Source organism: Magallana gigas, chromosome 5, assembly GCF_963853765.1.
Source record: "Magallana gigas chromosome 5, xbMagGiga1.1, whole genome shotgun sequence".
Classification (NCBI taxonomy): Eukaryota; Metazoa; Mollusca; class Bivalvia; order Ostreida; family Ostreidae; genus Magallana; species Magallana gigas.
In genome coordinates, this window is record NC_088857.1 from 27581075 (window position 1) to 27691612 (window position 110538).

The 110538-nt window shown below is 33.6% G+C and overlaps 8 protein-coding genes across 11 annotated transcripts; 5 read left to right on the forward strand and 3 right to left on the reverse strand.

The window, feature by feature from the left end:
- Positions 1–2634: 2634 nt before the first annotated feature.
- Positions 2635–32282, forward strand: LOC105340669 (structural maintenance of chromosomes flexible hinge domain-containing protein 1). The gene is made up of 49 exons (XM_034455385.2): positions 2635–2827; positions 4187–4265; positions 4770–4928; positions 5080–5162; positions 5318–5454; positions 6086–6218; positions 6809–6928; positions 7293–7456; positions 7718–7820; positions 8290–8500; positions 9150–9267; positions 9387–9446; positions 9551–9674; positions 10566–10760; positions 11123–11213; positions 12158–12287; positions 13733–13815; positions 14147–14263; positions 14354–14431; positions 14649–14768; positions 15075–15219; positions 15665–15764; positions 15888–15960; positions 17539–17675; positions 17901–18035; positions 18338–18497; positions 18865–18932; positions 19088–19233; positions 19560–19689; positions 20837–20917; positions 21231–21386; positions 21771–21896; positions 22174–22253; positions 22486–22646; positions 22963–23081; positions 23293–23433; positions 23854–23985; positions 24671–24820; positions 25054–25186; positions 25360–25479; positions 25898–25983; positions 26106–26225; positions 26459–26560; positions 26664–26752; positions 27003–27109; positions 27297–27367; positions 28017–28188; positions 28881–29039; positions 30245–32282. Exons 1-49 carry the CDS (start codon positions 2669–2671, stop codon positions 30460–30462), a joined length of 6081 nt encoding a protein of 2026 aa, XP_034311276.2. The 5' UTR covers positions 2635–2668; the 3' UTR covers positions 30463–32282.
- Positions 32283–33064: 782 nt separating this feature from the next.
- LOC105331248 (thrombospondin-2) lies at positions 33065–40887 on the reverse strand. The gene is made up of 7 exons (XM_034455394.2): positions 40783–40887; positions 40354–40470; positions 40081–40257; positions 34882–35052; positions 33979–34035; positions 33670–33797; positions 33065–33247 (listed from the first exon to the last, which is right to left on the reverse strand). Exons 1-7 carry the CDS (start codon positions 40832–40834, stop codon positions 33149–33151), a joined length of 801 nt encoding a protein of 266 aa, XP_034311285.2. The 5' UTR covers positions 40835–40887; the 3' UTR covers positions 33065–33148.
- A 2128-nt stretch (positions 40888–43015) lies between these two features.
- Positions 43016–56127, forward strand: LOC105331241 (coadhesin). Of its 2 annotated transcripts, none has more exons than XM_066084722.1 (13): positions 43016–43142; positions 48088–48210; positions 48347–48505; positions 49753–49917; positions 51151–51294; positions 51652–51816; positions 52851–53012; positions 53152–53313; positions 53981–54142; positions 54437–54601; positions 54854–54913; positions 55339–55460; positions 55874–56127. In XM_066084722.1, the coding sequence occupies exons 1-13, from the start codon at positions 43088–43090 to the stop codon at positions 55970–55972; spliced, it is 1743 nt and encodes a 580-aa protein (XP_065940794.1). In that variant the 5' UTR covers positions 43016–43087; the 3' UTR covers positions 55973–56127. The 2 variants fall into 2 exon arrangements, with proteins under 2 accessions (XP_065940794.1, XP_065940793.1); XM_066084721.1 differs by having other exon boundaries at positions 51151–51315; positions 55874–56125.
- A 1073-nt stretch (positions 56128–57200) lies between these two features.
- On the reverse strand, positions 57201–59376 carry LOC136275450 (neuronal acetylcholine receptor subunit alpha-6-like). The gene has a single exon (XM_066084723.1). The coding sequence runs from the start codon at positions 59338–59340 to the stop codon at positions 58060–58062; it is 1281 nt and encodes a 426-aa protein (XP_065940795.1). The 5' UTR covers positions 59341–59376; the 3' UTR covers positions 57201–58059.
- Positions 59377–62010: 2634 nt separating this feature from the next.
- Positions 62011–69274, forward strand: LOC105331239 (glucoside xylosyltransferase 2). Its single transcript, XM_034455413.2, has 8 exons — positions 62011–62112; positions 63324–63557; positions 64308–64473; positions 65004–65132; positions 66816–67008; positions 67196–67345; positions 68446–68618; positions 68821–69274. Exons 2-8 carry the CDS (start codon positions 63355–63357, stop codon positions 68968–68970), a joined length of 1164 nt encoding a protein of 387 aa, XP_034311304.2. The 5' UTR covers positions 62011–62112; positions 63324–63354; the 3' UTR covers positions 68971–69274.
- A 2943-nt stretch (positions 69275–72217) lies between these two features.
- On the forward strand, positions 72218–79850 carry LOC105331238 (uncharacterized). The gene is made up of 10 exons (XM_034455424.2): positions 72218–72372; positions 72526–72654; positions 73256–73456; positions 73737–74060; positions 74348–74506; positions 76562–76621; positions 76716–76805; positions 78410–78519; positions 79101–79266; positions 79566–79850. The coding sequence occupies exons 1-10, from the start codon at positions 72279–72281 to the stop codon at positions 79700–79702; spliced, it is 1470 nt and encodes a 489-aa protein (XP_034311315.2). The 5' UTR covers positions 72218–72278; the 3' UTR covers positions 79703–79850.
- An 868-nt stretch (positions 79851–80718) lies between these two features.
- LOC105331247 (membrane-associated transporter protein) lies at positions 80719–84374 on the reverse strand. The gene is made up of 3 exons (XM_020068533.3): positions 82801–84374; positions 81996–82171; positions 80719–81226 (listed from the first exon to the last, which is right to left on the reverse strand). Exons 1-3 carry the CDS (start codon positions 84290–84292, stop codon positions 81005–81007), a joined length of 1890 nt encoding a protein of 629 aa, XP_019924092.3. The 5' UTR covers positions 84293–84374; the 3' UTR covers positions 80719–81004.
- Positions 84375–88433: 4059 nt separating this feature from the next.
- LOC105331237 (acyl-CoA-binding domain-containing protein 5) lies at positions 88434–99768 on the forward strand. 3 transcript variants are annotated; one of them, XM_011433350.4, is made up of 12 exons: positions 88434–88569; positions 89944–90064; positions 90397–90469; positions 92075–92131; positions 93415–93586; positions 93846–93995; positions 94952–95229; positions 95717–95789; positions 97037–97260; positions 97489–97521; positions 97768–97871; positions 99603–99768. In XM_011433350.4, the coding sequence occupies exons 1-12, from the start codon at positions 88440–88442 to the stop codon at positions 99619–99621; spliced, it is 1434 nt and encodes a 477-aa protein (XP_011431652.3). In that variant the 5' UTR covers positions 88434–88439; the 3' UTR covers positions 99622–99768. The 3 variants fall into 3 exon arrangements, with proteins under 3 accessions (XP_011431652.3, XP_011431650.3, XP_011431651.3); XM_011433348.4 differs by having other exon boundaries at positions 95717–96122; positions 99603–99767; XM_011433349.4 differs by lacking the exon at positions 92075–92131 and having other exon boundaries at positions 95717–96122; positions 99603–99767.
- Positions 99769–110538: the final 10770 nt, after the last annotated feature.

Consider the following 110538-nt stretch of genomic DNA (forward strand, 5'->3'; position numbering starts at 1 on the left):
TTTACTATAGCATTGAATCATGATTTTTTGAAGTATACAATTTCATAACTGCAGCGGTGTGTGCATACAAATTGAGTAACGCGCGTTAGCGCGTTATGAAAATTTGTATGCACACACCGCTGCAGTTATGAAATTGTATACTTCAAAAAATCATGATTTAATGCTTATATTTACATTTTTTTACTTCTTGCCTTGTCTGCAAATGTGATTCATACTTTTAAATTCCTATCTTATCCTAAGGGTAAGTTAATATTAATGGAAGAGCCACAGTAACAGCCACAAGCGTGAACTTTGATTTTCGCTTGTGACGTTGCAGCGTTCAACGTTTGTGACGTCGTAATAAAACTCGTCAATTTGACCTTTGACCTTTTGTTGCATTTAGAGGCATTTGGATATCACAGAATAATGTAAATATAGTAGTTTATCGATTAAATTTTAGTAATTTTTGCATATATGAACGTGTCTTTCTTTTCAAATGAGATCATTTGATTTCGTAGTAGCCTACAGATGACTTAGTTTTAATTGGTCGTTAATGAATAAATCTAATATATCAGCTTCTCACCAGAGTGAAATCATGATGAAGGTCCCGTACTGCAGTGGAAATTTAATGAAAGAAATGCTCCAACATTAACAGCTGGTTAATGAATTATCCTTTTGAAATAGAAACATCACTTTCTTCTTCAGTACGTATATGATTGAGCTACATTTAAAGGGAATTAAGATGTAAATCAGCGGTAAACAATGATCGTTCAAGCTCATGGTTAAATATATTTAAGAAGTTTTTCAAGCAAACTTACTTTTCTTTATTCGAAACAGACGACTGAATAGAAAAATCTCGGATAGTCGCGTGCTATAAAGCCGAACCTCAGTTTAGCCGATAACTGGTCTTAGCCGATAACTGGTACAGTACCAGTACAGATATCTGGGCTCATTTGATGTGTATTAAAAACGTTTTCATGAACTCATGGAATTATGACAGACAGTGAGACTAAAATAATAGATAAAAATGAATTAATTGCGTTTATAAGCGTGTTAACATATATTTTTGTTTATTTTGTAAATATTTAACACCCCAATTACCGGTATTTTGTACACGCTCTTAAAACATTTGTACTCTAATTTTAGAATGACGTAGACTTTTAAGAACTGTTTATATAAAATGTATTTCGCCGCTCGGCAACTTTACTTTGGAATCTGATTAATTGAAATCAGTTCTTTAATTCGTTCCGATAAATTCAATGTCGCTACGCAATTTAGAACCATTTTAACAAGAGCTTGGACCTTGGGTACCGTAGTTGTGTCAAACAGCAATGTGACGTAGGCCTGTCTATTTTATTGCTGGCCACTCAGCCATGGCTCTTTGAAATAACATGATTTGTCTGGCTTTTGAGCTAAGACTACGCAATCGGTGCATATTTTGCTTGAAACCGTGTCATTTTTAACTTGTTTTGACGCAAGAAATAGATAGCTACGTCCAACCGAATGTCCAAGGTCTTGATAAAATGGTTCTAACATTGTGTAGTATTTTAGCCATTCGTCTGGAAGCATACGCCACTGAGTCAAATCTTATTTATGAAAACCAAGCTGGGTTTAAAAAAACTATAAATCTATATTATAGTTTGACATTACAATTTCTCTATGATATTTATATGGAAAAAAAGGAATTATTTGGTGCTTTTACCGATTTTACACAAGCGTTCGATACTGTATGGAGGACCGGCCTGTGGAGTAAGCGCAATGAGAAAACATATCCCCTTTTTATTTTCTTTGTACATTAACAACCTAGAAAGCTTTAATTTTATTGGAAAATAACATTGTTGGTTTGCAAAGCATAAGTATATAATGAAATTGAAAACAACGAATTTTATACATATTGTACTCGGTGGAAACTTAATGTTACTGTGAATAAAACAAAAATAATGGTTTTCTTCAAGAGTGCAATATCGAAAATAAAAATTATTACAAAGAAGTTATTGAAAATGTTTGAAGGATTCAATCCCTGGGTATCGTAATATCAAGAACTGGGTCATTTAATAAAGAGTGAACAGGCTCAAAAAGTCATATATGTCATTATAAGAAAAAATAGGAATTTTATTTTACCAGTAATTGTCAATTTGATTTGGTTTATAAGGTAAATTTATTAGTTTTACCGTGTACGCTTATAAAATTTGGGATTTTGAAAATCTAGATATTATTAAACATGACTGTACATTTGAAATATTTGAGAAAAAAAATCTTTATTTAAGAATGAATTGAATGTTTAATAAATACTTGTGTGTTTATATTTAAAAAAAACTATAAAGATAATTCATGCTTACAATTAAAATAGAGAAGCGGTTTTTTTTAATTTAAATAACCGAGTGACGTTCTCTTGATGCAAACAGCGACCGCTAGAACGTCCGTGACAGCATGGGTTCCCGGTATAGATGCCATTTAACCCCCCGTCAATTGGCACCAACAAGTTAAAATGGGTGTATATAACATTTTGGGAATGGATTGCGTATTTTGTAGAAAGACTATGATTTTAGAATATATAATTTTATCATTTATGTATAGACATAATATTTTTATAAACAACGGCACAAAACACATTTAACAAGTGTATCAAAATGCAATAGAACGAATTTTATTTACACCCTTTCCTGCTAAAACCCGCGTTTAATCAAATATGGCGTCAAACAGACGAAGCAAAGGAAATGAAACCGAACTAGAAGAGGATGATGCTTTTGTGTATGTGTTTGACAGACGAGATAAAGATGCACCTGATGTCAAAATACCCACGGGAGGGTTATTCAGTTTTGAAGATTTCAAAGAAAGGGTCAGAGAGGTATAGATCAGGCTAAAACACTTCGTCTTGTTTACAAACAAAGCTGTCCCACTTTTAGTCTCGTGTTTAAGACAGCTCATGTAATAAACTTCATTTATCGGGCAAGAAACAATCATTCGATTTTGGATGTATAATTTGGTGTAGCTGTTGTAGAATGATAAAGCTACCTTAAGTAGCTTAGTTTACATGGGTTGAGGGAAAATATACGGTATTTGGATAGACGAAAAATCGCGTGTTCATGTACATATACAATCTATACTGATATTGTAAATATCTTACCGTGCTGCATTTTATTGTGTACATTGGTGTAAGAACAGGTATGATTGCCACCTTGTATTGTTGTAATTGATTGTCAAGCAATTATCTTGCTGACCAGGTAAGCTGGTTAAACTTCTATTGTGTATTTGTCAATTGTAAATGTCTGCTAACAATCTTGAAAAGCTTGGTTATATTAGTTACAGAGCACAATATCCCTTGCATGGGGGTCCTGTAAAAGGACTCATTCCCAATTAAAAATTGGCTGTTTTTTCCCCAAATCTAATATTGAAAATTTCCCAAAATAACTGGGTTGCATTGTGTTATAAAAAATAGGATGATGAATTTGTAACTATGCTGAGTGAGACATCCTTATGTGTGCCAATCAAAAAACCTGATTTTTCTGTTAAGTATGTTTATTTTGATGAAATCATTAATTTAATGATTACTATATAGAATTTTCATTTTTTGCTAACCTGCATTAAGTCATATTTTTAAAACTGTTTTTCCCAAAAGAGCAATTTGTCGAGAGAAAAATCCCAAAAGGGTACAGGACGCTGTACAAAAAAGGGTTATCTGTCCATTACAGACCTGGGGTCAATTACTTTGAGATGTAGTGCATTATTACAGTTTATACATTAAATTGGATTTTTTAAAATTACAATTACCATTACTTTCATTTACCGTACAAATTTAATTACACTGTCAATTACTTTGCTAAAATATGAATGAAATGAAGAGACCAACAATCGATGGAAATGGATTGAAATATTCACAAAGTTGCCTGCATGGGGTTAGAAATTAAGTGGTGAATTATAATTTTCAGCAGGTGACAACCTAATCACAACCTGCATGTAAATAAAAGAAAACCTTTTTTTATAATCAAAAACACAGCGATAGATATTCTTGATAAATATCGCAAATATATAGTTTAGATAATAAAGTATACTACAATTCAATGTTTCCAGACAATACCCAGTCCTAATTGTTATAAATAAATCACAGCAATTCTTTGGCAAATTGTAACACTAGGATATTGAACTATTCTCAACCTTATCTGTCACTTATCCTGATAATTCTTGCACTATACAATTGTTTTTGTAGGCCTTGCAGGTCAAGAAAAAAGACAATTTTGTAATTGCAACTACAAACAGGGAAGAAATAAAAGATGATGAAACTTGGGGTTAGTAAATGATTTTAAACTAATTGATAGCATATCTTATGTATGTGCAATAATGCTGAATTCTTTTTTTTTTTTTAAACCAACTTTTCCTGAACATACTTCCTGATGATGAAATATGCAATATGAAAAATTAAATACTACTGTGGCTCAGTACTGTAAAAGTGGTTATTTATGCGTGGAAGAAATATACACTAGTTAGGCGGTAAGCATTAAACCATGTAAAATACCCTCGCATGCACGGTAAAAAATAAAAACTTTAATTTGAAAAGATTTTATCGTATATATGATATACAATATTATTGAACACAATCTCTGGCAACTTACAAGGTTCTCACCCTTAAACTTTCGAGTGGTCAATCATGGTTCCACATATTTAACACCCAAGTGTATTGTTTGACCATAGAAAAGGCTTAGTTAACCATCAGCGTAAATTTCCACTTTTACATTATCGTAATTATCTCTATTTTTATATATTAATAGGTAAATTTCTTTCTTTTTGAAAAGATGATATAGATAACGGAGACACCCTTTATGTACTGAAAAAAATCAACCAAGAACTCTGTGCCCCAGCCAATGAAAGGGTCAACTTTGTACCTCATTACGACACTATTGTAAAGGGAGGGTTGTATGAATATTATGCGTCTGAAGGACAAAACCCCTTGCGTAAGTAAATTACTTATTTTACTTTTTAATTTAAGATAAAGATGATGTAAACATTGTTAACTTTTTTCCTTTATGTTCTTTATATTTGCACAATCTTTGTGAAATATTAATTACCTTAAATTTTTGTATTTTTATCTGTTATAAATTGTAGCTTATGCCTTTGCTGAATTGATTGATAATGCCCTATCAGCAACTTCTGAGAATACAGGACCTAGAAATATAGACATCTTATTGGTCAGTCTCATTTAGATAGTTCCTCCTAAATGAATTTGCATTTTAAATTATTCTTCTAATATGTTTTAGGTAGTAGTTGAGATATGTTTTTAATGAATGAACTTTTTTTTATCACTAAATGTTAATGATAAAGTGCTTGTCTAATTATTTTGCAGCATTTTGACGATGGAAAGCCTTCAAACCATTCCGTATTTATCATTGATAATGGGAGAGGAATGTCTCCCAGACAGCTCAACAACTGGGCCATCTATAGACTTTCCAAATTCAAACGCAAGGACAAGAGAGGGAAAGTGTGAGTGCAGGCATTTCTTAAAGTTATTCATCACTGAAATCTGTTTACCTTTAATCTTTACCCTCAATTAATTTTTTTTTACAGGTACATGGTAGTAATATTTTTATTTACCTACAACATGTACAACTTATCATGGACTACCCATTGCCAAAATTAATTGATGTATTTTTGTGACTGCCACTACATGCATTCATGATTCAGTTATTGTTTTAAAAATAGATCTTTTTGGTTTTATGCTTGTGGGTACAGCAAAACATTGTTATTCCAAAACTGATTATAATGAATTGACACTTACAACGAAGTGATTTTCATTCCCCTTGACTTTATACATGTTGTAAACTTGACGGATATAACGAATAATGATAATGACGAAGCAAATTTGCCCTCCCCTGGCACTTTGTAATAAGCGTGTTTTACTGTATTATTATACATGAGTACATACCATTCACAGGATGTTACAGTATAAATTTTTTGCATATGAATCAAAGTTGGTTATTACTGTTGTATGAGGAATGACACTATTACATCTCATTGTATGCTTTTAAATAAAAGTCTTCCTGGTCTCCCAAGAAAAAGACGTACATTTAAGACTTGTTTAAAACTATATTTCTGTATCAATTTTTTTTTTCAGAAGCTTTATTGAAGGAGAGGATGATGATGAAGAGCTGGAACAAAAACAGGCCCCACTCTGTCTAAACAGTGACATTTCCTACTTTGGAGTGGGAGGAAAGCAAGCTGTGTTCTTCATAGGAAATTCTACAAGGGTATGAATTTGTCAACACAAAGTTAAATTTTTTTTCAAGTGCTGAGTTTTCGCAGTTATTTTTCAGTAAATTAAATGAAAAAATTTTTACTACACATATTTTAACATTCTTTTATACTAAGCTTTATATTTATAAAAGAAAATTATAGTGTTAAAAATTGTTTTATATGACCTTTAACGGTAAATTTTCAGAAACACTAATACATTCCACTGTACTTTCCCTCTAAGATAATTAAAACATTTGAAATGCTGTATTTCTGAGTCGTACAACATCATTGAAGATATTTGTTCTACCACAAGTCAGTATTCAATTTCTAGTAATGATAGCACTGGTCTGAAATACAGTAACAGTTATAGCAAAAGTAATTATAATTAAATGTTCACTTCATTAGGCTACCATATTGGTTTAATCATGAACGCCAAATTTTATCATATTTTTTTTATAGTTTACATGCATCTGAGAAATATAAACGAGATTTTAAAATCCTAGGATGTGCTTTTTGTGATTTTATGCGGATATTAATTCCTCGCTTTTAATTAGGAATTTACAGTTCTTGGTATTAATGGCATTTGGTATTTTCTTTGTTGAAGATGATCACAAAGCCTAAGGATGCCCAAGACGTACATGAGCTGACCATGTCAAAAGAGGAGTTCAAGCAGAGAGAAATCAACAAGGAATCGGTGTACAGCGGCTACATCCGCAACAGAAAGGTCCAGTACATTACTGCATGTTAAAATCATGTGATTATAAACTGTCACACATGAAAAGCTAATAGCTCTATTGGAATTTGTTACTCTACATACTTGTATTACTTGATAATATTCTACAAAATTCACTGTTTGTCGGCCTACAGAATCATCGATAATGTGTAATTCAATAATTAAGATATATAAAGCATTCAAAGCTATTAACATTTATTAAGATGTGTCAATCTTTTCACTTTCATTTGAAAAATATCAAAATCATGGTTAATTTTTCTATAATTCAATATATAAGAGAAGCTGTCTACATTTGATTAGAAACATCATCCTTTTAATGCAAAGGGTGATGAAAATTGATTTGTTATCATTAAAGGTTGGAGATTCCTCTCACATATCACCAGAAAATGACGTCTTGTGCAGCATTATCAATGAAGAGAAGAAAAAGGAGAGTTTTACTGTGGTGGAAATTGGTGGAATCAGCTCTAGCCATGTCACCTACCTAAGGCAACATCTCAGCAGCTGGACTAGACAACTGGCGTTAGTGGAGTTTTATGTTTGATATTTACTCAAATGTATTTGTGGTGCATATGTCCCATGGCATACATGGAGATGAATTTAAGATACACATGGAGATGAATTAACTGTTGGTCACTTATTTCAATTTCAAAAAGTTGCTTTTACTTATTTATGATTCTTAAGAATTTTTTGGATGTTGGAAAGTAATCTCATCTTGTTCAGATCATCACTTTTAGAAAGCTTCTACTAACTTGATGTTTATTTTTTGGTGTTCTTTGTTAGGCATATCTATCACTACTATATCCATGGACCGGACGGTAACCAGGATTTGGAGGATGAATCTGAGTCGAAAACCATCCCTCAGTTCAAGAACATCAATATCAAGGTATGTCAATAGGTCATACAGGTAGATTAGTCTTCTCACCTTTTCCTTCCAACCCTGCATAGATCACATCAGTGGTAGATTGGGAGAGTGATCGTCTTTTGAATGGACGGTTGTGTGTTCAATTCCCCGTCTAAACAGACTCGAGCCATAATAATCAGTCATTTTTTATTTTGTTAAATGCTCAGCACTAGCTAGAAGTAAACACTGGTCTTTTTTTAATCAGATTACAAACTTTGTGATCTCATCTGTAGAAATCAAATCTGCATTGATTGTGTACATGTATTTATTATTAATATGTAATAAAATGTATATTTAGTATGTTATGACTTTTAAACAAAAGCCTTTAAAATTTAGATTTTACAACTAGTTGATTGTTGGCATGTGTCTATGGTCAGGTTTTGGAAATCCTTTTAACATTATTTTTTGTAAGGAGTTAGAATTTTGATTTTATAACTATCAACACTTGCAGGTGAAGCTGTTTGTTAAAGGAAAGCCTGCCACTGAAATTGACCTGCGTGACATCTATGACGACATGCAGTCCCTGTATGTCAGAAACTCGGCCAGTCAGTTCTTCTTCAAGGCAACTGCTGAAGGGACTGGGGTGGTGGAGGGCATCATCCGTTACCACCCCTTCCTGTACGACAGCGAGACCTACCCACCAGACGTAAATGATCCCAAAGGTATACGGTAGTCTCAGTGTGAATACAATGTACTTGTTTTTCTATGGATATTTAGGCTGTCCAAAATGGTTTCTATGTTTAATGTAACCAGCGTGCATAGGTTTACAACAGATTGGCATTTAAGAAAACCAAACAAACCCCAATTTTTCAATTTTGTTTTTCCTCTTTGATGTTACCTTTTGCAACTAAAATACTACAATCTGTAGAATGACAAAATGTTTAGGGCACATTATGGATAATGCATCAAAATACCCAACTGGATTGTCTTTTAAATTAACAGGAAAGGTAAGAAAGCAGCTAGTCTACATGTAGCTTGACTTCTCCCATTATTTTCATTAATAAAAATTAATGAAAATCACTTGATCGAACATTTTATTGTTTTAATTTTATCGCCCTTCCTGGTATGTATGGTATTTAGATGGTGATGTTATGCATATAATTTACTTTGGACAGCCTTACTATTGTAGGAACAAACTTGAAAAAGTTTCAAATGCACATACTTTAAAAAAAAGATTTTGGTTACTTCTTGTTTTATATTTGTTATTAGTACATGTATTACTTCAGGTATATACTCTTACATGTATCTCTTTATCTTCATGATTGTTGCAATGTTAACTATTAATGTAACACAAGTTCACATTTCTTTAAGGAGAAGCAGACTTTGATGAACATGACTATGCAGTCAATACAAGACCAGCTCGGGGAAGGAGACCTATATTTGAATGCTATTGGAATGGGAGACTCATTCCTTACACTACCATTGAAGAGTGAGCCGCAGATTGCTTTTAAACTATTTGATACAGTGTATATGAAAAAAAAAGAAATAAGTTTAATTTATGCTCAATTTGTGTAGGTTGATGTTCTAAAATGGAGGTATATTTTGTAGATTTGAATGGTGCTCTGAGCCAAAAAAGAGTAAAAATATTGCGGTAGAGTGTTGGAATAGGTTTGTAGCTTGTTCTATGGTTTGTGTAAAATTGAATTGTTTTGTTTCCAATTTGCAATGCTAGTACATTGTATTTGAATGCTGATATGGTATGATTGTTTCAGAATTTCTGGGGTTCTGTTTACCAACGACCATTTCCAGGTCAGCACCAATAAATTGACCTTTCTTGACCTTGAGATGAGGTTGCGAGATAAAAGCACCATATTTAGCAGGATAATTAATGGACAAGTAAGTTTTCATTCAAATTTAGTTTTAAAACTCCAACTCAAATTCTGACTTGCTGGAGTTAAAAAGTTGTTAGCCCAAAACATAAAGGAAGACATCAAAATATTCATAAATGTTATTTGAGTAACTCACAAATATTGTGATGGAATACTTTCTGTTTTGGTATGCTGTGTTCAGTTAGATCATCAATGGACCAGCATTTTTGGCATACAGTTCATATCATACCAGTTCCCTGTCTGTTATACCTGAAAACTATGGCTGCCAATAAGCAATTAAACCTCTGTTACTTTTAATAACATGTCTTGTAAATTTTTAGATGGATGCTTCTTCTCTATCAAATTTTTAATAGAGAGGGCTGTAAAATCATTCTAAGTGCATTCATTGTTACCGACATGTTTCATGATCAAGACAAATATGAAAAATATATTTGATCTGTTTCATTCTGTACATAAACAAATAGACAAAACTTCATCATGATATACAATTTTCATCGAAAGAATGTAGCAGATTAATGAGTTTGATGGTGAAATTTTTTTCAACTAGCAAGCCAAGTAGAATTAAATTTGATAATGAAATAAACTTTAGGAACGACTTATCTACATGTATAATCTTTACTATGGATTTCTAAATGTAAAATGAAAGGTTATTTTTACATATACAAATTATCACTTAAATATTTCTCTATTCAAATTTTCACTTGTCTGATCAAGTAAGTTCATTTTGCCTGAAATGAGACTTTTACTTGCCGGGCAATTGTTAATGCGATCCCTGAAAATTAGTTTTCTTTGAAAGAAGTAATTATATAGAACAATTAAATTCCAAGCTGAATAAATGTAGAAATGTGAAATCTACCACTGTTTCCTAAGTATCTTGTTTGTTTATATTGTATAACAGGAGAAGCGAACTTCCATTGAGAAGGAGTTTTTGAACTGGTTGAAGGACTGTCATGAGCAGCATGACAAACAGATCCATTTCACAGGGTTCGGGGGTCAGGTGGTGAGGGGTGACCTCCCCAAGCAGCGACAGAGCCCATGGGGTCAGTTTAAGAGTGTGGTCTGGGACAACAAGACATTCAAAGTGGGACAGATGGTGGGTGATTACTGATTGTGTCATGTGATGCTATGTGTCATACAGTGAAGAAATTTCTTCAATCGCTTTGTGCCATTTAGAATACAAAATTATGATGAATGTTTTCAGTCAAAATGGCATTAACGCCAAATTTAGCAAGCAACCTGCTAAAATCACTCACTGCATGGAATATTTGCATTACCATATATATTAATAAACAGTAAGATCGAATGCCTGTTATGAAGACACACATGTGCATGTATATTTTTTTTATTAAGGTACATGTATGTATGCTTCTGTGTATCAAGATTATTGTTCAGATGTATAAGTAATGTATGGGTTGTAAGAAAAGGTTTAATACAGCAGAATTGTTTTCTTTACAGGTAAAAATACTAAGAACTACCCCTGTGTTTCTTGGCACTATAAAGAACTTTTACCTGTACGGGGAGCATGAGGGAGACACTTTTGCAACAGGTGGGATTAAACACTTTCTTTTGTTGTGCAAGTTACCTTATTTTTGGATATAGGATAGGTTTTTTTTATCCATGCAGATATGTAACGTTTGACCTGAACGTTATATCAACCTATTTTAGCTTTTTCCCAAACAACTTGGAAGGAAGTATGAAATTCTAATCTCAATATTCTTTATGTACAAGTTTGTTGTCCTAGGAAGCATTCCAATATGATTGTATGAAAATTAAATTTATTAGTATTTTATTCAAGTATATAAGAATACATTGAATCGGATCGAACAGCAGGCACAATGCCTATATATATGTTCTCTCCTATAGTCAAGGTATAATATTTATATAAAGTTTTACACAGAATGTATTATTATTGTTTTACATTTGAATCTTGTATAATAGCTTACATGTAATATTATAAAAAGCATTGGAAGGGGGTACAACACAAGGAAAAAAAGAAAACAAAAGATGTTTAAGAACAAAAAAGTTATTTTAGCAGCACATGTCTGTCCAATCAAACTGAGTTTCATAACTTATTTGAATAAATCTTATACATAAGAAATAAATAGCAAAGTTAAGACGTTCCCCAGGATATGAACTCTGTTGGCCCAAAGGGCTTCAAAAAAAGATTTGACGTTTGAGAAAGTCACAACATTGAAAGTTATAGGTAAAATTACCTTTTGAGCTTGTTATAAGCTTGTGCGATATAATCACTTACGTCATGAATATGACCTCTTGATCTTTAAAAAGGTCGCACAAAAATGAAAACTTTTGCACTTCAGTAGGTTTATACATGGAAATATAAGAATTTATTGTAAACAGTTTATTAATTCGCAGATCACACACAACATCCATTATATTATTGAGGCCCCACATAATATATAAGGAATCTCATTTTTTGGTTGCATAAAATTTGCAAGTTAATACTTATATCCTCTATATGAACACATACAGGCGGCGAGATAGAGATCCAGCAGGAGCCCCAGTCGCTGTACAACGAGGTGCGGACACTTCCTCTCTCTAGGCTGGACAGACTGTGTAGTGCTGCTGCCGTCAAACGTCTGCTGGAGGAGGAGGAGTCCAAGTAAGGGACACACTGTATCTGTCATAACATCAGCTCTCTTCAAACTTATATTGTTTGAAAGTAGAATGGAAAATGTATTGCACTAGTAACAGCAAATGATAAGGGAGTTGACAGTCATAATTCCACTGTATCCAGAAACACTCTGAAAAATTGGGTTAGAATTTAATTCCTTTGTATAATATGCACCTCCCAATTCTGATTAAATTTTGGCTGAAAAAAAAAGTGTGAACTCTACAGAAGACTTTACAGTATACATGTATTACTATGTCTCCCTTCAAAGAAAGAAGGGTCTTTTGCTTTGGTTGGTCTGTCAGTCCACCAACAGTTTCCGTTCATTTTCTTCACAAAGGTTACACACACTGAAATGAAATTTGGTATACAGATTTAGAAGAATACCTACATGTACATGTAGGTCAAGTTTGATTTTGGGTATGATCGAGCAGTTTTTGGCAGAGTTGTGCTCCATGGCCTTTCAAAAATTCTATTTTTGGGAGTTGATTTTAATCAACTTGAAACAAATCATCACCGCTGACAAGACTTAGTTCTCGGAATTAATCAATAAATTCGCTGTAATGAATTCTGAAGCACTGTTTTCAAGGAAACTTATTTATAAATACCTTTTGAATAGTCAGATTTTAAATGTTAGGAACAATTTAGATATGTTTTTTTGTGGTATGTATTCCTACGCTGGAGTTTACTATAGTCTCGTTCAACCAGACGATCGGTGGTTTCCGTAAATCTTTGACAAGCAGAGAATCTCTCTTGCTTGTCGGAAATTAACGGAGACAGCCGAGCATCTGGTTGAACGAAACTAGAGTTCAATATTGCTTGGATCCATATAATTTTTTAGAAATATTTTGATGACTGATACATACCTTTATGGAATTAATAGTATCTTTAATATTACACGACATGATCATTCATATATGAGGTTTTCTCGAAATTCTTTTTGGAAAAGTCCGAGTATTCATATTATAAAAATGTGTGTTATTCAAATACATATAAGAAACTACTTGCCATGCAAAATAACGTATCGTTGATTCTAAAATATATAATAATCGAAAAAATCAACTCCCGTCAGTACTTCATTACTTTGATTTGCAGTTTCTGTTCATTTTTTTGGCAGAGGTCTACAAGGGAGGGGGCATAAGTGTTTCAGAACAGTCTTGTTTAACAAGACATAATTACTTGTGTTTTATCTTTAACTCTTAGAAATGAATGTGTCAGATGAGAAGGAAACTGATTTATACATAGAACTCGGCAGAAATTCATATTCATAGATCTACTTGTATTTGAAGTTAACTTTGTTAAAATACAGGAGAAATAATGTACAACTTTACATCATTTGTCATTATATCAATGCCGTTGAAAAAACTAGTTTATGTACATAGTAAACGTATGATATTGAAGAAAATATCCAGTAAAGTGGTGGTTTTCTATTTCAGATTACCTTCAAATCTGATTGTCACTTGGCCAGAAGGGGATGAAGTCAGACCCAATGAGAAACGGCCAGCTGGGAAAACTATTGGTTTGTTTTCATTTCTTTTTAACAATGCACAGGTTCCTTCCAAGAGGAAAAAGTGATTCCCATTCTATATAGTAAAATTTGATTTAGAAAGATACATGAACTTAAATCATGTTTGAATTTATCAATTTATGATCATATTCTAATCCTTCCCAACCCTCTTCCTGATTTTGAACTTTCAAATTAAACAAATGCATGAATAGAAACAAAGATGAATTTGTGGGTAATCAGGTGAGTGATGTGGCCTATTGTCATCTTTTCATAGTTCGATTGCATTAACAAAAATTTAAATCAGACTTTTCTGTCAAAATTAAAATTTTGTTTGTATTTTTAGGGGCTTTGAAGATAGAAATTGAGAACAGGAAAGGGGAAAAGATCCAGAAACTCCCAGGAACCAGTGCCCATGCCTCTCACAAAAAGTTGCTGGTGGAGTTAAAAGTTATATGGCATAGTGAGTTAATGTTCTAATCAACCTCCTCCCAAAACGTAATATGCTATTAGTCATGAAGAGATATTTTTGTGATTGTGTTTATTCCAAAAGGTTCGACAGGTGATCAGACCATTGTGTCCCACATTAGTCAGCATGGCAAGAACTGGCCTTATTGGTTCAGGAAGATGGGTAAGTTCTACTCAAGACCTACATTTAAACATCGGTAATGGCATGCTATTTTATAACTGTTCAGAAAAATGGGTAAATTCTATACTAAAATATACAACTTTCCGACAATTTAGATGGCGAGGTATAATAATTGAGAAATTATCGCATCTGTAGCATTGATTGAAAAATTTATGTACGTGTATTACTTTTATAATATGGGATTTGGGATTTATTACAGAGACCATCAATAACCTAGGTCCCCACACCTTGCGGCTACAGGCAGTGCTCAATGAGAGTGGCTCCACCATCTATGCAGGGAAGAGTCTGCCTTCCCACCAAATCAAGTTCACCGTCACAGGTCAGTCTACCTAACATCTCCATACTCTTTTACCTAATATCTCCACACACGCGTACCTGGCATCTTCACACACTTATACCCATGTACCATGTTGAAAAGTGAACAGATATTCCTAAAAGGGGTATTTGACAGAGAAACCTTATTGATTTATTACTTATTTTCTTGTGTATATTTTTGTCCTGTAAAACTAAAGATGAAAATAAATTCATTTACATCTAGTTATGGTATGCAATGGTTGCACATTTACATGTAAATTGCAGAAACAAATTGCTCTAAAGTTGGAACTTTATTTCATGTTTTGTACAGAGGCAGAACCTGAGAAGTTTACAGTAGGGATGTTAGAGGGACCATTCAGAATTGGACAACCATTTCAGATTCCACTCGTGTTTCGAGATGCCTACAACAATATCACAAAACCTGTCTATACATCCACGCCTACCATTCAGGCCAGGTACAATTAGTAATGGGGTTTGTAGTTGACCATATATAGTTAATACAGCCCCGTATGGAATTAATTGACCACATATAAACCATATTTGATCAACTACAAACCATGTAACGATTATATTTTACTGACTGCCTTTATATAAATGGCAAAAAATGAACAATAACAATAAAAAGTTAGGTTTTAATTTAGGTAAATAACATGATGTAATAATACTTTAAGAATGATGTCATAATGCTCAAAGGGAGTAATATTTTATGCTGACTATGCATGGAATATGCATGGTCTCCATGTGACTGCTGTTAGCCAATATTTTTTCTTCGAATCTAGCAGGAGGTAAGGTATAATACAGTCATAGGCATTGTAGCAAGGCAGACATGTGTCAGAGTTATTTAATTTTATAGCTCCAGTTAACATTTTTTATGCTAAGATGGATTGTTTGGTATTTCAGAGACCTGGACATTTCGTATGAGAAGACTATTGCGAAGGGCACAAGCCTGATCCTGACAGGAATTGTGGCAGAGGGAGTCATCAGTGAAAAGCACACAGGAGTACGTAGTGCCAGTGATTTATTCTTGAATCAAAAGACAGTTAAAATTTACTGTTGTTGTTTGTTGAGCACAGATGTAGATTTGGTTTAAATATTTTCTCTTTGTCCGTTCTGTCACTTCCAGAGCTATGGGGTTACCATTACAGTCCCTGGGCTCAGAGAAGATGCTCAAGCTTTAAAACTCAGGTTCCTACCAGGTATGAATATTTCACTATTGTTGATTATTATACCCCCGCAAACGAAGTTTAGGGGGGTATATTGGTTTCACCCTGTCCGTCTGTCCGTCTGTCTGTAGACGCAACTTTGTCCCCCCTATAGAATTTTTTATTACTGCATGGAACAGTTTGAAAATTTGTACATATGTTGAACACCATCTGAAGATGTGCACCTGCAATTTTTTTTAAGATCAGACAAGATTTAATGATTTTATGACAGTTTTCATTTTCCTTATTCTATATATTGTACACTAATGTTGAAAAGTAAGGGAGGTAATCCTTACAGATTTTATTAATTAATTGATAGAAAACACTCTAAAATATATTTATATAAATACATCCAGATGGAGTTTTTTGTCTTTATGTCTTAATTAATAAAAAAAAAAATTATTTTTTATAAGTATTCTATCAACTGACAATGCAAAGTTTTTGTTTGTCAATGATAAATTCTTAGGAGCTAATGAGAACATCAAAGACAAGTGTGGCTGAATTCATTTGTCCCAAGGGAGCCATTATCTGAGCCATGGTTCAGATGGAGCATGTGTTTAGGGGAAATTGATAATCTGTAAAATGGGTGATGGTTTTGGGGCTATTTTAAAACTGTTTCATGTAAACCAAAAGGTCTATCATTATAAGGAAATAAATAATATAATTATTAATAAAGAAGTTAAACTATTTTTAGAGGTTGTTTAAATTTATTTGTCAAGTAATTTGATGAAGTGACCCTATTGGGCATTAATTTAAATGAAATTCAAAATTACTGATATGATTGTAGTGTTTTGGCAATTTTAAAATTGTTTGTAATATTAAATTTTCTTTTTTACATATTTTTACATAGTATGGTAATTATGGTAATGTTTTGGGAGTTTATTAAATTTAACAAGCTCATCAAAGAAAATCATAGTCCTATGGGATCAATTTTCTGATATGGAGTTCAATTGTGCCATAGGAGAAAGTGAGGAAAATTTGAAACAACTAATTGCATCTGTCAAGACTCTTATTAGAAAGATATTGAAAGTTTTATCAACAGAAGAGCATTGCTTGGCTACCAGTATTTCTATTCATTGCAAAGGGAGGGGTTATTGTCATTTTGTTGGTTTTTCTTTAAATCAATTAAATTTAAAAAATATATCATCAAATACATACATTTGTAAATGTATTACTGTTATAGATAATTATGTATTTACAGTGAAATTCTGACAATTTTGATTTTTTAATTTTACTTTGTTAACTATTTTTTTTTTTTTACAATTCTAGAATTTTTTTTTTGTATGTGTTCCAAACCTTAATTATTATTCAATTCAATTATTTGTCCCATTTGAAATTAGCCTAGCGGGGGTATTAGTCCCATTAGGACAGTTCTAGTTTTACATTTGCTGTCATTTCGTCCTTGTAACTGTTTCTGAAGTTCTGCAGTGAATATGCTGCTTGAAATATTTCGTGTATCAGACATTGGAATTTTTGGCATTCAAACATTGTTTAGTTATGAATTGACAATTAGCATCTTATGATGTCAAACTAGCCCTAGTTGCATTCTGAGTTTGTTCCTATTTTTACAAGGTTTACCCAAGGTTTTGCATGTTAAACCAGAAGAAGAAATGGTCATTGAAAATGGCACAGCACCAGTGTTCCATGTAGAGGTTCAGGACATGTCTGGAAACATTACAACTGACAAGAACCTGACTGTCACCTGTAAGGTATGTCGTTGATCACAGACTAACCTTACCTGTAATATGTGTACTAACTCTACCTGTAAGGTATATTATCTATAAATTAATACATGGATTAATTTTAAAAAAAACCCAAGATTTCGTTGGGTTCATATGACATGTAAATAATCATACACAGAATCATGTGTAGTAAAAGAGGCAAAAATTTGTCAACATATATTTAAACCTGTGTATTTGACTTTTTTATGTAAGTTCCCTGGCTTGCCGACTGACTTGATGTATTTGTTGGACTGCTCAGCTTCTGGCTGTGGGAACATCACCGGTGACCCTGTACTACTGAAGAAGGTCAAGGACAACCACAAGCTGAAGGCCCTGTTTGAAGTCCCAGTAAGTACTTCATGCTTGTAAACCTAATGTGTGATAACTCCTTATGAATCAATGCTTACACACCTTACAAAACATCCTTACCATATGTTTTGCTTCCTGACGATGTTTCATCCCATTTAGTGTTGATATCTTGCAAGGAGGGTATTTACAAAATGGATGTATTTAATTTCTCTGAAACTGTTTACACTAGTCTTGTTAATGGTCCTTGTCCTGCTAATTACATTGAGTATGACTGAGCCGATGGCAATGATGTAGATGTAGTTTGATGATAGTAGTACAGCCACTGGTGATATGTTTTACAGAACAAGAAGGATGTGTCTGCGGTTGAGCGGACTCTGGTGGTCACTCCCAGTAACTCCATCTCCCACATCGAGGTCAAGCAGGAGGAGAACAAGAAACAGAGGATACTCAAACAGGGAGAGAGCATCATGGGAAAAGCAGGGGATGTCATCTCAGGGCTGAGTAAGATTGCTTGAAATGTTGGAAATCTTTCTAAAACAACATTACAGTCAAACTTCAATATCTCAAACTAGATGAGACTGTTTAAAAACTTCGAGATGTCTGAGTATTCGAGATATCGAGATAAAATACTTAAAAAATAAGTGGTTGGGACTTATAAATCACTTTGACATATCCATTGTATTCAAGATATCATTGTTCGAGATATTGAAGTTCAACTGTAGTTTAAGAATTGCTTTAATCTTTTAAATTGTCCAACTTTTCACATCTTTCATTAGCTACATGTACATTTATAATGACAAGGTAGATTGTAGTTGCATTGTTTTCAAAGACCAATTTTTTTTTGAACTTACCGTGTTTATTGTTTTAGCTCTGGTGCTCTATGATGAGGCTGGCAGGGCAGTCACAATAGATGAGAAGATATTTCCAAAGATCAAGGTACAATATACACACAGTTACTGTTCCTACATATTTACAAGTCAAATCAAGTGATAATTCACCATTAATAAACCATGTAATGAACATGTCTCTTAAAATGTACATATACACCAAAATGAGATATATTCTTTATTTGGTTCTTGTTTTTTATTTAGGTTAACTGGATAGCAAAGTTAAACCAAGAAATGGTCCTTTCTGGGAACCTGCCCCCAATTAAGGTCCCTGCCTCTGTGAGTGACCTCAAGTACTGCCAGGTGGCCATACATGACAAGTCCAATGTAGAGTTCAGCTTTACGGTCAAGTAAGGCACAGCTTTGTAGACTTAAATAGTAAATTCAGCTTGTTTTCGTTTGCTGACTCTAGAACTGGTCCAGAATATCTCCAGCATCTAATAAGTAAAATACGGTACACGTAAATGTTGTATAGATAGAAAGGTTTGAGATGCAAGCGAATTAAAATTTTGATATTTGAACTGTCTTGAGATGAGATCTTTTGATAGTTCTAAAGCATTCAGAACGGAAGTGTGCAAGCTCAGAAAATTTTTTAGAATGGAAGGATAAAAATTATTGGAGTAGAAGATGGATATGTATATATTTGTCAATTTAATATTTCATGTTCTAAATCCAGTGCTCTTCCTGCTGAACCAAACCAGATAAAGTGTAAATGTCAGGGGCCAGCTGTTGTACAGATCGGGGAAGTGCTGGAATCCGAGATACAAATCACAGTCAAAGACAAGTTCGGCAACGAAATCACAGATGTAAGTACAAAGCTGCTCTCAGAATGGTAGGGGCTAAGCTCATTGACAGATGCATGTTTAAACTGGTTACAATCTTACTGATGAGGAAAATATCCAAAAAATAATGGAAATGTCATATTTTGTGGAAAGTGGCTACCATTTACGACATTTATATAACGTACCGGTATACATATATACATATATAACAATACAACATCTAGACTATAGTCTGTCCTAAGATAATTATGCAACTCATTAGGGCAATTTTTAAAAAAATACACATATCTGTGAAAGAAGTGCAATTAAAATAGGTGAAGGGGAAACTATACAAGATATCTTCATTGACACATAATTGTTTTTCACTCGGAAAAATTCACAAGAACAAAAATAGATTTCGTATGGAATTTTATAATGGGAAATGTTGACATTTTTTCTCCAAGCTCTCATAAATTGTCTATGTTATCATCCTAGTACTTTCATCTCTTTTGCAATGCAAATTCCCTGTAGACTTTTTATTTTAAGCCGTGTAGTTAAGCCTGACAAGCTACAGGGGGCATTTCAAGGGGAAAATCTTGGGATTGTTTCAAACTATTGCTTGAATATCATTGAAACCCAGAAGGTGAATATAGAATAATTCAAGAAAATGTGTTGCTAAAATATCTTGGGACAGACTATAAATGACATGGCATTTTTTTCCTTGTATAAAAAATGTTGACATCAGTTCCTTTTAAAGCAATATGAGCTGTATTTTTTAGAATTTTATTTTGCTGCAGAAACCTGCTAGTATGATAAGTCTACATTAAACTTAAACTTTTATGGTAAATAAAGTTTGAAAAATTCATTAATTTTTTTCCGAAGAAAGATTTGTCTTATAAGGAATATATAGCAAATCAATTTTTGTACAGGACGACAATAATTCAATTTTGCTCCAATAAAGGCTTCTTAACGGATTTTCCTACAAAAATACAGCTTACAGATATTTAAAACCATGATTTTTTTTGTCATTTTAGAAGAAAAACACATTTTCGTAAAAAAAAATTCAACATGAAAATTGCAGCTCATATTGCTTTAATGTCTTTGTAATAATTGTCATTTATGTGACTTGCGGCATAGTGAAGGGCCTTGAATGAACAGATATATAAATAAGAATGAATTGTATCACTTTCAGCTTCCAAAAAATTCCTTACATGAATTCCAAGTGACAGGAGATGGCCTCCAGACAGATCTAGTCAAAATTGTATCCAACAGGGTAAGATAAAAACAGTCATTCAATCTTTGAATGCTGTAAAACTAGCTACAAATGACTATGTGATATGTGAAACATTTGCCGTGCTTTGAAGCATTTGTTGTGAAAATGTTGACAATATATTCAAATGTATAGATGAATGAACAACACACTGAACATGCATTTAGAGTGAGTGTTTCTTGGTAAACCAAAAATTGTAAATTGTCAATAAAGATGCCTGTTGGTCTGTAGATTGGGTTTGCCAACATTTATTTTGAGTAAAAAAACTTTCCATTCACTGTAAAGGTTTTAATGAAGAATGCCTGTTTCTCTGTAGAATGGGTTTGCCATCACCAACGTTCGGTTTGAGGGGGGTAAGATTGGGACCAAGGACGTGAAGGTGACCTGGCGTGAACTGAGGGACTTTGTGAGAATAGAGATGGTGGCTGGGCCCCCCGAGACCCTCACCCTGCCTGGCTGGGACCCTGAGGAGGTCAGCTCTGATCACAGTCTCAAAACATGTGCTATTCTGCTCAAACTGGTTTTGTTCCTTTTAAAACTATGTATGCCATGTTAAATGGAATTTTTGCTATGCTGGAAAACAGACCCAAAGATTGTCAGAGATGTGAGATGTATTAAGAGTTAACTTGAATACATGTAGTTCTGCAAACTATCGGTATTCTGTCTTCAAATGTGCTGGAAACTTAGAAATGGTTATGTAATCTGTAGTTTATGTGTTTTATGTGTCTAAAATCATGCTACATTTTATTGATACAAAACTTTTAAGTTAAAAGGCTTTTAATTTTATTTTACAAGTTATTTTTTTATGTGCTTTTAATCAAAAATTTAGTTTTACATTTACTTTTATTTTTTACAGACCATCACTGTACTGAATGAAGGCAAATTGCCCAGATCTATAGTGGTACAGCTGTGTGATCAGTTTGGTAACCCAGCCAAAGTGTCTGATGTCCGGATGCAGTTAACCAAAGAAGGCAAAATCAAGGTGATTGTTGTCAACACAATGCGTTCCCATCATTATCAAAACAGATATTGAAAAGAAGACTTTTATAGCAAAACTGATATTGGAAGAATTCAGTTGTAGAGATATTGAAAGAAATGGCCATACAGATATTGAAATAATGTTTTAATTTTCTTTTTGAGGGGTGCTTTGTACATGAGTATACATATAGGTGTAAATGACAATGTCTCAGATTTATTTTTTAAGGGAGAAATTATGTTACTTGAACGAAATGAATACTAATTTTCTGATATTTGTTTAGTTATACCCTCCTCCCACCCCTTTGAAAACCAATGCTCAGGGACAAGTGGACTTTGGAGTGCTCACAGCATCTGGACCCAGGTTTGTTACCTTTACAGATGAATTACAAACAATGCATGTATATGATAAGTATTTTTACACAAATTTTTACATGTTATACCGACATTTGTTTTGTCCCCCTTCTTTAAGAGTCTTATTTAAGAAATGTTTTATTTAGAACACATTGTCAAATATATTCTTGAATGATAGTATGAGAAAGATTATGCTTAGCATGCACATACATTCATGGAGCCAAATTTCTTTGTTTTTGTAGAGGGACCTATGAACTCCAACCTAAAGCTTTCCACGGCAAGGCAGAGCCTATACTGGGTCCTAAAATACAGGTTCAGCTCCAGCCTAATCTAATGAAACCAACGTCCCTCTCTGTGGAGTATGATAAGAAGGCTGTTTTCACAGTAGGGGAGAAACTGCCGGGTATGTAGTGTCTTTTTACAGTGTTTCATTCCCGAGATTTGAACCTTTTACATGAAATGATATTTGATTGAGTGAAAGTGAGATATTCATTCTGTAAATATGAGTTACTTTAGCCACGTAGTAAATGGATCACTTCTTACTTGCGATTGGCCAGTTGAAAAAACAGTTTTGTGACATTCACTTTTTAGTAAGCAAGCAGTCTTTTTATACATCCAACAGGGAAGGAATAGAATACCCGTCTGAGGAGAATCGAGGAAGATTATTTATGGCATGTACATAATACATGGTTAATTGTAATAACTATTTGATCTTGTAGAGTTTACAGTGAAGGTACTGACGGAGGACGAGCAGCCGATGGCCAGCGCCAAGGTGTCCAGTCTGTCCCTCAAGCTGTGGAAGATGGACGCCAATGTGTCCAGTGGTCCCCCATCCAGGGTAACTAGCTGTTTCATCGCGTTTTATCCCCATCTCTCCAATACATAGTTTCTTCATGTGCTTTTGTTTTAAAAACTGATAAATGTTTTTATTTTAGACTAGCTAGTCTTATGATGTTGTGAATTGATGGGTTTGTGCTTGTATATCTGTGCTTCGTCTATTTACAAGTGAAAGTATTCTATATGTAGCCTGTTAAATTTCTTTGATTTAGGCAATTTCCTACAGTCCAGAAGCAGTGAAAGGCAGTCCTGGTGTGTTTGTGTTTAAGAACAGGAAGACTCCGGACAATGCAGCAGTACACCAGATCATGATCACCTACTACGACGGCCAGTACGAGCTGTTCAGCAATGTGGTGAGCCATCTCTACACAATATTCTATTCACTGGAAATCCCTATGCAAGGCATTCGTTTAAAGAGGACCCCCTTGGAATTATTTTTAGTTCTCAATAGATAAAGATGCCACTATATAATAAAAAATCATAATGTTCAGCTCTTCAGACTTTTATCTTGAAATTAAATATTTTGATGTGAAACTGTAATATAACTCTATTTACATGTATTTCAATATATTACACAATTCAAAGACGTGCAGTACATGCACATGTACTTGACACTTACTATTACCTACAGCAAGTTTACAAAATAAGTGTCCCATCTTCTGCAACTCTCTGAGTGTGAGCAGCAATGATAAGGTAGAGAGTTTAGAGGAAAACTTGTACAGTCGATCCTATATATTGTTCTATCTGATGACAGAGAGATCTGATTGTTACAGATGACAGTAGATATAAAGCCGGCTCCACCGATGCAGCTGCTGCCTGTAGATAACCCTGGGACTCCCACCGTGTCCAACACCAGGGCTGCCAACACTAGATGTGTGCTGCGCAACCTGAGGCTGGAACTGAGGGTATGCTGATGTTTATATGTAGTCAGAGAATATGTCACAGCTAGTAAATGTTTTACAATTTGTGCTCATGCATACACAAAGATTTCTCTTTTTTTCATACCCCAAGCAACTCCTCTTAAACATCTGCATGAAATTTCAAGAAACTTTGTAGAAATTTAGGAGGGGGGCCCAATGTGTAGATGTGCATATTACCAAGAAATTCCAATTGACGTTCAGGGAATTTCCGCCTTTTTTAACTTAAAGTTTTGGTTCTGTTTTGAATATAATAATGAACAGTATGTAAGCGTAACTCTTCTGTAACCACTGTTAGGAATTTGTTAAAACTTTGTTGGTATTAAGGACACAATGTGTAGATGTGCATATTACCAGGATATTCCAATTTTTGCAAAGTATACTCTTTTTCAAATTATGCCCACCCTCCCATTCACTATGTGTAGCATTGTCAAGTTATGTGAACTTTTTACATTTTCAAAGTTGAAACTTGTAATTTTGTCATAAAAATTTATACAAAGGCAGTCTGTTAGATATAATCGCTACATGTTTTGTAGTTGACCTATTATGGTTAATACGTGGTCAGTAAATTCCATATGGGTTTAGAGTGGAGATCAAGCCCCATATGGATTTACTGACCCCTTGTAAACCATATTAGGTCAACTACAAACCATTTTAACATCGTTTTTTACAGGATCAACATGGAAATCCATCTGGAACAGGTTACAGTGGGAAAGTGAAAGTAGAGATTTGTGGTCCAGATGATGTGACAGAGGTTCCTTGTTTTGTTGGAGGCAGCAAAACTCTTGACATTGCACTAAACAATGGGACTTGTGTGCTTAACGTAAGATTCTAATTCAGTTTTTGTTTCTGTGGTACAAGATTTAATTGACTGTTCATGGCTTAGCAATGAAATTTGCATGCTCAATTTAAAATCGCCATTTCCTTTCTCGTTTCTGTACTGCTAGTGTAGTTGATTGTTGAAAATAACCGAAACAAAAATTTGAAAGCAGCACCATATTTGCTTGCTCGGTAACAGTATGTGGATGTTTAGGAGAGCTTGTGTTTATTCTATAGAACCTGACCATACAAGAAAATGCGCCAGGTCTGGACGGTCAGGAGTACAGGCTGCGCTGTGAAGTACTGTGTTCTCTCATCCCTAAAAACAAGTCCATTCCCCCCCTGGAAATTCCTTTCCTCTTTTATAATGGTAGGACTCTTGTTGATGACTATACTTTTGTGCTCATGATAGCACAACATTTGTACTTCCTAGAATGACTTTTGTGCATTATTAGTGTAAACATATAAATCTGAGAATTGCTTTTTTGCACACTGAGATTTGACAAATAAGAAATGCCCCTCTACTGGTACATGTATTTATAGATGCCAAGAAACAGTCCCAGATGTCTCAGCTGTCCAAACAGAGGGACAACCTACAGAAGGTGATCAACACGTACCACTCGCTGTTTGACACAACAGACCTGCTCACCAAGGAGCTGCAAAGTAAGCACATTGGAACATCACCACACCTTGTACATATAAATACAGTAAAACACGGTTAAAGCGAACACGTTTATAATGAATTGTCGCTTACAGTGAAGTAATTTTCATTCCCTGTGACTTTATTTCATGTTTTAAACTTCACAGATATAACAAATTACGTTTATAAGGAAGTAAAATCACCAGTCCCTAGCTTTTTGTTATAAGCGTGTTTTACTGTATGTGTACTTGGCTGTTGTTGATTGAACAATATGCCTTTTAATAATTTGAACACATCAAAATTTGATAGTTTCGTTTAATCATTGTCCTGACATTTTCAAATTACTGTCAAATGTTTACAGCAATATCTACTGAGTGAAAACATCAGGTGTTCTTGACCATGAAAATAAATTCATAATGATGATGGTTATTTTATTTCTAGCTTCTGTCAAAGAGGCATTGCAAGAGGAAGACCAAATCAAAGAGGAGCTTCGTAAACTCAGGGTCAGCATGCATCAATTAACCAGTGTAAGTCAATAGTTTTCATAATCATTTAATCAGTTTACATAATTCAAATCTTTTACAATTATATTTAAGGTCAACTTTACATCTGCCATACTTTGGAAATCTTCATGTGTTTATAAATGCAGATTGAAAATGTGGAGAAGATGATTGAGGCGAAGACGTTGGAGAAGGAGAGGTGCTTACAGATGAAGAGGAGATCCTGTGGTCTACCTCAGTTATCTGGGAATCCTGAGGTGATAGGCAAGGTGAGGCCTTGTCAGCGAGGTTTAGACTGAAGAAATGTAGTCTATGTATACAAGTGTAAATGCAAGAAACAACCACCATACTTGCAAAAGGGTTAAAAATTTATGTCTAACAATGTCAATTTTGTATAATGGTAAGGAGATTTACATGTAACAGTGATGTAGAAGATCAGATGAGTTCTTTTTTCAATAGCAGCATACATGTACATGTATAAACCTTTATTAACTTTATACAGATAGGACATTTGGCAGAGATAGCGGATCCTGACATAGCCAGGGTGTTATCGTGGCACATGTCATCAGACATCGACTGCGTGGTAACCAAGACAACCAAATCGGTACAAGAAAGCTCATTTGTCTTTATATGTTTATTCTATCTTTGAAACAATCTTGGTAAACAACTGCAAATAATCATAAATGTTGGATTTTTTACCTGTCTAGGCCAAAGATGTCTACAAGCAGACCAATGGAAAACAGCAAGTGTTGCCCTTAGACTCCATCTTCAAGAAAACCTTGCCTGACTGGAACAAGTACGAATCAGTTAAAGAAATTTTTTTTAACAATCTATTCATACAAATTAGTTGATCAGCTAAAGGTTGTATTTAGTTGATACACTTAAGTTTATCAGCTAAAGGTTGTATGCTGTTGATACTCAATAGTTAATCAGCTGAAGGTTCTATGTTGTTGATACTCATCAGTTAATCCGCTGAAGATTGTATGTTTTTCATTCACATTAGTTGATCAGCTCAAGGTTGTATGTTGTTGACCTTTCTTTTACAGACCTCTCCCTCACACAAAGTACAGAACAGGATGGAGGCCACCAGGGAACCCCTCCTATGCTCGAGATTTCCTAGAATTTCCTCAGCACAAACAGGAATGTCAAACAGGTAGGGCATAGAAAAGATGGTTGTCAATTTAGGCAGAAAGGAAATGTTATTGTGCAAGTATTAACATCTGGTGAAATGTTCAGAACTCTTAAGATACATCAATGATGTTGTATCGTTATTACTGAACGTCATTGTTCCCTGTTTTTTTACAAATATGTGTATTTATTGTGTGTAATTTTTTTGATAGTGTTTGGGATGCTGTTAGGAGATACCTTGATTTTGGACGATCTTGATTCTGCAAATGCTTACAGACAAGAGGTAGATACAATATACATGTGCAATGTAACCACACATAGATTGTGCAGTAAACTATGAATGCTAGAACTTATTTGTATGTACTAGAGCCTGGTCATGATGCCTATTGGTACATGTATGAGTTGTAATCCTTGATGAAAATGAATTTATTTAGGCAGAAAGAAGTTAAGATATACAGAATACATGGTTACTGTCTTGAAACATAAGCTGTATTTGGATGAGGGTAAGAAAACGGGATAGAGGGCGAGGCTTGCTGAGCTCTAGTCATGTTTTCAATCAAAGCCCAAATATCGCATTTCAAGTCTGTTGTCATGTATTTGGTTTATCCTGCAACATAATATCATATTTTATGCCTCAAACAAGCTATTTTTGAATGATTTTGCTGCATATCTGCAGTTGAACCATGAAACGATAGCGTAAATGAAGTAAGAAACTGACATCACCGCATTTGAAACATTGGATTAATTCACAAGGCTATATTGGGGCATTGATATAGCTTTGGTTTATGGAGTTACCTATATATACAGTCAATGCAAGGAGTAATTTGCAGGATAAATATATTTTTGTATGTACACTGTATGTTTAGAAATAAACAAGTACAGTATTCCAGAACATTAAAATTGGTGTGTAAGAATATCATTTTCTGTTAAAGATCGTCAAGTTTACACATTGCCCTACCATCCTCACTAGAGAGGGAGACCGCATCAGGAGCAATGGTAAATTTGGAGGCTTGATGAACAAGGCAGTTCCTATTGAGAAGTTGAAGGGAGCAGTGTTTGGGGAGCCACTCAATCCTCAGTATAAAGAAGCAGAGTCTATTGTAGGCAAGTGTCTTAAAATGTTTCTAGCTCCATTTGAGCGTTTTTGATCACCCGTTTCTCTCTCCCATCCTTTCATCTGTCTGCTTGTCTGTCCGTCCAGCTGTCTTTTCAAATTTTTCGACTTCCTCTTTAGAAGAACTGGCCAAATTTAACGAAACTTGGTATAAATCATCCTTATGGTAAGGGGATTTTAAATTGTTAAGGTAGTTCTATACTCAGCACTATATGGGCTCAATCATGAAAAGTCTAGTATTAAATTTAGATTGATATGCATTCTTACCATACAAAAACACTAGAAAAATTGTTATGTTTACATTCTAGGTTTTTGTTATCACCTCTCAGAATGTGTATCCCCATACAAAAAATATTGACAATGATTAAATTTGAAAAATGTGGGTTTTTTTATAAATATAATTATTAATTATTGGTAAATTAGTTCTGAATGAATGAAATAGAGTATAAAAGAGTTTTATATTTAAACATTTCAAAATAGAATGATGCAAGAAGTATTGTTGGTGAGTGATGTGGCCCATGGGCCTCTTGCTATTATTTACATGTCCATCTCTCTCCAAGTCTTTTTTCAATAGTCCATGTCAAGTACATGTATTAGAAATTGCACGATGCACTTATACATGCATGTAAAAATAAAGACTCACAATTTATTTTAAATTGCAACTTGCAATTGTTTTATCTAGAAACCCTTCAGAGATTCAAAGTAGCAATGCAGAAAACATCAAAGGCCAAAGAAGAGCTGAAAGACCAGTCAAGTTACATTGAACTGCCAGAGATGAAGAGCAAAAGGAAGGAGTGCCAGGATGCAGAGAAGCAGCTTATTGAAGTAGAAAAGAAATTAGGTGAGACTTTTTATTGTGTCTTCACATTGTTCTGGTACAGATAATGTACAACTATAAGCAGTTCCTATGTACAAGATGCACCTCCTACTTTTGATCAAATTTTGGCTGAAAAAAAGTGTGTGCTATACATGCAACTTTACAGTTGGCCAAAGAAAAAATAGGTTTGTTTTCACATTCCTGACTGACCCTAGCTTATGTGGCCGAGTCGAAACTTTTTAAAAGAATTTTAGACTGAAGTGATGGTCACTTGCACAAAACCTCAGCCATTATCAAGTGATCATCTGTCACACTAGATGGGTTATCGATATACAAAATCACAAAACTTGGCCGTCTCAATCAGACAATAATTTAAGTAGACCAACCATGCCAGGGTGTTGTCTATACATGTACATGTAGCATGTATCGTAATGAAAATAAATTAAAATATCAAAGAGTGTAGGTGTTGTTTAATTATTATTAAAGATAAAAAGTATTTTCTCATTTAATATCCTGCAGTATCAAATAGGCACATATATAAATACATACTGCAATAAAGGGAAAAAAAGTTATTTCCATATTTAACCGGGTTTTCCAACGGAAAAACCCGGTTATTAAAATGGTGAAAATGGTAGGTAGGCGGGCGGCTGCCAAAAGGGTACCCTCATTGTACAGATAAATCCTTCTACAGTTTTCAAGTTAAGAAGTTGTTCTTTTGCAGATCAATTGTACATATATCAGAGGTGCGCATATTGGTGGTATTTTGATTTCTGATAATTTATGAAAAAAATACCAGCTTTTGAACTTAGTCATTTTTTGACAAAATATTGAATATAGGGTACCCTCATTGTATTGATAACTCCTCCTACAGTTTTCAAGATAAGGAGATATTCTTTTGCAGGTTACATATATTAGAGGTGTGCATATTACTAGGATTTTGATTTCTGATAATTTATGAAAAAAATACCAGCTTTTGAATTTAGTCATTTTTTGGCAAAATATTGCATATTGGGTACTCCATTTCACTGGATACGGCTGGTAGTGTTTATCAATTCAGGGATTGACATGGATTATGGATACAGTTCAAATAAAAGAAAACCCGGTTTGCTGTCACTTTGAAGTTTTTCACTTGTTTTTTTTTTTTTCAACCAATGACCTTACTTTTCATGCTCAAAATATTGATAACTGTACATGCTTTCATGTATTTTTCATTTATTTCCATTTTGTAGGAATGACAAGTTCGAGATCTCGGACCCCTCAAGTCAATACAACCCCACCTCAAGCCACCCCAAGTAAGCGAGCCCGCCTCTCCAGTCAGACACCTGTCAATGGAGCAGAGACCACCCCCACCCCCAGTCCCCAGTTCACACCCACTAGACAGAGCAAGAGACTGGCATCCATGACCCCTACAATGGAGGATGGCAGAAAAAAATTAAGGAAAACCTGAATCAGATTGTGTTGTGATACACTTATCAGAAACACATTCTTCATATGTCAGATGTGAAGAGGGAAAGATACGACGTGTGTGTTGGTTGTTTGTATCAGTACATGTACAGTGTGTGTACCTAACATAAAGGCAGCTGATAATAATGGAAAACTTGGTTTGAAATCTATTGCGTGTATGATAAGTTTACATCATACTCTGTACAGTAGTTGTATACGTATAGTTAGCTAATGGGATGCACGGACATGTATATGTAGATCGAAAGTGTGAGCAATATGACATTGTAACCAGAATTAGAGAAAGCATCTGCTGATTTTCAAGTTTTTATTGAAATGAACAAAACAATTTTGAGCTATTGACATTTTTGATGAAATGAAACTTTTTTTCATTTCTTTTAAGAGATCAGTACTTCAAACACATCTGCGAAACTTTTGAGGTGTTTCTAAGAAGTGCAAAAATATGGAAAATGCATTCTTTTATCTGTTATCAATGAAATTAGTGTCTGTAATTAAGTTAATCACTATAAATATCACATTAACTTAATTTTTTTTAAATTTCAAGGTTTGCTGTTTTTGTATGTTTTATGGTGGTTTTGATTTCTATGGGTATCAAAATGATCATGCTTTTATCAAATACATTTCTTTTGAGTAATGAAAATTGACAATGTACAGTATACATTAACAAACATCTTTCCCTAGATTTTCTTACCACTAATTTAAAGTCATAATCCAGAAATTTCTTTTTAGCAGATGATTTGAGAAACTGTCTTGACCCTTTGGACTGGTCCCAGAAAAAAATATTTCTGATATTGTACGTGTACGTAGCACAATATTTATGGTTTTAATGTTTTGGGAAGCTGAAATTAGGAACACTATTACATGTATTATGTAGATGGTGAACTTCTTCTCATGTACACATATACGTGTATGTTGGTTGTTTGTACATGTACAGTGTGTGTACCTAATACAAAGGCAGCTGATAATAACGGAAAACTTGGTATGAAACCTATTGTGTGTATACATCATACTCTGTACAGTAGTTGTGTACGTATAGTTAGCTAATGGGATGCACGGACATGTACTTTGTGGAGTGTACGAACAGTATTATTATGTAGATGGTGAACTTCTTCTTGTGTACACTTTTACATTTATTTAGTGATGCTGAATATTATGGATCAAAGGTTTCAAAAAGATGATTTTTTCAGTCACGGTTAGAAAGGTTCACAGGAGTCAGTTTAGAGTAACTCGCGAGAGATATATCATTGAAAAAAAAAATCACGAAACTTCATTAGCTTCAGTCACATCATAGAATGGTAGAATTTGCTCACTTTATGTGTTTCAAATACTAGTATTATGACAGCAAAGATTTTTTTAACACGGTTACTACTACTACTTGTATGTAATATACAGAACACTGGTCGATATGCTGTACAAAAAGAGTGTTACAATAGTGCATTTATACAATTTAAAAAATGAGATCACTCATTGTGGAGTATGTTCATCATTCAAGGCTGTTGATGTGTAGAGTCAAAAATGTAAGATGATGATCATATGTATAATTTTTTCTAACCCCTCTCCCTTATTTTGGGGGATGAGGTTCATAGTTACCTAGAGAAATAATGGAAAGCTTAAATGTTCATGTCTTACACATTAAAAACTACATCATTTGGCTTTTTAAAAACATGTTATGTAAATTTTACTATAGTTACTGTTTAGATGTTCATTTTACTTTCGAAACTTCTAAATTAATTCATATTTTTGATAAATCAAGTTCTGTGTTTTCAATTTTATTTGAACAAAGATCAATAAAGTTTGGTTTATGAATTTTCTGATTATTTTCATTTCTGGATTTAGCCAATCAGTTGCAAAAAATATAGGACATTAATTAAAGTCAAGATTTAATTGGGTGGCAGAACCATTATGACGTCATAATTGACTTGATGAATCTTTTTTCCGGTACTTACGGCTCTAAAGGAATTATGTAGAAAATAAAACAACTTCTTGACATTCTTTATTGAATCATTGTAAAAGTAATCATGTTACCTATATTTATTTGACATCATTTTAAAGAGGTTGTTTACCGATGTTTTTGGAAAGACGGTGGGCATTCTAAATTTACATGTATCTAATAATAGCAAATAGTCGGGAGATAAACGGGTCCGTGGCGATTAATATTCGCGATCAACATGTAGATTGTCTTAGAATTTATATTTAAGGATTGGTTCGCGACAAGAATTTTCCGCGACAACGAGGCCCTCGCAAACATCGCAAAAATTTGACGGACGGGAATAAAAATTGGTTTAATACAGTTGTCAAACATGGGGAAAAATACTATTTTCTTCATATTTCATAGAAAATGATTGTTTACAACACGATATTTCAATTAATATATTGATTAAGCTCCAATGCACTTTAACAAAGATATTGTTATGAAGCATCGTTAAAAGAATTTATATCTTGAATTTCATAAACCTGTTGGCACCTTTTATTAACTAGATCATGACCTTAGGCGAAATGTGAATCGAGGATATCTTGTGACAGAGTATAGCAATATTCATTAAATTCTACAGGCTTAGATCTACATGAATATTGGTTGCTGCATGTTTATCCACACCATGAACAGCAATCACAAGTTTAAAATACTAAAGATATGTGGTTTATTTCAAACGCTACAACAATTTTCAGTAGAATCATACTCCGGGAAGATAGCGTTGGAGGCAACTTCGATCGTCGCAACAGTAGATCTCCGCGGATTTGATGTATGTGGTCATTAATTGGCAATCTGAACTCTGAAACATAAACTCGCATGTCAATAACAAAGTAAGATTGAGATAGCTGATGCTCCTTTATTATGTATATTCCATTTAGGGCTCCTACCACTTGATCTTGTTCATGATGAAACAAATGCATGTATCTGCCGATTTGAATATAGTTGTTATGCAAAATTTTGGTAAATTCCAAGAACAACGAAAATATAATATGGTTCAATGAGATAAGACTTATGATTTGTTGGATCGAAAAAGAAAACTGTTATACGTGAGGTACTTTAATTCTGCGTCGGTGGTATCGAACACGTTATCATGCCCCCCCCCCTTTCCACACACACACACACACACACACACACACACACACACACACACACACACACCCACCACCACCTAAAAGAATATACGAGTACCCAGACAGTATGTCGAAAACTAGAGCTACTTACTAAAATACAATGGACAGAGAACTGAAAGCCGTGTTCCAAAACAGCTCTCACCATACACGTCTCACTGTCTGCGCATGTCTGATTCCACACACAGTTCAAATTGGCGTCACAAGATGGGCAGGGTTTACCTGATTACATCCCGATTAAAGAGGCATTCATTAACATTTCTGGCATTTACCCAAGTTTGAAATTACAAAATGAATTTATAACTTCCGAATTTCAAAGATACTATTGCTGCATATCTTACTATGGGATGAAAAATAGCTAGGTGTTAAAAGAGACGAGCTCAAATCATGTTGTCAACTTTACCAGACGTTTGGAGTGTTGTTGTTGTCATTGTAGTTGTCCTTGTTGTTGGTGGTGGTGCTACAAGAACAAAACATTGTTCTTATAATTTAAGTTTCTTTGTAAAATACTATTCATTTTTAAAGTTAAGTCTTGCATAGCTTTGCACACATCTCCAATTTTCCTCTATTTTCCATTGTTTCTAAGCTTGGCAATCATTGTATCACGTGCGTTTGTAAAAACATGTGCACGCAGTATATTTTGAATATCAATTAGCCTGTAAGGTTTGACAGCCAGCTTCTTTTGGATGATATTAACAAAAGTGGGCTGACCGAGAGTTGCAATATTGACCAACCTTAATCAACACACAGTAAAAAACGCTTAAAGCAAAGTGCTATTGAGGAATGGTTTGAATTCCTCATAAATAGTATTCATTTTATCCAGTATCTTTACACTTCTGTAGGGAATGAAACTGATTTCGCTCTTTAAACGTGAATTCATTATAATCGTGTTCGCTGCAACCGTTTTTCACTTGATATTTAAGGCAATATGAGCTGTATTTCTAGAATTTTATTTTGCTGCAAAAACTTGCTAGTATGATAAGTCTGCATGTAAATTAATCTCTGATAAAAAAGGTTTGAAAGAATCCTTAATTTTCGTCAGAAGAAAGATTTCTCTTCTAAGGAATATATAGCAGATCAATTTTTGTACCGGACGACAATAATTCAATTTTGCTTTATTTAAGGCTTCTTTACGGTTTTTCCAATAAAAATATGGCTAACAGAACATTAAAAACCATGATATGTTTTAGTCATTTTAGTAGAAAATAACATTTTTCGTAAAAAAAAAAAACAATTCAGCCTGAATATTGCTGCTAATATTGCTTTAAAAAAGACTAAAATATCAGTTGCTATCTGTCTAACTTACTTGGACAGGTATTGGAGCAGGGCTGTACTGAGGTGGATTGACCCACTGTACACGAGGAGCCTCCATACGCCGGCCGGGGGTTGTTACACTCCCTGTGTCTGAATCTTGTCCCCATCCCACAGGACTTGCTGCACGACGACCAGACAGACCAGTGACCCCACTGACCATCCTCTGTATAAACAAGAGGCCCAGGGGCCACATCGCTCACCTGAGCAACAATTGCCTTAATTCTGATCAAATTAGCATTACAGTATCAAAAAAATATATTGACAACTGAGTACAGTAGATCTTGCTAAAAAAAATTGAAAATCTGCCAATTTTTATCAACCTCTTATTTTTTGGTAAATACCAAGCCCCTTTTGTTGTTGTACCTGTAAGAAGATTTTTCTCTATTCCTATATACCCCCCCCCCCATTTCATGGCCCCATTTTTCTCTAGGGAATCATGGTTTCATCAGACTTAAATCTGCATAACCTTTGCTTTCACACTAAGTACTGAGTTTTGAACTGAACACTTTCCCAGAATAGTTTTAAAGATTTTCTCTTTATATTCCTATGTAAAAATTCAAACCGCCATCACGGTCCCGCCCTACCACTAATGACTGTGATTTTGCAAACTTGAATTTACACTACCCAATGATGCCTCTACACATGTTTAAACCCTTTCTGGCCAAAAATTCTTTAAAAAGAAGATTTTTAAAGATTTTCTCTATATATTCCTAAGTAAAAATTCATCCCCCATTGTGGCCTCACCCTACCCCTGGACTATTATTTAAACAAACTTGAATCTATATGATCTGGGGATGCTTCCACTCAAATATGGCCTTTCCAGGCCTAATAGTTTTGAGGAGAAGACTTTTAAAGATTTTCTCTATCTATAAAAATTCATCCCCCATTGTGACCCGCCCTACCCCCAGGGACCATGATTTGAACAAACTTGAATCTACACTTCCTAAGGATGGTTACATGCCAATTTGAGATTTCTTGGCCAAATATTTTTGAGAAGAAGATTTTTAAAAGATTTCCTCTATATATTCCTAAATAAAACTTGATCCCCCAATTGTGGCCCCATCCTACCCCCGGGGACCATGATTTGAACAACCTTGAATCTATACTATCTGAGGATGCTTCCACTCAAATTTGAGCTTTTCTGGCCTAATAGTTTTTGAGAAGAAGATTTTTAAAGATTTTCTCAATATATTCCTATGTAAAACTTGATCCCCCAATTGTGGCCCCACCCTACCCATGGGAACTATGATTTGACAAACTTGAATCTACACTACCTGAGGATGCTTCCATTTTAATTTGAGCTTTCCTGGCCTAATAGTTTTTGAGAAGAAGATTTTTAAAGATTTTATCTATATATTCCTATGTAGAACTTGATCTCCCAATTGTGGCCCCACCCTACCCCCGGGGATCATGATTTCAACAAACTTGAATCTACACTCCCTGAGGATGCTTCCATTTCAATTTGAGCTTTTCTGGCCTAATAGTCTTTGAGAAGATTTTTAAAGATTTTCTCTATATATATTCTTATGTAAAACATGATCCCCCTTTTGTGGCCCCACCCTACCCCCGGTGACCATGATTTCTACACTTTCTGAGGATGCTTCCACTCAAATTTGAGCTTTCCTGGCCTAATAGTTTTTGAGAAGAAGACTGGCTCAGGTGAGCTAAAAAAGGTTAAGTTTACAATACAATAAGTTTCTGGAAGAAGAGACTTTGAAAATTTTCTTAATAAATCTTCACAATTTTTTTACTTTTTTAATCTTTAGTTTTTAAGATCTGTGTACAAACATAGAATTGTGAGCAAATCTCTGTATCTTGCTTATAATTCGAAGCTTAACACTCAAATATGGTTAGTAAATAGAAATTGTACACAATTAAAACACAAGAAACATGCACTATAACAAATAAAGAACACAATTTATTTTTTCGAAATGAATCATATATATATACATGTACATGTATATACCTACATATTTCCGACAGCGATATCAAACTCTATTTAAACTGAATAAACTCGAGAAAATGCCGAGCATCTCAACAATTAAAACCTATTGCATTAATCTACCATTACGCAAAATAGGATACCGAATTACCGATAGAATGAATTGTACATGTATTTCAGTACTTTTTTGATACATCAGATTTTGCTTAATTTGCGCAGGTAAACAGTTAACTGTTTGATTTACCGAAGTCTCTGTTTGATTTGATACGTAAAAATCAGGAAATACAGACGATATAGTTCCCAGGTTACAAAGCATAAATAATGAAAACGAAACGAAAATCAGAACAAGCTAACACCAACGTCATGTGTGAAAACTTTCAACGCGTTGAAATATTTAGCCTCAATTTACTACACAAAATCGGCACCAATATATTTTGCATGTTTCAAAAATTTCCCATCATTCGCGAACTGTTGCACAACAAGCAAATTCATCATAGTCAGATCGACCCTTTTCAGTCTGATTAAAATCAAACCTTCCACTAGCTCCTTTATTTTGATGGTCGCGTGGTCTGATTAAAATCAAACCTTCCACTAGCTCCTTTATTTTGATGGTCGCGTGGACACGACCATCAAAATAAAGGAGCTAGTGGAAGGTTTGATTTTAATCAGACTGGACCCTTTTTCGTATAATGTCATGGCTGCTTTAAACAAAGAACCTCGTTTTAGATGTATGGAATACGAGACTTGGTAAAATGGGTACGCAAACCCGGGCCGTGGCAAAATAAAAGCCGGGGCAGATCGGCAATCGTCAATTCCAAATACGCATTATTTTGCAGCAATATTTACAGCAAATACAAATATACTGGTCCATCATATATCCTGAAATTTTAATGAGATTGGCAGATTAATAACTGCCAATCTTTTGTTTTGCCCAGGCCAAGTCTTGTCTACCCATTTTACCGGATGCCGAATCCGAAGCTATTAAACTGATTGAAACACGCCTTTCCTTTATTATTATTTTCGTAATAACTCAGATTTGAAACAGAATTAGACCTTAATTTTTGCAATTTATATTTTCCTTCCCATAAGGATAATTTATGCTAAACTACGTTGAATTGGAATCAGTAGTTCTTGAGAAGAAGATTTTTTAAAATGCACCCCCCTTTTTCTACAGTTTCAAGGTTTTCTCAGCTTTGAATACAGATCGGACTTTTATTTCTGCAATTTATATTTGCCCTCCCATAAGGATGCTTTGTGCCAAATTTGGTTGAAATTGGATAAGCGGTTTTAGAGAAGAAGTTCAAAATGTAAAAAGTTTACAGACGGACAGACAGACGGACGGACAGACGGACAGACGGACGACGGACAAAAAGTGATCAGAATAGCTCACTTGAGCTTTCAGCTCAGGTGAGCTAAAAAACAGATTAAGGATTACGTTTACTCAGGGGCGAAAAAAAATCCACTAATAGGAGCGAAAAACTACTTATTCTACATTGTAGCCCCACTATTGTGGTGCTATTTTTCACTTTCAAATAACTAGGTCAATGACCTACTTTTTCTGCTAGTGACCTCTGAATGTTTTTTGAAAAAATTGTCAAAATTTGTCAAAATTATGTACCATTTTCAAGGTTTTCTTTATTTTGTAATTATTAGAAATGATAAAACAATTTGTAGGTTGGGAAATAATAAAATACGAGTAGCTTTACTAATTTTATTTTTGAATGAATCGTTTGAAGCTCATATTTTAAGTTTAATTTAGTCCGAATTTCCTCTATCAATTTCCAAAATTGTACCCATTTTTGACCGAGTTTTACAAAAAACTGACTAATAGGAGCTCCAAACCATGGATTGCCTTAAACTGTTTTTATTGTCTGTATTATGTTGACATTAACATTATATAAGGTCAATGATCAAAATTTCGAGATATTTATGTTGAATCGATTTTATGCATTTTAAAGATTTTTCCGATCGCGTGCCAGCCAGTGATATAAATTTATAGATGAGTAAATACAAACATAAATTATGTAAAATGATATGAAAAAACATATAGACACTTAATTTTTGCAATAACGTTGCAACAGAAAGTTTTTAAGAGAAAATAAGAAAATGAAAAATTAGTCCGAATTTCCTCTGTTTCAATATTAATCTACCTTTGTCGAAGCATATCTTCCTTAGATAAACAAATCATCAATATCAATATCAATATTTGTTAATAGCGCTGTTATTTTGTGTTTTTAAAACAACTTTGGACTTCAGATATTGAACTTTGTAAAAATATTCTTTGAAATCTCAAACCCTGAGTAAACGTAATCCTTAATTTGGGTTTTCATTTTTTTTATCAAATCGATCTTTTACTTTTATATATTCATTTATAAAATACTGTTTGTGAGGAACATTGAATTGATTGAGATAGAGGGTCGTAGGGAGATATGAAGATTTATTCCTAAGGGAAAATTAGATTTCCCGACGACAACGCCAGAGGGAAATATGATTTTCTGTTGGATTAAATCTTCTCAAGTCAAAAGTTTCTGATCCACACCACTCTGCATAAACTTTTGTAGAGCGGAGATGATCAGAGACTCTTGACTTGGGAAGATGAAGATAGATCTACAGCGACCAAGGCGTTTTTACGACGCATTGGGGATGTGCTACTGCGTCACCATGTTGTCCAAACTGGCGTTTGTCGCGCTCCATGCAATCGACTACCGCTGCGTCCTAATGTTTCTATATAAGCGCAAGTTTCTGTAGCGTTGTTGGCCCGGGCTTTTACCGCTTGTCCACGTTAACCTTACCATGTTTTTTCTGCAGGTTCAACAAAATGTTCATTTTAAATGAATCAAAACATTTGTAAAGGACAAAAACACAGAGCCATTGCGTTCATTTTGTTCATGCCCGAAGTGAACGTCGACGCATGGCATTCTATGCAATCAAACTCGTCATACGGAGATGCTGCCCCGTTGCTGTGGCACTAAAGTAGACTTAACGGCGTTCTTCAATATTCGATGATGTAGCCTATGACGCCTTAAGGATGTATTCGTAAGCCTATTTTACGTAAGGCTTGGTCACAAAAATGGCATTGGAAGGAAAGGGAATTTTGTCGAGCGCCCGCTCTGTTGACCAAGCACCCCCGTATGACAAGGGTCTTTTGGATATATATTGTATCATTTCATAGAGGGATTATGAATCTTACCGCCTGCATGCACAGACACGCGCACACACAGACACACATATAAGTATATATACACCTACGCGGACAGTGTGGTAATGAGGCCTGACATGTTTCTACTTGGCTGAATTTGCCGACGCAATAGTCAGGGGTAACTCCCCTAGTAACGCAACTCCGAATCCTAGATCTTGAGCCGCTTACAGCACCACACGTCACGGTACACTGACTCCATGGGCTCCACTGCCCCCACCACGCATCAGCTGCCAATATAGAAAATAATTTCAATGAGTTTCATTTGATGGCTGAAAATTCATCAAGACTGTTCTACCATTTTTAAACTGAGATATGGGACTCACATGGACTGCATTTGCACTCGTTGAAGAGAATAGTAGCACAGTATGGCGCGTATCCAGTGGGACAATGGACTGCGCCACAGTCGTCGTGGCCAGTGCATGGAATAGCATCAGCGCAATCTGTGTAAAAACTTCATTGGTATAAAGGTTTTTTGCACGCCTCAGTTATTCGTCAAGTTGCAAAACAAAACAGAAACGTAATGAATATAGTAGTTTTCATTTTATGATACTAGTATGAAATATGATATTTAGATCCAGGTAAATAATTATAATAGTGTATTTTAGCAAACTGGAGAACTAAAAGTACGTCTGTAGTCAAGGGCAAAGATAAGATTTGAACTTTCCTCTTCTTTCCGACAATTACAGTCAAAACATTTCATAGTTGGCAGAGTAAATGTTCAATTTTTCTTATTTTATTCTAAAACCGTTTACCTGAAAGTGACACACAGCAAAGGACTCCAAAGTAGGTCCACAAAAGCCTCATAACTGGTTTATCTCTATAAAAATGTCCTCCCAAGTGTCTTTTGTTTATCTCTGTTATAGCTAAGGAATATCCCTGAGTTTTAGTCAGATATAAAAGTCGGATTCTTTTTAATAAAAAATAATTTCAGTAAGATATAAAGTATATATATATATATATATATATATATATATATATATATATATATATATATATATATATATATATATATTTTAGGGCTTCACTCTGCAGTCACCCAGTAATGATCAGTCAGACCGTCCGTCCATCCGACGTCACTTGTCCGGAGCAATCTGATTTGCAGTAAAGATGTGCAGTGATCTTGTACAACTTTTTATGTGTTAGGTTAAGGTCATGTCTACGAAAGACGAATAGGGCCTCTAAAAATATTTGATTTAAAGAAAATCAAAACTAAATAAACGTTTCTGGAAATTAAAAGTTGACCGAACGGGTGAACTTATCAACTTGCATTGAAGATCTAGATCTGATGAATAAGCACTCAATATATAAGTTTTTTAAGAATAAAACAAAAACAAAAACAAATAATAATTGATTTCTGTTTTTTATTATAACAAAATATTTTCTCGTAATCATAAGATTATTCACTCGTTATAATTAACGAAATCTTTTCTCGTAATTACGAGATCTTTTATCGTTACTACGAGTTCTTTTTTCGTTATAACGAGATTTTTCTCGTAATAACGAGATGATTATCTCGTAATAACGATTTTTCTCGTAATAACGAGATCTTTTCTTGTAATAACGTTATAATCATCTCGTAATAAAGAGATCTTTTCTCGTAATTACGAAATGAAAATATTTTATGTGGCCCTATTCGTCTTTCGTATGTCAGACCTATGTAAAATAATCTTTGTTGGATCAAATATATTCTCTAGCCATATTAACTCCATCTTTGACATACTTCACGTAAAGAGTGCTTATTGGTTAAGGACCCATGAGCCATGTTTCAAGGTCAAATGTGAAAAATCATAGCAATTCTCTTTGAAAGCCGGATTGAAACCATATTTTTTCTCCCACTCTTGCTCAGACTTCACCCAAATACTGCCTGTGGGTAAGGGGATTAAGTGACCTTGAATCTAAGTCTCTATGTCAAATATCAAGGTCATAGGAAACCTTAAGCGTAAAACCCTTGTTTTGGAGCCTAATTTCCCCGTTTGTCCGATGTAGATCCCTTTTATTTTGGAAAACATTTCTTCGCCAGATGTCAAGCTTAAAGCTTGAAGCAAAGCAAAATCCTCTAAAATGCTCTCCATCCAATATTTTGAGAGAGAGAGAGAGAGAGAGAGAGAGAGAGAGAGAGAGAGAGAGAGAGAGAGAGAGAGAGAGAGAGAGAAACGAACATGCACACGAAAAATTTGAAACATCTTATATTCAATTCAGTTAATTGTGAATGATGTTCATTCCAAATCTCAAACTAAAGGTTGTATCGCGATTGTCGACTAATATTCTGGGACGCATTTTCCATGTATAAAAAGTAAAAGGTCCATTCAGGTAAATAGACACAAAGAGGTCACTAATCAATGATGAATACGAGAGATTTTCAGAAATTTATTACTTTAAAACCATTGGAGAAAAAAGGCCATGGGACTACATCGCTCATCAAAGCAACTATAGTAAACTGACATAACTCTGATACAAACAGCTTAAAGTCATAAACTATTTTCATCAAAAAATTAATTTAAATCTGCATACTGGCCAAACCAGACTTATTTGTTATCTTTAATAACAAACACAGTGCTGGGACCAATACTAGTATGGCCATATTGTGTTAATGCATATAATGTTTAAAAATCTTCTTCTCTACTCCCACACATCTGTAAGAAAACTGAATCCCAAATTTTTTAGACTAGGAAGCCCTCTACCAAAATTGTTAATTTCATGTCGAGGCGAGCTAGGGGTTCTGGCTCAAGGGTAGGGTCATAATTGTCATATAGTGTTAACGTATTCAATGTTAAAACATTGTTTTCTTTACTTAACTAAGTTTGGATTACTAACATTGTATTTACACCATATATCTAAATCAGATAACTTTATTATACAGTATAGCCCATGTTTCATTTGGCGTCTAAATTAAAGCGGGAAATTTTGAGATGTTGTGACGTCATAAACGAATGTGCACAAAACAGCCACTCGAGTTGTGTAATTTGCGTACAGAATTTGATGACGAAAGCAAACCCGCGACCTGCCTTAAGATATCGATAGATAAGAAATCACAAATTAGTCTGATGTTGTCTAACCATGAATCTGTGCACCTTTGTTATCTCTGTACTTCTAGAAACGGGCATTATTTCAGGTACCGTAAACCATTGAATTAAAATGTAAATTGTTGCTTGAACAGACAGGGGATAACTCTATTTTTTTCACGATCAGGTTTCTTGAATGCAAGTGAATTAATCAAATGTTATGAATGACAAGACTTATCTAAGATTACTTGTCATATGTCCAGCTTGGTTTAATAGCACACGAAATCAGGACAAATATACTAGTTTACAAATCACAAAATATGTCAAAAGGCAATCACCCGCTAGATACCTGGGCATTCAAAATTCACTCCCTTATTTTTAACCTAATAAGCTTTTATAATGAATGTAAATAAATGAATAATAATGTTCTATATGTTTATAAGGGACATTTTCTTAAGAAGAATTAATATACCAACATTGTCTAATGTCCAAAACAACGACGACATGAAAATAAACTCTTGACCCGGTGCGTCTTTGTACCCCAATGAACCCCAGTGAACTTTGGAATACCCCCAATGAACCACGGTGATACCCTAATGAACTTTGGAACACCCAAATGATACTAAATATGTGCATAACTAGGTGACATTCCGCGCAAGCCTGTGATTAAGTAAACACCGCTTACAAACTACTATGATTTTTTGTTCATTTTTGACCAAAGTGTTTCTTTATTGGTTATCAATCTATTCTTTAAAATCGAAATAAAACACAGGTAATCACAGATTACAAAGCTCACCGAGATGAGGCATCACCTTTATGAGGCATCAACTTCGTGAGACCACCTTTATCACATTATATGAGAATCATAGCTAATGATCTTGGATATTGGATACTGTAGTGGTTTGACACAATATTCTATATCATATGATACATTATTGTATAATAATCATATTGTATGTTTTTATACGATATTTCATGATACTAGGTTAATCAATATACTTCTATAAAATACGATATTCCATCCTTTGATACTAAACAATATTGTGTAATATGATAAATAATATGTTAAATAAATACATAAACAAATAATATCACAATATATCATGATAAATATAGTATTGTATCATATGATATAACATTGTAACAATATATGATATAGTATCATAAAACATGATACTATATTGTATTGCAGTATATTATTACATTATATCACATAACACAACATCATGAAATAAAATATGATACAATATAGTATCAGATGATACAAAATCATGTCATACGATACATAAAAATATTTTAAATATGATATTATATTGTTTGATTTTGTACTATAAGTTATGATATCATATAAAATATGCTGTTGTTTTATATGATATTGTATCAAATATGAAATATAATATGATATAATATCAAATGAAACTATATACTTTTATACAACATTATATCTTATTTCATAATACAATATCATGTGATATATTGATATATTATATAATTCAATATCATGATATTCAATATAGTTTCATATGTTACAATATCATATCATAATATACAAATGAAATTGATACTACATCACATCATATGTAAGATATGATAGTATGATACAATATTATATCAGTTAAAACAATAGCTATAGTTTATCATATCATACAGTACTACACCGCAGGAATCATGTGATATAATTTTACAACAAACACATCTATCAAGCAAGTTTGAGTGAGGTTCGAGGTTTTCATTTAGCATCAATGATAATGGAGACCATGTTAAAACGTGTGTTTGTACACGCAATCATTTGAATATATTAACAAAAGTTCAATGTTCAGCTATAATAAGGTGACCACCAGGAATTTTTTTACCAAACTAAGTAAGCGATTAGTTATTTGCATATAAATATTGATAACTTTCTCCGGGATGATATAGCAGTTAACCTTGTTCTTATGATTAATCTGATAATGGGCATTCATAGTATTATAATTTAAATTCTATTGGGATCATTGTTAATCAAGACATTTATATCCTAATATACAGTATTAGGAAGCAAAGAATGCAAAGTAAAGGCTAAACAACATAACTGTAAGATTTTCCTTGAAATTAAAGATACATTTTTAAGCAATAAACTATTTTGTTAAAGGGGCATGGTCACAATTTTGGTAAAATGTTGTTTTTCTGTTTTTATTACAATGCTTTTGAAATGCATTTGCAATGACCAAAGGAAATTTAGAGTCAGTTGTTAAGTTATAAGCAAGATAGAAAGCTCAGAATTCTTTGTCATGTAAACAAGGCTCGTGCCCTGTTTTTGTTTACATAGGTTCAATGTAGCAGTGAAAAAAACCCTTTTTTCAAGCTGATTTGTCTATCTCTTATTCATTTTAAGTAGAAATAAACAGTTCCTAACGTTTAACATATTCGTTTTAGGTCTAAAATTGGAATTTTAACTTCAACATTCATAATGTAAACAAAAGCTTTGCTAACATAGCAAAGAATTGTAAGCTCTATAACTCGCCTATAACTCAACAAATGACACTCAAAGTTTGGTTGTCTTTTAAAAATGCATTACTGAAGCATTGTAAACATTAAAATCTAAAAAATGATTTTTACCCCAAATCGTGACCATGCCCCTTTAAGTAAAACTAAGCAAATGTTTTTATCAAGATTATAAATGTTGTCTAAAAATAGCCGTGACCATCCAATACTTGTAAATGATTTTCAATTTATGAATGTTTAAAAGAAAGGCCAATCAATTAATGGGAAAAAACATTATCATTCATGAAAACAAAGAAATCTTATCAATGTGACCAAAGATCACAGGATGTTTACTTAACTCAAGAGGCATAAATCCCACAATGAGGTATTAAAATTCAGAATAATTGCTTAATAGAAAAAAAGTTGAGATTTAATTCATTTACGAACATGTTGGTACATAAAATTCATTAAATGTATCAATTATGCACATATTTAGTTTCTTTGGGGTATTTCAAAGTCCATTCAGGTATCATTGGGGTTCATTTAGGTATCATTGGGGTTTATTTGGGTATCATTGGGGTAAAAAGACGACTTCTCTTGACCTATAAAATTTTCCAACAGAAATGAACGTTTTTGCTCTTTAGGGGGTTCAATTAGGTAAATTGTAATTTTTTTCTATCATCCACATAGTTAGATCTTATGAAATTGTGTTCAAACCCACTGTATATTATATATATATATATATATATACTAAAAAATATGTTTAAACGAAAGTAATTGAAAACATACCTGAGTCTATAGATTTATTAACCTTTAAAGATAAGTTTAAAGGGGCATGGTCACGATTTTGGCCAAATTCTAATTTATTGATTTTATTATTTACAATGCTTTAAAGATGCATTCTTAATGATCAAATGAAATTTGAGAGTCATTCATGGAGTTATAAGAAAGATACAGAGCTCACAGTTCTTTTGCCCTGTATTTTTTTTTTTACATAGGTTCAATATACCAGTGAAAAATATTGTTTAAGCTGATTTGTTTATTTTTTTTTATTCATTTTAACCATAGATAAACAGTTCCTAACGTTTAACACATTCATTTTTGGTCTAAAACTGGAATTTTCACTTCAACGTTCAAAATGTAATAAAAAAATTTGTTTACATAGCAAAGAATTGTAAGCTCTGTAATTCGCTTATAACTCAACGAATGACACTCAAATTTTGATTGACTATAAGAAATGCCTTATTGAAGCATTGTAAACATTAACATCGGAAAAATGATTTTTGACCCAGATCGTGACCATGCCCCTTTAAAAGCAATCCCTATTTATCTATTTTACTATAATTATGTTTTGCCAAAAACAAATATGCATAACAATTTTGAGAACATATATATAAAGTTTTAAAGGGGCATAGTCACAATTTTGGTCAAAAATCATTTTTCCGATTCTAATGTTTACAATGCTTCAGTAAGGCATTTTGAATAGGCAATCGAAATGTGAGTATCATTTGTTGAGTTTTAAGCGAGTTACAGAGCTTACAATTCTTTGCAAGGTAAACAAAGCTTTTGTTTAAATTTTGAACGTTGAATTGAAAATTCCAGTTTTAGACCTAAGATAAATGTGCTGAACGTTAGAAACCTATTTATCTATGCTTAAAATGGATAAGAAGATAGACGAATCAGCTTGAATTTTTTTTACTGGTATATTGAACCTAAGAACAGGACACGAGCCTTGTTTACATGACAAAGAATTGTGAGTCTTGTTTCTTGCTCATAACTCTACGACTGACTCTTCAAATTTCATTTGATCATTAGAAATATATTCATAAAGCATTGTAAATTTTAAAAAAATGCACAATGGAATTTGACCAAAATCATTACCATGCCCCTTTAAGAACACATATATTCACACAATCGTGACCATGTCCCTTTAAGAACACATCTGTTGTTATCATCTATTAGATAACTCTTCCTTGATTGTTTGAATCATGGTATTATTATAATTCGATTTATAAGAAAGGTTTAAGATCTTGCATAAGTTATCCTTACTAAGAAAACAGTTTTTTCATAAAAAAATTATAATTGCTTACTTGTTCGTTAGGAAAACTATCTTAATCAGAAGATGGAGGAAACCACCATAGCAATGTTGATGAACGCTTTTATCTATAAATGATATCTCTAAAAGTGGTCTTAGAAAAAGATCGTATCTTATCCATTAAATACAGTAAGTTCGCAAAATCTCGCAGGTCTCGCCATCACCTGATTTTTTTGCAAACCAATTATTTCTAACCCACTAACAACAAAGTAAAAATGACTTAGCAGACATATATGGTACATTGTATTATATCATTGGGAGTGAAATAATCTTAGAATTTTCTTCATTAAGCGATGTACAGACTTTATTCAGCATAAAGGGTGACTACTCAAAATGTCAACAACAACATTATGCAAGACGATAACGTGATTCAGTTTGATGTTGATAAAAATCTACTGTTTTTTGTGTTATATAGAATTTTTGATTTTTTTAAAAAAGATGTAATCATTTTTGCCGATTTTGTTGTGATTCACTTTTTTTTAAAAATTTCTACTTTACAGTCGCGTTTGGATCATTGTGTTCATCAGACGCTGACTGCCAACATCACTACCATGCACTACCTGACGGGGAGGTCTATTGTCACAATATCTACTCACATATCGGCAGGTGTCAAATTAGAACAAGTAAATACAAGTCCAATATATTTCTTATAGATGAGTCCAATAGATTTCTTTCGAATTTAATTGAATCGCAACTTATGAAAAAACCCAGCCTTAATTATCATAATTGTTTATTTTTTCGGTGACCTTTACATTACAGCACATTGGAAGCAATGGAGTCATTGGGGTCACTGTAGCGTGACGTGTGGTGCTGGAACAAGGACTTCCACGAGGGAATGTGTAATATACGGAACCGGATCTTGTCACGGGTCGTCTTCAAGGACGGAAGCTTGTCATCCCAAACCACATCAGTGTCCAAGTACTCAAATAAATTCTTCATAGATATTCGGTGCACTCTTACCAGAACGTCCCATAAACTTCTCATTACAAGATTACTAGTATTTGAACTGTTATTAATTAAAAAAATAAAAAAAGAATGCCCCTTCCTCTCTTTAGAGAAAAGACAGATTTTCCTTAAACAAAATTACCTATCGCATAAGATTTCGAGATCTTTCAGATCTTTTCTACGGGAATTGAAACGTTCCTTGTAAAAGTTTTAACAGACCAAAAATACTTCATTATATTTAAAAGAAATATTTGAGTTTTCACCATGAAAATTGATTTTATTGCAAGAGCTTGGGAAATTTGATAGTCTGAATAACTAAATTGCAATCTAAACTTTGTTCAAGTAATTTGATTAAGGTGGTATTGGACACTTGTTTACTAGTATTTTGATGGAATTACGTTACAATACCACCTTAATTTTATTTTAAAAACCACTTTACCATGTTTATATTGTTTGTACAGTACATTCGTTTTTGTCGGTAAATAATTTTTGCTAGTATCAAATATTGTTTTGAATAATTATGAGAGGAAAACGATGTTGGGATTTGAAAGAACCCTTACTAGGTAATTATTATAATAATACAGAACAGAATCATCGAATGAATACGTTGTGTAGTTGTTTATCACTTGCTCGATTATTTACCTCTGAAATTGTCTACAAATGCAGGAACTGCAGGGCAGAGAAAACAAAGGTGTAAAAACAACTTAGTCTGTTTAAAGAAATAAATGTGTTATTGAACCACATTTATTAGATAATTAGTACTTTTATCTGCCATTTGAAGGAAATTCCAACGTCCAAGGAACTTATCGTCGGAACCAACGGGTTTTTCGATCTGTTACACTGCTTTCAACAATGTAACGGATAGAAAACCTGTGGGTTCCGACGATGAAGGAACTAAGTTTATGATATACTAGTTTTGGTTCAGTTCTAATTGGCGGAGCATATTGAAAGATACAGATGGGCTAAACGAAGGCAAATTGTAATTACTTATCTTCAAGTACAGTTATTAAGTGAATTTATCAAGGTTTTTTTTTTAAAACCCATCATATTTAAGTATTGCATTACTAAAAAAAAAATAATGTTTACTTGCGAACTACATGTACAACAAAACCAAACTTTGTATGTATTTTAAAAACGAAAATCTTGTATGTTATTCATTCTTCCTCCCCTGCCTGTATGTGATATGGGATTACTTACATGTTTTTGGTTATACACTTCAGTTGATGGATACTTTGAAAACTGGGGCGCATGGAGCACGTGTAGTCAGACATGTAATCATGGAGTCAAGACAAGGTCACGTGTTTGTGTTCCTCCAAATCATGGTGGTCAGCCCTGCAGCGGCAGTCGAAACGAGATCGCGCTTTGCATAAAAAGTCACTGTCCTGGTATCTTTATAGTTACTCCATATTTCAAGTTTTCACTATTTTGACTGATTATTTCTATTGTTTTTAAAGGTACATGTAAGAAAAGGTGCTTTAAAAAATAAAAAATACCTGATTCATTACCATTGCAGTCAACCTTCATCTTAACTAGTTTTCACGAAAACTTTTAAATTCATCTAATTCAATTCAAATTTTGTGAAATGTCTCGTTTATTACAGCAGATAAAGCTGAGACAAAATTAACATTATTACATGTAATAAGAATAGACACATACAAAAGGTATTGTTTTTGTTAAGGAGAAGAAAAGTTGAATAGCGCTTTGCAAATCACAATGAAGCCACCCATAATCTGAATATAACTTTACTTTATCATGCAGAATCTATAAAATTGTAAACCAATTTTTATTCGCGACGACTTTTTTTTCGCGAATAACCTGAGATAAACTAGGTCGCGGCGACTCTAGTTCGCGAATAACCTGAGATAAACTAGGTCGCGGCGACTCTAGTTTGCGAATAACCTGAGATAAACTAGGTCGCGGCGACTAATTTCCGAGATCAAGCCTTATCTACAACTGTGTTGTTATTAAACCTACGAGGATACGACCGATTCGCGGCAAGAAATATTCGCGACTAAGAGGCTCCAGCGAATATCGCGAAAATTCTCTAAAGCCAAAGTCGGTTTACAGTATGCCTATTTTCAGGGGGGGGGGAACAAGTATTTGCGCCATTTTGCTCATAAATCTTGAAATATCACTCACAGATGTAATATTTGGTGAACATACCTGTAACTGTATACTCAATATGTTTGATAGATGCTTAATATGAAAGCAGATTTTTAGATATTAGCTTTTATATACATGTAACTACGTTGTAATTAAAAGAGAGAGTTTCTTGCTAATAAGGTCACAAACTAGTTAGCAGGGTAAACTCATTGTCACAGTTTCTAGCCAAGAAACTAGTGAATTCTACGCTTTCATATATATGCTCATTTCATATTGATGTCATTAAATAATCAATACTACTAAACATGGCACAGCTTTAACGGAATGAATGAGTAAATATTTAGTACTTAAAAAAACAATGTTTAATACATGTATATAGTGTTTATAAAACGCAATAATAATAAAATGATGATATAATGATAAATCTAGAAAACGAAAGTATCTGCAACAAATTTAGATGAAAAAAAGTTACTTAGCTTTTTATAAAATATTTTTATCTGTTTTTACATTTGTAGTAAACGGCTGGTTTGGGGATTGGAGTACGTATAGCCCTTGCAGTGTAACGTGTGGTGATGGACACAAAACTCGTACTCGCATCTGTTATCAACCATTACATGGTGGCTTGCCTTGTCATGGAAAAGGAACTCAAAAAATGACCTGTACAGCTCCCCCATGTCCAGGTTACTGTGGAATCATTATATTTCGTGATGGCTCAATTTTCGTGGAATTCGTGGGCACCGCTCACCCACGAATTAACATCCTCCACGAATAAATAAATTAGGACTGTAACGTCATATTTTCTTTTGTAAGTATCCGAGAATTCACGAAATTACGTCACAACGAACCTGTAAAATTGAAGCAATCCACGAAAGTAGGCCCCCCACCCCCCACGAATTTTAATGATTCCACGGTATTTAGTTAATGATTCAATAGATGTTATTTGATGTTCTCACCATATTTTTTTTTTATTGAAACGATGTTTATACTATATTCCTTGTATATGATAATGCTTCCAGTTGATGGACACTTTAAAGCCTGGGGTGATTGGAGCGGATGCAGTCAAACTTGTGGTCCCGGATTTAAGACGAGGACGCGCGCGTGCGTTGCTCCTCTTCATGGTGGCGCCCCTTGTGGTCTGAATAACATGGAAAAAGCACCATGTCTACAGAAACACTGCCCTGGTAATGTTCAAAAGAATTAAGTTAATAGAGTCACTTACGAGATGCCTTTTTATGAACTTACTTTACGTCATAGTGAATTTAATATTTGGATTATATTTATTATTTTATCATAATTGGTTTGAAAAATATTTTTTGAATCGTAAGTCTACATCATATCGACAGGTCATGTGTTTTTTATTTCCTTTGGCATATTGCCTTCCGACATAGGATGTGGGTTCTTTTCATTTGGCAAAGAAAATCAGTTCAGGAAACTAATTGAAAAAAATATTTAATGGAACTACTGCTCTTTATCAATATTCAACTTAAAATATCAATTTGACATTGAATGTTGTCTCCTAGTAATCTGTCCCATGTTATTGCTTCCTCACGTTTTGATGATTTTATATCAATATAAACATACTTGACAATGAAGTACAATTCAAATCGATGAAAAGGAACAAAAAGATATCCAAGATTTCTTCATCTAAACATAATCTGTTTTTACTCGGAGAATTTCACAGGAACGAAAAAAATACCCATCGTATGGAGAGGCAAAATGGAAACTGTTTACATCTTTTCTCCATTCGAAAGTATTTGGGACACCTTGGACAATTGTTTAACGCTACCATCCGGGGTACTTTCATTGCCTTTTGCAATGCAAAATCCCCGTAGTCTTTCTATTTTTGGTTGTGTATTGAAACCTAAAGCGGTAGAAGGGCGTTTTAAAACAGATAATCTTGACTTTTTTCATTCCAGTGAATTCATCTAGTTTTGACGCAAAGGTATCATAATTATCGAGATAATACACAAAAAGTGGTAGAAGCAGAAACATGGGACAGAGATAGTAAAATATGACCGGAACAAGAATTCAGAAGCGTTTTCTGGCCCTGCATGACGTAATTTATCTTTAAAAGATACGTTACATTAAGAGAATTTAAAACTATCTATAACAATTTATTGTTATAGATAGTTTTAAATTCTCTGAATTTTAAAACTTTAATGTTACATTAAATATTTATTGTTACTTATGTTTAAAACCTGTGTATATTCCAAAGTTGATGGTGCTCTAAGTGCATGGCAACATTGGAGTCATTGCTCAGCGACCTGTGAAGGTCAAAGGAAGAGGACCAGGACGTGTGTCCCTCCTCAGTACGGTGGGGCTCCATGCAGGGGAAACACCGTAGACACACAGGCTTGTGGTTCTACACACTGTCCAGGTTACATTATCTCTGTGATTGTGAAATGAAAAAAAAATAGCATTCAATTTATCTTTCCACAAGGATAACACCCCAAGAAGTCCTTTGAGTTTGCATTGTATATGATAAGTCTTCAACGCCTGATTCTCTTGCATTAAAGTTGATGGTAAGATGACAGCTTGGACACCCTGGAGTCCCTGCTCAACGACTTGCGAAGGAATCAAGAAACGAACGCGGGTATGTCATCCTCCCAAATATGGTGGAGCTGCATGCAGGGGAAGTACTGTCGAAACGATGGCTTGTGGTGCTTTGCATTGTCCAGGTAGGGTTTTTGGTTTGTTGACACTGCTTTTGGCTTTAAAATGTAAATATTATACGAAGAATTCTTGTTTTTTGTTTTAAAGATGATTTTTTCTTTGCATCAAAAAGCTATTACTTAGAATTATTAAAAGATTATTAAAAGAAGTAAGTTTTTATGTAGAAAAAAATATTCCAATATTTGATATCAGTAATTTAAAATTATGCTTACATGTACAACGATAATTATGCCAAGAATTGACATTTTTTATTATTTAAATAATTTGTTATATTCTTATTATTTTTAATACGTTTCAAGACTACAAGGAAACCAATCGACTTCGCACTGTCAGCTAGTGTTATTTCATGCTGAGCATTAGCTCAAAAGGTTATCGCATTATTTACAATTTCTAGAATAGAGCGCGGAAGTTTTAATTTATATTAATGCACTCAATATCATAGTTCATAATAACATGTACGTACTGTTGCATCATTTTTTCAACCAAAGAAAGAAACATAACAGCAAAGGCCCCGAATAACTAGAACCATTTTAACAAGAGCTTGGACTTTGGGTAGTTGTGTCAAACATCAATATGACGTAGGCCTGTCTATTTCATTATAGGCCTCTCGATCATGGCTCTATGAATTCAACAAGATTTGTCTGTTTTTGTTGTTGTTGTTTTTTTGCTCAGTTGACGGGCACCTAAACGATTGGGGGTCCTGGGGTCAATGCAGTGCAACCTGTGGAGGTTTGAAAAAGAGGACTCGAACATGCAGCCCTCCACTGTTTGGTGGTGCTCCATGTACCGGACAGACAACACAAACAGCTAAATGTGGGACTGAACACTGTCCAGGTATCACAATCTAAGGCATTATATATAAAGTCCAGGATAGACCAGTTTTGAGTTATCAGTAGTTCAAAAGAGTTCCGAAAAAGTCTAAAGTTTCTGGCCTATGATGTTAGTTAATTTTCAAGTTGTGTAGATTTTAAAGTGGTTAAATGGATTCTGTGTCCCGGTATATTTCGTATTCGGGTATTCTTTTATTTCTTTTAGATACCTGGCATGTAGATAGATAGATAGATAGATAGATAGATAGATAGATAGATAGATAGATAGATAGATAGATTTCGTTTTTATTGTTGAAAGTGGATGGTGTTTTATCGGCTTGGGGTAATTGGTCACCGTGCAGTGTTACATGTGGGAGCGGCTCCAGGGTGAGATCCAGAGCCTGTATCCCTCCACAGTATGGGGGTCACAATTGTACCGGGTCGTTGTTTGAGATGAACAATTGTGGTCAAATTCCATGTCCAAGTAAGTTAATGCTACTTTTTTGGTTATTGATGTACATATATATATTATATATATTTTAGATAATGAAAAAGATAAAGAAATAAGATAAAATTAGAAAAAGAAACAAATTAAGTTACTTAAGCGAAGGTCCGTGTCCAAGTTTGTAAAATTTACCTCTTAAAGCAACAATAAAAAATTCATGTTTCCTCTTCGATTTTCTTCTGTGCATTTTAGTGACTTGCACTATTTTATTTTTCCATTTTTTTTGTCTAGCTCAACACCCAACGTCAACACATTCTTCACTTATTTCAAAATCAAATACCACAAATGTAGGTTAGTAAAATAGTATAAAGGGGAAAAAAAAATGATGTCGTGCATGTATATGTTACAACATTATACAAAATGCACCTGTTGTATAGTAACAACATAGAATGACAAACAAATTGAAATGTGTCTGTTTTTCCCTTGAAAAGAACTCGTTTATCCCATATGACGTATAATTTATGAATAATGGTGGTACAAGAAGAAATGGCTTTTTCAAGCATCAGACGATGTTAACAAATTGAAATAAAAAATGGAACTGTAAAATAAAAGGTTTATCATAAATATGTTACTATACAGTCTGAGAATACTAAATTCTAGTATAAGTTATAAGTCAGTATTTCATCAATCATCTACCGTTAACTTATCTTGCTAAAGTAAATGTATTATAGGCATGCGATTAAAAAAAAAAATTAATTGAGGCATAACTCCCCCAGGTGTAACTTGTCCATCCTGCAATGAGAATCTAAAGTGTACCTGGAACACTGCATGTCACGTGACGGAGAACTGTATGGTCAGATCTATCCCAGGGTTCAGTTTCACCACGCATTGCATCCTGGTAATTAATTGTTTAAATTGCAGCTTGATAATATATCTATTTTTTTTCTCAAAAAATATATTTTCTAATTCATGATTCAATCTGAAGGATTACGTGTACTCTATGGCCTACTTTTTGAGTTAATTGCCATTCGTTTATCTTTAAGAAAAAGTGAGATAAAAGCAACATAAAATATGCAAAATTATGTTGAATAACAAATGAAATCTTAACTTTTAATATTATGGTACTGGTATAAATCTTTCAGTAAAAAACAAAATCTGAAAAATTTAAATCGAAAACCCTCCATAATAATTCAATTCATTGATTCTTTGTGTGTTTAAAACAAATTATATATATATATATATATATATATATATATATATATATATATATATATATATATATTGTTCATAAATATGAAAATATGATTTTAGAAAGACGACTGTGCTGTAATGAAAATGCTGGCTAAGTCACATGGAGAAATTTTCTGCTGTGCTGATGTAGCCTGTCTACGGACTATTCTAGGAATATAATTTACAAAATAAGTGTGTAACCAACTCAAAGTAATTAAAGAAAAGATTGTTTTATTTTGGAAATTACAAGTACTTAGTCAATACAAACTTAGAGGATAATATCGCACGGCCTAATAGTTCTACAATTTCAGCATACATTTTGAAATACAGATATGCCTAGAACTCAACTTGTCTTTTTCAACTTAATAAAGCAAGATTAGTGGTATTGAAATTATTACGAATAAGTACATTGTATTTATTAGTTTTGATAACATATATGTATCTGATTCGGCTATTCTGATAACTTAAAGGTAGAGAAATACGTCACTCATTCCTGCTTCAAAAGGAATAAATGGAGCTGCATGAATCTATTTTCTCAAGTATTCTAATTTAATTCTATTTACATGTATAGAAAGGGTTTTTTATCAATTTTTATTTGTTTTGCTTGACAAATAATGTTATTTTAAAAAAATTAACAGCAAGGTCAAATGTTCACCGGGGTATAAATTGGATTAAGTCTTTAATTCGCCCGCGGACATCGAGAGCGAAATAAAACGGGCAGAATTATTATGTCCGTGCATAGAGTATATCTGAATAATTATAAACGGCTGTTTATCGTTATTTTTTTTCTTGCAGAAGTCTTTATTTGTAAATTTTGAATATTCTTCTTAACTGGTATAGGTATGACTGAATTTAAAAAAAAAATGATTTTAGACGATTAAGGGATCCCAACTTTTGATGTTCCAAAAATTTTCCTTAACTAAAGGCATATCTATATAAGGAACACTCTTTGAACCATTTTAACCATTAGAACATAGTTATCTATTTCTTGCATCAAAACAAGTTAAAAATGACACTGGTTTCAAGTGAAATGTGTATAGACTGCGTAGTCTTAGCTCAAAAACCAGACAAATCTTTTTGATTTCAAAGAATCATATAATTATGGTGGCTGAGAGGCCAACAATAAAATTGACAGGCCTGCGTCACATTGCTGTTTGACACAACTACCTTAAAGAGGATGGAACCTGAAATACTAGTAAAAAAAATGTCGATCATCCAAAAACATCTTGGATATTAAGATGGGGACCTAAGATGTTGATTTATTTTTATTGATTATTTGTGACCTATGTCACATGCCATTTTTTTTTTGGAAATATGGGGTCCCAAACAGAAATGATAATTTTTCTGAAATTATTGCTAAGATTTGACTTAGAAATTGATCCAAGTCAAAGTTTAAAAAACTTTTGCTTTACTGATGGCTTCAAATGCCAGTACATAATGAATACAACAGCAAATGTAAAGATAGTTACAAAAATTTGGAGTAATCAAACTATAACGCAAATAAAAAATAATAGTAATGCCAACTTTCCAAAACTTTGCATACAAACAGACATACATTTAATGTGTCATATAAAAGTAAAAAAGTAGGGGTAACATCTCAAAAAATTGAGATTTGACATGAAATAAGCTAATTTTTGGCAAAAATTAGTCTAAGAGTTAACTTTTTCTTGACTTCTCTGCAATATAAGATGAATACGCCAAAAGATATCGATAGAAATATCAAAATATTGTTCAAAAATGTTTTTCAGAACAACATGAATATATCGTAATACACAAACTATCTGGAAGTTAAGTTTGTGTGAAAACCATCCGCCCCAAAATATAGTCTCTAACTAAACTCTGTATAATTTTCTTTTAACAATTTTATTCCATATAGTTCATTTGGCATTGTAAAATATAGATATACAAATCGAATCTATATATGATGTAAAATTTTAAGATAAGAGTTGACATAAAATAGTAACCCAAAAATAGAGGAGCGAACCTCTTTAAGTCTAAGTTCTTCTTAAAATGGATTTTTGGTTATTTTATAATATATATGTGAAGATATCCGCTGGTAATTAAGTAATTTTCTATTAGACTTAATTAAATTAAAGGTAAACTTGTGCATCCATACATTTCTATACCATGTAAAGAAAAACGATAAAGACATTGTGTTTTCTTTTTACCAAATTGAAAACAAAACTTACAAAACTCAAATAAACAACAATTGTACTTCATCTTGTCTAGCACATTTTGTAGGTGTGACATTATGGTCATTTCATTATTCAACTCATGGATATCGCAAAAAGAAGAACATTTGATAGGACGACGAACAAAATACAGAAATATATCATAAAAGTATCAAGATATCCTGCAATCGTTCGCCATGTGATGTTAAAATCCTCATTTTCTTCGGTGTTTTCCTCTTCAACTTCCAGTTTAGTTTTTCTCCGACGACAACAGGTCCTTGCTATATGTGAAAAATTCTTTGGAACAGGCATTTGATTCTGGTCTTTGTTATAACATACCAGACCAATAATTACAACGAAGCAAATAAAACAGCTCATTCCCAAATTAGCGAGGACGTAGTAAGATAAAATTGAGATAGGGTCTGATGTTTGAGGTAAATTCTGCTCAACAATGGTCAAAAACACAGCTATTGCCAACAGAACAGTAACACAGTAAGAGAGTCTCTCGCCGCTCTCGATGGGTAAAATAAAAACGAAAATATTCATCAGTCCAAAAAATATCAAGGGAACAACAAGGTTAATGACTGCGAACCCTGGATGCCTCTTCATCGTTATGTCGACACTGACGTACGTCAAAAATAAGTCTGAAACGGTCTCGACTCTCTGGTGCATTATTTCCCATGTATCGTGTTCTATGAAATAAAACGTTCCGACTTTTGGATTCGGTGCCTGAACAACGATCGAAGACGATGGATATCCCCAACATCCAAAAAGCAGACGACAAGTCTGGGTATCAAATGGATACTTTGTTACATCCACTTCACATCTACTTGACAACACGTCACCTGGCAACCAAATGGCGATTCCGCTGGAAGAATATCTTACTGGAGAAACTCCTTTTGCAATGCGCTCAACTCTAACGTAAGGATTTAACAGACTAATGTTAGGTATCCACGTCTTCCTTTCTGGCAGCTCCAGAGTTTGCAAATCGCCATAATCCGAAGAGTTCCATCTTAAACGAGAATCTTGCCAAGTGACCTGAAAAAAGCCAGTTACCGAAAACATTCCGTTCACCTCGTCAAATTCCTTAATGCCGACGAGGAAAAAGGTAACATTCACTGTAACGGGAGAAACTTCTGTCGGTCGTACGTATTTGTTGAAGTCCTTCATTAAATCATTATACAGACGGTCCGATTGTGGTATGTTTGCCTTTGTTTCGTTTGTCTCTGTTGTGGTTGATGCAGAGCATCCACCACACGCGAACAGAACCAAGCAAACTACCCAAAACATGGTTTGTTTCTTTTTCTTTTCAATCAGTTTATCAAAATTCAATATAAAAATTATTTTCACTTTAAACATCCAGTAATGCAATAGCATGCATGTAAGTGATTCTGAGAGTCACATATGCATATTGGCATATGCAATCTCACTTATGTGTAATTATTATATATATATATATATACCAAACATATAGGATTGTGTCCATGACGGATGTCACATAATTAAGACACATTGCTCATGAATTCACGGATCAAGAATTGGTGCTCAGAGTTCAGAGATAAATATAATTGCATCAACCGGATAAATGAGTAACTGCATACGGTGCTGGGTCGTGGTTAACGTTGTAAGATTTACTTATATGTATAAAGCCAATATCACACCCTGGGTGTGTCCCCACCAAGTTTTTACGTTATTTGTGTAATATATACATGATTTAAATTACGACGTAGCTAAAAATGTATGTTTTAAAACAACTTTTTATTTACGTATTGAAAATTTTATCTATTTTAAAATTTAAACAAAAAGGAAGAAAGAAAATTTAAATACTTTCACTGTGTTGATCAACAGGCATTCACAAATCCAGGTTATTTATGCAAGCTGATCATTCAGTTAAAAATTCTTTAGATTTCAAACCACTTTCGTTTACAATATAATTTGTATACTTAAAACCACTCTTCATACTTTTTTTAAATACAAGTCTCTAGCTTTCAATTTGAGCATTTTGTTGTAACCAAAGCGGTTTCTTTCAGTTGTTTATTCAAATACTTGTCTTTGATTGATTGTTTATCCAATATAATGTTACGTAATTTGAAAATGATAAAGTCAGTTAAAAGATTTGTTAACATTGGTAATACTTTTCATCTTATGTAATGTAAACAAAATCAAAGTTATTTTCTTGACCCTCTTCCAAATTTGCAAATGGTGGACTTTTTTAAAAGGATTTTGTATTTTAAAGATTCATCAGCGATCGATACCTACATTGTACATGCATCCCTCTTGCCTGCTGTCCATCGGGGGATTTCTTTTCAATTCTATTATTTCTTTTTTATAATTTGTTATATAATTTGATTTCACTTTCATTTACAAAACAATTGGTAAACTACATGCATATTAACTTTGTTATTGTTGCTTGTAGTTTACCAATGAAACAAACTTCACAAAAAATGAAAAATTTAATGATAAAATCTTTCTAAATTGTCAACGTTTTTATTTGAATCTCTCTCTCTCTCTCTCACACACACGCGCATGCACGCAACATTTTACTTCACGTCATCATATTTGTTTGATTTTATAGCTTTATATTTAAGGAATGAATTCAATATTTATTTGTTTTATACGATATAAAATGGTTTGGGGCAGTTTACGCTTTATAAACCGCGAAGCGGTTTATAAAAAAGCGTAAACTGTTTCAAACCATTTTATATCGTATAAAACTAATAAATATTGAATTCATTGCTTTTTTCTCTGCATTGTAGATGAAAACGGTCATTTGACATTTAAAATGACGTAAAATTGTACAAAATTCAAACGTAACGTCAGGCGTATTGATACGTTTTTGACGTTATTCCTACTATGACGTAGGAAACATTCTTTATACGATATAAAATAATTTTTTAGCCAATCAGATAGCGCGTTACAACCAGAATTAAATTATTGTTTGATAACCAAAGTCAAAGAAACATATATCCAATATTAAAGGGGCATAGTCACGATTTTGGTCAAAAATTATTTCTCCGATTTTAATGTTAACAATGCTTCAGCAAGCCATTTCTAATATGTAGCCAAAATTTGAGTGTCATTTGTTGAGTTATGAGTGAGTTACAGAGCTTGCAATTCTTTGCTATGTAAACAAAGCCTTTGTTTACATTTTGAATGTTGAAGTGAAAATTACAGTTTTAGACCAAAAATAATGTGTTAAACGTTAGGAACTGTTTGTTTATGCTTAAAATGAATAAGAAGATAGACAAATCAGTTTGAAAAAGATTTTTACTGGTATATCTAACATATGTAAACAAAAACAGGGCACGAGCCTTTTCATTACAAAGAGTTGTAATTAAGCCCTGTATCTTGCTAATAACTCTACGATTGAATCTCAAAATTCATTTGATCATTAGAAATGCATTCCTATAGCATTGTAAATAATAAAACAGAAAAATGAAATCTGACAAACATCGTGACCATGCCCCTTTCAAGCGATTTTAAAATTTGAATTTCAATTACTATTGTAGCTTATATAATACCCTTTTCAAAAGCAAATGTTTTTCAAATATTCTGAGTTATTAACAAGTGTCGACAACATTACTAATTCACGCTTCAAATGCAAAATACGTCATCAAATCTTTTAAAATTTGTTATTTTGTAACCAGAAAATATGGTCGAGATTTTTATAAAAAATCATTGAACAAATTCAAAAAAACATTCTTCCAATAACTCTAACTCCCTACATTTAGATCGAAACTATTTTTCCATTGCATGTACATTTTAATTTTTTATCTTTTTGTAATTGTTGAGTTATATTTTCAAAACTAGCGCAAGAAAAGGACACTGTTCAAAGCATTTACACATGTACATGTAACGTTATATAATTTCAACATGTGTGGTACGTTAGATCTACATATAAAAAAAATATGAAAATACCAAATTTAATTGGAAAAAAAATCCATTTGACTGTGACTGGATTTGATTAAACCCTAGGACAGCATGCAAACATTTAAACTGTGCCTGGGTACATTTGCTCAGAAATACGGAATTATTTATGTAGGCCTTAAGTCATTTAGTTTTAGAATTTAGTTTCCACTACGAATATCCGGTTTGAAATGAATCTCAAAAGACAACAGTTCTTTCTGTTCTTAGTTCCTTGATTCTAAGGTACTTTCCTTTGCTTTAAATGACACGTTTTACAGCACGATCCTTCATGTCATTCATAAGGCATCGTCCTCTGAATAGATTTAGTCTTTAAATTATTTACGGATAAATTTGTTAATTATTTAGTGAAGAAGTGCGAACAATCGCCTAAACGGGATATAATACTTAACTGTACATTTTGAGTCAAAACATATTGACAGGTGTGTGTACTCTTAAAATTAGTATGAAAAAAAGTGACGGAATTGGTAATCTGGGAAAGACTTTCGATTTTGTGAATAAATATATGTACACATCAGTGACCATAACCTGATAACAGTTTAAAATCAATGTTATGGAAATAGTTCAAGATTTCCCCACATTGGCATGTCTCATTCATTTAACCATAGGAACTGATAAGAGTAAAAACAAATTTCTTACAATTTTATAATGGGAAATTTTGGCATTTTTATCTATTTGGTAGTTTTAACAACCTAGTCAGACTCTGAAAAAAAGAGTCAATGAAAGTGAATTTTGGCAGGCATCTAGCTTAGACTTCATTTTTGGAGTCGATGTTTCCAGTGTAAGGACTAAGGAAAGCATTTTAAATACAAAATAATTCATGAGAATTAAACAATTTATGGTGAAATTGATTAAAATGGGACTATACTTTAACCAGTCTGTTAACATTACAATGATAAATATACATCTCTAAGTGTTTGATTTATTTTAAACATTTCATTGACAAGTTTTGCATGATTTAAGTTTTTCATTTTAAAAAATTGATCTTGTTTAATACAAGTAAACAGTTTTATACATGGGGCATAAATAGGACACTTAAACATTCAGAAATGTTTTTTGAAACTTATAAAATGTTTTTTGACCTGTTTTTGTCCAATTTAAGAGATTTTGTTGGAACTTACTAAGGTAACTCACACTTTGTTTACATTAGAAATGCCAATTTACCACTATGCATGATTGAGCCTTAGACGTCGTTTTCAGAGTTAACTCCATTTTCAGAATATTGACTTGACTGTTTAAGAGCAATGAAAAATAAATGGTTTTTTTTATTTTTTGTAAATTTCAAGTTATCCTAATGAAAAGTTTTATATGGTGACTTTATTTATTACTTCTTTTAATCTTTGCAATTATTAAACAGTAACCACCAATGTCCTGACAAAAGTTGAACATATGTGGTTAAAACAGTCATTTTTACCTTATGACACCTATTTTACAAGGTTTAGGTCTGGTTTCACTAAGAGATGCTTGATGCGTCGTAGAATGATCTTCAAGTTTGGGCTGACAGTCATTGTCCTGGTAGCTGTGTTCATGTTCTACATCATCCATCAGCAAGCTGACCAAAATGTACAGGAGAGGGGAGCTACAGAGGGCAACCAAATCATCCAAAATCAGTCGCTTAAACCCAAAGAAGTAACGAAAGAAGAAAAGCTAAGACTGGCTGAAAAGGAAAAGTAAGGCAAAGTAGCACAATCATAAAGCCCTAATAAAAAAGAGATGCATGCCTTTGATACATGATAAATACACAACGATGTGGGCCATGTTGATACATATTCAACTTAGCTTATGAATGAATATTTGTTACACAATATTTATAAATGGCCTAATTTGCTATTTCTATTTATCAAATATGTTTAAGGGCTAACTTATTCAATTTGGGGGTTGATTGTATGAATTTTTTTTTAGAGGAGTATATGGTCACAACTCTGCTAAAAATTTTTAAGATTTCATATTTTTCTAATTTTATTCAAGTTGCATTGTTAATGTTTTCCAATCTGTGTCTAACAACAATTTGAATCTATGCTGTAGAGTTACAGCAAATGACAAATTGTACAAATGAGCATTCTTTGTTGTGTAAAAGTGGTTTGGGTCATGATTTTGTGTACAGTTAGGTTGCTGGATAGTGGATAGAGAAGCTATACAGTACACTGGGCTATATGCAACTTAGAGTGTATAACTTGATGAAAATAAAAGTATTTTAAAATGCTTCAGGGGATTCCTAATGCTCTAGATGTGTTTCAGACACACAAGTGACCTGGGGGACATCAAAGATTACAGTAGTGGGATTAACGCTCACGCTGTATCCTTACTTGATTTAATTTTTGTAGCTGATGCATCAAAGTATACAAATCAAAACTAAGGAATTTATCAATAGTTGTAAGTTACTTAATTTGTATTTTAAAAGCAATGATTGATTTGAATAGGCGAGGAAGAATTTGGAGAGACAGTATCCATCTTTCCCTTGTTGTTTGCGGTGATCGTGGCAACGAGTCCATTACCCTCATCAAGTCTGCAGTCCTCTTCACCAAGTCTTACATCATTATCCACATCTTTGCAGAGGAAGAGCTGCATTCTGCCTTACAGTACCAGGTGTGTATAAAGATACATGCAGTTCCTTTCTTAGAAAGATATTTTGATCCTTTAAACACATGGTTGTCATACCAGAGTGTAGAATTCACTTTCTTTTAAATAGTGAAATCACTGACATAATTTCGTAGTAGTGTTTCATGTAAACTAATGTAGATGTATATTTTGTGTTTTTTTGTTGTTGTGGAAAATCTTATACAACATGATGAGTGAGGTGGCCTATGTGCACCTTTTTTATTAAGACTTCTTTTAAATCATATTAATGATTTGGTACTGCTGTCAACATATTATATTTAGCATGTACAATATTTTGTGGAAATGGGTTTTCAACAAGTCAGAGTGGATTTGCATTAGCCTACTTCTGAAAGTACCTAATCTTTTTCATGTTTGCAAACCATTAGTGATGATCTTGATTTATATAATGGAAGCCGCTTTCTACCTAAAACACTAAATAGAATACACAGCCAAATGTGATATTTTTACAGTATTTTAACTATTAGTAATCTCATCTATTTTTTTCATTTTTTTTTTAGCTCAATTCATGGCCAAGCCCCGTCAGAAAGAAGTTTGAATATCATCTGTATGGTATAATATACCCTGACTCAAATCAAGAGTGGAAAATGTTGTTTAAACCATGTGCCTCACAAAGGTTGTTTATTCCAGTAAGTGATATACATGCACCTGGTAGATATAGAAATCAATAATAAAGAACTGTTCATGTAGCTAGATCTTATTGAAAGATAAACTGATTTCCATTTGTCTTTGGCTGTTACACGTTCAACTTCTCCAGAACCACTGGGCCAGTTCCAATCAGCCCTGACTCATTCATGTAGCATATTCTGGTAAAGGGCTAGTTTTAAAAGTTTAGAGTTCTGGTAAGGAGGAGGGGGTGGAATAATTAACTGATAACATGGAATTAAGCTAAAGCATGTAATAAGAATATCTTAGTGTCTTGTATATAAAGATGACACAATGGGTCTAAATGTGTATGTATATAACCATTGAGGAATAAATGCTCTGCGCAGTACTATGGTTATTAATTGTAAGCTAGCTTGTATCAAGAGGTATGAATTTACATGTACTTGACTTGTTTAGGTATGCAGAATGCAAATGTTTGCACCGAAAAAATGTGGGTACATGTACATGTCATTATATTATAATATTTGATATGATAAAGCTATAGATAACAGTTTTAAATAAACTTGGGTCAAAATAGTTGTGCTATGTGGCCTATGGCTCTCTTGTTTTAGTTAGACCATTTAAAGTTTTTTTATGTTAAGCATCCATTCAAAGGTAAAAAATTATCTTTTTATCAGGAAAAAATGCAAACCAACAGGAAAACACATTATATATTTATTGCATGATGGTGAGGGAGATATGAAGATTTAATTCAGGGAAAATCATATTGCCTGAAGGCAATGTCCAAGGGAAATATAATTTTTGGGGGGCTAAATCATCATTTCTCCCAAACGTTCATGCAATAAATTGTTAATTATACTGAATGAGACATGATAACTTAAAATACATTGGGTTTTAATTGTTTTTTAACTCTCGTAAAGTAATAAGGTAGGGAATGTTTACCAGTTTCTTTCTATGTCAGTTTTCTGATATAAAAGGAATTTAAAACTATTATTTTTTTTTTAATCAATCATTTGAATACATTGTATGCTCATCCTCTGGATTTTTTTATCCACATTGGAATGAAAATTCATGTGGCTTTCGAAGTGGTAGAATATGATAAAAAATATGATGAAGACAGGGAAATTTGAAGTTTTTTTGCCCTTGCATGCGATTTTCTAGACCCAGTCAGATAATGCATTACCTAGAATACTGAGGAATGATAATATTATTAAATCCATGGATAAAATTCTTTATCATTTATACTTGAGCATTTTCTTCATACTATTACAGAAATAAACACAAAAAATCCCAATTTTTGACAGATATTGTAAAACAAAGCAAATTTTAAATCTAGCGAGTACATGTATTTTAAAACATTAAGAGTACATACATGTGTATTTAATATATATTTTTGGGGGGTAAACATATGTGTTGTGTTTGTTTTAAATTTCCATGCCTCAAAACAAATTTATCCACGGATATTAAACAGAGAAAAAATGTGAAATGGCCTTACAATTAAGCAGCCTTATGCATGTTTAAAAATTTACATGAATAGTTATAGGAAACCCTTGTTTATGTATACATAATTGTTTAATATGCTAGTAATTTCTAATTATAACTGATTATATGCATTCCTAATTATATACAAGTTGTTAAATAAAAAACACTATGAATACATGTACATCTCATTGTAGCTTTAAACAATATTGTTTTTTTGTTTCCAGTCCATTTTGACCAATGTGGATTCCCTGCTTTATGTTGATACTGACATATTATTCCTCTCCCCCTTGGAGGAAATCTGGTTTCATTTTTCTCGATTCAACAGTACACAACTAATTGCTTTGGCTCCAGAGAGTGAAGACAGACAAACTGGCTGGTACAACAGATTTGCTAGACACCCATATTTTGGAGAACTAGGTATGACATCTGATTCACGGTTTGATTTTTGCATATGACGAATATAATATTTGCAATGAAGTTGATAAATTTAATACATATAATATGTACATGTATGTTTCATAAACTTTTGTCATTGATTTTAGATAAATTAGTTTTTTTAAAATTATTATAGCTAAATATATAGTTGAACTGATCTAATGTGCAGGTGTTAATTCTGGAGTGATGCTCATGAATTTGACAAGACTTCGAAATTCAACATGGCTTTCCTCCATCAAAAATTACTACAAAGAGTACAAATTAAAGTTGACTTGGGGAGACCAGGACCTCATTAATGTCTACTTCCACTTTCATCCCGGTAAGAAAATTCAGAGTGATTTCATGTTTATATGTATCAAGTTGTTTGAAATGATTAAAACACATTAAAAATAAAAAAATTAAATAAGAAAAATGCAAATCACATACCGGTAACTAATGATGATAATTATTTTCAATTTTATGTGTAGAAGCTACATTTAGATCAAAAGGAACATTTTTGCATATTGTGAAAAGAAATTAAAAATCTTCTTTGAAGAATTGTTAATTGTTCCTGAAAATTGGAAAGCTGATATACCAGTAATTGATATGGGAACCGTTGTGACCTTTTTTATGCATATATTTTTATACCCCCCGCAAACAAAGTTTGGGGGGGTATATAGGAATCACCTTGTCCGTCCGTCCGTCTGTCCGTCTGTCTGTCTGTCCGTCCGTCTGTCTGTGCAATCGTGTCCGGTCCATATCTTTCTTATGGAGAAACATTGGAAGTTTTTGCTTCACACAAAGATTGCTTATGACCTAAGGGTGTGTCATGACCTTGACCCAAGGTCATTCGGGCAAGGTCAAGGTCACTGGCAGAAAAAGTGCAAAATTCGTGTCCGGTCCATATCTTTCTTATGGAGAAACATTGGAAGTTCTTACTTCACACAAAGATTGCTTATGACCTAAGGGTTTGTCATGACCTTGACCCAAGGTCATTCGGGCAAGGTCAAGGTCACTGGCAGAAAAAATGCAAAATTCGTGTCCGGTCAATATCTTTCTTATTGGGAAACATTGGAAGTTCTTACTTCACACAAAGATTGCTTATGATTAAAGGGTGTGTCATGACCTTGACCCAAGGTCAATTGAGAAAGTTCAAGGTCATTGTTTCAACAAAGCTAAATTCTGTCTGTGTCATGTCTTGTATTAATGGAAATATAAGAAGCTGAAAATTAACAGTTTTCAAAAATAAAGCAGTTGTTATTTATAGAAAATGGACAGTGAAATAGATTCATCCAATATTTTCTATAATAGCAAAAATACACGCGTTATGATTTTTTTCTTAGCGGGGGGTATCAATTGTGAGCTTGCTCACAGTACATCTAGTTTTTATCAGATATTGATTTTTATCATAAAGAAACTAAAGCATCCATATTGTTACAGATGAGCTTTATGTTTACCCCTGTGAGTGGAATTATAGGCCTGATCATTGTATGTATATGAGTGTGTGCAAAGGAGCGGAACGAGGCGGGGCCTGCGTACTTCATGGCAGTAGGCGTGCCATGCATAACGACAAGCAGCCTGCATTTAAAGCAGTTTATTTGGCATTTAATGCAGTAAGTAACAAGAGGAATGCATGCACACAGTTTACATACCATGTAGTACTTGAATTTACTGGAATTATTCATACTGATTTACAAAATGACAAATTTAAAATGACTAGAATTGTACAACTTAATTATACTTGTTCTGAAAGATTCCAACAGGCATTTGTTTTTTGTATTTATTAAATCTTAAGATTTTATATTGCCATTGCAGTATAGTTTCCAGGATGAAATGAAGACATCTTTACTGCCACAGCTTTTGAAAAATCTTGAAGCAACAGCAAAAACTCCATGCGGGACTGTCCGAGATGTGTTTTCTATGAGAGTTGCGCAGTTCATCAATCACGATGTAAAAAATAGATGACCATTATTCCCTAACGCCATCTATTAAATGAACTGAACAAAGCAGAATACTTGTGTCATGGTATGAGTGAATTCCGAGAAATTTCTTGGATATTGTGAATGTTCTCTTAATTGAATGGATTTATAAATGTGAGATTTTTTACACTTGAATTCTTTACTTTATCATGCAGCAAAAATGTATTTTTTTCATCTGCATTCAGTACTTGATGTACATTAGCAACAATTTTTAAATTACCTTTACATACTCATTATACGTTGGCATATTCCTGCCCCCTAGTTGCAAGATAATAAAATTATGGCAACATGCAAGATTGTTATGTCTGCTTGCAAAAAAAATTATGTTAACTTGCAAGTTACAAATCTTTTAAGAGAATCTGTATTTGGATATGGGTAAAATCACTTACTAATGCCCGTATCTGACATCATAAATGCAAAATGCAAAATAGTTATGACAACATGCGACTTACTTTTGTTGACTTGCTATTTTCTTCAAACTGATATGTGCTTTCCAGATACATAAATAACATTGTTATTTATATCTCTGATATATAGAAATGACCTGAATTCTACGGCCAACTGTACGCGCATAATTTACGCGCATGTAACAATTCGTTGTGTTACCCCGTTGCCAAGTATGTTGCTAACGCTGAGGGTAATAGAACAGATTATCAACTGCGTCTAAACCGATCAGATTTCAATATTTAACATGAAAGTATGATAAGATATAATGATTCTGTGGATAACAGACATCTGCAAGGAATCTGTATGATACAAAAAAGCACAAAATTTTCCTCCGGGCAATCTAGAATGACAGTAGGGGTGTTGTATAACAGAACTTGCGTAGCTGTAAGCTTAATGATATCAGAACATTTGCAAATAAAGCCATAGTGCACAATGATATCAGAACATTTGCAAATAAAGCCATAGTGCACAATGATATCAGAACATTTGCAAATAAAGCCATAGTGTAGTCCGGAATAGTAATAGGATTCAAGGGTACATTAAAATTCCACAACCTTACAGAACCTTATACACATTTATATAGATCCTCAGTACTCAAAGAAACAAAATCATCATGATGACTGGTTATAGCAAAATAACTGGAAAGGGATAAAAGTTGAGTGGCTTGCATCTTCTGTGTTACATTCTTAGAAGTTGGTACAAGTAAACTTAACACGTATACAGTTGAAGTGAAGTACTTCGAGATGAAATAGGAGATCTAGCCATAACGTATAACTCGTTTATGTTTCTGGCAAAAAAGAATTGTCCATTATATGGTAATAAGTGGGATCCGTATGTATATGATAAAATTTCTGTTATGGTTTTCTGAGCTTATGATTGATTTCTGCAATAACTCTACCAAACTGGTGTCTTGAAACCAGAAAGTGAGAAATGTTTCCTTCCAAAAGACTTTGAATTGTGTTTTCAAACCTATCTAACTTGGATTTTAGTGTTGTGGCTTTATTAGCTTGAATTATTAAAACCTCTGACACATTAGCAAAAGAATGGTCTAATTCAAAGAACTTGTTTTTAAATGCAGTGGTCATTTTCAACATAAAATTTGGATTGTCTTAAATTCTTAATTCTGCTGTCTGATAGAGAAATGAAAGATGATAAGTGGGCACGATGTTGCTCCTAAGCTTTAGCCATTTTTTTTCAGTCTTACTGTTTAAAGTATTTATGTGACCTGCTAATATATTAACATCATCCATGGTTGCTGTGCCGAATATACTTTTTTGACAGGGATTCAATAAAGGGTTAAAATGCTCTAGCTTGTCTTTTCTTTAAAATCGTGGTTTGAGGGATCATGGTTCGAATGTTCAAGAGTGTTTGGTTATGATGGGCTAAGGTTACTTCGTGTGGACCATAACGAAGTTGACCATATTATCAAGTAAAGTACAAGAGGGTTCTCTTACTCTACTTTGTGCATTGCAAAAAGGTACCTTGGACAATTAAAAACGTTTTGGTATTTCAATATGAAAAATGTGCAACCAATATTCTTTGGCTAATAACAGTTTCAATTCTTCCTTGAAAATTACACCATAACTGATTCTTTGGATGATGATATCCATGGTAGGATCTACTGGGCTTCGGGTGACGAGTGCACAAAGGGACAGGACAAGGTGCATACCAAACACGTAATGCCGAGTTCCAAAATTTCCTATAAAGACATTGAAATGGGAAATAAAGACATAAACAATGCGGTGATGTATATTTTGAAAACGCGAACCGCGGTATTCGAGCTTTCTAGCACTAATAACCTGTAATGTCTTAGTACAATGATGAAGGTCTACAATACCACATTAGTAATACTGTCCTTTCTGACATATATTATTTTTCAAATAATATCTGCAATATGACTAAAGTAGTCATATTGCAGATATTATTTGAAAAATAATATATGTCAGAAAGGACAATACTTTTCCATGTTTAACCATATTTTGATTTTAAAATAAAATTGCGCTGAAAAGATTAAATTAGAATATTTTATGACTAGCCATGATGTAATTCATCACACATGTCTTGAACATAACTCCTGTAATATTTTTGTAAATCCTTACCAAAATAATATTTTTTATTTTTATTAACCCCCCCCCCCCTTTTTGAATCTCTACAATGCCTAATTGACCTATTAATCTTCCCCTATGCTTATACACAAAGTTTTGGCATAGCAATCCCTTAAAACTCCAGGCAGGGTGTAAAAATATTGGCCATAAAAGGAGCATTAAGAAAGCTTCATAACTTGAACTAACTTATGTTTTTGATCAAGACTTAATAATTTTCTTTTCTTATGGTACCCAGTTTAGTGGACTTCCGATCAATCATCTCTAGCACATCATCATCAAAACAAGTATCTGGTCCCATGACTTGGAACGTTAACCATCTTCCCATTCAACATAAACTTTGAAAGATAATATATGTCAGAAAGGACACAAGGATAAAGGATGGATGTTTTCTTCATTAAGTACATACAATAGTTTATTTCCCCCCTCCCCCCCAATAAACTTACTTGAAGTTTTAAGGTACAATGTAGATCGGATAGATAACTTGTCGACCATCCGGGCTCCTTAAACCAAATAAACTTTGCGTCCCGACTTAGGGATTAATAAAAATACATCTATTTATTTATTTATTTATTTTGCATGTTTTTTTCTGGGTTCAACCTTTATGTCCTTGAAAGTTTGAAGTAATTTAAAAGTGCTCTACACGGGGAAATAAAACTCAAAACTGGAAAATCACGTGCCTGAGTCTAACATGCTTGTAAAGGAGGAAGTAAAAAACAAGCCAGTGTAATAGACAGATCACGTTATGGCGGATATTTACACACACCTTTTGCTTTTAGTCGTTCATCTGATTGCATCTGCCGAACAATTTAACCTTGTAGAAGAATTTTCTATCTTAAGTAAGTCTTTTAAAGAGTCGATTTAGTGAATAATCCATGCGTAAAATATCGTTCCGTTAAGCAGGTAAAATTTTACATACTTATTATTCATAACTCTCTACACTATTTATTGAAGACGCTTGGTCATCCATGATTGAACATATATATTTTCAGACGACCTGAACTCTTGCAGCGGTTTTGGCGGGAAATGTATAAACGAAACGAACCAGTGTGAAGGTTCCTACGTCCCGGGGGTGTGCGGGAGCGACTCTGGTCTGAAATGCTGTTCTCCCAAGATAGACGGTCTGTATTTAACACTTCTTGTCAATGTGTATATCAAATGTTCAGAAAGCGATGCATATATTCATCATGATACATGTACATGTATATCGAACTACATGTATACAGTTCTTACTTGACTTACTTGACTTTTCACTCCCTATGGAGCATAGGCCACGGACAACTGGACCATTGAGCACAGAGTATATCATAATTTATGTTTTTAGTGTCTTTCTAACAGATCTAGTGAATAAATATAAAGATTTTAGGGAGCAAATTATTTTCTATTGAAAAATCAATAACCTTTAGTTACCGAATCTATGTGTTGTTTTGATTAGATTTGGCTTTTTTTTTGGGGGGGGGGGGGGGTTCACATTCCAAACATCACTTAAGAAAATTATGATCGCCCCTTTCCAAAAGGCACTTATTACATGTATATCCCCTATCATACCGGTATGAGGTGCTTCAGAAACAAAAAATGTTTAATAACTCAACATGTAACGGTCAACCATAACGTTAAAATATATGTTCAATTTTTGTTAACTTAACTTTAAACGTATGCATGTCTAAACTTGACACATTGGCGCTGGCATAATTAATGATGAATCGCGATTTATTTATACAGTTCAGGACACTGGCGACTGCCTGGGTCTTCCAATTTTGTCACGTGACACATGGGGTGCGGCCGAACCAAAGCTCATTGAGAATATGACACTTCCGGTTACGATGTTTTTTATCCATCACACGGCCACTCAATCATGTGACAGCACTGACTCGTGTGGGAAACTGATGAGAGCCATTCAACGATTCCATATGAACACCAGAGGTATATTCAAAATTCGTTCATAGTTATTTCTAATGCGCGCTAGGCCAAACGGAATGGCCGAGGTGCAAGTACATGTAAGACATGAATGGCAGATTGATTCTTGAAATTATACTTGTATCTGTAATGAAGGGTACACCGTACAGTCATGTATATCAAACGGTTGCTGACTGGGATAAGGCCAACATATGGTATGATAGCAAATTCCTGTGTTCGGCTCCAGCAAATCATGTTATTTCCTTACCGCAATAGGTTGGTTTTATATATTTTATTTATTCTATAGGCTGGAATGACATTGCGTACAGTTTTCTTATTGGTGGTGATGGTAGAGTGTACAAGGGTCGTGGTTGGGATCGCGTAGGGTCTCATACTTTACATTATGACTATGTGTCATTGGCCGTCTCCTTCATGGGAAACTTCAACAATACAATGCCAGCACCAGCAGCTTTAGCGGCCGCTAATAAACTTCTGATGTGTGCCATGCAGAGAAAAGCCATCACTCCGTCATACAGTCTGTATGGTCATCAAGACGTCAGAGACACAGATTGTCCTGGTTACACGTTATATAACGCAATCCGGAAATGGACTCACTACAACGTCACAACAGGTAAACCAATCGAAATTAGAATAAGTGCATACTGCATATATGGTCATGGTTGACACATTTATGGCCAATTCATTTTTGTTGAATATTTCATAAATAAAATCTACAGTTAATATGTACTCAGATTTAAATCATTCACTATTTGTCTCTTTTGCATGAGATTTGAACAGAAATTAACTAAATACACAAATGTTCCTAAACGTACAGTGTATATAGAAGTGCTGTTGAATTCTTTTGATTATACCACGTGATTATGATAAATCATAATGTACAATGATATTACTTAAAAGACAAAGATGGGCCTTGCTTGCAAAAGAAAGGTCTGTGTGGACCAGATTACCTCCCTTGTGATGGGGAATATCAGAAAGGACTGTGTAATGGGAATCCTCAAAGACAATGCTGTGTTCCGAAAACGGAAGTGCTCATTCCGAAACCAGGAATTAAAAATGGTAATCATTTTCACATTACAATTATAAAAACATTTCCTTTAATTGTTATGTTTGACTCAACGAACGCGGAAGGGTTACAATTAATTTTGTAGATCTTCGCTAAGTGAATGAGATTTGAAGATTTTAAGGAAAATATTTCAATTTTCCGTACTAATTTGCATGTACCGGTATTTCTCATGTACTTTCATCATCTCGAATAAAACATAGCCTCATTTTTCTATGATATTTATTATTTTGTGCATTGACGCCCGATACAAGTAGGCGCTCATCACGAAATTCCTTCTTTTACAAAATACCATAACACTTTTTCGCCCATTCAAATCAAACCAATTGCCAAATCTTCACGAAGTTTTGTCTACCTGACAAGCACCTTGTCAATACCACTTAAATCATGCATCATGTATGCATCTTTTCAACATTCTGGTATGATCAATCATTTCATTCTCAGGTAAAAAAAATCGACTTTCTCGTGTCGTTCGGAATCGTCAGAATGAATACTAATTGAACATACTCTACTCGTAATCACATTCGAACACGAACCAACCCCGTCTTCCTCATGAATATTCATCATTACCACGAAAGAAAATCTTTTCGTTCAAACGGAAAAAATATATTTCTTATGTACTTCAATCTCGAATAAAACATAACATTGGCGCACCATTTTTATAATATTTATTATTTTGTGCAATAACGTCCGATACAGAACGAAAGAACGGTATAAGCAATGTTCACAATCCCAAATTTAATGAATCTAACAATTAGCTAGATTCTAATTTTATCTATGATATATCCATCATTGCAGTTTCCGATGCCCACATCCCATGTATTTTAAACAATCTATCAGATATACCGCAATTAGCACACACAGTAGCATTCCCAGCCCTTAAACTGTGTTTTCAATCTAAATCACTACGTTCAAACATAAAAATATAATCATATTTAATTCTCTGTCATCGTCATATTTTTCATCATATCTCACTCCCTCGAATTTTTTTTTAATTCAATGATGAAGAAAAATCATGAGAATGAACATACGATTATATTAAATGATTAATTCTATTACAAAATCGTTTAAAATCCTTTATATATATTTAGAAAACTTTGATGGAAAGATACCGGTAAACATTGACTTCGTAATTTGCTTAAGTAGAATTGAAAAAAGATTGCATTATATAAATAGTGCCTGTTTGGGAGGGTAAGAGTTGAAATTGACACCCAGAGAAAACCATTGTCAACCGACGCGAAGCGGAAGTTGACAATGGTTTTCGAGGGGTGTCAATTTCAACTGTTATCCTCCCAAACAGGCACTATTTATTTTGTTATACTGAATGTCTTTTTTAAAACTTTTAAGAAAATTTTACTGCTTTTATATAGGAATAACGTGAATTCTACAGCGAACCGTACGCGCATAATTTTCGCGCATGTAACATTTTTTAATGTTACCCGTTGCTAAGTGCGTTGCTAACGCTGAGGGTAATAGAAAATATTATTAACTGCGTCTTAACCAATCAGATTTCAGTATTTAACATGAAAGTATAACAATCTATATTGTTATACTTTCATGTTAAATACTGAAATCTGATTGGTTAAGACGCAGTTAATAATATTTAAATCTATACAATCTATATTGTTATACTTTCATGTTAAATACTGAAATCTGATTGGTTAAGACGCAGTTAATAATATTTACTATTACCCTCAGCGTTAGCAACGCACTTGGCAACGGGTAACATTAAAAAATGTTACATGCGCGAAAATTATGCGCGTACGGTTCGCTGTAGAATTCACGTTATTCCTATATAAAAGCAGTAAAATTTTCTTAAAATTTTTAAAAAAGACATTCAGTATAACAAAATAAATAGTGCCTGTTTTGGAGGATAACAGTTGAAATTGACACCCCTCGAAAACCATTGTCAACCTCCGCTTCGCGTCGGTTGACAATGGTTTTCTCGGGGTGTCAATTTCAACTGTTACCCTCCCAAACAGGCACTATTTATATATTAACACCTGTCGTTCGGTACAATAAACACTAAACATTGAATTGATTGTTTACAGGAGTTGTTGACTGCTTTGGGAACATTATGTTGTTACACCCTACTGGAAGGAAATCTGGAGGTAAAGTCTAAGACTTTTTTTTTCACATCAACGGTAAAACAATAAAGTTATCCTTTTCGGGACATTAAAAAAGTTTGATTTCATGTTTTTTTAGGGGTAGCAGAGTCCAGACGGGAACTTGACGCCCATATAAATCTTGCGGCAAAATACAAAGACTGCTTCAAACAGATTGGAGCCGAAATGTGTATGTCTTATTGGTCTCTCTGAGCAACATTATTAAAATATCAACGACTAGTATCCTCTATATTTCACATACATGTAATTATTGTTTCTAATATCTTCCTTTAAATAAACAGACCGCTTTTTGACCAGCGTTTGACCTCCATAAATTAAATTAAAAAAAAAAACAATATAGATTGACTTGCATCGTGGATTAAAGTAAAAATTAATGTTAAGATTTTGCATTGTTTTGCATTATTTCCTCTTCTACTTCGCCGTTTGTCAGCTTAGTTAGAAACCTACCATGTATGGCTGCTCAGAAACTATTGAGATAACCCCAAAACTAGTATATTATTCTCTCTTAGTGACGAATTTTAGTGAAAATTGGCATAAACATTAAACAAACCCGAAAAAGCAATGCTTAAAAGTATTTAACATTTTAATTTACAACGGTACGGCGTTCATATTAAACATAAAACGTATTTTTGTATTTTTTACAACGAGGGTTGTTCGGAAATTATTGAGACATTTTCTCTTATTCTTTTAGTAAAAAAGATAAACTCTTGAAATTTTACCAAAACGTAAATCAGGATAGAGTTTATCAATGTGAAAAGTTTCTTGTTCATGGCATGAATAGATCATATCTAGTAAGCTGACCAACGTGCCTTCGTCCTGTAACCCGGCGCAACCGCAAACTTTTCGCAACGTCATTTTAACGCTTCTTATTGCTCCCATGTTTTAAACACCTTACAAACGAACTGAAATAAGAATTATTCTTTATTTCTAATCTTTTGTTTTAATTTCAAGATGTCATCATTTACATTTTCTCTCATTCTTGTTTTTTTTAGAGAAAAAATCGAGTTATTTTTACCTGAAAGTCTTATTACTGTGAATGTCTCCTGCAGTCATTTTTTTTTTACATATTTTAGAACTGTTGACAACAGTTAGTGTGTCAAAAGTTGTTAATTAATCCCTTTGGCCTAATTCTAGTTAAACAATCAGTGAAAAAAAATATGATGATCTGAAGTTCTATTCCTTGTCTTGTCATCGTATAGTTTTTTACGCAATTGCGTGGCTTTAAAAGGTCTTCTTCTGAGATTTCCACCAGTTTAATGGTTTTCGTTGCGCCGCCTTGACGTGAAAATTCAATGTAAAGTCGTTGTCAGATTTTTTTTGTTTAGTAAATATATGTTTACCATATCCGTATTTTAACTCGAACATCAGTGAAACTTAATCAACAGTTAGTCGCAAAGAATAGCAGAATGAACATATTTAATTTGATTTCTTTTATCATTAACTGTAATTCTATGGACACTTAGTTGTTCAATCTCCGAGTTCATGGCTGCGCCGGGTACCGCGACCACCGACTTGTTTATCTACTATCGTAAACAAAATATTAAATATTTTTTAAATATTACTTTGTTTTATTATTTGTTGGTGTTTCTTCAGTGTTTATGCCAATTTTCACCAAAATTCCTAACTTAGAAAAGAAAATAATCGATTTGTCTCAATAATTTCCGAACAATCCTCGTATAATATTCAGTCAAATTCCTAGACCTACGCCATCCTTTTATTATTGATTCACCTACAACTGTGCTACATTTAAGCATTAATTTGACTATTCTCTAGGTTTACACCCAGCTGTTATAGCAGGCATAGCAAGTCGGGAGTCTAACTTTGGCTTCTCTCTGACCCCTGATGGCTGGGGAGATCAGCACAACGCTTACGGAATAATGCAGGTGGGTGACATACAAGGGGAATAACGGGTCAATTTCAGACTGTAACGTTTAACTCCTAAAAATTATACCTCTTCGTTGATTCATAGGGTATAACAGTTGTCCTTTTTGAGGAATAAATTGCGAGTAGAATGGAGATTTTCGAAAATAGTAATTAAAAACTTGTTAGAAGAACAGTACATGTATGTTTTCTACGTGCATGCGATGAATGGAAGAGCTAAGAAAAAACCTTCATTACCTTTATAATCTATGATTAGAAATCAGTTTCACATTTGGAAGTCAAACACAATTCCTTGCTCAGTGTGTCAATCGATCAAGAAAATGTTCGGGAAGAGTAATCTGTGTTTGTAAAGTAGATTTTGTAAAGAAGTTCAAGAGTCTTTGATTATATTCATACGCAAGAAAATGGCTTTAAAACACCAACTCTAAAAAGGTTAAAGGAAGATATTAAGATACTTTTGTATGACAATGATAAAGTCTAAGTGTTTCTCCTTAAAAACACGCAGTGGATGTACGTGTATATTTATGAGAGATACGTGAGATTTATAAAAAGAAGTAACTGTTATTATCATCATTATCTGCAGTGTGATGTACGTAAGTGCCCAGTCTGTCGCTTTGGCTTGACGTGCACTCGGTTCAAGTATGATAGCTGTGACCACATTGGTATGATGACGCAATATGTCCTCGTACCCCTCATCCGAGATGTTGTCAGCAAGTTTCCAAACTGGTTACCAGAGCAACACATACAAGGTACTTTGGACACCACATCAAAAGTTTCTTAAGATATAATTTTTCTTTAAGATAAAAACAGTCTTTAGTTTGTGATTAAAGCAATCGTGTGGATAAGATGTGTTATAGTTAAATATTTTGCGCATACAATTAAACCAAATCAATAAAGATAAAAAAAAAATATCTTTTTTTGTCAAATGCCTTTTGGCTTTGTTTGATGAGTGGACAGTCTTCCATATGGATCCTGAAAGGCTAACATTTTATTTTTAAATTTCGGCTTTGGTTCTCTTATGGCAAAATATGGTCACTTTCTTTTTCAGGAGGAGTTGCTGCCTACAACTTTGGAATAGGAAATGTAAGGTCTTGGGCGAACCTTGACGTAGGAACTACGGACGGGGACTACAGCAATGACGTCATTGCTCGTGCTCAGTGGCTAGTGATTGGTTATAACTGGTAGAGAAAGTGATATCAGACAATGCAATTTGATGCAGAATGGATAGATATTTATTTTTGTTTTTTGGTTTTTTTTCCCAATGTTTATTGATCTGCGAATTAAACTGTGCTTGAAATGACGCTTTCTAAAAGATGTCAGTTCTCAAAAAATTCTTTGGTATATTGTCCGTTTCGTATTAATGCACGTTAAATGGTTAGAATTTATGCAAGTTTTGCACCAACACGTTAACAATGTTCAAGGCGTTGTATATACCCCACTAGGGGCATTGAAGACAAAAGAATTTCATTAAGGTAGAATATTAGTTTTTGGCCTGTATGCATCGTTTTTAGTATAAATTTCACGATGAAAGTCAATATTGTGCTTCCATTCTATAAACACGACAGGTGTAGGTTTCCGAATTAAGCTGCGCAGCATTTTATACCAAAGTCTTCGATAATTCACTATTCTAAAATGCAAATTATAGGTATGAATGGGTCTTGACTCTATCCTAAAAGTACTTTTGTTTAAAGAATGAGTTTTCATTTATATTTTTCATTATTGATTTATTAAAATGGAGTCTAGACCCATAATGAGTCAAATTCGTGGTTTTTACCAAAACCATTTTACTTCACTAATTAATGTCAAACAGTTAAAGATATTCCCCTTTACTCTAATGTGGCTAATCTACATATTGTAATTAACGTAGCTCACTGCGATACGCGGAGGCTCGTAGTCCATCCTTCTCGATTGAGAGGGTGTTCGAATCGTATAGACGGCGGCGTTTTATTTTTAACTCATTTGCTTTAAAGTAAAACATTTTTGGCTTTTTTATTGGATTATTATGAAAAAAATATCCAATACCATTCATATAATGATAATAATTACGTAATATTCATAATCTGTACACACAATGTTGGATAAAAATTGCGCTAGCTCAGTTATGAGATCATGCTCTAATGTTTAAAATGCAAACAAATAAAACAAAGAAAATAAGACTAGTACCAAGTACATGAATTAATGTATATTATTTATTTGTCAGAGAATGCAGTGCTGTATTATACATGTACATGTACTGATGCACACTTTGAGAAGTAAAGATTTTTTATATGTTCATAAGCCATTTCAAAATCCTGGGCACGGGGAGTGGAGTGGGAGGGGATTTGTCAGGCCTTGTACGCTCTTGTCCTTTTGCCATAAACTATCAAGTCAAATTATAATTGTTTATCCTAGAAATGAGAAACTCTAGTTTTGCAAATGTACAGTAACAGCATGGAGAGCATGGAGTTCAAATCAACAGTGACTATCATCGTTTAGTGTACCAGTTCTTCATAAGTCTAAATAGAGGACTTGAGTTGCAGACAGAGAACCAAGAAGGCTGAAAAGGGCTGCCAGAAACACCACGGCGACAGTACTTCCGGTGGCGTCTACTACAGATCCCACAAAGGTGGACAGCACAAACTGGGCCACAAACACCATGCTACTGACGATGGCCACGTCCGTCCCAAGTCCCCGGATCTTGTTTTCTTCGCTCAAATTTTCGAGAGAAAACTAGAAAAAAGGGAAAATATTAATTAATTTTAATAAAAATCAAGTTTTGTATTACTAAGCATATAATTTTCTCCTACACTCTTCATATCAGATTCAGTATGCCACAGAGTATCTGCCTGTGATACTAGCCGTGCAGATTCAACGCTTTTATTTGCTTCATCAATTAAAAGAGAGTTGATAATAATGCTTTAACATTAACTAGATATAATGCAATTAATTTGAAACTCAAACCTGACTAATAAAACAAGAACAAAATAACCATACAAGTTTTCATGAATAATGAATAACTTATCTTTATACTGGCTATTAGCTACGATTGTGTAGGGTAAGGTAAAGAGCGTGGCGTACATATACCTGCATGGTCTTTGCGCTTTGGTGCGCTAGCTAGCTGGATATACGATCATGTAATGTTAGGTAAATTAGCATGGCGTACATTAACCTGACCTTCGGAATGATATTTGGCTACACTTACCTTGCCTTTGGTATGGTAGTTGGCTACTTTTACCTGGGCTTTGTTATGGTAGTTGGCTACACTTACCTGTCCTTTGGTATGATAGTTGGCTACACTTACCTGTTCTTTGGTATGATATTTGGCTACACTTACCTTGCCTTTGGTATGGTAGTTGGCTACACTTACCTGGCCTTTGGTATGATAGTTTGCTACACTTACCTGTTCTTTGGTATGATAGTTGGCTACACTTACCTGTTCTTTGTCATGGTAGTTGGCTACACTTACCTCGTCTTTGGTATGGTAGTTGGCTACACTTACCTGTTCTTTGTTATGGTAGTTGGCTACTATCATGTAGGGTAAGGTAAATAGTGTGGCGTACATGACCCCAGCGGTAGGAGAGAGGAGAATCACAGTGACAGGAGTCAGGGTAGCCGCCATAATGACCATACCAACAGTGTAGACAAGTTGTCCACCGATATATACCTTCTTTGCTCCTTCAAAATAGACGTTAATAAAAGTTAATGTGGTGGATACAGGTTCCAAAGTTTATGAGGTACATTTTTTTTCGTGGGAATTCGTGGATTTTGTAAAACACAAAGTTTAAAGTTTTGTTTTCTTATTTCGTTTTCTAACCTTTTCGGTTTCTGGTGTTCACATCAATCGCAACTTAATCTACATAAATTGGTGCCAAACGGATTATTTATATTCTAAAATCCGAGTTCATTAATTTTAAATTACACGTATTAATGAAAGGGGATATGAACCCATTCATGAATTCAATACTAGTAATTGACTTTGAGTAACTCATGAAGTCTATTTTGAAAGGTGTTGGTTGAATGTTGAATCAGCATATGACATTTTAGGAAAAAGTTTTTCAAAAACAGTTTATAAGAACCATCATATTCTGGTGTTATATTACATGTTAGGAACACAACAAGAAAAAAAGAAGAAAGACGCTGGAGTAATGAAACAATATTGACGGGTGGGAGAGCAAAAATAGTCTTTTTTCCAGTTGTAACGTGAATTGCTTTTAATTTCTTATATTTTCTAGCTTCAATTGGGTTATATTTTAAAATACCATTTACTTACAAAGAAAAAATAACAAAAGCAATATTTTATTTACCGAATTTTTCAACCAGTCCCTCAACAAACATTGCGTACACTGCGCATGACAGAGAATACAACGCCATTCCGAAGGAACCAAGACGAACTCCGTCATTGTAGAGTTGATGTAAGTGACTCAACTTTGGCGCTTTTGGATCTCCACCGTAAACCGCTTGTCCAACAAAGTCAGTAAAATACAAGGAGTAACAGATGAGAGCCATCCAGCAAAACAAATTAGTCAAGCACAGAATAAACAGTGACCTGGGCATTCGAATTATTGAAACAAAATACGTTTTTAATTTCACCTCGTTCAACAAAGAAGCTAGATTTGAATTTTGCAAAGAAGGTTGTTGAGCAGGAATCTCTTGTTCCTCTGTACTGGACTGGTTTGTTTTTGTCCGTGGTTCTGAAGTGTTGGAACCGTCTGTCGATCCATAATGGACGGAGTCTGACGTGTGTATATTGCCCTCTTCGCGTTGATCATGCTGGTATTCATCTTCCTCATTTGTAAATTTGCTGTACTTTGCTTTTTTCATGGTTTTCGTGGAATTTTGTAAATCCTCAGCTGATTGCTCATGCAAAGAAATTTCCTTAAAACTTGTTAGTGTGATAAAGAGGCATATAATGAAAAATACCGTAACTGCGGTAAAAACGACCATCACATGTTGTTCTAAAGACCACCCTTTTGCGTGCTTTAAATCCCAGTTTATTCCTCCTAAAACGTAGCCTACACATCCACCAAGTCCTGCCATGATAGAGAACGTGCTGAGTCCTCTGGAATGGTCCTCGGGGATACTTACGTCCAGGAGATAGGCTCTGCTTGGAGACTGAGCTGCGTCACAGCTAAAATCCAAAAGAACTACTCCGAGTATAGTGACAACAATCCCTTTGGTGTGGTCTTCATGATATTGAGAGATCTCCGAGTCATTCTTGGTCTGATATAAATCTGATTTGTTAAACGATGAATTGCTCAAATTCAAGTTCCCTTCAAAATTTACAGTACTCCGAAGTGAAATATTGGAAGTTGCATTAGAGTCCTTGTTAAAATCATCGTCGATTTGGTCACCCATGAGTTTTCCTAACATTTTGCCATTGGGAACAATGATTAATCCAAGAACAATTCCAGTTGCCAGAAAAATGATAAATGGGCGTCGACGACCGATTTTCAATTTACAGTGGTCACTTAGAGAACCTAAAAGGGGTACCAGCAAAATTCCCAAAAGTGGACTTAAACACCAAACGAGTGACATAAACGCTGCTGGTACACCGAGTTTTAGCAAAATTGGGCTAACAAAAGCAGTTTCTGCAGCATAACAGAATTCGATTCCGCAAACCACGGCACTGAGACGTATGAAGTCTAACAAAGATTTCTTCTTTCCTAAATAAGAAAAGTCGTCTCCTTGTTTAACTAAGGATGCCACGCCCGATCCAAAATTCTGAACCACTGGCTCTGCTCTATCCCGGATCCTCTTCGCTGCCTGGATGGTGGATGTTAATAACCCAATGGACATTATTATCTGTAAAGATCAAGTTACAGAACTTTAAAACTCTTTTTATTTCCTTTTTTCCTGGTAAATGAAAGTGTATTCTGTATTACTCCCTTTTTGTAGTAAATGAAAGCGGACTTTTATATCTCTTTCCCTAGAAAACGAAAGTGTTCAAAGCATGAGGATATCCCACGGTTTAATCATTCACCTTTGTTTCTGTTTTATAGGATAGAATTCCAGGGTCGATGCTGAACAGTTAAATGGTTAAGACAACCAAGTAGCAATTACTAAATATGAAGCCAATTTACTGGGACACGGCTAATCGGATCTACTCTATCGAAATATCTCGACAGCATTATCAATCAAAACAGACACAGTGAATTAATCATTTGCCTATTTATGGTTCGCACTGGTCGGATCTTTGATCAGAATGCATCGTCCGAGGCTTAACCCTCTTTATTCATTAGATCGTCAGCTACCATTGCCTGCAATTTGGCATCCCACTACTCGTCATGTAAAGGAAACAAGACACTTTGTGTGATTTTCTTGAGTAGTTATGGCAAAATCAATTCCACATTGATGAATTTGTAATGTAGTTTGTTTTTTTAATATAGGTGTTGTTTCAACACTATGCCGATAAAATTATCGATAATATTAAAATGTCTGTTATAAAAATGAACATATTTTACCCCACTTATAAAACATATGAGTTTGATGCATAACCACTTAAAGTTGATATAATTTTAATATGATATATTATGCTGGTTGATATATCATTTTTTATAAGTTTCAAATAAAAAAAAATACAATGTTGTACCTCTTTTACCGTAAATCTGATTTTAAAAAAACACAACTTACCTTCCTTTGGTGTAAACTATTTCTTGGATGACAAAATCGTGATAGACACACTGAATACCAAATGTCTCGTGTAATTTGATATATTTCTATTTAAGCCAAAGACTAGAACTTGTGAGCAAGCATGCAATGAAATGTGAGAACTTAAGAAGAAGGCGATAGAGCTCAATATATACGTTATAGAACCGAAATCAATATCCATCTGCGCATAGAGTAGCGCGTACCCGCTTAGTTATGGCCGAGAGATTTCTAATTTAAAGATGTTTCCTGAAAAGTGTGTGCAAAATGTCTTCTGCAGGTGCTAATTGATTGTATTTCTGTCTATCAACAGGCTCCTTTCTTTGATGCAAAAGAAAATTGATTAAGAACTTTGGCCATGATTTGACACATTGCAATCCAATTCTTGTTCATCCTGTCAAGTTGGACATTAAATTTAGAAGATTTCTCTCTTGTGAGGTTCTTGATTAACTAATCGGGGTTTTAACGTGACTGTTTGAAGGAGTCAAAATGTCGATTACATAATTCCATCACCCAATATTGATGTACATATCTCTCTTTTAATACTATTTTACTAAAATACTAAAACAAACGATAGGAAACGGAGAGTACAAAATACTTGCAATCTAATTTAAATTAGATCTCTGATCCGCTCCTAATTGATCGCTACACAAAGATCTTTGTGTAGCGAACTATAGGAGCGGATCAAAGATCTAATTTTAATTAGATTGGAATAGTTGATCCCTTGACGTTACTCGGGTGTCTTCGATACTAGTATTACGTAAACAATCCCTTTTCGGGGATTTGATGTTGAGCCGATCTACAAAACCAAATGCTCATCGAATTTATCATTGAATAATGCGGCAGATGACCATTGTCGAAGAATGCCCCCAAAAGTATCCGCATCTTCAAAACAGAGTATTTTTGTGTAATAGAAATAATTTAATACATTCCATTGAAGGAATAAAAATCAAAATTTTGAAAGAATCGGTATATCGGTACATAAAAAGGATTTTTAACTCCTTCAGAATAATGAATGACAATACATAATAATGTTAGTATTAAAATATCCAAATTTATATAACGTTAATATTGGAATATCACCATACAAAATGTCATAAATCTTTGTAAATATGAATAAATCATTGTCTCCCTATAAGGCAAGGTTGCAAATATACGTCTGAACGTTTGGAGCTTGAATTTAAGAATCCAATTAATTAGTAATTAGTAATCTTCAAAAAACATGTACATATACTTAATTAAACTTATTCACTATAGATCCAGTTTTGGAGATATATTCGAGAATGACATTTATAGAAATAAATGATTTCATCCAGCTTAAGTTAAACTTATCTTATTTGCACAAGTGAATAGACAAAACCGGAAGCTGCAAAATGAACTCTTAAATGAATACATTGTATTATAAATTGTTGTTTTAAATCTTTTCCTTAATTATTGTGTTTCTTGGCCAGCCGGTTAAAAAACTTACCTTGAAGTGGCGTACCGCCATTATTTTTGCATTAATTTCGATAGAGACGTTAATATGAGTTGGTTACAGACAAGAGATGATTTTTTTGGTGGGGGAGGGGGGGGGAGTGGGTGTAAATTTAAGTTTAAAAGTACGAGGGTAGGGTGGTGTATATTCACTGTCCTGTCCACAAGTACATGTGGAACATGTAAATGAAGTAGAAATAAAAGTAAATTGTATCTTAATATATTTTGGAAAAACGATAAAAGGGGTTGGGGTAATGCTTAGAAGTAGCTTGTCCTGACCACTAACTAAGTGTAAATATAACCACATAGAACCCACTATCTAACTATTCCTAATCAAACGCAAGGATTAATATCCGCGTAACATCGCAGAAGCATACCTTGCAGATTTTACACTCTCACTTATATTTTTCTGAAAGTTGTGAACTTATAGCAAATTGAAGTATAGTGCTTGCGATTTCATATTCTTGCTATTTGACACAAAACAGCGGATTCGCAGAATAAAGTATACCCTGTAAAATTTCAAAAATCTATGGTATCAGCTATGTTACTCACTGAGTTAAACATTACAAAGTAAACAAAAATAAATCAGGTTCAAGAGATGAAAATGTGGCAATAAACATGGGATATACTAAGTAGTTGAATATACTCGTACAGTTTCATCCTGGGGCGAATTAAAGTTAGTCTAAACTAAATCTCACATATATGTACTATCATAGAATCTCTTTCTTACCTAAGAAAAAACAATCACATGCATGGGAGATAAAAATCATCATTTATGGAAGGGTTACACTGTTTACATTTAATCTACATACACTTCCAGCCTCGCCCCACATTTGAAGGCCTTTAAAATACACAAGCGGATATATATAGGTACATTTATTGAATTGGTTGAAATGTATTTGCTATCACTCATACCCAAGCTTATTGTTGTTTTGTTTATTTATCAATCATATTATTAAGTGTCCCTATTCAGCTTTGAAGGTGTTTAAGCTACCGTAATTTACATGCTTTTCCTGTCACAGATTATGATGCGGGTGCTTATCATGAGAACTGTAAGAACACAGCGTTTCTTATATACAAATAAATATTATACGCGGATCTAGAAGCGGGGGGTTGGGGGTTGGGGGGGGGGGGGGGGGTTGGGGTGGGGGGGGGGGGGGGGGGGGAGAGAAGGGGGGTTATACAGGCATTCCAGCTCCGCCCTGGAAAATTCAAACTTTTTAAATTACTGGCCATATGCCTCGGACTCCCTCTACCCCTAGCAAATAAAATGATAAATTATTCCTTATTCCGATCAAAAAACAAAAAAAAACCTTGATCTCTGTTCAAACGCTGCTGTGATATCATTCCTTTGTTCCAGCAGTATAGTAGTCCGATATTAGTGTTCTTCTTAATATCAGTGGTTACAGCACTGGTATTCTTCAAAATCGGACTCTCGGGTAAATCAACATTGAAATTCAATGGCAGTGTTTTGACATTAGAAAGCTACAAAAAAGAAAGCCTCGGACCACCCCATCCCCGGCAAACTCAAATACTAGTAACCGTCGGACCCCCCCCCCCCCCCCCCGCCTTGGAATAATTTTCTGGACCCGCGCATGAAACTGTCTGATATATATATATTTTCATACAGAAAATATTTATTTACTTTTTGATATCAGAAAATACTTTAAAAAATATTAAAACGGCGCCTCACACATGAAAGTATTTCTTTTCAAATAAGTCCAAAAATCAAAAAGTTATTTTTTTTTCAAGCTATGATTTATACTGTTATCGTTTGGTGTTTTTCAAAATCCACACAAAAGGTATATTAAAGAAGATTCTATCCATGCGCATAATTGTCGGGATCGATAATCGGCGATGTCTGTCACATGATCTAGTTCTGTTCAAAATGGCGAACTTACCTAAGGAACGATTTGACGCTGCAGTGAAAGTGATTCATAGTTTACCTAAAGATGGTGAATATTGAATTATTTATTGTTTATTTTATTGCTACTTTACTCTTAACTAATCTTTCATATAGTGTTGTAGTATATACCACGCGATTTAATGTATGTGCAGAGAATAACAAGTCCCCAGCAACTGACTTTCCCAGGGTGTAGTCGACTTATTATAAATAATCAAGAAATCAAACTGGATTAAAACAAAATAACTGCCATTTATTTTTAATCCGTAGGCATATCATGATTTTAGCAATTTTAGTGGGATTATTATAGTTGATATCCAAGCCTTTTTTGTTAACAATTTTGAAAACAACGTCGTTCACGTCATAAGATATGGATTGTGAGAGGATAGGTAACACTTGACAAGTTGAAAAGTAATCCAGTCGAACATTTGAAACACCCGCTTGGAGGTCAAGTCTTAATGACGTCTTTGATAAACCAATCAAATTGCGGCTGGGGGAACTCTGTCAGAATATTTAAGCTAATATTAGCATTCATTCAAGGTGGCCCCTTCATTGAGAAAAGTACTAACCCTTAGAAAAATGTATAGTTATACAATATGCGCATAGTGTGTAAAAAATACCTCTCTTGTTTTAAAAAGAGTATATGCAACACACCAAGCAATCTGTTTCTATTTTTATATGAATTATTATACTCTGTCCCAAGATATTTTGGATTCACGTTTGGACGATTTTTAATAAAAATACACTTACCTGTGAAAGAAGTGCAATTGAAATAGTTGAAAGGGATATTTTCCAAGATAATTTCATTGACACATTATCATCTTTCACTCGGAAAAATTCACAGGAACGAAAACAGATTCCTTACGGAGATTTATAATGGGGAATGTTTACATCTTTTCTCCATTCGGAATACACTCGGAATACATCGCGCAATATTTCAACGTTATCATCCGGGCTTGCTGCAATGCAAAATCTCCGTAGACGTAACATTTTTTAGCATTGTATTGAAACCTGATAAGCTAACAGGGGCGTTTTGACTGAGAAATCTTGGAAATTTTTCATACTTTTAAATGAACATCGTTTGGATCCTGAGGTATTTATAAATATCAAACAATTAAGCCAAACGTGAATCCAAAATATCTTGGGACAGAGTATAGTTTAACTTAGCTTTTTTCATTAACGGCCACTGAGATTGGAGGAATTCTTTGGTGCAGTGAAATTATTTTCCTAGAGAATGTATTACAATGTATTTTTACAGCTTTTTTTCAGTGTGTTACTAAGCAGAGTTTGCTTGCTTGGTATTTTCCTTAGAAACAGACCATTATGTTTTTTCACGTTATTCATTTATGTAAAGTTCCTGTCTGTGGAGATTTTTACAATTTTAAAGTATTCTGTTTTAAATGTTTCTTTGTTTTCACATTTATAGGTCCCTTTCAGCCATCATATGACATGATGCTCACATTCTACAGCTACTTTAAACAAGCAACAGAGGGGAAATGTACAAGACCAAAACCTTGGGCTTGGGACATTGTTAATAAAAAGAAATGGTTTGCTACTTTGTAATTCTTGAAACTTTTAAAGAAAAGAATAGATGATGATCTGGTTCTTAAGCTTTCACTTTCTCAAGTTACTGGAGACATAGAGATACAATGATGCTGATTTTTAAGGTTGATATCTAGAATAAAGGAGTAAGTGCATCAGTCTATTTATTGTCTCTGAAGATTTTTTAAATTGATATCCAATACATTGAACTTGTGGAATATTTTTAGTTGTAGTCTCAAATTCCGGTATTTATAAAGGTGATATAATGATTCACATTCTTTACAAATTCTCTTCAACTTTAAAGCTATGTGATGCCTGTTATTTTATTTTTTTTAAGGGATGCATGGACAAATCTAGGAGATATGCCTCAGGAGGAAGCAATGGTGAAGTATGTGGAAGAACTAAAAAAGGTCAGACACATTTACCGGGTATTGAATTCTTCATTAGGCCAAAATAAAAAGATTGTATGTTTGCCCAAACGCGACCGACCCGAAAAAAACCCCGCCGACTCAAATTCTTTTTTTGCCGTTTTTTGGAAGAATTTTTTTTTTCAGATATTTTTCGTGTCCACTCACAGGGGCTCATCACGAAGTTTTTTTTCTCAACCTTTTATATCTACCACCTCTATACAATAAAATACACAAGGGAGGAATCAAAACTCGAAAAAATCGCTACCTCCCTCTAAAATACAAGTCCGCGTACGAGTTATCTTGAGGAATATTGAATTGACTAATGAGAGCGCGACATCTGATCGAAGAAAGTGTCACCAGAGAGTAAATTGGAAGAAAATGCGTGACAACTTCTAAAATTGTTGCCGATGTTTAAATTTTGCTGGTATTCCTAAAAACTACGGTCCTTTCCCGATCTTATGATACCTAGAGTGCAGGGTTTAACGTCCGAGAAGAATTAATACGAGGCGACCGATATCGGGAGGTAGCGATTTTTTCGAGTTTTGATTCCTCCCTTGTGTATTTTATTGTATAGAGGTGGTAGATATAAAAGGTTGGAAAAACTTCGTGACGAGCCCCTGTGCTTGGATGTATTGATGTCCAACGCCAGGCATTTGGCATGCACTAAAAACCCAATTTATTGTTGAATGATTTAATTCAGTATAATAGACTAATACATGTATATACAGGTCTTAAATTCATGGCTTTTGATTGTCTCTACGAAGGTATGATGGTGTTTCAATATCTTCATGCAAATTCTGAAAAAAAGAAAAAAAAAGAATTTGCCTACCTACCTACCCACACACAGTCATCAAGGGTCGGGTTTGGACAAACTGAAATATTTTTAATTGTGGCCTTATCGTCCTTACTTTTGTTCAGGACATCAATTTACTTTAATTTTAGCTTTATTATGAAAAAAAGTAAAGCTTGATTAGGGGATACACAGAAGTACATAGTGAAAATTACTGGTAATGCTTTTGTCAGTTTGAAATTGTGCAATATATATGAGTATATAGCCATGAAATCCACATTTGACAACATGCTATTCCATAGAAAAAAAACTTCTTAGTCAAATCAATACCTTTGTTGCATTAAGTTCTAGCTTTCATGGATTTTTCTATATAAGTTTGAATATCATAAAAAATTATGAATTTTGTTTTCACTTAATTTTATGTTAATAATGTATTTTTGGGGAAATATGTTTCAATTTCAGTTTCATATATTTCAATTTTGCATGCATTAATTTGTTCAGTCATGAAACTATAATGCAAAGTTAGAGAACAACAAACCTAGCTACATTATGAAGTTTGATACGAACCTCATTTAAAACATTTTGTGTTACTCCAAAGGTGACATTCCTTCAAATTCATTAAACTGTAAATAATATTTTTTTTTAAAAGTTCAGCATTTGAATGCTTATTGTTTCTGCTGATTTTTAGTACCCGGTATATACAATTAATTTTCTGGTGTTGTCAACTAGTTGCTCTGTATGCTCAAAAGTGAGCCAGATCCACATATTTGCTTTGTCAGTCGAATTAAATAGTAAACTCCTTTTAACTGTTGCAGACAATCAAACACTTCACTGAGAAGGGGTTGGCAATGAAAGAAAAGGGGGACCCTCGGGTAGGAGATCTCTCTTTTCTTTATTAATCTTTCTAAATCTTTCAAAAAATATCTCTCTCTCTCTCTCTCTCTCTCTCTCTCTCTCTCTCTCATTCAGTAAAATCCTTATACTTATTGACATGTAGCAGGTGAAATTACTGGAATGTGTCTATTTATATTACATGGGGTTGTTCTATTTACTAATCAATGCACTCGTGACGGAGTTTCTAAACATGGTCCTATTTGCACAAAAATGTGAACTGTATATATTTAAAATTGAAAATGATATATGTGTATGAATGCATGATATTCTATACGAAATTTAATTACAGGCTAACTGTTTTACTCTTACATTTACATGTATATCAATTGTACTGGTATTTATGATAGATATAAGTTTCCTTTTTTAGGTAACCAAGATGACTGTTGTTGTTTGCTTTTGTGTTATCTGTTGTCTGCGGCTTTTACTCTTCTTATTTTCATCTTTCTTGGAACAGAAGAAATAATTTCAACCAAACTTGGCACAAAGCATTCTTGGGCAAAGGGCTTTCGAATCAATTCAAATTAAGGAACAGAGAACCTTTTCAAGGAGAGCTAATTGATGGAAATTTATAGGGTTTGGTGTTTGAAAAGTCTTTTTCTCACATGTCTCATGAACCAAATATTTTGTTCAAACCGTACAGTTTTCATGAAAGGAGCTTAAATTTAGGTTCAAAGTTTAATTCAGAAATGAAAAGAGAAAAATATATTTAATTTTTAGAATCAAGGATGTAAGAACTGGTGAAGAACTTGCTAAAAGAAAATTAAAAATGGGGGGGGGGGGGGAGGGTAAACATTTTTGAAATTAACATATAAGCAGCTTGTAGGATTTTCCACTCTACTCTTACCATAACCGTTAGGTGTCAGGAAAGAAACAGTTAATGATCCATTTGTCAGGGGGTCAATTATTCCTGCTTGCTTTTAAAATGTCCTCTTGTGTGTATAAAATTAAGATTTAATTTGAAAAAATGAATCGTTTAGACAGCAACTTGGGTCAGTTACAAATTGTTCCTTGAATGAGCAATGTGACTCATGGACCTCTTGTTTGTTAATCATGGAGTTGTGTTCAGAATGCATGTGTTTTTATTAAGATATTCTTCTCTACTAACCTTGAATTTATAGGTTTGTTTTCAATATCAAATCCTCGTACCTACGATAAAAAATTATACAGATTTTATCCTGTCTCATCACCTTGCTCTAAACTAGTTTGCTTGCTACATCGTTAATGTATATATACAAGCATATAAAGATATAATTCTTCACAGATTGTTGAAGCCATGCCCCAAAACGAGGAGGTTCAAGCATTCATGGAGAAGTTGGGAAGTTTCTATGAGATTGTGGATGAAGACTCCCCTGTACCCCGGGTGCCAAAGGACAGTCCTTCATTACAAACAGAAAACCACATCCCAGCTGAAGATGAAACAGATGAAAACACAGGTAAACATATCTTGAATTTAGCTTGAAAAGGTACAGGAATATAAAAACACTTCTTAGTATTTCTTTTGGGTTAAATATTGGTAAATTGATACAAGTATATGTATTTTTATACAACTTATATAGCATGTGCAATTGATAGTTTCAATACTTTTGCCTATGTAAGTAGAATGTAACTCATACATGTATTTTAAAATTCAACTTTGAGGAGTTTGACTTATGACGTCAGGGAATTCAGAATGAAAAAATACATTTTCTGTAGATGAAAGAACCCCACTAGAAATATTTGACCATTCACAAATGGTGGAAAATGTTCTTAAGAAGAGTGAGGAAGTTAATAACATATTAGACCAATCAGAAGAAGCGTTACTAAATGGTGGCGAGGATGACAATGATGTTGATGATAAAATTGGTATGTTTTTCATGACATATATCGATAACCATTATAATTACTAAAAGATAAACATAATTTATTTTGATAAAATATATTTTTTCTTAGCAGCCTTTGAAAAATTACTGTAGCTAGAAGCAGAAATATTCCTTGAGGATTAAATTTCGTTTTTTTCGTTGACAGTATAAATGAATGAAATTAATTCCGTGAGGAATTTTTAACCCAAATATTTAAAATTACCAAAAATTTATGATATGACAAAATTAAATGCCAGCGAAATTTTTTTTGGTTTAAAAACAACGAAGTTTTGACCCAACGAAAATATGTGCCTCTACAGTAAATGGGGTTGGGAGGTTATCAGAATTTGGATTAATTGTTTAACATGATACAGTCAACTCCTTGTGATATGTGCATTCCTGCATGTTGTCCAAACTATAGAATTATTTAGTTTTTAAAAAACTTCATTCGTCATTTATCTTCATTATATGTTGTCCAGTGTGGGTCATTTTCTGTAAATATGCTGATGACAATTCAAACAGACCTCAAATTGCTTGATTTGTAAAACCAATTCATGAAGCATGCACAATATAACAAATGTTAATAGCATATTTGTTGTAAACTTACTATTTAGCAATTGTTCACATAGTGTATGACCCTGGACTGCTCTTTATTAAACTTTTCTCCAATATGGGAGTTGTGATTTATGGAAGGACCTGATTTGAAAATATTTTACTGAACATGTATGTGATACAGTCAAACTTTGTTATCTCGAACTAGATGGGGCTGTTGAAAAACTTCGAGATATCCGAATATTCGAGATATCGAGGGTAAAATACTTTAAAAATAGGTGGTTGAGACTTAAAAATTACTTTGACATATCCATTGTATTCGAGATATCGGTGTTCGAGATATCGAAGTTTAACTGTATATGGTTAAACATGTATAAAATATGGACTAAGTAAATTTGATTTTTCCAGATGATGTTGACCAGGAGCAATCTGTTGTAAGCTCAAAAGTACAGAAAGAAGAAAAGGACATTATCACCATGAACGGTGACCACATTCATATCACAGAGAGCAAACTAACAATGCAGGCCTACCCCAGGAGAGAGAAGCCACCCTTCGAGTCAAAGGATCGGGACAGCAGGGGGAGGCGGGAGAGAAACAAGAACAGACCCCCGGTGTCAGGGGATCATGTGACCAGTGAGACGGATAGTGAGGAAGAATTCTGTGACACGTCAGACCAACCCTCTCAGGTATAACTCTTTTCTACAGTTTAAAGCTAGCTTCTTTTAAAGCTAAGCATTATTTTTTATTTATGCTTCATTCTTTAGTTGAGACTGGTAGATGTATATGTAAAAGAATCTGTGAATACTGTGAAGTCCTTAGAATTAATTTTGGCTCAGTTATTTTTTGGGGATATTCATGGGTGGCTCATCAATGAACTATCATCCTCAATGAATTATGAAACATAATATTAAATGATTAATCAAACTCATAAATCCAGAATTACCCCCATGAACCTCTGAAAAGTTGACAATCTAAAAAAATGAGCCAACAAAAAAATTACCGTAATTGTTCCAGAATATGCATCTTTTTATGCATTGCTAACTACTGGAAATACAAAGGGATATTTCTGTCAAATCAACATATTATCATTGGTAAATTCGTTTGATGATTTAACGGTATTTGTGACTATCCTTTATATGTGATTGAAATTCATATTATCTCTGAACTTCTCAGGATGAAACAGATGCTGTACCAATTTACCCAACAGTAGCCAATTCCACACCCATCAAGCCAGGAACAGTCATAGGTAATCACATTCGGCTTGGATCTCAAGAGCACAATCATTCCTCCCTTCCCTTCACTCCCTCCAAGAGTCGCTTACTAGGCTTCGGGGTCAGTTCACGAGGTATGAGCGAGAGTCTCTTGGTTAACGGCCCTGGACAGGAGACGATGAACCTGTCCTACTGCAGCAGTGGTAAAGAGGACGACCACTGCGGGGACAAGAGGGACCTTGATTCTAACACCTCCAACTTTGACGGCTCTGATAAAGACGTTCGTGTCCTGGGTGGGGGTGATATGTCTCCCCCCGGGGGCTATTCGCAAGGTCAAGGTCAGACAATGGTCAGACAAAACTTGAGAGGTGAGTTTCTGTGTGTTTGCTTTCTGCTCACAATTTTCACCATTGCACAGTTAATTCTTTCCTTACTTTGGTATTAATAATGGTGATATATCAAGGGCTTTTTAATGTGATTATACTTGTGTTATAATGATGTATATATAAATATATGGTTGAGCTATATAATAGTAAAATGTTAAATTTTAAAACATCATTCTTCAGAAGTGCCTGTGTTGATTCATTTGTTACATTTGAAATCTATTGTACATAAGGTGTAGTAGAATTTGTTTGCAATCATGAAGATATTATTCAGATATTCATGTTGATAATAAGAAAATAATTTTCATAAAGTTTTTTTTTCTTTGAAAAGTAAATATGAACAATGGTTTGGTTAAGATAAAAAAAAAATTGAAATAAGTGGTAAACAATTCAAATATTACCAGGTATTCAAAGTACATGTAGTTTAATCAACATTTTTTGAAAGCCATGTTTTTTTCGATCTCATTGTTAAGTTGGTCAATGAAATTGAATATTTGATAGAAATGCAATATCTGATAACATCTTGTATTGATAGAATTTACATTCACTAAAATTGATGCCAACAAATATCAGTGAAACAACAGTTACACAATGTACCTTGGGACTGCTGGTACTTTAATTAACTGACACAATGTACCTACAGATTACAGGTACTGTAGTTTCAAAATGTACTTATCAGTCCAGTTTGATTTTGGCCATGCATAGATAAATGTGTTTTTACTCATGCAGTGAACTTGTTTTTCGGTCCTATCAAACAAAACTGGTACAATTACACAGTAACACATCTTATTCAAAAGATTTTAGCTACACTTATATTTTTCTCTCATGAAACAGTTGTCATTGCTATACAATTATTAAACAATGTTACATAGTACACTATTCATGTATTTATCTTGCAGGAAGACAAATGGGTGCAAGGCAAAACCAGCAAGGTGTTTCCTCAGGGTCTCAGAGTTACTCCGGTGCAGGAGGAGGAGGGGGGAGGGGCCATGAAGAACCCCCCATGGGGGGCCCCCCTGGAAGTATTGATGCCCAAATGGCATTAGCGCTGATTCGCTTACAGCAAGACATGAATCGTGTGATGGAGAGGGTCAGCAATCTTGAAAAGGCTCAAACAGAGCAGGTATGCCATGTATAATAATATGTAAATTGAAATAATTTGTACTACACATGTTGCTTAAATCAGTTTAAAAGAATTGTGTAGATTTTTGTCCTTCATTTTATAGAAGGCAAGAAACCATCTCTTTTAAGGAACCTATTAACAAGAATTTTAATTTTTTTAGCCAATCTTTTATTTAATACTGATTATATATTGGTATATTTAACTTATCTGTACACTTAATGGTTGCAGGGAAAGAATACAACTCCGAAAAAAGATAAAAAGGTAAATATATGTTAACAATACATGAAATAAACAACTTTTTATATTATACAAACTTTTATAAAAATGCAGAATGACATGTAAATAAATGAAGAAGAATTATATGTTATAGATTTATTGATGATTTTCTACATTTAGGTATTAGATTTTCAACTTGTAGATCAATTAAATTTATATTTTACTCCTGTTAATTTCATATACCGGTATATTATTTTGTCGATTTGACTACGATTATCTCTCTTGCATAAGGTATCCCAATGGTGGCCTTTTGATTTCAACCGCCAATCCTTGTTTGCACTCTTGGTCTGGCCTCTCATAGTACACTGGATACTACTGAAGCTGTTTCATAGAAGGTAAATTTGATACCAATTAAAGGGGTTTGTTAGCAAAGGAATTTCCTCTTGGTCATTTAAAAATGTTTAACAATTGCGGTAATTAGTAAAGTCATTCTTTGAATTGTAAAGTAATTCTTTACATTCTTTTCATATTTTCATGGTACATGTACCTATTTGTTTTAGGCTGTCAGTGTGTAGTTTAACAGAAGTCTAATAATACAATTACATGTATTTATCCATCCTGTCTAAACTCTTGATTAATACATGTTTGACCAAGCCCTTGTAGCAGGCCAGTGCTATACAGTTTTATATAGAGTTGTATTTTAATATGCTTTTAGTTTTAGGGGTCCTATTATTTTCTTAATCTTATCTTTGCCAAAACAATAGTATTAGTATTTTAAGTTTAATGATGAAACTACTGGTAGTTTACGAGGATTTAAGAAGCTTTTACTAAAGATGTAAACAAAGTTCTTCTTCACTATATGCAGGACAATACATGCAGGTCTAGAAGTCTCCTTCTCTTTGATTCATTATTTTCAGGACCTGAAACAAAAAGTACATACGTGTAATCAAAATACTATTTCATTCAGTTTTCTAGAACCACCAATTTCATTTCATTTGGGTTTTTTTTTCTAGAACAAAACACAAGATAAGATCAAAATCTTACCCCCTCTTAAAAAGAGAGATAACTAGATAAACTGACACAATGTTTTTGTTAAAAGAAAAAAAATCTTCAACGACGAAGCACTTCATCAGAAGTGCCAATATTTACAAGTTGTGTATTCTGTGTACTTTCAAGTTAGAAAAAAAGACTTCAACAGCTGGACTGTTGATGGGGGCCACTTGGAGTGCAAAGTTCAACAAATGAATATTCTAGCATGGAAATTTATAACTAGTAAAGTTTGAAATATTACTGTGTAAACTATCTGATACAGTGGTGACGGAAATTTGTTAAAAACTGGAATGTCTGAAGGATATTGGGGATACAGGAGGGGTGCATGTTCATAATCATTATTGATTTTTAAAATCTTTTCGAGAACTACATTATTTATTGCTATAATTGGTGAAATTACTATGCAAGCATCCCTACATTATGTTGACTGCATTTTTTTTTACCATAAATCCTGGAACAATTATGGCAACACAGGGCATACAAATATCTAGGAATGTTTCAGTATTGATAGACATTCAAAATTTCTTTCATGACACATCTTAGCCAAATCATGACCTCAGTTAGGGTTCAAAGTTTTACAAAAATTTAAATTTAGAAAGGGATATAAGAATTGAAACACCTAAGGGTGTGTCATGATTTTGATTCAAGGTCATTTTGGCAAGTTCAAGGTCAATGGATGAAAAAGATCATAGGCTATACCTTTTTTATGGAGACACATTGGAAGTTCCTTCTTCACGTAAAGATTGCTTATAAACGGAGGGTGTGTCATGATCTTAACCCAAGGTCATTTTTGCAAGTTCAAGGTCATTGTAAAAAAAAATGCATAATTCCTCTCTAGGTCATATCTTGTAATTAAAAATGATTAGAAGTTTTATACTTTACACAAAGATTCGTTATGACCTAAAAATATCTCCTTACCTTGAGCTTTGTCATTTTTGCAAGTTCAAGGTCACCATAAGAAATAGGTGCATCCATTTCTTTACAATACAGAAATACTTGAGTTATATTTTCTAAGGGGTATCATTTTGAGCTTAATCACGGTACCTCTAGTTATTTTAAACCTTCTTTTATTTCAGGCGACACAGACCCCAGTGATTGTGTTCAGTTGATGCTCTGAAGATTGTCTGTGATTTTAATTCTCTAATTGTATGACTTCTGTGTTGAAGACCATTCTAAATTTTAAGTATTTGCAGCTCTGTTTTTTTAATCAGTTATAAAGTATTTATGTTGGAATTACAATAAACAAATGGAATTCTACAATTGCATTTTTTATCCTTCACTTATTTTAGACATACCATTTAATAAGTTTTTCAGTGTTTTTTTTTTTATAGCTTTGCGGTCTCGACTCAACCGGAAAAAAATTCAATTGCCCGAAATTGTCAATTGTTTTATCTTTATAGTCATCAATTGAGAAAAATGAAAAAATGGACATAGTTTTGTAATCAAAGCTTATATCTACCTTTGGAAAAAAAAAACTAATAGGTTAATTGTAATGCTTCAAATCATTCAATAATTTTACATTATTATTTACATGTATCATCGTTATTGATTGTTGGTCTTTAACAAGTACACAGAGAAAAAAAGACATAAACAGTAATGCATAGATTAGGCGTTGGGAGCCTGTTTCACAGAGCATAGTCGGGACTAAGTTATATCTTTTTAAAAGAGAGCATTTTTTCGTAAGTTTATCCGTTTCATTATTCCAGTCATACTGTCAAATAAAATATACAACATGACTACTTTAAGTAGTCATGTTGTATATTTTATTTGACAAAATGAAATATATCAGAAAGGACAATACCTTACGACATTCCTATGACGTTATGGGACAAATAGGGAGCGGGGTATATTGTTAAAGCTAGTGTAATATTAAAATAATATATTCAAGTCTTAGAATCAATGATCCCCTAAGTAGTTTGGTAAAACGGGGATATAAATTAAAAGGTACTATTAAAGTACTCAATTTCTGACTGGCTGAATGTCCTACCCCCCTCTCCCCACCCACGACTTAACCTTTTCCTTTTCGTGAGAAAGTTTCGATGTTTTCTTTTGAGGGGAGGGGTGGAATTGTTGATCGGAGGCTGAAGGGAGGGGTTAGGAGGGTAGCAAGATGTGGTTTAAGGACTATGGTTAGAAGCCCCTATAAAAATCCTTGATCCCTTCATTTGATTTATAAATGTTGTTGATAAATCTTCCGAGGATATGCTGTTTCATTCACAATTTATTGTCTTTCATCCCCGCTTCCTTTATCAGCGGTGATGCATTTGTTTGTGATGTTTTCTTTTTGCCAAAACACACCTATATTTTAAGTTAAAAAAAAACATTACAAGAAAACATTCGCTTACATTGAATTTAGTTTAAAAGTTCCATCTCCCGATTAAGGTGGTATGGGACACTTCCATGTTGTGACGTATTGTTGATCGAAATAAATAATAAAATGAAGTGAAATTATACAAACAGTTTCTTTCCCAATATTGCTACCTAACAGCGTAGCGCAGTTGGTTAGAGGGTTAACTACAAATCTGTAAGTCATGATGTGGAATCCCGCTCGGGGTTTTACAATTTTTACCCGTCCAAATATTTTTAAAACTTTATTTTATTTGTTAAATATTGTAAATTTGAAAATTTTAAACCGGTGAAATTATTTCAATTATAATGTACTTTAATTTACATTAATATCGACAGATGTCCCATACCACCTTAAAGTCCTTCCAATTTGGAATACTAGTATAAATATGACATTCACACATCTAGCTATTACGATAATTTCACACTTCTATTGTCCAACAATTATTTAATTTTAAATATATCAAAGACTAGTTTCAAAAGGATTAACATTTTTGTCACATGAAAGCATATCCGTTTGTTTGTTTGGTTATTTTTTTTGTTACAAACTAAATTGCGTAGTTAATTTGGGAGAGAAAGAAATAAAACGGAAGTTCTCACAGCAGCTTGTAAATTTAAAATCGATAACCTGTTTCATTAAAAGTTTAAGATCGAAGAATTCTAAACTTATCTATAACAATCCCTCTCACAGTTGTTATAGATAAGTTTAGAAATCTTCGATTTTAAACTTTTAATGAAACAACATACTAGTATTATAGATTATTTATATGAACCAACAAGACAAAACTGCACTCGATCATTATTTAAAAAAACAAAACAGAAATTCTAGCAGTAACCAATGTCTTCAATGGTTTAGACAGTAATCAAAATAGTTTAATTTTTGAAACAACGAGAAATTAAGAAAAAAATTAAAAATACTACATTGTATATTATATAATTATCAATGCATTCTCTCTCAAAATCAAAAGATACCGTTAAAAAAAACATGTATGTATATCGTATATTTAAAAAAAAAATCTTCTTGTGAATGTGAATGTAATGTACCGGTATTTTACAGGATTTTATTACATGTACATGCATATACATTTAGACACTACAGTCTATTTCCACATTTTAGTTTTCTAAGATGTGTTTACCTAGGTAGATGACGGCATATAACTTTTCACATTCACTCATTAAGTTTACATTTGTGTCGTATTGAATAAATCTACTTGGGGTATAATTTTAGAACTAACAATATGAGTGGCTTACATTGTTCTTAAGATAGGTTAGTGCTAAGAAAGTTTTGTGTAACAGCTATGACAAATCTTAAAGATATCCTAAGTTATAACTTAAGCCTATCTTAAGTTCTATCTCGTGAAACATCTAGGGAAATCGTTGTAAAAACGGGCTCCTGTTAATTAGGTAAAGACTAGGAAGGGATAAAACAAAATAAGAAGTTTGTCTGGAAGACTATGGAAGTCTTCAGGGAAATCGTATTTTATAAATACCAATTAACACAACATGCAAATCTTAAGTAAATACACAAGATCCTAAGAGAGAGTTCTCAGGAAGAGAATTTGCCTGCAGTCCATTAGTTGCTGACTTTACGTATTGGGGATATGGAAGCTATGAAGCTAAGTGAACAATTTGATTTCCACAATCCCCCGATCAGCCACTGTCGTTATGGAATCTTTCCATTAGAGAACTTCATCATTAAGTCATTAGCACCAGTGTTAATTGATACACACATACATATATTTCAAATTCATGTTTTAAGAAGTTTTACGCAGAGTTGGGCTTGTTATACCGGTATTTTTGTAACAACCCCAAAAACCATCGTCCTGAAACATCTATACATAATGTTTATTTGTTGTTCGGTTTTGTTATCAAAAACATTTATTTTCATATTATACCGGTCATGATCCACTTTCTCCTTCGTGTAATACAGTGGTATTAATTGTTTCAGTTCGTCCTCAGCATGTACTATCCTTACAGCACCTCACTCTCTACAAAATATATTATCTTCAGAAATATTTATCATAATGCATTAAAATTTTCAGATCTGAATTGGAACAGGTTGATATCTCAAAGCACGATGTTTTGTCACTTTACACAATTTTATCGCATCTGTGTCAACCCTCGAGGGTTGATCCAAAAATATTTACGTTTTCCAGTGGCTTTGCCTGTGATAACACTACGTATCGATTTTGTACTGTATAACCCATAACGTCAAATTGGGGCACCAGCGGGGTTTGCTTATTTATATTTAATTTAACATTTAATCGTACAATGGCTTAGAATTATATAAAAATAATTAATAAGGAATCATTCTTTTAATATTATGAGGTGATAATTTCGGTCGGGGCGTGATCAAATCTATCATAAAGCCCTTCGGGCTTTATTGGATTTGATCACGCCCCGACCGAAATTATCACCTCATAATACCCAAAGAATGATTCCTTGTTCCTTAAGTAATGTCACACTACGTACCGCGCTTCTCACTGGCGCTGTATTGTATAAAATGATACTACGGAAAAGTCCGTAGACAATTAGGTGATTAATTATGGTCTAAGAATTGAAAAATATTGTTGTTTTAGTTGATCAATTGTTGCTTCAAACACCGTTCAGTATCAAAAGACTGGCAAACATACGCATACAAGTACAAACAAATTTTGATTAGAACAATCTGCATAATTGTTTATTGATGAATTTTTCATTGTGCACTATAGAAATAAATATAGGTAACTGTACATTTTAACATACGTAAATAGCCACGGTAATAGAAATGCACAGATATACAAATGCAGAAGCTCAAGCTATGTAACATATAGTATTTTGTAGGTTAAGTATTCTGATGAATGTCCCTGAAGATAATAACAATGCGCATTCTACTAATGTTGTCCCAAATCTGGGGTATCACGTGAAAAAAAAACGTTACCCACTGCTTCAAAATTGAAATTCAATAGGACGTACCTCTTTTTTGAACATTGACAATGGGGCATTTAAATAGGTTGATATAAGGTCTCGTGTGCAATGTTTTTTAAATGTGAGCATAGACATAATTGTCCATATTTATTTCATAAATTCTGAAAAATCATTCTAAATGAGTTTCCAAAGGGCAATTCAAAATGGTATATATTTTCAACAATTCAATGCGCTTTTTATACATTGAAACTTGTACATGTAATTTAGTAAGCAAAATGCCGACGTCACAAAATCTAGTGGTCTCGACCTGCTAAACAAGATATTGGTGGTTATAGCATGATATAAACGTGACATCGCCGCATCATGAATTTACGTCTTTTTCAAGGTTTGCATTTCTGAATAAATTGCATGCTCCAAAATGACAAAGCTCCAAACAACATAATATTTTGAAATAGATAATCATATAACAAAGACTTTTTCTAACTCTTTAAAAATGATAGGGAACGTTAAGGTTCATTTCGGATATCTACGCAATGCCTTTTGTCTCTAGATCAAGGAATAAAAAGGCTTGACTTACGATTCGAACTACATGTATATAATAAAGCTACATCGATGTACGTTCATGACTTTTTGAAGAGACCACGACAATTTGATAGCACATTGAATAATCCAATATACTACCCCATCAATTACAAAAGAGGTAATTAGTAACAAAATGATAAAAAATTGAAAATGGCACTGTGGCCTATTTTTATAGAGTACATGTACTAAATGGGCTATATCATGAAGCTACGTTCAAGACTTCTTGAAGAGACCTCTACAAACTGATAATACAATAAATGATATCCAATATACTACACCATCGATTACAAAAAGAGAAATTAGTTAAATTATGAGAAAAAAAAATGGAAAAAATGGAAAATAGCTAGAGCATGATGGCCAATTTTTAAAGAGCACTAAATTACGAAATTCTACATGTATATCAGAAATATTTATCATAATGCATTTAAATTATCAGGTCTGAATTGAATTAGGTAGATATCTCAAAGCAAAAGCACGTAGCATCAGGGGGGGGGGCATGCCCCCCCCCCCACTTTTTGGCGCAGGAAGGATTTTTTCTTAAATTTAAATACAAAAAATTGAATGAACATGTGAACATGGAGTTGCCCCCCCCCCCCCACCTTTATGGGACCATGTAAAAAATTGAATTGAAAATAAGGAAATGAACAGTGAAACAGTGAAATGTGAAATTGAAGTTAAAGGAATATTTGTTGCCCTCCCCCACCCCCTCCCCCACCCCCACCCCCACCCCCCATTAGGATTTTCAGGATTTTGGAAAGTAGGGCTTTTTTCTGCTTGTCAAGATATTTTGGCTGAGTCTGCCTCCCCCCCCCCCCCACTTTCAAAAAACAATGCTACGTGCCTGCTTTACGCGAATTTATCACGATTTTATCGCATCTGTGACATAACTTTTGGATCAACCCTCGTACCTAGTTTTTTTTTACCCTTTGGCAAATATTTGCTCAGTGAAATTAAAATGTACATATATATGTAGTTCAAAGAAAATAAAATGAACCATATGTTGATATTATCCTTTTATAGGTTGAAATGTCTTTTGGAAAGTTACATGTAATCTTTAGAGTTCCTTTGAATGATTCCGATAGGTGCGAACCATCTCAGAGCGAAACATGTTTAGGTGCGAAACATCCCGTACCCTCTGGGAGGAACTCAATCCAGTGGTAGGATTAATGTTCTATGTTGGAAGCTCATCCAGTATAGAGCAGCCTATGAGAAACGTCTTTGTCATTACCATCTGACGCTATTATCTCCCTTGTTGAAAGAATGGATCGCCGTATCGGTTCATCGAAAACGAAATATCAATTAAATTTTCATATATAAACACAACTACACATATAACCTTTTTTTTTTTTAAAAATTAGAATTTATTTTTTCAAAGTGCGTTAAGTGTCATGATGTAAAAAATGTTGATCCACACTCATAACACACTCTAAAAAAATATTTCAAAGTGCGTTGATTTTGAACCAAAATTTAACGCACTTTGAAATTTTTTTTCAAAGTGCGTAATTTTTTCAAAGTGTGTTGCCACATACTGGTCATGGGGGCAGAGCCCCCGAGACTGGTATCGGAATAAGCACGAGTTCCTTTAGTTTATAACTTACTCTACATGTTGTTTATCATTGCATATTCAAATTATTGCATCAGTTCTTATTGCTAAACTGTTGAATTATTACAACCATCCTAGGCTCCGTTATTATTACAAGCAAAATAAACCTAAATATTTAGGATCCTGTGGGCGTTTAAAAAATTCATATGCTAAAGTTCTGTATACCAACCAACTTTTAAATGTGTTATTTGGTATCCATAGTTTTACAACACGGACTAAATTCTTTAACTTTTTGTTCATTTTTAATGTATTTAACTTAAATAAAGCTGCTACAGCATTACATTGCAGTTTTCCCCTCTGTTTAACAACTTTTCTCGTTATTAAACACTTGATCTCTATTATACTGTTATAGTGCCTCATCTCAAAGTTAGCATGCTCTGTTATTGTACACAACCTTGGAAGTACGGTCCATTAAATTAATGCTATTAAACATTGTTTAAGCAACATTAATCCGATGACGTCATTGAAACGGTATTCAAAGTAATTGATGCGAAATTGGAGAGAGGGAGGGAGAGAGAAAGAGAGAGAGAGAGAGAGAGAGATTGTATTAAAAAAATTGTACATTAAACGATCTCCCAAAAAATTCTATTGGTAATTTGATATTTTAAAGGCTTCCGTTTCTAAGGAAAGACTTTTCTTTTATCCTTTTGTTTTCCATATTATTATTTTCTTACCGATATTATGCACACGATGTCGTAGAAACGGTTGGCTGGCATGATGAAAATCATCATTTCACAGGGATTCGATGGAAAATGCCATTTAGTGAGGGTTGAGTGATAAAATGTTTTACAAATACTCGTATTTGAAATTGATTTTTTTTTATCAAATATCCAAAAGAAATTTAAATTCATACTTTCTGTCAAAACCGGCAATATCGTTGCCCCCCCTTTTTTTTGGGGGGGGGGGTCAAAATGAGTGTTTCTTGATTATATACAATTTTATGAAACGAACTTACTAAGCTTTGAAATGCACAATAAATCATCTAACATGTTCATAGGGAGATTGTGAACCTTTCGGTCCTTAACATTTTCACTTAAAAACGAGTGTGTTAATATGCTAGTCATTTGTTATGCTATCAAGAAAGATACATGTATTTACAGAAAATTATGTCCGTATATTGTAGATCAGAAGATGCACAGAACGTATATCGCACGATATCCAATGCTCTTAGAAAGTAGGGTTATTTCTTACAATTTCTCTTTTTATAGATATCACAAAAACGATGAAAAAATCAAATGATGAGCGAAATGCATTTAAAATTACTTAATCACTTAAACTTTTGTTTGATATAAAAAAAATGGACTTGATTTTCAAACGAAAAGTTCCGAATTCAAACCCCAACCTCCGTCATCAGATCATGTTACGTAATCATACATCTTAGTCAACATCATATCTCATCTCTTCAAATTGGATAGAACATTTCGGGTTTGCTTGCAATGAGAGATCGTTATCAATTATCATATTCATTTTTTTCAAAAATGATAAAAATTTAATGTTTTCAACCAAGAGTTAAAACGTTTATTTGTATTATTGGTCTATAAACAATGCTTTATTCTGTTTTTGAAATTAGAATATATTTTGCATCATGTAAAATTGATTATCACATTAGAATGTCCATAGTGATAAAACAGTAAATTTATTCCAACTTATGTTTAATCTATGGTGTTCTAATATATGACTATTGATGAAATTCGTTTAAAACAGATTACCTAAGACGGAAGTTTAATCTATAATCTACTTCTTAATACATCAAATAAAAGCTGGAGTTCGTTTAAAAGACTCGAGAACAAAATTTGTTTTGAACTGATATGCACTGTCCTTAACAAAAATTTGGATTCTTTAAAATTCAAAATTTGATGTCATGTACAGATTTTGATTTGAAAGAAAAAAAATTATGTATAGGGTAGTACTAATGCAAAACGGCCGGTTTTGAATTACAATAAACTTAATTTTAAAAACGCAACTGGACGATTTAAACAAGAGGCCCATAGGGCCACATCGCTCACCTGAGCAACAATGACTTTAAATGGGCGTTCAAAAGATATTGTGCAATATGTTCCTTTGGTAGAATAACAAAGAAGAAATATTGTAAAGTATTCGAATTTTACACTTTTTTGCATGCACGTAATCTTTGACATTGTATCTGTATGGAATACTATTTTCACCGAGAATAAGACAATCTTACGGAAGATATAAAACTAAACATTTGGTAGGGGTACACTGTTAACTTAAATTCCAATTCCCTATATTTTCGTTCTGCCCCCCCCCCCCCTCCTCCACTTTATGAAGCGATCAAAATAAATGAGAGCATAAAGGTACATTTTCTTCCTCAACTAATTACTAGTTGTTGTATTTAAAAAATATATATATTATAATAGTTATTGTATTTTATTTAAAAAAATCCTATAGATCTAAAGAAGAAAATTGTACTTAAATGCGCTCAATTCCTCAAATATAAAACATTCAAATATGTAATTTGTCTTCACCATTATAATTAAACGAATGTTGTTTACCAGGCGTAAACTCGTGTGACTTTTATAATCTTACTCACACTTGATTGATAAATACCCTTGAATGAAAAATGTTGTCACGTGACATGTTAAAGAGCTATAAAAATTAATGTATTCACAGGCGTATCACTCTATTTTACTAAGGCCCACCCGTTATTTTCATCTTTAACAAAAATAACAAATGGCTACAAACCATAAAGTACAACACTCATAAAAGTTGACAGGGACGAAATCAAATTTCTTTCGGAGATTTATGATGGGAAATGTTTACATCTTTTCTCTTTTCGGGACACCTCGCGCAATTTTTCAACGGGCTTATTAATGGCTGATGCAATGCAAAATCTCGGCGTAAACTTTCTATTTTGGGATGTGTATTGAAACCTGAAGCGGACGAGGGGGCGTTTCAAAACAGATAATCTGGACATTTTTCAGATGAACGTAGTTTGAGCATAAAGGTATTTATCATTATCGAAATATCAAGCGAAAAGTGGTGCAAGCAAAAACTCGGGACAGAGTATAGTAAATAGAAATTGTAAACAATTAACCATAAGAAACATGCACTATAACAAATAAAGAAGCACAATTTATTTTTCAAAATGAATCATATATATACATGTACCTACATATTTCCGTCAGCGATATTAAACGCTATTTAAACTGAATAAAGTCGAGAAAATGCTGAGCATCTCAACAAAACACATTGCATTAATCAACCATTACGCAAAAGATCATACTGAATTACCGATAGAATAATTGTAGTTAAGTACTTTGTAATACGTCATATTTTGCTTATTTTGTGCAGGTAAACAGTCAACTGTCTGATTTACCGAGGTCGGTTTGATTTGATACGTAAAAATTACAAAATACAGGCGATAGTTCCCAGGTTACAAAGCATAAATAATGAAAACGAAACGAAAATCAAAACAAGCTAACACCACCGTCAAATGTGAAAACTGTCAACGCATTGAAATATTTAACCTCAATTTACTTCAAAAAATCGGCACCATTGGCAATGTATTTTGCATGTTTCAAAGATTCCCTCGCACGCGAACTGTTGCACAACAAACAAATTCATTTTAGTCAGATCGACCCGTTGATCATACGTCATAGCTGCCTCGTTTTAGAAGTATGGAATTAAACATGAATTATTAAGTTTCTTCTTAAATAGGTTCACAAAGCCGTAAAATGTCGACCCGGGTTTGCCTACCCATTTTACCAACTTGGAAATCAACAATCGTCAATAAATTCCAAAATACGCATTGTTGTCTATCAATATTTACAGCGAATACAAATATACCGGTCTGTAACATATTCTGAAAATTTCAATGACATTGGTTATCTATTATCGACGTAAATTGTAAAACCTCGATCTGTTCCGGCTTTCATTTTGTCCCGGCCCGGGTTTGCCTACCCATTTTACCAAGACCCTGAAGCTATGTGATTGAAACACGCCTTTCCTTTATTATAATTTTTGGTAATAACTTAGATTTGAAACAGAATTAGCCCACAATTTTTGCAATTTATATTTTCATTTCAATAAGAATTTTTTTATGTTAAATTACGTTGAATTTGACTCAGTAGTTCTTGAAAAGAAGATTTTAAAAAAATGCACCCCTTTTTGTACAGTTTGAGGTTTTCTCCGCTTTGAATAACGATCGGTCTTTCATTTCTGCAATTTACATTTGCCTTTAACACTGTGCCGGATAATTATGCCAGTGCCAAGGTGGCATTTTTGCACCAGCTTAAGCTGCATATATCGAAAAATTCAAACATGCCATATGATAGACCATTGCTTAAAGAGTTAACAACCACCTTTGTTATCAGTGTATCTATCCTATCGGAATACAAGAACTTCCTATAAGAATTTCAATTCCGATAGGATTTGATAAAATCCGATAGGAAAACTTAATGTCCTATAGTCTGAATCAAATTCCTACAGGAATTACCATTCTCCTATAGGAAATATAATTCCTACAGGACTTTTAGAAAATCCTATATGATTGTCAATATTTCCTGTAGGAGAGTCAATTCTCCAATGGGAATTATCATTTTCCGATGGGATAT

Coding starts and splice junctions, on each gene's coding strand:
- LOC136275450 (XM_066084723.1), bottom strand. CDS start 59,340: ATGCTATTGCATTACTGGATGTTTAAAGTGAAAATAATTTTTATATTG.
- LOC105340669 (XM_034455385.2), top strand. CDS start 2,669: ATGGCGTCAAACAGACGAAGCAAAGGAAATGAAACCGAACTAGAAGAG. Junction 9,447..9,550: donor GCGGTAGAGTGTTGGAATAG/GTTTGTAGCTTG, acceptor TGATTGTTTCAG/AATTTCTGGGGTTCTGTTTA. Junction 23,082..23,292: donor CCAGTGGTCCCCCATCCAGG/GTAACTAGCTGT, acceptor TCTTTGATTTAG/GCAATTTCCTACAGTCCAGA.
- LOC105331241 (XM_066084721.1), top strand. CDS start 43,088: ATGAATCTGTGCACCTTTGTTATCTCTGTACTTCTAGAAACGGGCATT. Junction 54,914..55,338: donor ATCAAATACCACAAATGTAG/GTTAGTAAAATA, acceptor TAACTCCCCCAG/GTGTAACTTGTCCATCCTGC. Junction 55,461..55,873: donor TCACCACGCATTGCATCCTG/GTAATTAATTGT, acceptor ATATGATTTTAG/AAAGACGACTGTGCTGTAAT.
- LOC105331248 (XM_034455394.2), bottom strand. CDS start 40,834: ATGAGGCTTTTGTGGACCTACTTTGGAGTCCTTTGCTGTGTGTCACTT. Junction 40,258..40,353: donor CGAGTGCAAATGCAGTCCAT/GTGAGTCCCATA, acceptor CTATATTGGCAG/CTGATGCGTGGTGGGGGCAG. Junction 33,248..33,669: donor TCTCTGTCCATTGTATTTTA/GTAAGTAGCTCT, acceptor TTTATGTTTCAG/AGTTCAGATTGCCAATTAAT.
- LOC105331238 (XM_034455424.2), top strand. CDS start 72,279: ATGGCGGATATTTACACACACCTTTTGCTTTTAGTCGTTCATCTGATT. Junction 73,457..73,736: donor ATTCCATATGAACACCAGAG/GTATATTCAAAA, acceptor TTTATTCTATAG/GCTGGAATGACATTGCGTAC. Junction 74,061..74,347: donor TCACTACAACGTCACAACAG/GTAAACCAATCG, acceptor ATTACTTAAAAG/ACAAAGATGGGCCTTGCTTG.
- LOC105331239 (XM_034455413.2), top strand. CDS start 63,355: ATGCGTCGTAGAATGATCTTCAAGTTTGGGCTGACAGTCATTGTCCTG. Junction 65,133..66,815: donor CACAAAGGTTGTTTATTCCA/GTAAGTGATATA, acceptor TTTTGTTTCCAG/TCCATTTTGACCAATGTGGA. Junction 68,619..68,820: donor TTTATTTGGCATTTAATGCA/GTAAGTAACAAG, acceptor TTGCCATTGCAG/TATAGTTTCCAGGATGAAAT.
- LOC105331247 (XM_020068533.3), bottom strand. CDS start 84,292: ATGTCCATTGGGTTATTAACATCCACCATCCAGGCAGCGAAGAGGATC. Junction 82,172..82,800: donor GGGACTGGTTGAAAAATTCG/GTAAATAAAATA, acceptor TCTATTTTGAAG/GAGCAAAGAAGGTATATATC. Junction 81,227..81,995: donor ACTACCATAACAAAGAACAG/GTAAGTGTAGCC, acceptor CCTTTTTTCTAG/TTTTCTCTCGAAAATTTGAG.
- LOC105331237 (XM_011433348.4), top strand. CDS start 88,440: ATGCGCATAATTGTCGGGATCGATAATCGGCGATGTCTGTCACATGAT. Junction 93,996..94,951: donor TGATGTTGATGATAAAATTG/GTATGTTTTTCA, acceptor TGATTTTTCCAG/ATGATGTTGACCAGGAGCAA. Junction 97,522..97,767: donor CTCCGAAAAAAGATAAAAAG/GTAAATATATGT, acceptor CTCTTGCATAAG/GTATCCCAATGGTGGCCTTT.